We start from the raw sequence: 144,179 nt of genomic DNA on the forward strand, positions 1-144,179 counted from the left end.
GAGATGACTAGTGGCCTCCCACAGGGATATTTTGCTTCTGCATAGGATAGTACTTCTGGATGGGATATCACATTGACACTTCAAACAGATGCCACTTGGGATGGCAAACAGCCATTCTTACCACTTTCTTATTCTGAAATAGTCATTTGACATTAAAGCTGCCTGGACTTGGTGAGCCTGATGAGGAGAACTAAGGGATACATTTTTATACTGATATGACTGCATAGTTCGATAGAGCACTTACCAAGAATATGTGAAATCAGAGCAGAAAAAGTGATAGCCACAACTGCATGTTTGGATTGGATGTAGAATAATAATTCTTATCAGAAAAGATTCCCTATGGAAGTTACATGTCTATAGCAATCAAATTAAGGGAAAATCGGTGAGGTGAAAATTGGTAGGGCACTATTGCCTGTGATTTTAGCAAAAGATAAAAGTTAGAAATGATATCTGAAAGTTTTGGAAAAAAACAAATATATCAGTATGCAATTAATCACATTTTTGCTATGGCTGACCATGTGTTTCTTTAACCTGGAATCATGTATCCCTGGGTAGGACTGGGAACAGTCTTCAAGGTGAGTGATATCCATGATCTTAAATGAATTTTTTTTTTTATTTTTAATTTTTTTTTTGACAGGAAGAGTTAGGCAGTGAGAGAGAGAGAGAGACAGAGAGAAAGGTCTTCCTTTTTCCATTGGTTCACTCCCCAAATGGCTGCTATGGCCGGCACGCTGTGCCAATCCGAAGCCAGGAGCCAGGTGCTTCCTCCTGGTCTCCCATGCAGGTGTAGGACCCAAGCACTTGGGCCATGCTCCACTGCCTTCCCGGGCCACAGCAGAGAGCTGGACTGGAAGAGGAGAACCAGGACAGAATCTGGCGCCCCAACCGGGACTAGAACCCGGAGTGCCGGCGCTGCAGTTGGAGGATTAGCCTAGTGAGCCATGGCGCCAGCCAATATCCATGATCTTTGTTTAGCCCTAGGCAACAGAAGTCATTTCATCTGTGCTGTTAATTCAGCTTTTCATTTTTTATTCTCTCTGGTTCCCTAGAAACAACCTATTAAAATAAGTTATCATTTTCTTAGGAAACTTTCTTCCATTCATATAGTTTCTCTTCTTCACTGTGTTATAGTTCTAACTTCCTGGTTGATAACTAAATATTGGCCACCTTTAGTCAGTCATGAATACATTCATTAACCTGTTAAGTTTTTTAAAATACTGATTCAGCACTGTCCTCTTTTTTGGACTCTTCTAGTCCACAGAGGCACCTGGATCCATTATCTTTTTTTTTTCTTTTTCATTTGTTTCTATCTTCATATTGCAGAAGACGGAGCTTATTATATATGAAAAATACAGCCTTCCTCCTTATTAGTTGTTTTTCTTTATATTTCCTTAAGTTAGTATTGCATATAGTTTGATTGGATATTAAGCAGGAAATGGAGTCTGTTTCTCCTTTATTGCTGAATGGTGTCCCCTCAATTCTCATGATAAGTATGAGGACAGATGGGGAACCTAGATCATTCATTCAGTACTGGAGAAATTAAAAGACAGCAATGAAAATAAGCAGAGACAAAAACAGGAAACTGTGAGGTAACAGAAGAGACCTAGCACTGGGAATACTCCAAACACAGGACTGAACTGAAGACGATGCTATGACGTGCTACCCTGATTCCTCTTCAGCACTCTAACACTTATTCTTCAAGTTCCTGAAAGAGTCAGCTCTTTACTGTTCATAACAGTCCCTCTCTAGGAACTGTCTTTGGAAGGAGGAGTTTCCTTGTCTAATTTAAGTCCCTGTCATGGGAGGAGCGCTCATCCAATGACAAGCTGATGCAAACCTTGGTGTCTCAGAATATGTTTCCTAGGAATTGTGAACTCTGGCATCTATGATCCAACACGAAAGAATGATAATATATCATTCATATATGTAACAGTGTGTGTTAGAACATTTCTATGTAGTTTTGGTTTGGGAATTGGCATTTAAAGAATGGACACCCATAATGACTTAGCTTCCAATAAATGGGGCATGAACCCATAAGCAATAATGTCAAAAATTTCGGAAAGTATGTTACTGTCAGCACAGAGTGCCACCATCCATACTGTTAAAAAAAGGAAAGGGGATATTTGAAGATCTAGCCCTAGGCAAGAAGTGACTCTTCTTGCTGAAACGGGTTTAAATCCTTTCCAGGAGCATGCTGATCTCAGTGAGAACTGATAGGAGCCACACAATGTTAACACAGAGCATTTGGTCTAGGTTCAGTGAACCATGGCTTCACAGAGTCACTAAACATAGGGCAGGAAGGAAAGTCTTCCATAGAGACCAATGAGTACTTACCTCACAAACACTATAGTTTGATCAAGGACACATTCAGAAGAATATGACATTGTGTTCCAACGTAGCCTAAGAAAACTTAATCATGTGCAACTGGTAGGGTATTTTAAGTGGTCATGTGGTTTCTTCTTCTGATAATTCCCAGTCAGGTATTAATGTAAGCCAGGGGCAGGTAAAATTCTGTCACACACACAAGAAAATGTTATGTAACCCCCTGTTGGACTGGCTTTGTGGCACAGTGGTTGAGCCCGTAATGCTAGGATGCCATATGAATACCAGTTTGAGTCTCAGCAGCTCTTCTTCCGATCCAGCTCCCTGCATTACGCTTTTCATGATCATTATTCAGATATCATTACTTATAAACTTTCAGGAAAAAGTGTTGATAAATTTGTGTACTTTGATAATTATAATGTAGTTATATTTCTTACCAGACCTATTAATACCAAAATAAACATTGAAGATAAAATATATTTGAAAAGCAGTGTTGTTCATTCGGAAGTTGCTCCCTTACAAAATTTAAGATGATTTTTGTTCTCTTAGAGTGATTTCTGTACGAATTGTTTTTATAGAAACTTAACTATTAGTACTTGGGCCCCTGCCACCCACATGGGTGACCCAAATGGAACTTCAGGCACCTGGAGCCTGGCCCAGACCTGATTATTATGGACTTTTGATGAATGAACCATGAAATGGGAAATTTCTCCTCCCCTCCTTCTATCTCTGTAAGTTAGGCCTTCAAGTAAATAAATAAATCTTTTAAAAATAACCATTTGTGGCCAGTGCTGTGGCTCACTTGACTAATCCTTTGCCACCACCGGTGGCACTCCGGATTCTAGTCCCAGGTTGGGGCTCCAGATTCTGTCCTGGTTGCTCCTCTTCCAGTCCAGCTCTCTGCTGTGGCCCGGGAAGGCAGTGGAGGATGCCCAAGTGCTTGGGTCCTGCACCCGCATGGGAGACCAGGAGGAAGCACCTGGCTCCTGGCTTCGGATTGGCGCAGCGTGCTGGCCGTAGCGGCCATTTGGGGAGTGAACCAATGGAAAAAGGAAGACCTTTCTCTCTGTCTCTCTCACTGTCTAACTCTGCCTATCAAAAAAAAAAAAAAAAAAAATAACCATTTGTTAGCAAAAAAGCAGAAAACATTTTCTTCAACTTACTCTGTATAATGAATGATACCCCAGTTTCCCATCTTAGTAGGCAGTACTTGTATGCTTTGTGCACAAGGGTCCTTTTATGTAGAAATGATGGTATTCCAGAGACTAACTCTTGAACCAAGACCAAGCTCCAGGCACTAACCATAAGAGTAGGCTCTAAAGTGTTTGCCAGAATTTCATTCTCTGCTCATGAGAGAACAGAGATTGTCTTCAAAATAATTGAGAAAGTCTCTCTCTCTCTGTCTCTGTCTCTGTCTCTCTCTCTCTCTCTCTCTATATATATATATATATATTAACTTTTATTTAATGAATATAAATTTCCAGTGTACAGCTTATGGATTACAATGGCTTCCCCCTCCCATAACTTCCCTTCCACCCGAAACCCTCCCCTCTCCCACTCCCTCTCCCCTTCCATTCACATCAAGATTCATTTTCAATTCTCTTTATATACAGAAGATCAATTTAGTATAAAGATTTCAACAGTTTGCACCCACATAGAAACACAAAGTGAAACATACTGTTTGAGTACTAGTTATAGCATTATATATATATATATATATATTATACACATATATATATGTATGATAGCACTCATTTAAGTTTATTTCTAAAAAAATATTAATACACAGTCAACTCACTAATATTACCAATGAAGACATATTTTCTGAAATTTATTATGCCAAATAGAAAAGTCTCTTTAATGATCAAAGTTATAAAGTACTAAAGTTATGTTTTGAAATTAACAATACTCAACATAGGAAATTAACAATATTCAACCATATTTGATGTAAGAAAAATGGTAGAATGAGCATTTGTTACAGGAATTAAGATGCACTTGGGATACTTTCCCATCCTATATTGGAGTGCCTGAATTCAGTTCATGGATCCACTTCTGATTGCAACTTCCTGCTGATGTGTATCATCAGAGGTAGCAGGTGATGGCTTGAGTTTTGGGTCTCTATCATTTATGTGGGATACCCAGATTGAATACTTGGCTCCTGACTTCAGTGTGACACACCCATGAAACAGATGTGGGCATTTGTGAAATGAGCCAGAAGGTGGGAGATCATTGTATATATCTCTCTGGGCCTTTCAATCAAATACTAAAAAATTTAAAATGATATCTGGAAATGTAATCTTTCCAATTAGATATTTTCTGATCCTTGGAGGTAATTTATAATCAGAACAACTGACCTCCTCTAAAATAGCTGTCACCTAAATGGTCTAAGATGAAATGAGTTAATTGATAATAAAGACATTGGAACATAGAGCAGATATTATATTAGTCCATTTCCTTTTTTTTTTTTTTTTTTTTGACAGGCAGAGTGGATAGTGAGAGAGAGAGAGACAGAGAGAAAGGTCTTCCTTTTTGCTGTTGGTTCACCCTGCAATGGCTGCTGCGGCCGGCGCATCGCACTGATCCGAAGCCAGGAGCCAGGTGCTTCTCCTGGTCTCCCATGCGGGTGCAGGGCCCAAGGACTTGGGCCATCTTCCACTACCTTCCCAGGCCATAGCAGAGAGCTGGCCTGGAAGAGGGGCAACCGGAATAGAATCCGGTGCCCCAACCGGGACTAGAACCCGGTGTGCCGGTACAAGGCAGAGGATTAGCCTGTTGAGCCACGGCGCCGGCCCAATCCATTTCTTTTTGAAGAAAAAGATAGTGGGAGAATCAAAGAGGAAGACTGAACAACAACCATTTATGTAGATGGCCATGACACTGATGGAATCACCAATCTGTTGGCAAAAAGCAACAAAGGACTATTAGAGCCAACTATCCATTCTTGAGGATTTTTGTATATAAACATAGTTCCTGTTACACTAAGGGATAAATGAACCTCAATGAATTCTTTGATGATCCCTATAAATTTCTGAGTACTAAAAGTCCATCAAAAAAAAAAAAAAAAAAAAGAAAAAGAAAAGGGTGGAGGCAGCACTGTGGCACAGCAGATTAGGTTCCCACCTGCAATTCTGACATCTCTTGTGGGTGCTAGTTCGAGTCCTTACTGCACCACATCCAATCTAGCTCTCTGATAATGCACCTAGGAAGGCAGCACAGGATGGTTTAAGTGGTTGGGCCCCTGACACCCACTTTGGGGACACAGATGAAGTTCCTGGCTCCTGGCTTCAGCTTGGCCCAGCCTTGGCTTTTGAGGCTATTTGGGGAGTGAAACAGCAGATGGAAGATCCCTCTCTGTTGGATCTCTCCTCTCTCTCTGTAACTGTGTTTTTCAAAAAAAAAAAAAAAAAAAAAAAAAAAAAAAAAAAAAAAAAAAAAAAGAACATTAAGGTATTTCTCTGTGTGGATAAGTGCATGCATATGATTACTAAAAGCAAGAAAGTCCAAAGCACCCTTTGTATCTCAGAGGAAGCTGTCTTATTGGGTTTATTTTTTTTTAATCTTTGATGTGGAATTGGTTAAAATGCTGAATGATAGAAAAGAAGGTAAAAGTCAAGACATTGTGGGTTAAGATAATTTAAGAATTAATACTTTCTTAAAGATCACCAAGTTGTATTTTTGAACTGTAATTACAGATATAATAAACTTCAATCAATAAAATAGATATAACAAGACTTGCATAGCCATCCTTCATTGATTTTGCTGGCATTACACTAGTATATTTGATGTACATGGTGTCTCCAAGTATTACTGATTCAAGAATCCATTGAAGGTTGGAGAAATTCTAAATCAATCTTGGGGAAAGTGACATTTGTACAGAATGAATGGCCTTTGAACATCATTTTGTATTTCAAAAAGAAAACACTTTGTAGTACTAGTAGTTAAGTTTCTATACAAACTATTCTTACAGAAAGCACTCTAAGAGAGTAAAAAGTCATATTAAATTTTGGAAGGGAACAACTTCCAAACCAACAGCACTGATTTTTGAATATAATATATTTATTTGGTACTTAATAGGTTCAATAAAAATATGGCTACTTTATAATTATCAAAGAATCAAGATTGTTCAACATTTTTGCTAGAACTTTATGAGTAACGGTGTCTGAATAAGGATCATGAAAAACATAATTACTCTTGAGGAGATACAGTTTTCTCTAAAATATTTTTATTAAATATTTATTTATTTGAAATAGTTACAGATAGGGAGAGAGAGAAAGACAGAAAGAGAGAGACAGAGAGGGAGAGAGAGAGAGAGAGAGAGCGAGCGAGAGAGAAATTGCCTATCCTCTAATGCATTTCCCAAATGGCCACAATATCCAAGACTGGTCAATGCTGAAACCAGGAGGCAGGAGTATCTTCCAGATCTCCCACATGGGTGTCAGAGGCCCAAGCACATGAGTCATCTCCTGAGTAAGAAATGGAGCAGCCTGCACATGCTCATATAGGATGCCAACATGGCAGGAGGCAGCTTAACCCACTATGTCAGAATGCTGGCACCCTTTAAAAGTTTTTTTTTAAGATTTATACACTTATTTGAAAATGATAACAACAGATAAAAGAAGGAGAGAGAGAGGGGTAGGAGGAGATGGAGAGAGGAGGGAGAAATGGAGAAGAGAGGGAGAGGTAGAGATCTTCCATTCACTGGTCAACTCTCTAAATGGCCAAAACAGCCAGGTCTGGGCCAGGCTGAAGCCAGGAGCCAGGAACTCTATCTTGGCCTCCCAATCACCTGGTCCAACTTCTGCTCCATTCCTAGGCTTATTAGCAAGAAGTTTTATTGGATGAGGAGATATCAAGGTTTGAACCAGCATGAAAAGCAGCAGCTTATCCACCTGTGCCAAAACACGTGCCCTGAAAGTTACTGAAACTAAGACTCACAGATTTTAAATGAATTGCTGAAAGGCACATAGTTCCTTTGTGTGTCTTTCAATATAACATGTTAATAAGCAGTCTTTCTTAGCTAAAACCATTTTTGCTTCATAAACTGTTCTAAAGAAGAAAAATAAAATCTCAAATGTTTATTGAGTTTATGCATGTGTTAGACACTTTTTTAAAATCAAGATTTATTTATTTTTTGCAAGTCAGAGCTACACAGAGAGAGAAGAGGCAGAGAAAGGCAGGAGAGAGAGAGAGAGAGAGGTCTTCCATCCGATGGTTCACTCCCCCGCTGGCTGCAATGGCTGGAGCTATGCTGATCTGAAGCCAGGAGCCAGGAGCTTCCTCTGGGCATCCCACATGGGTGCAGGGGCTCAAGGACTTGGGCCATCTTCTACTGCTTTCCCAGGCCATAGCACAGAGCTGGATTGGAAGTGGAGCAGCCAGGTCTTGAACTGGGGCCCATAGGGTATGCCACATTTTCAAATAAGTAAAAAATAACCTATTAGACTCGTTTTGCAAACAGTGACTTTACAGCTTGGTATAATTAAGCTTACTTGCTTAAGGTAACAGGATAGCTTCAAACCCCATATCAAAATCTAATTACGTCTGACTCTAATCCCTATGTCCTTTACATTGACTAAAAGTTTCCCTTCCCAAACAAACAAACACAAAATGTCTTGTGTCATAATTCTTCTATGTATGTTTGCAAGTAATTTCAATTTTGCTTCAACCAAAGCAACTACCACAATCCAGCAAAAAGACTGTCTTCTGTGGCATCATCCTCTCCTGCTCTGACTCCCCTGCCCCCATGTAGGAGACCTGGAAGAAGCTGCTGGCTCCTGGCTCCTGGCTTCAGATCTGTGCAGCTCTGGAATTTGCAGCCATCTGGGGAGTGAATCAGTGGATGGAAGACCTCTCTCTCTGTCTCTACCTCTCTCTGTAACTCTTTCAAATAAATAAAATAAATCTAAAAAATATGTAAATAGAAATAGCATTAGATAGATTGCAAATGCTAGGGGACTGATTTTGAGACTATTGCCTTGTCTAAAGGCTGTCTTTCCCAGAACTTTAGTTATGCAGCACACACTTTAGGCTCAGAAGATGCTGAATGAACTCAGAGGTGATAGAAGCCTCATCAACATCTCTTGCCAGAAGATAGCACCTTTATCCCCACCTTGTCAGATGGCTCTCAAGCCCAGAAGTGTTAAGTCAAGTTTTGGAGTTATTTGAGAGAACAATGGGGTCTTTGACTTCTATCTTTGTACTCTATCTTTGTACATGTTGCAAACATGGCCCTATATTCAATGTAGTCCTGAATGTTTTAGCCACAGCCAGTAGGCAAGAAAAAGCCATCTTAGGGATGCAATTTGGAAAGGAGGAAGTCAAACTATCCCTATTTGCAGATAACATGATTCTATATCCGCCAAGAGATTATTGGAACTCATGGAAGAGTTTGGTAAAGTAGCAGGCTATAAAATAAAAACAGAATAATCACTAACCTTTGTTTACACAGACAATGCCATAGCTACGAACAAACTTTGAAAACCAATCCCATTCAAAATAGGTACAAAAATTAAGTACTTTGCAATAAATTTAACCAAAGATGCCAATTAAAGACCAATAGAATAGAATTTGAAACTCCAGAAAACAACCTGTGCACCTATAGCGACTTATCTTTGCCAAAGAAGCTAAAATCAATTCCTGGAGGAAATACAGTCTCTTCAAGAAATGGTGCTAGGAAAACTGGATATCTTTATGCAGAAGTATAAACCAAGACATCTACCTTACTCCTGTACAAAAATACACCCAAGATGAATCAAAGACCCAAATCTATGACTTGATTCCATAAATTACTAGAAAACATTGTGGAAACCCTATAAGACATTGGCATAGGCAAAGACTTCTTCGAAAAGACCCCAGAAGCACAGGCAATCAAAGCCAAATTGACATGGAATTAGATCAAACTGAGAAGCTTCTGCACTGTAAAAGAAACACTCAACAAAGGGAAGAGGCAAGCAACATAATGGGAGAAAATATTTGCAAACTATGCAGCTGATAAAGGATTAATTTCAAGAATCTACAGGGGTCAGCACTGTGGCATTGTGGGTAAAGCCACTGCCTGCAGTGCTAGCAACCCATATGGGCACTGATATGAGTCCCGGCTGCTGCACTTCTGATCCAGCTCTTTGCTATGGCCTGGGAAAGCAGTGGAGGACCACCGAAGTCATTGGGTCCCTGCACCCATATGGGACACCCAAAAGACACTTCTGGCTCCTTGTTTTGTATTGGCTCAGCTCCTGCCATTGTGGCCAACTGGGGAGTAAACCAGTAGACAGAAAACTCTCCCTCTCCCTCCCCCTCCCCTCCCGCTCCCCCTCTCCCTCGTCCTCTCCCTCTGTGTCACTCTGACTTTCAAATAAATAAATGAATATTTGAAAAGAAAAGAAGCTGTCCTGGCCATAGCGGCCACTTGGGGGGTGAACCAATGGAAAGAGTAGGACTTTTCTCTATGTCTCTCTCTCTCACTGTCTAACTCTTCCTATCAAAAAAAAAAAAAAGAAGCTGTATTTAAAAAAAAATCTGCAAGGAGCTCAAGAAACTCAACAACAAAACAAACACTGCAGTTAAGAAATGAGCAAAGGGCCTGAACAGACATTTTTCTTTATTAGATTTTTTTTTTTTTTTACTTATTTGACAGATAGAGTTACAGACAATGAGAAAGACATGGTCTTCCTTCCGTTGGTTCACTCCCCAAATGGCCACTACGGCTGGTGCTGTGCCGATCTGAAGCCAGGAGCCAGGTGCTTCTTCCCGTTCTCCCATGCGGGTGCAGGGGCCCAAGCACTTGGGCCATCCTCCACTACCCTCCTGGGCCACAGCAGAGAGCTAGACTGGAAGAGGAGCAGCTGGGGCTAGAACCCAGCACCCATAAGGGATTCCGGTGCAACAGGAGGAGGATTAACCAAGTGAGCCATGGTGCCAGCCCTTGAACAGACATTTTTTAAGAGAGGAAATTCGAAGTGCCAATAGACACATGGAAAAATGCTCAGGCTACCTGGCCATCAAGGAAATGCAAATCAAAACAACAATGAGGTTTCACTTTACCCCACATTATAATGGCTTTCATATAGAAATCAACAAACAACAATGCTGGAGAGGATGTGGGAAAAAACATATCCTAATCCACTGTTGGTGGGAATGTAAACTGATGCAGCCACTGTGGAAGACAGTATGGAGTTACTTCAGAAAGCTGAATATAGACCTACCATATGATCCAGCCATATACTCCTGAGAATTTATCCACAGGAAATGAAATTAGCATATGAAATAGTTATCTGTACCCCATGTTCATTGATGCTCAATTTGTAATAACTAATATATGAAATCAACCCAGATGTCCATCAACTGAATACAGTTTATCAACAGATAAAGAATTTGTGCTAAATATACCCTATCGAGTACTATAATCTGTTAAAAATCAAATCCTGTAATTTGCAACAAAATGGATGCAATTAAAAACCGTTCTATTTAGTGATATAAGCCATTCCCAAAAAGACAAATACCATATATATTCTCTCATCTGTGGTAACTAATGTAGTACCTAAAAGGTAAGCCATAGAAGTGAAATTGAAACTTTATGATTCAATGATTTTTGTATTTTGTTTTACATTTTTCTTCATACTATTTGTTGATCTTAGTGTAGGCTTAATCTTATGAGTATAAAGTTAATTGAAAAATAGATCCTTTTAAAAATAAGAATGGGAATGGGAGAAGGAGGAGGAAGAAAGGTGAGAGTATGGGTGAGAGGGAGGTGGGGTGGGAAGAATCACCATGTTCGTAAATTTGTGTATAAACAATTTTTTTTTTAAATTTACTGAGGGTGGCATGTTGGCATTGCAGGATAATCTCCGCTTGCAATGCTGCATTCCATATGGGTGCTGGTTCATGTCCTGGCTGCTGCACTTCCTATCCATTGCCTGCCATTGCTCTGGGAAAAGCAGCAGAATATAGCCCAAGTATTTGGCCCTCTGCATCCACGTGGGAGACCTGAATGAGTCTCTTAGCTCCACTCTAGCCGGGGTCAACCATTATAGCTTTATTTTATTATAGCCATCTGGGGAGTGAACCAGCAGATGGAAGGTCTCTGTATAATTATTAATTATTTGTTTATTTAAAAGGGAGGGAGGGGGAAGGGAGAGAGAGAAAGAGAGGGAGAGAGAGAGAGAGAAAATGAATATCTTCCAATCTTTGGATAACTACCCAGGTACTCCCAACAGCGAGATTTTGGCTGAAGCCCAAAACCAGGAACCCTAATCTGGTCTTCCACATGAGTAGCAGGGGCACAAGTTCTTAAGCCATCTTCCACTGCCTTCTAAGGGAAATTAGCAGAAAACTGGATTGGAAGAGAAGCGGCTGGGTCTTGAACCAACCCTCAGATATGGGATGTCAGCCTTGCAAATTAATTAATAATAGACTACAAATTAATTAATTGACTACACCACAATGCCAGCCCCTAAATATTCTTTGTATTGAATGATCAAATAGGCAAAATACAAGGATTAGAAATTGGTGTTCCTCATATCATTCTGGATCCACTTCATTCTCTATAGTGTGGCTACAGTGATATATTAAAAAATTAACTCATGCCGCTTCTTGGTAAAATCCATACACACTTGGTTTAGAGTCCTCAGTCTTCATCATTGATTAAATACCTTTATATGACTTGACAACTCCCTATGTCTCTGATCATTTCCTAATGGGACACCTCGTTCATTCGGCTGTAGTTACCTCCTTCTTAGGGTTTTCTTCTTGTTTCTCCCGTGTTAAATTTTTTGCCCATGAATTTCGAACAGCTAATACTCTCTAAACTGCATAACTTGGCTGAAATAGCTTTCATTTGAAGATAACCTTTTAAGATTTTTCTTATTCAAAAACATATCACCCCACCTCCCACCCCCCACCACTCTTTTTCCACTTACTAAGTGTGCTGCTTTTCATGTTTGCTTGGTTGCTCTCTTAAAAATGTGTAATTATCATTTATTTACTATCATCCCTGAAACCTCTAGAATGAGTGCACTGGAGAACTAGGACACCATATACTCACCTAGAGCATAATAAGCATTCAATTAAATGGTTATTGAATAATCCCATGTGACTAACTAGAGGTAGGTGAAGGAAAAATGACAACAGATGAGGCAAAAGAGACTTCCAGGAGCTGTATCATAAAAGACTTATTCTATATTTTGGGCTAAATAACTTTTATTTTACTTTTCTCTTACTTCCCAGAAGGAATGAATGTTGAAGGAATTTGAATGGATAAATACCATTGTCACATTTATGTATTGTTTTAGGTATATAATGGTTTGTCTGTGTACCGGATAATGATAGGTTAAATAATTATATAAAGCAAAAGTGGTAGAACCAGATATTTTAAAATTCTGGCTCAATAATACTTGGAGATTTCTTTGAATAAGGAGATACAATGTTTGTTCATGAATTTCTGATTATTTACAGAGCCCTGCTTATTCCCATTACTTATTTAAAAATCAAGCTTTAGTGGCTGATCATCTCTTTAAAAAGAGAATCATATCTCTTCACTTATCTAGACATAATCTTTTCATATCTTCTTGAATGTCAGCCCTAGGGCTGACTTTAAGAATATATAGGAATTCACACATATAATCAATCTTTCTAATATCATAATCTATTTCAAACAACCCCACTAATGTGCTATTATTCAAAGAACTATCTCAATTATTCATGAAGTACTGAAGCCAATGATTTCCTTGAGAAACCTCTATGTACAATGACATATATTGAATTTTATGATGCTAATTGCTTACATTTTTAAAATTTTTTTCTTATTTATTTTTATTTGCTTGAAAGATGGAGAGGTACTGAGACGGAGAGTGATCTTCTAACCGCTGGTTCACTCTGCAAACACCTGGAACATCTAGGGGCAAAACCAGACAGAAGCCTGGAGTTGGGAACACAGTATGTGTCTCCCAAGTGGATGGCAGAGACCTAATCATGAGTCACTGCCTGTTGCTTCCTACGGCATGCATTATCAGGAGTGTGGAATCAGACATCTGATAAGGGATACACAATACAAAAAATGAAGTTAGGAAAGAAAACTCCAGGTTAAAAGAGTTGTACAATCCCCATTGCCTTGATGTTCTCTTTGGGTCTTTCTGGTTCTGGATTTTCCTCTGCTTTATTTCAAGTGTTTTCTCCTAAAAGTAATTGTAGGCTACTTTCATAATGAATCTTGTAGACAGTGAACTATCACAGGTTTCTGCTACAATACAAGAGGTTTTAGATCCAAGTCTAGAGGCTTTGTTTTCGTTCACCTACTTATCAGCTACCAGGATTTCCATTGTTCAAGTAGGGCCTGAGCAGGGACCCATTTTATTATTTGAATATTGTTGATTTTATAATCATGACTCCTTTGTATTACTATGCCATATGCATTTTCCCTCATTTTGGTTTCTATTCCATCCCCTAACAAAGTACAAAATTCTTGTTCTTTTTTTTTTTTAATTTGATTTTTTAAATTTATTTGAGAGGCAGAGAGAGTAAGAGACAGAGGGAAAGGTCTTCCATCTGCTGGTTCACTCCTCAAGTGGCCGATCAGAACCGGGCCAATCCGAAGCCAGTAACCAGGAACCTCTTTCGGGTCTCTCACATGGGTGCAGGGCCCAAGCACTTGAGACATGCTCTACTGCTTTCCCAAGCCATAGCAGAGAGCTGGATCAGAAGAGGAGCAGTGGGGATACTAACCAGCTCCCGTATGGGATGCTGGTGCCACAGGCAGAGGACTGGCCACAGAGCCAGACCCAAAATTCTTGTTCTTAAATCAAAAGCTACACATCCAAATAACTACCGAGTGTAGACTTTGGTGATTTAAGGAAGGGCTTAGTCTCTCCTTTATAGATATAACATTGATCTAGCTAGAAGTGAGTGCCATCTTGTGTTACCAGTTCCTGCTCATTTTCCAGGTAATCCCTGATGACTAATCCAATCTTATCTTTCTCATATTTGTAAGGGATAAGTCAATAGAAAATAACTTTTAATGTAGGGTGAAAATTGCATTAAATGAGAACATTTTAGTGATTTTGCTTCATGTTTTACTTTTCCCTCCCCTTTTAATCAATAATATAATTTTCTTTTAATGTTTTAAAGTAACATTTCTTATCTTACAATAAAAGTGATAGATATCTTTGTATTAATGTATTTGGAAGGTACAGTGACAAAACTAGAAATCACTTTTTTTGTCTTCCTAGCTTGAATTCATTCGCTTTTACAGTAAAATTGAATTTTTCGTCAAGTCTCATGAAACTGTTTAATGCCCTACCACCTTAATGGCCCATCCTGTCTCACTTTTTGCAATTTGCCTGGAGTTGGGCTCCTTTCTTTTATTGCTTTTAAAGGGGTTTCCTCAGAGTTGCACAAGTCTGGTTACTTGTCCTATTCAAATTTAATTATAAGATACTTCCATCAGCACAATTTTTGCAACTATCTCATTGGCTTGTCCTATCTGGAGTTATTGTTGAATTCCTCACATTTTTAGTGGAAAAAAACACAGAAGTTTGTATTTTATGCAGATTTCCAAGTCTTCAATGCGATCTACTATCATTTAGTTTACATTTATAAACAAATGTTTTGCAGGTTAGACAAAACTGGCCATCTGCAGGTCATATTTGTCTCACTGGTGGCTAATTTGAGACTTATAATTGATCTTAATCAACACCTGTTGTGCTTATCCGCTACTTCTTTAAAAGTTACCTCCCACTGGAAAATAAACTCCATGAGAGCAGAAACTTCATTCTTCTGGTTCTTTAGCACCTGTCTCACAGCAAGGACTCAACTGATAGTGCTTGAAGAAATGAATCTCAAAACCTGGAAATAGCATTTTATTATTTATCTATTATTTTTCCTATAAGCATTAACAAGAACAACAATAACAAATATGAAATTTTTACAATACATATTTTCTGATAACTTGATGTCTCACAGCTTTTCAAATTATATTTTCAAAGTTACTGAATATTTTCCTATAGTGTACCACTCTTGTATCATGTCTTAGCTGCTATAGAGAATTGTTATGTATATTTTACTGATTACTTTCTGTCTTCATTATCCTACACATTCTCAGCACCTTTATGCTCCATAAATATTGCTGTTCGGCTTGTCTAGGTTGTGGCTGTTTGTAATGATCCCCTTTTAGTGGACCATTTCTCAGAGGGTGAGAATCATGGTCTTAAAATACATGTATTGTGAAGATAGGGTAAGCTAAAGAGTGATTGTAATTTAGATGGATGCATTATTGACTGTGATTTATAAAACAAACTCCACACACACACATACACACACACGTACACACACAACCTGGGCCATTTTTGAAAGTCTAAATTTAAGTTTTTGACCAAGAGAAGTGAGTTCTCATTGCAGCTCTGCTACCAACTATGCAGAAACACCATTTCTACCTTATATATTTTTCACCAGCAATATAAAGAAATTAGGAGAAGAAATCATATCTGAGGCAGCTCATATCTGTTAGGATGGCATTTGCATATGTGTGTGTGCACATGTGTGTGTGTGCAATAAAAATAACAAGTATTGGTATGGATATTCAGAAATTGGAACCTTTGTGCATGCTTTGTAAGTATGTAAAATGGGATAGCTGCTGTGGAAAACAGTATGGTGTTTCTTAAGAAAATGTAAAATAGTTACCATGTGACCTAGCAATTACATTTTTGGTATATATTCAAAGGAAGTGAAATCAGGGTCTTAAATATTGTACACAAATTTTCACAGTGGGATAATTCACAGTAGCCAGAAGTCAGAAGGAACTTCATCAATAGATGAATGGATAAACTTTAAGGATTTTCCTATTCTAAAAGAAATAAGCCAGCAGTGAAAAATAATATACAAAGATTCCACTTACATGAACTATCTAGAATAATAACATCCATAGTGACAGAAAGTAGAATGGTGGTTGCTAAGGGCTGAGGCTGGGAGTGGGCGTTACTATTTAAAGGATATAGAATTTAAGTTTTATGAGATGGAGAGTACTGGAGATGGATGGTGATGATGATTGCACAGCAGGATAAATGCATTTAGTACTACTGAATGGTACATTTAAATATGAGGATGGTCAATTTTGCGTTTTTTGTTTTTTTTGTTTTTTTACCACAAGTGAAACTAAGTTTAAAACATGAATCTGCAGATTCTAGAAGCTCTCATAGAGATTACGCAAGATCTACCTGCGGGCTCTTTCCCAACCAGTTAATCTCCCTGAAGAGAAGCCTGGATCTTGGCAGGTGCTTAGCCTTAGCCATCTTTGTCTCCCAGTTCTGGGTGTAAAGAGACAAAATAGACTTCTAATCCTCTCCATCCTGATGACACATTTCTATCAGGAAAAAAATAAATTATGTGCTCCGGGTAAATTACCCTTTCTTCTACTTTTAAACTGGACTTTTGTTTCCTCTTTCCTACTTTGACTAACACATTTCCTGGCCCTTAGCCTGGTAACCCACCATGAGGGTCATGGCTATTTTTCTTGGTATTTTATCCTTACATCTCAAAGATTCAACTGAACCTCTTCTTGCTGCTCCTCTTGCACTTCAGCTCCCCTGAGCTGTGTTCAGCTGTCAGCCTCAGCAATGAGCAGCGCTGATTCCCCAAGTTATTAGGGACCACGTGGAGCATCTCTGCAGCACTGATCCTGACAGTTGAATACACAGGAGCAGCTGGCTCAGTGGGGAAAGGAAGAGGAGGGGGTGTGAGCTATTCATTGCAGTGTATTTATAACTTGGCCCTGAAACTGGGGATGGTGATATTCAAATAGGAGAGGGTGAAAAGACGTTTTATTCTAATTAAAAAGGTAATTAAGTAACACACTGAAGAATTTAAATCACTGCTCTTGGTTTCGATGACAGTTCTGATGGTATGACTACTCAGAAACCTTTCTGGAACAACAAATGCTGCTTCTTAAGCTTGGTAACTTGTTGAGCAGGCAACTATGGATGAAAAATTACAGTAGGACTCTTGGGCAAGAGTGTCTGAAATCAGTAAAGGTATTTCTCAAAGAGAAACATTGTACACACACACATGAAGTCTCCAGATAAAAACACTATGCTCAAATCACCAACTACTCTTCTAGCTCTCACGGTATATAAAATACTTAGTATTTCCTAGACCTGCCATGTCATGAATATTCTGCATCTTTATCTCTGTCTATTGTTTTTGTTGTCATGGTCTTCCAAAAACTTTTGTTTCCAAGTATATTCAAATTATAGATAGTTTTATTTATGTGTCTCAACATTTAATGATGTATCTCTTACTTAGGTATCCTGTAAAGACTGAGAAAACAGACCACTGATGAAAACAAAGTTAAAATGCACTGTCATTCCCACTCAAGGCTGACTAGATTTTAAAAAATTTCGGAAGTTTCTCCAAAATTTGGATGAAAATCTTAAAATAATAATTTGATTTTATCCTACAAATGTTATTTTGATCAGGTACACTCATAAATTGCTGATTGTTATAAACACCATAATTGAGTTCTTTCTCATCTGTTCAATTTGTAAGTCAATTCTGAGTTATGCTATCATTGAAATAGTTGTTTCCATCAATTACCTTAGTAGTGCATTTATAATTTCAAATTTATCCAAGGTTTATGTAGTATATATAAACTAGTCAATATATAAGTATGAATGACTATTTTGTTTCATTAAATGACAATTTAGGACACATAATGTACATACACACATATTCACATAGTATGAGATTCATTACCTACAATGAATATTCTATGCTTTTTAATGTGGAAATATGGAAGATGATATGATAATCAATTCTTAATAATACTTAATAAAACAAAAGGCAATAAAATATTTGGAAGAGAGTTATCCCTACAAAATGATAGTATTAGCTAATTTGTATGTACATTCTTTGGAATACTGTAGTAATAAAATGTTCAAAGTATGGTCATTAACATTTCATATAATCTCTATAAGAAATGGGTCTTAGGGTAGCACAAAAGATTTTGGACTATGAGGAGTAAAGTGTTAGTTCATTATCAAAGAGATAACTAATACTAACAGTCACAGTCTTATCTAAGAGGATTTATCAAAACATATACTGTCATTTTTATTATGAACAGTAGCCATATTCTATAAAGTCTCTATGTACACTGAACTAGTGTATATTGAACCATTGCTCTTAGGAAAAACATAGAATAAAGCTGTTGCCTGCCTCTGATCACAGTGATTATTTTTGTTTAACGGTACCTTATTTAATAATCATTGTTGATTCATTAACATTGAACTCACAGCCAAAGGCACTGTAACTGTACCTGATCAAAGCTAAGCTAATGTTATGTTTCCTCCTTTAGGCACTTCACAGTCTTCTAGTGCCTGGGGATACAACATAGGTCTTCACGCTAACTTTGACATCCATCTTAAACAACAGCACTTCCAATAAAATGAACAAAGATGCATATAATAATTCACTGACTATTTCAAGAAAAGGAAATTGGTTCATAGCCTGGGAGCCAAAAACAGAAGACCAAGTTGTCTTTTTCCACCTCACCTGGGAACATGAGTATTGGGTGACTCAAAAGTTTTTGCTTCTGTGATTGTGAACACAAATAACCATGAAATGGCTATGTATATTAATCCAAAGGTTACATATAAATTTTAGAATTTACAAATGTAGAATTTGTGAATAAAATGAGGATTGATTGTACTTCCTTTTGAATTTTTTAGAAAACTATTAATTTGTCATAACATGTGTGAATTTAACATAATAATCTGTTTCCTTCACCCATTAACAATTTATTTTATTTTATTATAAGTGTCTATATTAAAGGGGAGAGGATAAGGGTAATATTTGACAAATGAAAATTATTGATCCTAATAAGAATCAAAGTTCTCCTGGATGAAATGCTGTACATTGACTTGACTACAACATTTCTGTCAGTAACGAAATTTGCTTTTCCATTTTCAGAATAGCCAGAAAATATTCTGGTAAATAGGCATGGAATCTTATTTTTGCAGTCTGGACCAAAAGTGTGGTCACAATGGGAACACTATTGGAATGTGGAGGTTTTGAGAGAGTCAAGAGGCTGAATCTTTCCATATCGTCAACAACTTTACTATGAACAACTTTACTATGTTCATATATTTAATCAGGAAATTTATGATTTAGAAGAGAATTAGTAATACTTTTTCAAGTGTTAAAAGAAATTACAAAACATTTTAAATTATAAAATATAGATAAATACAATGTTAAAGTTATTATTTAATGATTGGGTGATTGGGTTTTTTAAAATGTCCTACTTACTAGGTAGAGACAACATGACATGATTACATATAATACATGTACAAAAATTACCTGTAGGTTCCAATTTTTCTACAACTTGGGTGAAGATAAGAAAACCGTATTTTCTGCTTGCTGAAAAGGTTACATAATTTGAACTGTCCAAAAGGAGTAGGAGGATACTTCAAAAAGTGTTTGGAAAAGCAGAAATAATAATAGACATAACTTCTACCTGGCATTTATTTCTCTTCCCCAATTTCCATATGAAAACAAAAAAACAAAAAGGGCATTAGATTCTTGATTCTAAAGCACAAATATTGGCAGTTTTCAGTATTTTTTTTCTTGCCTCTCAAGCCTAATGAGGGTGAACAATAGTGAGTTCATGAGCTTCTCCAAGTGAGCCTAGAGGGCCAAGTTATCCCTGATGAGCTGTTCTCTGAAACTCTGGTGTTTACCAAATGTGTCAGATGGATAATGTTCATTAATGGACCTGAATATCTCAAAGCAGAGCAATTCCTCCAAATATTATGATGCCTTAATGACACTTATAATAAGACCGCCAAGGACTACCAGCAGCTAGCAAATACACATTTCCGAATGTAACATTAGTAAATGTTTGCATGCAGCAAAACCTTAAAACTGGTATATGAAAGTCTGCTTGCTTTGCCTCCTGAGGACCTTGAAAATGAATAAGTGATGAGCAAGACAGCACCACATGTAGTATTGTGACTATGAGGAAATGGGGCAGCAATGGCATTTCCAGCAATTTGCTTTTAATATGTAGAAAAGGAAGTTAGAAACAAACTTACACATAAAAGTGTCTAAAGAAGCAGCAACAATAACAAGGGAAATAAAATATACCAAATTATATTTTTTTATGAGAAAGCAAATGAATTCCCATACAGTCTCACAAGAATCATCGTGGGAGTGTTATTGAAGTGCCATTGTATGGTCCAGCTTTCAATTGACCTCCTTAACACCAAAGCATTGCCCTGGGACCGCCTGTCTGCTTGTGACATTGCTTTCTTCTTCCTACCTTACTCCACGGTTTTGTTAAGCACTCAGTCTTCAAGTCAGTCCTCTCTTTCACAGAGAGAAAGAAAGTGTATTCAACTTTTCAATGGATCTCTGTGGAATTCCATGGGCAGCTTTCATATTCTTGAGCCTGTGTTTTCATACATCAGTTGAATATGGTAGTTTCTTTTATTATTGAGTAACTGACATGATATTACTTGGAATCCATGTCTGTTCTCATTTTTTCCCCTCAGCAACTCTCACTGTAAAAGTCGTAAAAACCAATAAATCTAATTTCTGCTTCCTTGTGGAAAGATTAGTGAAGTGTTTTCTGAAGGATAGCAAAGCTATAACTATTAATAAAATGTCAGGTGGATTTCATAGCCTGGTTAATACTATATTTTTCAAAATAAATATATTTCCACCTATCATTCATTCATTCAATAAATATTTATTGAGTGCTTATTTGTCCTAGAGTGATATGTGGATGACTTGTTAATTTGTAAGCATCCATTATAGACTACAAACAGTGATAAAATAACCATTGTGTACTATGAAATTTAGATTCCTTTGGGAAATCAAATTGCTTTCACCAAACTTAAACAGGTTTTCACATATAATTACATGTAATGTTTTCTAAAATGTAGCAAATTTATGATTTTTATAAATGTAACATCCTTTCTCCCTTTCTGTCTTGTTCTCTTTTTTCCTTTCACAATATTTAGTGATCTTTTATGTTCATAGATACCAGTAAGTATTTATAAAAAATATCTCTCCATTTTCCTTACATTATGTGGATTTCAGTTCTTTTTCTTTAAAGATCTATTTAACTTTTTTTGAAAGGTTGAATGTCAGGGAGAGAGGGAGAAACAGAGAGAAAGGTATCTTATATCAGCTGATGCACTCCCCAAATGGCCATGAAAATCAAAGCTGGGCCAGGCTGAAACCAGGAGCCAGGAATTCCATCTGTGTCTCCCAAATTGTGTTAGCAACCAAAGTATTTGGGCCATCTTCCACTGCCTTCCCAGATAAGTTCGTTAGCAGGGAGCTGGATCAGAAGCAGAGCTGCAGGGACTAGAATCAATATTCTGATATGAGATCTGGCATTGCAGGTGGTGGCTTAACCCATGGTGCCACAGTGCCAGCCCTGGATTTGAGCCCTACTTTTGGTTTCCGTGTGTATCTAGGTAGTTACTGACTTAAATGCCTTGACACATAAATAAGACATACAGAATGTGATAGATTCAGACTCTTCAAGTTCTGCCACATACTGCTTAACTCCCTCCAGACCCTTCCCCAGAAAGCTCCTCCTACTTTTCACATGCTAAAAATTGTAATTACACATCTAAATTTTAGAGGAACAAAGATTAATTAGCTAAATAATTTATTATGCTGCTCCACACACTTCCGATGTTAAATGTAGCTAAAAATAACAAGCGCACCTGTTTTTCTATGCCTTTAGTAAATAAAAAATAAGTTTATATTTTGCTCATCATCATTTTGCAGTAAGTAATTGCATTCAATAAACATTTTTCCCTTGCAAGGATTACTAACTAAGGTTATGATTTGGGAGTAGATTTAAAGACAAAAACAATGTTTATAGATTAATATTTGTTTTTCTTCTGTTGTTCTCGTCTCTAAATACAATTCCACCCCAGTTAATAAGATTTCATTTTTTGAGTTTTCAGAAGAGTGAGTCAAAGCATGGTATCTTGAAGTAACTTAAAATACTTGTCCTGCAACTTTTATTGATTCCTTTATTTATCTCAATCATGAGAAACATGAAATAGGTCCTAAACTCCTCTGCCGTAGATTCTAAATATAGTAGTCCAACTCTATTGGTAAAACATAAATATTACTAATAACTGTACTTATTAGAGTACATCCCTTTTCAGTCCCCAAATGAAAAAGTGCAGTTGAATTTTCTCTAGGTGTCCAGTATACTAGTTTCTTCTGGTGGATCCAGTCTTCTCATCACTAGTAAGGCCATCCATGTTTATATTAATACTCTCAATGTTCTGCCATCCCAAGGTTACAGTGCTTTGGTTTCTGCCATCCACATGGGAGACCCAGCTAACTTATCCCTGGCTATTGAAGGCATTTGAGTGAAATGTCACGTGGCAGATCTCTCTCTCTCTCTCTCTCTCTCTCTCTCTCTCAATATCCTTGTTTCTCTACCTTTCATATAAATAATTTTTAAAATGTTTCCCCTCTTCCAATGATCTCTTTCTGTACCCAGTTATCCACTGGAAAAATCACATCTTACAGTGACCATTGATAAAAATGTCTTCTTTTCCAACATCTTGTCTTGGAATTAATTTTCTATAGATTTGATGGCTAGGTTTATGTGTCAATTTCACTCAAATGAAAGCTACCCAGGTAGCTGGGAAACCACTGTTTAGAATTATGTCTGTGAGGATATTTCCAGAAGAGATTAACATTTGAATTGGTGACCTGAGAAATGCATATGGCCCTCCACATCATGGAAGAGCATCACCCAATATCAGCCAGAAAAGGACAAGCAGTGATGCAGGGTGAATTCTCTCTCTCTGTGCTTGAGCTGAGACATCCATCTTCTTCTGGCTTCAGCCAGGTTCTCCTGTCTCCTGGGGTTTTGGACTTAGACAGGAATTACAAAGCTCTCACAGTTCTCAGGCCTTCAGATTGAGAATTGAGTTATACCATCAGATTTCCTCACTCTCTAGCTTTCAGATCATTGGACTTTTCAGCTTTCATAACCATAGTGAGACAATTCCAATAAATATTTTTGCATAAATATAAATAGATTTTGTTCTCTGGAGAAGCCTAATATGGACTGTGGCAGTGACAATGCAATGCTCCTTAAACAAACAGCTAAAAATATCAAAATGGCTTTGGAACTGGGTGATAGGTAGAGGGTGGAAGAGTTTGCAAGTGCCCGCTAGAGAAAGCCTGCAGTGACATGAGCAGACTGTTAAGGGTGATGCTGGGGCAGGGCCACCTCTCAGTTCTATTAGTTACTTGCTTATGACCTACTGACTGACTCCTTCCTCATTCCTTTTTCCTTCTTCCTTTCACACTGAGACAATTCACTGTCGCATATTCTTCATGGTTTTCTTTCTTTTTCCCCCAGTTTTTATTTCCCAAGTGTGTCTAACAAAATCATGTATCATGCATGGTTTGTACTATCATTACATTTGTATTTGAACTCCATGTTTGCTCCATTTGGAATTTCTCTTCCCACTTTTAAAGAATTGTTAGACTCTTGCAACAAGGAGTCCTATTCAGAGGGTAGCATAACATGATACAATTGGGGTTTTCAACTTGAACACATTTTAGCAATAAATGGAAACAATAACTCTTCACTAAAATTCATTTGCTTCAGTTTACAGGTAAACACTAGGACCTATTTCTTATCTTCCCTTGAAATTACTTGTATCTTAGATATTGAGTTCTAACCAATGGAATGTTAATGGAAGTGATATGTACTGTTTATGTACCAAGGCTTTTAACAGGCAAATATTTATTCTGCGTCTTTGCTTTTCTCTTATGTAGGAGGGATGCAAATGACAATGATGTCTTAAGTGTTTATGCATCCATAGGATAAAAAATATTGAATTCCTGAATCTTTACAAGCAAGACATTTACCTGCTTTAACTCTTCTGTGAATGAGAGATTATCTTCTATTATGTCTGTTCCATTATGATTTACTGCTTATTTTCTGACTGTTAGCAAGACTAGTAACCTCATGCATGAGCAATGCACTGAAGAAGAAATAAGGATGTCTTGCATACTTGTAAAAGTTTCTTCTAAATTTCAAGTTTCTTTGTAATATTAAACTTACTATAACCTTTTATTTTATTTTTAAAGAAATATTTATTTATTTATTTGAGAGGCAGAGTTACAGAGAGAGGGAGAGACAGAGAGAAAGTTCTTCCCTCTATGGAGTCACACCCCGAAATGGTCACAATGGCAGGACCTAGGCTAATAGGAAGCCAGGAGGCAGGAGCTTCTTCCGGGTCTCCCACCCAAGTCTAGGGGACCAAGCACTTCCCCAGGCCATAACAGAGAGCTGGATCAGAAGAGGAGCAGCTGGGATACAAACTGGTGCCCATATAGGATACTGGCAAAGGCTTAGCCCACTATACCACAGCTCTGGCCTCAATCCTTTAAATATCTAATGAATGACTATATATGTATAGCATCCGATTATAAAGAAAGAATAGTACATTATTTGCAATTCCCTTAAGATTATATATTAAAAATAGGAATAATATAAACTTTAACATAGACATTCAATGGGAAACCTCTGATAAAACATTTCTGCTTAAAATAGTCACACACAAAATCTCAGACCCAAGAACAATATAAATGGAAAATGCTTTATGTTGTCATTTAGTCTTCATCATCCACTCTAATTCATCCTGATTCTGATACTATTTATCATCCTTAAAAATCACTAAAGTGAATCTAAAATATGCATTGTTTTTTAAATATGAATAGCACATGTCCACTTAGAAATTTACAAAATTCATTGTTTGATTATATCTGAGTATTATTCCATATTGTATATATGCCACATTTTCTTTATACAGTCATCAGTTGATGTATATCTGGATTAAGTCCATTTTAGCTATTGTGAATTGAGTTGCAGTAAGCATTGGGGTACTGATAACTCTTTCATAGGCTGATTTAATTTCCTTTGGGTAAATTCCCAGGAGTGGGAAGGCTGGGTCATGTGGTAGGTCTATATTCAGATTTTGGAGGTGTTCCCATACTGTCTTCCATAGTGACTTCACCAGTTTACATTCCCACCAACAGTTAATTAGCATACCCTTTTCCCCAAATCCTCGCCAGCAATTTTTTGTTGATTTCTGTATGAAGGCCATTCTAACAGCGGAAAGTGAAACCTCATTGTGGTTTTGACTTGCACTTTCCTGATGGTAAGGGATCCTGAGCATTTTTCAAGTGACAAGTGCCCCTTGTTGTTGGGGCTGACATTATGGTGTAGTGGTTAAAGCCATTGCTTGTAATGCTGGCATTTAATATGGCACTGTTTTGTGTCCCAGATGGTCTACTTCTGATCCAGCTCCCTGCTAATGGCCTGGCAAAAGAAATGGAAGATGGCCCAAGTACTTGGGTCCCTGGTCCCCACTTGGGAGACCCAGATGAAGCTCCTGGTTCCTGGTTTTGCCCTAGCCCAGCCCTAGTCCTTGCTGCCATCTGGAGTGTGAACCAGCAGATCGATCAAAGATCTGTTTCTCTGTCTCTCCCTCTCTCTCTGTAATTATGACTTTCAAATAAATATATAAATCTTTAAAAGCTTTGGCTTTGTTGTTTTAACAGGAGATAAGATTCTAATTATATTTCAGTGTACTTTTAAGTAGTCTTATTTGTCATTTATGGACAATTTATGAATTAAAGGAAGAATGAAATCCCGTCTTTTGCACCAAAATGAATGCAACTGCAAACCATCATGATTAGTGAAATATGTGACTTCCAAAAAAAAAAAAAAACCAACAACAAATAGCACATGGTTTCCCTGATTTGTGGTAATTAATATCTAAAGCACACAAAAATGCAATGCATCTGAGCAAAATTGACATTTGAGACTTGATACTTGTTTACATCCCTTGTCTATACTCTTGAGGAACAGTAGTTTTTCTACTTATTCCTTGTTGAATTCTTTATTTGCTGGAGGGTTAAGCTTGTTATCATAAAATAAACTGAAAGCATGGCATTGTAAAAATTAAAAGGAAAAATAAGAAAGGAAGGGTGAGGGAGAGTGGAGTGTTGGCAGGAAGGTGGACAGGGTGGGAAGTAGCATTATGCTCTTAAAACCGCATATATGAAACACATGAAATTTGTTCACCTTATATAAATAACAAATTAAAAATTAAAAATTAAGAAATTCGCAAACTTCGCGTCGCTATTTTACTTCACAGAAATGCTGCAGCAAGTTACCTGTGTCTGGTTTATAAATTGCCTCACACTCTATTTTGTTTTTTTGGTAAATGAATTCACTTGGGTTATAGATCATTAAAGGTTTTGTTTGTGAAAGTTCAGAAAAAAATAGCCAACGTAAAGTAGCAGGGGCAGACAATGAAATAAGTCATGAAACATGTGACAACACAGGTTTGAGACCCAGTTTATAGATGATCTGCTGTCTGTGAGCCCTCTCGTCTAATATTTGTAAATGCACTGCTGGCAAAGCTTTCTGTGTTTTTCAGAGCCTTTATTGATTTATGTAGGAATAACAAATAGGACCTACTGCAGACTATCTAAAATGGTGTTGGTATCATAAGGAAATAAAACATATCTGTTTCTGGTCTGATCTAAGGCATAATTCACTTAGTGTGTGAAGCATTAAGTACCTTTAAAACAAACTTTCAATTGACCACACTTGAAATAGGAGGAAGACTTTTGGTAAACATTCTGGAAAATTTGAGATTTAATAGTCTATTAACCTGTTATTAAAGACCACTGATGTGAATTTCTTCGAGAAATGAAGTTCATTCATTGCATTAGAACTTAGCAACAATGCCACAAAGGGAACTTGGGAACAGAACGGGAAAGGTAGGGGAGATTCTTATAGAAACCCATGGTATTAGAGAAATGAAACTGGAGCTGCAGAAAATACGGATTATGGGTGATGGTGCAGAACCAGGTTACATCAGCATTGAGTTTCAGGCAGTTCCCACTCTGCTTTACCTGCACTTGTAGAAAGTTGAGCTAATGTCAGCTTCCACTTAGAATGCAGTTGATCACAGTGGTATGGAAAGTCAAATTGACAGTTAAGAGGAAGCCAAGGTTCAGGGTCATGTCTCAGCTGGGTTTTAATTTATTCTCATTAGGCACACTAATACAGCAGAGCAGATAGTGTTGGGGTTTTTCTTCCTCTTCTTCTTTCTTTCATTCTCTTTTTTTGAGACCATGAATCATGAATATTAATACAGTTCTCTTCAGGTTGCCACAGAGTTTACAGGATGGTGGTGGAGGAGGGGGAGGTAGGCTGCCACATTATCATGTTATTGGATTTGTTTAAAGAAAGGTTCCTGACATGGATCTCTAAGTGCAGCCGGGTGAGCAGCCCCTGCTCTCTTTGTATTATATAATGTCCCATCTGTGCTCATGGAGTGTGGCTTGATGAGGATGCCATCAGGTGATGTGTCTAGCTTAATGGTATTCTTTCAGAGCAGGAGCAATAAACATTAAGGGGCCTTAATTGTATTCTTTGCAGTGGGAGCAATAAACATTAGGGGCCCTATTGTACCCTTTCCCAAAATGTCCCCCAAGCCTAATTTGGGGAGTATCTTGATAGCCAGCTCTAATTTCAAATCCTCCCTCTTATTCTATGGCTTTTGAAACTGAGGCACTGGACAAAACAAAGGAACCAAATTAATAGGCATTTCTTCATATAACCAGCTTCAGGAGAGAGTCAGGCTCTCCTTTTATTTACCTGAGCTATCTGAGCCCTGATAGAACAAAACAAGACATGTTGAGAGAGCTGACTTATTTTTTCTATGGTGACAACTCTTGGTAAAACGCAACTACTGGGTATACAGCCTCCGGATTGAATTTTTTATTTGCTATGCAGAGAAGATCCATGGAACAAAGGATTAAGTTTCCTTGAAGAATGAGAAGATTGTGAGGTTTTAAATGGAATATGAGGTGATAGTTCATGATAATCCCAAACTCTATTTCATCTATGTCTTTCTGTCTTTTTTTAACCAGTGAAAGTATTCACTGAAATAATAAATTTTCCATGAATTATAAGAAAAGTACTTTATCATATAAAACATCAAATGCTCACCATGTGATCAAGGAAGAAACTTTGGAAATTATTCTTTATTTTATTAAGATGTGTACCTCTCACTTTCAGAGTAATTAGATTCCAGTGATTCTTTTTCTGAGTCGGTGTTGCACTTGTTTCACTCATTCTGTTGTTCTAATTTTGTTCTTTCGTTTACACATTTCTTTGTCTTTTGTATAGCCCTTTGAAGTGGCACATGATTGCCTAAGGTTTAAAGTGATAATCTCATAATCTTTTCTATAGTATATTTTGTTGTAATTTCTCGTAGACGGGATAGCTACCTAAAATAAATTGTACATGGGAAATTTACATAGAAGGCATTATCAGAATCAAATATCATATACTATACAGAGCTCTTTGGTTTTGGGTTCTAAACAAGCAAATTAAATGCAATTAGATAAATTATGAAGAGTCTAAGGGTATATTAGTTCAAATTTTAGCCCTTATTTCAGTTAGAAAAGTTTTAAGTTTCCTTTTATATAACAGAAATTTAACTGCTACAAAATCAAGAATGAGCATGTGAGTAGATTTGACAAAAGAAAGTAGAAATAAATTCCTGTTGATTATTTTATTTAACGCTGTGATTTTTCATACAAGACATTTAATTTCAAAGTGCTCGGACTTGGCCAGAGCCATAATTGTGTATAATATCCATTATCTTTTAATTGGAATTATCTTTTATCTTTGGCTACATTTATCTAAGAATCCCTTCAGAAAGCCCACCAGAAACTCAAATTCCAATTTGTTCTCTCAGCTTGACTAATGATGAAAAGTATCAAAAACGACTATTATGTGTTTATAAATCACCTCTTTTATCCTGATGTGGTTCTGGGATTTTATGCTGTTAAGTATCATCTCTCGGTGGAATGTAAATTGAAGAACAACAACAACAAATTCAGCATCAACAATGGCACAAAATGAAAAGGAACAGAAAATCTTTACAAAAAGCATCACAATTGTAAAGAATGAAAAGAGAATAGCATAAAATATCGATGAAACAATATATTTTTCACAGATTTTTTTTTTAAAGTACGAGTCAAAAATAGTCCCCCTTCCCTTAGCATTTAACAGTTCTATTTGGAAAAGCATAAAATCTGTGGCACAAAAGCAAATATATCTTAATTGGGCCACTTTCATCCACCTGCTACAGTTCCTTTTTAGTCACATTGAATTTGTCTAACAACACTTGTTTACATTCCCTTGCTAGCACATTAGCATTTATTTTATTTTATAAAAAAAGAAATATGATCAGCTTAAAATGTAAGAGATATAGTGATCAAGAAAGTTTGTGGAACACAGAAATAAAAGTAGACTTCTCTCTGTGAAGTACCACTCTTACATTAAAAATGTCACCACACGTTCTAAAGTAAGTGAGTCATGCACCCAGTGACAATCTTGAACACCTCCTGCGTGTCTGCCAATTTGTGAGTGCACAGACCTTAGAAACAACTTCCTTTACTCACAACCTTTGTCTATGCTACCCCTCACCTCTACCACTTCCTGCCAGGCCTTCCCATCACATCTCTCATCCTCTTAACTTAGCTCTGCGTTTACAACACGGACAATATGCCACTCCAACATGCCATTGGCACCATGTCTGGTGCAACCTCTGGAGCTTAATAGGAATCAATTATTCATTGATGTCTATGGGGCTCCTGCATTGTTTCCTTGCCCCTTTTTGTCCTCCGGATGCCATGCCTACTGCTGCCAGTAAATATTGTGAGACTGCTGAAGTCCCTAGAGCCACAGGTGGCCTAAACCTCCTCTGGATCTCATGGAGAACACTTGGATATGACTACAAACTTAAGTCATGGGATTTTGCCTTGCTGTGATAACAGAACAGCCTCTTCTGCTGCCAAGAGATGAACTCAAGGTCAGGATTGCTGCATTTACGTCCCCTCTAGTCAGCCACCTTCTGATGTGTTCAAAACTGACAAAAGAAAGCCCAGTGGCTCCTCTCACCACGTTTGAGAATATTCCATCTCTCTTCCCCAGCACAGCATGCACTAGAGTCTATTTTCCAATCACAGCTCCTGTGAACGGTACCACCTCACTCAACTTGTGTATAGATTTATGTCCCTCTTTCTTCAAAATGTGTGCAATACCCCAGCATAGCTTATCTTCTGCATAATGCATTTGTAATTTTCTGCTAGTCTTGTCTCATTGCTAAGACACCGAGCAACATGTTTGTTCTCAAATTGTAACTGATAGCCTTCAGGCTTTACTTCTAATTCGGAGGTTTCATCTGGTTACCCTATCTAAGGTGGGAGTCATATATTTGGCTGCAAGTATTCCCTGAGCTTCTGGATGGGTTAATGAGGCCTTGATTTTATAAACTAAGATTTCAAATGAAGAAAATCTGCTTGGTTTCCCATGCCACTGTCACTGCCATGAACGTATCTTTATGATCTTCCTAACTCTGAGGACTGCACTATCCTTCCTCAGCATCCTTGAAGCTAAATGAGAGCCCAAGTTTGACTGACTGACATCCTTTTTGATATTGTGATTTCCTCTTCAGTTCTTTCTCACTGTAAATACTCATTAACTGACCAGTCCACAAAGTCCAGTTACTGTGTAGATTCTTAGTCCTATCTAATTTGTTTTTCTACTTGCTTGAAAGCTTATCCTGCAATATACAAATCCTGAAATACATTTTTGGGTCTTTAAAATGTGTATTTTCTGACTCAGTTATTATGGGATACTTATGATGGTTTCATCAGCAAGAAACAATCCTTTATTCAGTTGACTTCAATAAAGATTATTATTTCACATAATAATAGCCTAGAGGTAGGGTAGTTCACAGTTTAGTTACTTTAGCACTATTTATTTAGCACTTTAATGATGTCAAGAAACCATGTATTTTCTGTCTTTCTGTTCTGCTCTCTATGACGTATGGACATAGCCTTTTGGGTTAGTTTCATATGGTTGATAAATTGACTGTCCTAGTTGCACTTACCAGAAAGACATCAAAGACAGAAAGATGAGTGTTAATTTTATTGCATGCACTGACATTTTCACCACACCACAAACAAATTTTTTCTAAGAAGTTTCTCAAAAGGTATCTGTTATTGAATCATTGGTTAGATTTGCTCCTTATGCCCATGCCCTAATCACATATTGGAAAAGGCAATAGAATTACAGTGACTGGCTTTGGTCAAGCTGTAGTTCAGTCTGTAGATCTGGGGAGGAGAGTAACATTCCATTAGGCACATGGGGTCCAATGAAGAACTAAAACGTCTGTTAACAAGAAGGAAGGGCAGTCACGCCTGTTGTGTAGGCATCCAAGCAAGTCCACCACATTTGTTATCCGTTTATCTGCTGTGGAGCAGAAACAAAAGCTCTGCTTATACACTCTCCAACTGCACAGGCATGCCCCATCCATCTGGGGCTTGTTCATGTGGCTCTTGTCTGATGCCATACCACACTACATGAGCCATTCTTCCTCTTCAGTACCCTCAGAGCCTAAGGGGTAATTCACTATTTTTGGTGGGAGCATCAATGCTTACCTCCATTTTAATAATCTTATAGTTGAACACAGCAAAGAAATTGCTCTGTTTCTTAAATTATTCCACTTCCACCATAATGATAAAGGAAGGAAGAAGTTTATAGTTAGGCTGAAGAGACTTGTTGCTTTTTCATATCAATGTGTACTTTGGATAGTGAAGCAGAGGAGGAAAAGGGTGAAAACACTTCAAGAATTGATCTTTAATATTTTGGTTTGATATCCATCTCTTAGGGCCATACCTGTGATATAGTGAGTGCTCAATATATGTGGGGGACAGAAAGAAAGAAAAGAAAGATGTTTCACCAGAATTTGATAAAAGATTCTCAAATATAATCAATTTATTTTGGTAATCTATATTTGATTGAGCTCTAAGAATTACAGGTACTCAAATTCATAAATGGACTTATAAATAAGCTTGTTGACTTTAAATGGGGCATGTATTTATTCTGAGTGATTTGGACAACTGTGTTTAGTCTTCAGCCATCGTTTTCTCTTTAGAATGGAACTAGAAATCAGAGTATTTGGAGCTACCTATGAAATCAAATGATTCTGAAAGATAACTTGTTATGTTGCAGTGTGAGAAGCTTTGATTAACTATCTTACCCTTATATTAAAGGGAGGCAGAAATAACTGGGGACATCAGCACAGAGAACAAAAGCAACATCACACCCAATGGGGATGATAGAGTTGATGAAACTAGGGTATTTAATACCATGGCTATAGGTTAACCTCTCACATTGTCACACTATTTCTTTATTTTTTTAAAACTTAAAAGCTGTATTTGTTTAATTCACAAATATTTTTAAATAAATGCTCACCACTTTTATATGCATTCATAGATGTGTATTTAGAGCTTGTATATATTTTTTTAAGATTTATTTGTTTATTTGAAAGTCAGAGTTACACAGAGAGAGGAGAGGCAGAGAGAGAGAGGTCTTCCATCTGATGGTTCACTCCCCAGATGGCCACAATGACCGCAGCTGTGCTGATCTGAAGTCAGGAGCCAGGAGCTTCTTCCAGGTCTCCCACGTGGGTGCAGGAGTCCAAGGACTTGGGCCATCTCCCACTACTTTCCCAGGCCATTGCAGAGAGCTGGATTGGAAGAAGAGCAGCCGGGACTAGAACCGGTGCCCATATGGGATGCTGGCACTTCAGGCCAGGGCATTAACCTGCTGCGCCACAGTGCCGGCACCTAGTGCTTGTTTCAAATATGTATTTCAATAATCATCAAACACGAAGCTAAGTGGAAAAAGTGTCACAAAAACACCCATACACCCTCCATCTCAGTGTATCAGTAGTTAACATTTGGAAAATGTATATGCATAGTCACACACACACTTCAATACACACATTCGATGCAGACTAAGTTGCAGATGTATAACAATTCTTGCCCTTGCCTGTTTCTGCTTCTATAAAAATATTTGATATTGAGTCATTTATAATAAACAGAGATTTGTTTCTCATGGTTACAGAGGCTAAAAGTCAAAGATTAATACATCAGAAGGCTTGCTGTCTGAGTGAGGGTTCACATCGCTCCCCAGATGATGCCTTGTAGCTGGGTCATCAGGAAAGTGTGAATACTGTGTTTTTGTATGGCAAGAGATTGAAGAGCAATCTCAAGTCCTTTCATAAGGCTACCAATCACAATTCTGTCACTCCCTAAAAGGCTGCTGACTTCTTGATGCCACCCCTTGGGTCGTTCCCACCATGAAGTTTGGGGTCACACATATATCCAAATGCTACCAAATACTTTAGCAAGCATCTCCTCAGAGTAAGTGTATTTTTGCACATAACCAAAATACCATTATCAAAATTAGAAATATTAACAATGATTCTATTATGTCCAAATATCTAAACTGCATTCAAATTTCCCTTTTGGTTCACATATTTTTCTAGTATTTTTCCCTCAGAACTTGTATATGTTCATACATTGCATTGGATTGTCATGTCTTTTATTTCCCATTTAAATTTCTCTTCTACAACTGCCACTTTACTTTTTGTCATACTATTTTCTTTTGAATACTTTGTCTGTTGTTTTGAGGGAGTGTCCCATACTTGAGGATTCTATGATCATTTCCTCATTGTGTTGCTTAGTTTGTTTCTTTATCCTCTTTTTATCTTGTTAATGAGAAGTGTAAAGGTTTAATTAGTGTTAGATTAAGCATCATTGCTGTATGAACTGCCTAATTTCACATTGTACTGCTATTTGATATGCTAAGTTTGAACATTTGGTTACAGTCTGATTTTCAAAACTTTTCCTGTTGGAAAAATATAGTTTTGAAATATATAATAGAGAATATTTATTGAATACTTTCAAATACCTATCTTTCCATTATTGGACTTGATTGCAAAATGATTAAATCCTTTGCTACATATTCATTATCACAGTGTTAAAATTTTTAAGATCAAAATGCATTTGTCTATTTTTAAAATGGTTTGAAGTTCTATGTTTTTATTCTCTAATATATTTAGGCAGTGATTTTATCTTTTAAAATAACACTCTTGCACTTCTTATTTGAGAGAAAACAGTAGTTTTTCAAATTTTCATTGATTCGTGGTTATAATTTTTCTAATATGGTGATCTGGGTGAAGTAAGTTCCTGGTGATCTGCTCAGCTCTCAGAGTTAACCACATTCCAACAGGAAGCCTGAATTGAATAGCTACCACAGCAATTGCTGAAATATAAATTATAAGGGAAAAATGAAAAAGTCAGTCTGTATTTTAGTTGGAGAAATATATGTGATTTGGATTCTTGGGGAATTACTTTTAACCAAGAGAAAAGAAGAAACTTTTTTTTTAAAATAAAAAAGCTAAAATCAAGAGACATGGGGGTCCTTCCTATAAGATTTTTTTTTATGATATGTGCAATGTGTGAAATTCCATAGGCAACTATTTAGCAAATACAAAAATGCTCAAATATTTTTACCTATATAGCTATTCCCAATTCAGTTTTCATAATAGAATTTTGCCCTTTTCTGTTTAGATTATTACTATTATCTTACAACAATTGGAAGGGCTTTGTTTTTTTTTTTTTTTTTTTTTGGAAAATGTATTATGGACATTGTAACTACAAAGTCAGTTTACACAAACTGTGAAATTATGATACTGATATCAAATATTCTTGACATGCCTGAGATCCCTTATTGAGGATGAAGGCATCTTATTTAGAGATACCCACCTCTTTTGGCTTTCTATACTCACCATTCATCCTTTGAATTAATTTTTCATCAGCTGGGTCTTTTGTGTCTTAGGGTAAAAACTGTATCATGTACAAAGTAAAAAAAAAAATATGGGTGGGAAGTTTCTCTTCACATCTTTGTCTTGACATAGCTTTGTAAAGCTGCCTTGACTCCGAAAAAGGCTTGGCAACACATGAATATATTTCAATTGTAATAAAGACATACCTGCTTTGATATGCTTTCTCCTTAGATGTATAGCTATACTTCAAAGTGTAGTCTTGTTTCAGCTGTTATTAACTTGTAACCATAAATCCTCCAATTCTTTCCATGCAATTTTCAGAAGCTTCAGCACAACCCTACTAATATGTTTGGTTCCACATCAGTGGACATCACTGGGGATAAACCTTCACCCCTAGAAAAGAAGGAAAGGAGGTAAATTAACTCTGTCAATTGTGTTTACCATCCATGTATTTTTGTTTTACTTTTATATATATCAGAAATAATATAAAAATATTTGAATTTTTTTCAATAATTTTAAATATGAGGATGCTTTAAAACGTTCACAGGAAAAAAAGGATAAGCTTATTTTGGATTAAGAAGGATGTAACCCATGCATATTTTTTTTTAGAATTCACATTCCCCATGAACTTTGTAAGTCCCATCTCATACACAAATTTCAAAAATTTTTGCACCAAAATAAACCTATCTTTGAATTTTTTTCGTGAACTTTTTGAAATATCCCCATAAGTGACTTTAGATTAGTGTTTCAATTTGTCTAAGACAATTTATAAATTCAATGAGCAAATAGCTGACCAGTTAGTAGGAAAAGGTATGAGATAAATGTAAAACTCACATTTTCCTTAGGATGGCTGTCTGTATGTAGTCTTTCATCACCTGAAGCTTTACCACTGTACTCCCTTACTGACATATTTCTTTTAAATTGAGAATTTTGAGTTCATTAGGCCTTACAGCAAGGATCAAAGGTTAATGATAGTATTTTCTACTAATGAAAAACTGTAAAAGAATAAACTGATACTGTGTTCCATGCTTCGCTTAAATGTAATTTTTTTATAACTACTCTTAAAAACTTTCCAACTGGGCATGAATTAATTTCATAGATCTTATAGAGAAGAGAGGTGGGATTTTGTGTGGGATTTTTCCCAGTAAACTACTACAGTAGCAACATCTAAGTTTTACAAAATTATTACTGTTTTCTAAGTAATTCATATTGGTTGACATTACTAAATAACCACCATAATAATAATTAGTGACTTAAAAAATAAAAATCAATTGCTCCACTCATGTCTGTATGAGCTCAGTTGGGTATTTCTGTTGATCTTGTTTAGTGCCCATCTCTAAGAATTTGGGCAGTTGTTGGGTGCAGCTGGAACTTGGACCTACAGTTGGTTTGGACTTCTTGATTCTCTTTCACATCTCTTCCTATCATGGAGGGGACAACTTTGGTTTGTACACATTGGAAGGATTAAGATACTCAAACAGTACAATAGAAAGCGAAGGCTGTAGTGCCCAGGTTCAGAATTTGTACATCATTACCACCGAAACATTGCACAAGGCCAACCTGGATTTAAGGAGTAGGGGATAGACTCTATCTCGTCATGGGAAGAGTTTCAAAGAACTATATCCTTTTTATTCTTATCACATGCCAAAGAATTAGAAAAATGAAATATTTCCTTATGGATATTTTATAAATTAAGTACATGATATATAAAGAATTACTATACTCTTTTCATCATTTTTATTTCTATTAACAAAATGTTTATTGATATTCTAAAAATAAACATACCTGTTACCTTTAGTGTAATAATTGTTTTGCAAATTTCTCACATTTTATTATTTACTTGAATTTCCATTAAAATTATGAGATAACTGATATCACTGAAAATATTAATGGTTTAATGAAATAGCTGAACACCATTTCATCTGCTATTCTTCCATGAGTAAAAAAATTTTAGCAGTTTTTCAAGAAAATATTTCCCTAATGTTTTTTTTTACATTTGACTGTAAGGCATTTTTATATGATTATAAAAAAGTAGCACCGGGGCCAGCACCGTGGCTCACTTGGTTAATCCTCCTCCTGCGGCGCCAGCATCCCATATGGGCACCAGGTTCTAGTCCAGGTTGCTCCTCTTCCAGTCCAGCTCTCTGCTGTGGCCCGGGAAGGCAGTGGAGGATGGACCAAGTGCTTGGGTCCTTGCACCCGCATGGGACACCAGGAGGAAACACGTGGCTCCAGGCTTCAGATTGGCATAGCTCTGACTGTAGTAGCCATTTGGTGGATGAACCAACAGAAGAAAGTCCTTTTTCTCTGTCTCTCTCTCTCACTAACCATATCTGTCAAATAAATAAATAATAAAAAAAATAAGTAGACCTATAGCGGAGTAGAGAAACATCACACAAAAAAGTAAATAGCTAGCATCTAATTCAAACAGCTAGGGAATTAAATGTCAATATTTACATGTAAAAATAACCATTTTAATTATATTATGAACAATGAATGCTATGGTTTGCTTGGTAGAGTTGAAAAAATACATGAGAGAAATTTATGTAAAAGTTGTTGCTTTATGTAGGTTTTTTCTCACTGTGCATGATTTGGAAATTTTTTTTTTTTGCTTAATTACTTATCTTTGCTACAAGATACAAAAAAGTGTGAGAACAAGCAGGTAGCCAATCAAATTAACCATTTACTTACTTTCTGACACATAATGGATGACCAACAAATGCTTTTCAAAGGAAATACAATGAATACAAGTCCCTACAACATTAAATTAAAAAAAAAATGACATACAAGCATGCTAAGAAGCTATTTTATGTTATGTGTGCCTATTTTTTTTATTAAACTTTTATTTAATGAATATAAATTTCCAAAGTACAGCTTATGGGTTACTATGGCTTCCCCCTCCCAAAACTTCCCTCCCACCCACAACCCTCCCCTTTCCCGCTCCCTCTCCCCTTCCAATCACATCATGATTCATTTTCAATTCTCTTTATATACAGAAGAACAGTTTAGTATATATTAGGTAACGATTTCAACAGTTTGCCCCCATATAGCAACACAAAGTGAAAAAAAATACTGTTGGAGTACTAGTTATAGCATTAAATAAGAGTGTACAGCACATTACAGACAGAGATCCTACATAATATTTTTTAATTAATTAATTTTCTATGCCATTTTCAATTTAACACCAGGGTTTTTTTTTTTTTATTTCCAATTATCTTTATATACAGAAGATTGATTCAGTATATAATTAGTAAAGATCTAATCAGTTTGTACCCACGCAGAAACACAAAGTGTAAAAATACTGTTTCAGTACTAGTTATAGCATCACTGCACATTAGACAACACATTAAGGACAGATCCCACATGGGATGTAAGTACACAGTGACTCCTGTTGCTGACTTAACAATTTGACACTCCTGTTCATGGCGTCAGTAATCTCCCTAGGCTCTAGTCATGAGTTGCCAGGGCTATGGAAGCCTTTAGAGTTCGCTGACTTTGATCTTATTCTGATAGGGTCATAGTCAAAGTGGAAGTTCTCTCCTCCCTTTAGAGAAAGGTACCTCCTTCTTTGATGGCCCCGTTCTTTCCCCTGGGATCTCATTCACAGAGATCTTTCATTTAGGTCTTTTTTTTTCCCATGGTATCTTGGCTTTCCATGCCTACAATACTCTCATGGGCTCTTCAGCCAGATCCGAATGCCTTAAGGGCTGATTCTGAGGCCAGAGTGTTGTTTAGGACATCTGCCATTCTATGAGTCTGCTGTGTATCCCACTTCCCATGTTGGATCTTTCTCTCCCTTTTTGATTCTATCAGTTGGTTAAGAATATAACAGACTCATTTCTATGAGTCAGTCTCTGATAGAGCTGTGTTCTTTCTACTTTCACTTGTTGAACAGTATGGGTAGTGGTTCATGAATCCTGTGATTATAAAGTGGACTGAATTTATGCTTTTCTAAAAATTAAAGACAAAATAAAGGACAGAAGAAGAGTGGTTGAGGGAGGGAAACAAATAGGAAGGGTGATAGTAATCTTCTTATAATTATACCTATAAATTATATGAAGCCTGCTCCTTTTCTGTGAATGAAACAAAACAAAACAACTTATCAAAAAATCTGTTGCATACCTTGACCATATACAAGTTTTATTTATTAATCATACCTCAGTAAAGCTGAAAAAAAAAAGAACTGTACCTGTGTAATACATGGTATCTGTTCTCTTTATAATAATAAAACTTTTAAAAATATATAGACACATAAACACACACATTTGAAAGATTTTATAAAACACAGGAAATTAATCAGCTTAATTTGGACAAATTATATAATCTTAAATTTGGATCATCATTTATTTTATTATTTATATAAGTGAAAACTAGTTAAAATATATTTTGCTAAAATGACCATGTTTTGTAGACTGAAGCATTTAGAAAATATTAGCATCATATTTAGAAAGTGAAGATCCCTAATGATGGTATATCAATGATTAATAATGCAATTAAACAGGAGAGAATATACATAATCACTGAGTAATTATGTATTCAAATTTATTTATTGTAATTATTTTATTTTATTTATTTTAAAGGTACAGTGACAGCAAAAGGGGGAAAAATAGAGAGACAGAAAGAGAGATCTTCCATCACTGGTTCACTCCCAAATGACCACCAGAGCCAGGGCTGGGCCAGGCCAAAGCCAGGAACCAAGAACTCCATCCATGTCTGGCTATGTGGGTGGCAGAAATCAAAATACTTGGGGTAACATTCACTGCGTTCCCAGGTGCATTAGTAGGAAGCTGGATCAGAAGTGGAGAAACCGGCACTCTAATATGGAATGCTGACATTGCGTGTGTGAGGTTAACCTACTGACCCATAAGATTGTCCACTATAGTGCTTTTGAGAGTTTTAAATTTTTATTAATGTATCAAAGATTCCCTAATTTAATCTAGTGTTCCCTCCATTTTTGGACTATGATATTTCAGTAGTAGATGGTAGCATTGTTTCACTAAACACATTTTTGGAAAATAGAATTATGGGAAAAACTGAAATTTTAGAGTTATAAAACATGTCAGATATTAGAATAAATTAACTCCTGGCTTCAGCCTGGCCCAGCCCTGGACATTGAGGCCATTTGGGGAGCAGATGGCAGATCTCTCTCTCACTGTAACTCTTACTTTAAAAAAATAAATAAAACTTAAAGAGAAATAAATGTACAAATCATATTGAATCTGCTAAAAACTAATTAAAAATTAAAATGAGAAAATGCAAAAGAATACCAAAAAAGTTAAGGAATGCCATCATAGCATATTTATACTGTGATTTAAAAGACAGTTGCAGCAGTTCTTGAATTTGTAGATATCAAACTCTTCCTTTCATGTTTTAAGAGACCATTTTAAAAGATCTATAAATATAGGGAGATTCCAAGATGGCAGATTAGGGAATGTATACAGCACTACGGTAGCGATAAATAGTAAAAACCAAAAAAGTATAGGAAGTGCACTCTCAGGGGAGAATTGGAGAAAAAGGTGCCCTAGAAATCCTACAAGAGTAAAAGGGACACCATGGACCTATGTGGAGGGCATGGACACACATCATGAATGCAAATGACTACAAGAGAAGAGAGCTTGAACAGGAGGCAGCTTGGCGGTGGCTTGGAGACCAAGCTGAGACTGGATTGCAGCAAACCCATGGTGTTATATCCAGAGGGAGAGAGTGGTGGTGGTATGAGTCTGGCCTGGATCTCTGGGGCCTATGGTTGCTAGTTGTTGCTTGTGGACCCAGTGAAAGAATAAGGGCATGTTTATCTCAACCAATATTCCCACAACAGCTCCTGCTGCCAGACCAAGAAAAAGAAGATGCCATTTGGGGTTTGGGTGGCAGCTGCAGAAGCCTTTGTGTGTGAGCACAGCAACTGGTTGAGACAGGACACCTACTCTGCTGCACTGGTAGCAGTGCTGGGGTGAGACCAGCATCTGGCCAGTGGTCCTTGTTCACATGTGTGATCCAGAGATTGTAGCACAGGGAAAAATCTGCAGTCCCCACTGACTTGGAGCCTGGCGAGGTGGTGGCTGGGCACCATGTAGAACTATAAGGCACCCCAGCCTCCCAAAATCAAGAAACCTATGTGGAGATTTCTTGGGGAACATATGCCCCTCTTCTGATTGGAAAGACTGTTAGGGCAGAGTTAAAACTCTGTACCCAGTGACTGTGGGAACCTTGTGTGCTGAGACCCTGGGGAGTTGGTGATTATGTGAGAAAATGCAGGGTGTAGCTAGGTCTTGGGAAATCATGGTCAGAGCTTATTGGTTACTTGGAGCAGGTCAATGTAGTGATAACTGTGCTCCCAGTGAGGACAGTGCAGTTCATATGGTGGAGCAGATGAGTGTTGAACATCCTGGGGGATAACACCCAGGCTTTGCTCAGGTTGGAGTAGAGGAGGTAAGGGGATGATCACACCAACAGAGGTGACCATACCCCCATTTCTGTTAACAAGAGGAGACCTACCATGCCCAACATGGGAGTTACCCTGGACACTCACCCAACACTGGAGCACTGAACGGAGCTACTGGGCCACACCCACTATATACCTCTTGGTGTTTACTGAAAATGAAAACATTCCACTAGGCCACAAAGACATAGCTCAAAGATAAAAGTAATCAGAAGAAAAAAAAATCAACTCCTCAAATGCCTAAAAATAAACAAAGATATTCAAGAAAAAAGAATAAGAAAGACACCATAACCTTCCCCCCAAAGGAACACAAGAACATTTCCATATTAGAATATGAAGATGAAGAGATTGAGGAAGAGCCAGAAATGGAATTAAAAAAAAAACTTAATCATAGGATTACTCAAAGCAATCAGAAGCAAATCCATGAACTAAAGAAAACCATACATACGAATGAAAATTTTTCCCATGAAACTATTTTAAGAGAAATAAAATGAAATATTAGAAATAAATGTTTCAACAGATCAAACAAAAATGCAGTGGAAATCTTAACAACAGCCTTGATCAGGCAGAAGAAAGAATATCTGAGCTAGAAGACAAATCTTTGGAAATATTTCAGTCAGACTTAAAAAAATATAAGAAGAAAATAGAAAACTTAAAAATAGTGTTGGAGATTTAAGGAATACTATCAAATGACCCAACATACATGTCTTAGGAGTTACTGAATGCTTGGAAAGTGAGAATGGACTAGAAGGCCTATTTAGTGAAATAATTACAGAAAACTTTCTCATTTTGGAGAAAAAAAGGGACATCCAAGTAGAGGAAGTACATAGAACTCCCAACAGACATGACCAGACAATATCTTCACCATGACACATTGTAGTCAAACTTTCCACAGTAAAACATAGAGAAAAGATTCTAAAATGTGCATGAGAGAAACGCCAGATTACTTTGAGAGTATCTCAAGTTAGATTTACAGCTGACTTTTTATCAGAAACCAATAAGCTATAAGGGAATGGCAAGATATAGTTCACGTCTTAAGGGAAAAAAAAATGTCAACCCAGAATACTGTACTCTGCAAAGCTCTCATTTTGAATGAAGGTGAAATTAAAATCATCCATAACAAACAGAAATTGAAAGAATTTGTCACCACTTGTCTAACCTTACAAAAGATGCTTAAGGATGTGCTCCACACATAAAAATAGAACAATAGCCATCATTACGAAAAAACATGAAGGCAAAAAATCCCCCAGTAATAGTACAAAGGAAATCCAAAGTAAAAAATAAGAATGTTTATGGAAAAATTACAAGACCAAGTCATTACTTATCAATGGTCATCCTGAATGTAAATGGCGTCAACTCTACAGTTAAAAGATACAGACTGGCAGAATGGATTAAAAACAATATCCATCTATTTGCTGCCTACAAGAAACACATCTCATCAACAATGGTGTACACATACTGAAAGTGAAAGATGGAAAAAAATATTCCATGCTAATGGAAAGCAAAAAAGGGCAGGTGTTGCCATCCAAATATCAGACAAAGAAACTTTAACACAAAAACTGTTAAAAGAGACGTAGAAGAGCACTATGTAATTTTTAAGGGATTAATTTAACAGGAAGATGTGATTATAATAAATATATACACACCTAATTACAGGATGTCTGGCTATTTAAAAGAAATATTAATGGATCTAAAGGGAGACACAGACTCCAATACAATAGTAACAGCAGACTTCAACACTCTACTTTCATCAATGGGAAGATGAACTAGACAGAAATTTGACAAAAATAACAGATGTAATAGACACTATGGACCAAATGCACCTAACTGATAGCTACAGTACTCTTCACCCCACAGTTGCAGAATAGATATTCTTCTTATCAATGCATGGAACTTTCATTGACTAGACGATATGCTGAGCCATAAAGCAAGACGCACCAAATTCTTTGCATCTTCTCTGATGGAGTGCAGATATCTGAAAATCTCCTGATCACATGGAAACACATGGAGACCGGACAGTCTGTTCCATGAATAACCATGGGTCATAAAAGAAATCAAAAGAGAAATAAAAAAAGTTTCTAGAAATTAATGAAGATGGCAATATATCATATCAGAACTTATATATTGAAAGTGGTGTTAAGAGGGAAGTTTAAAACAATCAGTGCCTACATGAAGAAATTGGAAAAATACCAAATAAATGAGCTATTAATGCATTTCAAGGGCCTAGAACAACAACAACAAATTAAACCCAAAATTAGTAGGAGGAAAGAAATAGTTAAAAGTATAGAAGAAATAAACAAATTGAAACCAAAAAAACAAAAACAAAAAAGAGATCAGCAAAATGAATAGCTGTGTTTTTGAGAAAATAAAGACAATTGATACACATTGGCCCAACTAACCAAAAAAAAAAAAAAAAAAAGAGATAGAAGGTCCAAAAAAAGAAAAGGAAAAGGAAATGTTACAATAGATACCACAGACATAAAAAGAATCACCATGAATTACTGCATAGAGATGCATGCCAAAAAATTTTGAAACCCAAAAGAAGTGAATGGATTCCTAGATACATACAATCAATAAAAATTGAGTCATGAAGAAATAGAAAACCTAAACACCAATAATCAAGATGGAAATTGAATCAGTAATAAACTTCCCTAACAAAGAAAAGCCCAGGACCGAAAGGTTTCATTGATGAATTCTACTAAACATTTAAAAATAACTAATTCCAAGTCTTCTCAAATTATTCAACACAATCAAAATAGAGGGAATCCTCCCAAACTCCTTCAAGAAGCATGCATCACATTAATTCCTAACCCAGAAAAACATGCAACAGATAAAGATAACTGTAGGCCAATATCCCTGATGAACATAGATGCAAAAATCCTCTGCAAAATATTAGCCAATCAAATCCAGTAATGCATCAGAAATATCCTTCACCTGGACCAAGTAGGATCTATCCCTGGTATGCAGGGATGGTTCAACATTTGTAAATCAACAAATGTGATACATCACATTAACAAATTGAAAACAAAAACCGTATAATTATCTCAGTAGATTCAGAGAAAAAAAAGATAAAACACAACTTCCTTTTATGGTGGAGGCCTATTGAAAATTGGGTAGAAAATGGAAATTTGTCAACTTAATCAGAGAAATTTATGACAAATCCACAGCCAGAATTTTATTCAATGGTGAATATCTTGAAGCATTCCCACTAAGATCTGGAATCTGACAAGGATGCCTGGTTTCATATTGCTATTTAAGACAGTCCTAGAAGTTTTAGCCAGAGCCATTAGACAAGAAAAATAAATTGATACAAATTGGAAAGGAGGTAATCAAATTATTGCTATTTGTAGATGACATGATTATACATATAGGGGATCCCAAAAACTTCACTGAGACTGGTGGAACTGATAAAAGAATTTGGTAAAATGGAAAAATAAAGAATCAACGCATAAAAATTAATAGCTTTTGTATACATAGTCAATGCCATGGCTGAGAAAGAATGTTTCAGAACAGTCCCATTTACAAAAAGAATCAAGTGCCTTGGAATAAATTTAACCAAGGGTGTCAAAAAGATCTCTATGATGAAAATTAAAAAAAAAAACATTAAAAAAGAAATAGAAGAATATATTAAAAAATTGAAAAAAAAGTTTCCATATTCATGGATCAGAAGAATCAATGTCATCAAAATGTTCATACTACCAAAAGTAATTTAAGATTCAATCGGTGACAACTGAGCGCCAAAGGGGAAACCTGTTAAGTGAAATGGACACTATAAGCAACAATGAACTGATCAGCTCCTGTCCTGACTTTAGATGTACAATGTAATACTTTATCCTTTTTAGTATTTGTTGTTGTTGTTGTTGTTCTAGTACTATTGGTTGAACTCAGTAATTAACGCACAATTATCCTTAGGAGTTTAAATTTTAACAGAAAAGTGATCCCTGTTAAATCTAAGAGTGGAAAAAGAGAGGGAGGAGATGAACAATTTGGAACATGCTCAATCGGACTGGCCGCAAATGGTGTAGTCAGAAAGGTGCCAGGGGATTCCCACACAATCCCACCCAGGTGGCATGTACCAATGCCATCGCACTAGTCCAAGTGATCAATTTCAGCTCACAATTGATAGCTCTGATAGGTCTAAGAGTCAAAGAGATCACACAAACAAGACAAGTAACTGCTAATACTAACTGATAGAATCAAAAAGGGAGAGAAAGATCCAACATGGGAAGCGGGATACACAGCAGACTCATAGGATGGCAGATGTCCTAAACAACACTCTGGCCTCAGAATCAGCCCTCAAGGCATTCGGATCTGGCGGAAGAACCCATGAGAGTATAGCAGGCATGGAAAGCCAAGATATCACGGAAAAAAAAAAAAAAGACCTAAATGAAAGATCTCTGTGAGTGAGATCCCAGTGGAAAGAACGGGGCCATCAAAGAAGGAGGAGGTACCCTTCTCCGAAGGGAGGAGAGAACCTCCACTTTGACTATGACCCAATCGGAATAAGATCAAAGTCAGTGAACCCTAAAGGCTTCCACAGCCCTGGCAACTCATGACTAGAGCCTAGGGAGATTACTGACGCCATGAACAGGAGTGTCAAATTGTTAAGTCAGCAACAGGAGTCACTGTGTACTTACATCCCATGTGGGATCTGTCCTTAATGTGTTGTCTAATGTGCAGTGATGCTATAACTAGTACTGAAACAGTATTTTTACACTTTGTGTTTCTGTGTGGCTACAAACTGATGAGGTCTTTACTAATTATATACTGAATCGATCTTCTGTATATAAAGATAATTGGAAATGAAAAAAAAAAACAACAACCTGGTGTTAAAATGGAAATGGCATAGAAAATTAATTAATTTGAAAAAAAAATTATGTAGGATCTCTGTCTTTAATGTGCTGTACATTGCTATTTAATGCTATAATTAGTAATCCAATGGTAGTTTATTCACTTTACGCTGCTATGTGGGCAAACTGTTGAAATCGTTACCTAATATATACTAAACTGATCTTCTGTATATAAAGAGAATTGAAAATGAATCTTTACATGAATGGAAGGGGCGAGGGAGCGGGAAAGGGGAGGGTTGCGGGCGGGAGGGAAGTTATGGGAGGGGGGAAGCCATTGTAACCCACAAGCTATACTTTGGAAATTTATATTCATTAAATAAAAGTTTAAAAAAAAAAAGAAAATAAACTGAAGTGTATTTGCAAAAAAAAAAAAAAAAAAGATTCAATGTGATACCATTCAAAATACCAAGGATATTCTTTGCAGATCTAGAAAAAACTATGCTAAAATTCGTATGAAAACCCGAGTCCTCTAATAGCTAAAGCAATCTTAAACAACAAAAACAAAGCTGGAGGCATCATAATACTTGATTACAAGACTTACCATATGGCAGTTATAATCAACACAGCCTAGGACTTGCAAAAAAACGCACTTTTACACCAATGGAACAGAATATAAACTCCAGAAATCAATCCATGCATATATAACCAATTTTTCTTTAACAAAGGTGCTAAAAGTGATCCCTGGAGCAAGAACAGTCTCTTCAACAAATGGTGCTTGGGAAAATGGATCATTATGTGCAAAAGTATGAAACTTGACCCCTATTGTAGACATTACACAAATATCCACTCAACATAGATCAGAGAACTAAATCTATGGCCCTATACCATCAAATCACTAGAGAACATTGGCAAACTTGGCAAGATATTGGCATAGGCAAAGATTTCTTGGATAAGACCCCAGAAACACAGGCAATCAAAGCCCAAGTTTACAAATGTGATTACATCAAGCTGAGAAGCTTCTGCACTGCAAAAGAAACACTCAGCACTCAGCAAAGTGAAGAGACATCTGACAGAATGGGAAAAAAAAATTGCAAACTATACAACTTATGTGTTAACATTCAGAATCTATAAAGAAGTCAGGAAACTCAACTACAACAAAACAAATAATCCAAATAAGAAATGGGCAAAGGGATTGTCAATCTGGTAGAATAGAGACAGGGAGGTCTGCGCTATGCTCTGCTACCTTAGCAGAAAAAAAAAAAGTGGAGGAGATATACTCTCAGGGAAAAGCTGCAGGGAAAACTACAGTGGGCAATCTTGCAAAAGCAGTGGAAATGGACTGGACCTGAGTGGAAGACACATGCACACAGCAGTGAAATGGAGCATGGAGCATGGAATGCAACAAAGACCCTAGCATCCTGCATTGGCTATCAAGATGAGGGCAGACTTCATCATCCTATGCCATTGTTGATACAGCTGGATGGACAGCCTAGTCAACTGTACCATGTTTGAGTCTGGCCTGGAATCCTCAGGGTATCTCTCCATTTCTTCCCCTCCACACCAGTGCCCTGGCAGATAGCTGTGAGAAGGCATGTGCCATTTCATACATAAACAGTAGCAGCTGTTCTAGCTCTTCTGTGCACATACAGCAGCTGGAGGGGACTGTTAGCACAGGAAACCACAGCAGTTTGAGACAACTGGTGGGGTCTGCCCCCAACCTAGTCATTGGGGCAACAAGAACAACTCTGCCAGCACCACCAAAAGGAAGTGAAGTCCACAGGTACTCTTGTACCCACCCAGCACAATTATGAAAGAAGTAGGGCTGTGGCCAGCGAGTATTGTGCACGCTTGTGAAATAGGGATTTTTACCATGGGTGAAATACTGCATTCCCACAGACTCGGAGTTTAGCAGGGGAACAGAACTATATTTGACAGGGTGAAACACACATAGGCAGAGGCTTTGGGAATCTTTAGTCTCTATGTGTACAGAACAGGTTAGTGGGGCAGGGTGTACTCTCTTGCACTCCTTGATCATGTGAGCCTTGGGTGCTGACATTGTGAAAACATTGTGACTGTTTGAGAGGGAGCAGGGGTTTTGGTAAGCTCTGGGTACAGAGCCACATTATTACAATCCTTGGTTGCCTAGGAAGCTCATTGCAACTGGAGCTGTGCTCACAGGGAGGGCCGCACAGATCATTTGCATGAATGAGCGTTGAACACCCTAGGACTAACACCTGGGCATTGCTCAGCTTGAAGAAGAGGAGATGACAGAGTGATCACACTAACAGATGTGACCATCCCCCCTTCTGACAATAAGAGGAGAACTACCACCCCTCACTTTGGTGCTACCCTGGATCCTGGACCAGAGCTCCCTGGACACACCCACCACACACATCTCTGTATTCACTGAAAGCCCGGATATTCCATTAAGCCATAGAGGCACAGCTCAAAGATAACAGCTATTGGAGAGAAAAAAATTAAAATTAACTCCACAAGAGCCTAAAAATAAAAGTAGAAATTCAAGAAACAGGAATAAGGAAGACACCATGACTCTTCCCCCAAAGAAACAAACATTTTAATATTAGAATGTGAAGATGAAGAGATTGATGAAATGACAGAAATGGAGTTAAAAATTTATCATAAGATCACTCAAAAGCAATCAGAAGCAAATAATGTATGTGGATTTCAATTTCAGCAACATGGTGTTTTATTTATTTATTTATTTTTAAAGATTTTATTTATTTGAGAGGTAGAGTTACAGACAGTGAGAGGTAAAGACAGAGAGAAAGATCTGCCATCCTTTGGTCTTCCTTCCATGGTTCACTTCCCAAATAGCCACAATGGCTGGAGCTGCATCCATCTGAAGTGAGGAGCCAGGTGCTTCTTCCCAGTCTCCCATGTGGGTGAAGGGGCCCACAGACTTGGGCCATCTTCTACGGCTTTCCCAGGCCACAGCAGATAGCTGGATTGGAAGAGGAGCAGCCAGGACTAGAACTGGTGCCCATGTGGTATGCCAATGCCGCAGGCGGAGGATTAACCTACTGCGCCATGGTGCCGGCCCCCATCGTGGTGGTTTAACAAATATAAATCATGTTAGTATGTGTTGTTAGGAATAATCTTTCACTTTTCAGTCTTAAGTTTTTGATAAATCAATTTATTCCTCTTTTCCTTCCTTCCTACCTTTCTTCCTTCCTTCCTTCTTCCCTTCCTTTCTCCCTTGTGCCTTTCCTCCCTCCTTCCCTTCCTGTTTGCTTTCTTTGTATCATTCAACTAATGACTTCATAGACTTCAGAATGAGAGTAAAGGTATTAGTAGAACTAATGAGCCATTACAAATGTATAGTCAACTAAAACAAGGCAAATTTATGATGCATTAAAAATAATATGTAGGACTAGTGATAATCATATTCCATAGAACCAACAGTGATATAATATTTAAATATTATTTATATGAGACTCATTGATATTGAGTGGAGGATATTTCACTCTATTTTAATACTTTTTATAGAAAATAAAAGATGTTAACTGTTTGAAATGGAAAAATCATATGCCAGTGTGAAGAATATATGAATGTTGACCTATGATGAAGAAGGCCTTTTATCAATAATGAACGAACACTCAGTCTTTGACAATCTCAGTAGATTCCTTTGGAAGTAGAAGTGTCAGAAGCCCATTTCTGTGCACCTTTCCTTCCATTACTGCTAACAATAATTTTATAAAGGCAAATTCAGTATCAAATTTTATGAGAATATGGCAGATTACATAAATTAGGTAGCATTAAATTGTAAAAGCACAATTCTGCTTAACATGAAAGATAAAATGCTTTTCATTCTTTTGCCCCTGCTTATCTGCCATACTCATCTTGCTAATTAAGTTTTAACCTTAAAGATGATGATATTATAGGCTTGGGAAATGGTAGCAAGAAACAAATTTTAGTACAAATTTGCATCTTATCAAATGAAAGTTGCACCTTTGAGAATAACTTTGAAAATACCACCATATTTGCTGTTGCAGCAAAGTAAGGTGATTTGAAGAGAGAAATGATTATAGTAATAGGGAATAAGAAAGTTCAAATTTGGTATTCATTGATGGTTCTTGAAATTTTGTCTGTGCCTTTAGGTATATTAAATGCAAACTGAAAAACATCATACATTTTTGTATTTTAGCATTTTTCCGAGGGAAAACAATACACATGTTTGTCCTTATTTATATACTGAAATATATTTATGATTTTTTAGAAGTCATTTTTATCTGAAAGTTAAATGAACTTTTCTGAAACAAAGCAAAGCAAATTTCTTAGGTAATAAGAAAAAGTACTTGTAAATGAATTATTTATTTTTAGTTTTTGAAATAGAGAAAAGAGACAGAGAATGAGTGAAAGACGGAATGAGAGAGAGGTCTTCCTTCCACTGATCATACTCCCAAATGCCTACAACTACCAAGGATGTACCAAACAGATTCTAGGAGTAAGGAGCACAATCTTGGTCTCCCATATAGCCGACAGTGACCCGTGTCCCTGAGTCATCCTTTATTGCCTTCCATGGTCAATGCTTTAGAAACAGGAATTGAAAGCCAAGCCAGGACTCAAACCTAAGTATGATGATGTGAAATGTGGATATTTCAGCAGGTTTCTGAATCACTGTGCCAAGTGTCTGCACCAGAATGTGTACTTTGTCACTTTAAAAAAAATAAATAACCAAAATATGGCTGTCCATGTTAAAGAAAAAAATTGAAAGGGAGCACAATTTCAAGGATTCCAGCTTATTAACCTATTCAGTCAATAAGAACCAGGTTGTCCTTTTGTCTTAGTAATAGACATTCATTAGATGATTTAAATTAACATGACTTGATATTGAAGTATAATGAATATATGAAAAATGTGAAAAATAAAATCACTATTTCAGCTTGAAATAATCATAGATTCAGTTAGCATAGACCCAGTCCCTATCACACCTCACTTTCGTTCTCCACTGTTTAATAAAACAGAATAAAATGATGTGATCTTTAAGGTCTCTGTCTTTTAACATTGAGACAGTAGTTTATAATAGTTTTCTTTCTGCTCACTAGGAACAGATCAACTACTCCTTCCTAATCTTGGCACCCCTATGGAGACCCCCCCAGCCATATGACAAAAGACAGACTGATACTGAGCAGCCAGAACACAAAATAAAATAAGCAAAAGAAATAGAGCTGTGGTAGATGAAGTAAATCCTACCAAACTGTTACAAAACTAACCATTCAAGCTGGAAGCCAAGGGCAACTTGGGGTACTGTCTCTTTTCTTCCTGTCCTGCTCATATTTCCATTCATCTAATCTTGCAACCTTCACCAGCATCCACATTCTGCTGTTTCCTAAAGACTCTGAAATTCACAAAGTGTTGATGATTTCTACAATCAAGTATTTCTTCAAATGAGTTATCGCTTTATCTAAGCATATAATCTAAAGGATTCTGAAGGCTTAATAGTGTGGAGTGGATTCACTAGGGACACTCAGCAGATGTCACTGATTTTTTTCATACATCTCTAAATGGCAGCTTACCAAACGTATGCCGATTAATTTTTATGGACATTTATAATTTTAAATATCCTCCCAAAGGTGGGCCTTCATTATCAAAATGACTCTAATGACATTAAAAATACTGTGCATAGAATATTTTTGGAAGCAAAATAACTAGAAGGGTACATGGTATATTTTTCAATATTAAAAATTATAAATCAAAGTAGAGTGTTTTTCTTCTGTTTAGACAAATATACCTTTACAATGGCAATATAAAAATTGATTTAGCTGTGATATTCCTGTAACAAAATGTCAGCAAACACAAAAAGAAGAACTTATTTTTATTCATGACTAGGTTGTTGGCATTTAGATAAAGAATAAAATAAAGATGCAGATAATCTCATAAATTATTACATATTATTCCCCAAAATGCATTTACCTGCCTTAATTTCAGTAAAATAATCTTGATGTAACAATGAATTTGCTAAGTATGTGTTCTTTTGAGAGTAATGATCTAAGTTAATAAGAAAATATAATAATATTACAAATGTATACATTTTGAATGTATTGTTGAAAAAATAAACGTAAGAAATAAAAAGTTGGGGCCAGTGCCGTGGCTTAGTGGGTGAAGTGGCTGCCTGAGATACTGGCATCCTGTATGGATGCCTATTTGAGTATGATTATTCCACTTCTGATGTAGCTCCTTGCATAGCTCCCTGCTGATGCAATTAGGAAGACAGGGGAGGATGGCTAAAGTCCCTGGTTCCATGCCCCCACATGGGAGATCTATAGGAAGCTCCTGGCCCCTGGCTTTGGCCTGATCTAGCCCTAACCATTACAGCCATGTGGGGATGAACCAGCAGATGGAGGATCTGTCTCTCTCTCCATCTCCTTCTCTCTCTCTCTCTAACTTTGTCTTTCAAATAAATAAGTAAAATGCTTTAAAACGAAGTAAAATTATTTTCCATGTTTTCAAAGTAAATTTTCTCTTAAATATCCAAAATTTATATATGAAATATAATCTATAATTACTGAATGCGAAAGTTTGTAAATCAATCTAAAATTTTGCTATTTGATTTTATACAAACTCATTCACTTATAAAAATAAAACTATTAATAGTTCTCATACATCTCTATAATTGATATTTGCAGGAATTTGTCTAACACTTATGTGAAATTGTCACTATCATACATATAAATTCAAAAGAAATAAGGATTGCTCAACAATGCAAAATATTCCTCAACTAACATGTGCGTGGTGTGCTAATTTTTTAGTGTTCTGGAACCAAGAGTTAAAATGTGGGTAGAAACAAGAAAGTGGACACTCAGCAACACTGGGAAACATCGCGTTGTCGTGCAAGAATGTCCTGCACGCTTGCTATCTGAAAGAAGAATTTGACAAGTTAATTAATTTGAATTTTTGTAGCTCAGCACTTTTATAGATCTAATTGTCTGTGCCTCATGAAATTTTTTCAATCTCTAAAGTTCATAGGGATATAATCCACAATCCTTCACTACATTTAGTCATGGTCACCTTTTGTTTGAAGTATTATGGCAAAAAGAGGAGAAAAGGTGCATCATGGAGACTCAAAGGCATTGGGAACCAGAGAGGGTATTAGGTGTCACAGATTATGCTGTGTATCAGTGCTACTGCTTGATCCTGAGTGGCAAGAGGATTTGTCCTCTTCCATAATTTGTTTTGTGTGGATTCATGTTGTAAGAGACCCTACAGAGTAAAAGATGGCAGGACCCTCCTTGTTAGGTTATATAGTGTTAATGTATAAGTACAAAATTCCATGACAATTGAAATGACATTTAAGGCAAATACAAAAATGAGTGTACCAAAGTAGTGTCATTCATATGAATTGTATCTCTATAAATACATAGGAGGCAATTCCAAAATCTGGTGCAAAAATTCCTGAAATCCATGCATAGTTTTTCATAATACACTTTTTCATTAACTTTTTTGAAAATTTCTCATATGCATGAATTTCAAAATTTTTGACACTTTGCCGGCACCACGGCTCACTAGGCTAATCCTCCGCCTGCGGTGCCAGCACCTCGGGTTCTAGTCCCGGTTGGAGCACCGGATTCTGTCCTGGTTGCTCCTCTTCCAGTCCAGCTCTCTGCTGTGGCCCGGGAAGGCAGTGGAGTATAGCCCAAGTGCTTGGGCCCTGCACCCACATGGGAGACCAGGAGAGGAAGCACCTGGCTCCTGGCTTTGGATTGGCGTAGTGCGCCAGCTATAGCGGCCACTTGGGTGGTGAACCAATGGAAAAAGGAAGACCTTTGTCTCTCTCTCTCCTACTGTTTAACTCTGCCTGTCAAAAAAAAATTGACACTTTTTATTTCCATGAACTCTTTGAACCATGCTCTTATGCACATAAACATATATATATATGTATATATATATATATATATATGTATATATATATATATATACATATGAAATCTGTACCTATTACGAAATAAAGGAGTATTAATTTAGGATTAAGATAAAATACTCCCAGGAGAATCAGAAGGCATTGAGTATCATAAAAAGGGTAATATTAAGGAAAGGAAAAGATAGTTAAAAAAGAAAATACTTGTCCTTAGAGACAGAGACAATGTTCTTACCTGCTAATTCAGTCCGTAAGTGCCCACAGTGGCCAGGGCTGGGATGAGGCCAAAGCCAGGAGTCTAATGTTCAGTCTAGATCTCCCATGTAGGTGGCAGGAACATGATTATATGAACTATCGTTGTTCCTCCCTGAGTCCACATTAGCAGGAAGCTAGAGTCAGCAGCCTGAGCAAGGGATGGAATCTAAGTACTCTGATGTGGAAAGCCTTTTAATCTTTAGGTGAAAACCAATTCTTTAAGATTGAATTGTAGCATAAAAATATATTACATGATAATGGAGCATTTAAATCATGAGTTTAGAAACAATATAATGAGTTCTACTAAATTTATTATCATTAGCAATCTTCAATAGATTTGTACATGCACGTAAATATCTTACTCCCCAGTTACCACTGATATGGTAGCTATGATTCAAAAGATGGGAAAGATGCTCAGAAACATGTCTCTTGGAAATCTAGCAGGAAAATAGAGTCACAGAGTCTAATGCCTTTAGTATTTATCATCTGTGTTTTAATACCATCAGTGCATGAGTTTCCTTCCAAAAGTTCATGGGAAAATGGAGTTAGAAGTTATTTTAGGGCAAAAACTTTCAAAACCCATGCATAGTTTCCACATAGTATACATTTCCATGAATTTTTTGAAATTCTCTTGTATTTAGAAATACTCAAAGTGCCAAGAATGTCTCAACTCTACTCAACAGAACTTCAAAAGTTTCTTACTAATACTGGTAGTCCTGACCAAACTACACTGAAGATGGCAGCTTTGTAGAACTTTTGTAGAGACAATATATTCTAGCTGAAAATCAAATGCACAATCTTGCAGTGGGATGAATCTATGAGCTATCAGCTTTATAAGTGAATTTACAGGTGGTGGTCATGAAAAATTGAAAAGTGATTCTCAGAACCTGGAATTGCAGCTTTGGGGAAAAAGAAAGTGTGGAAAAGAAGTTATGAGATCAAAGTTTGGGGAGATGGCAGGGTAGTTAGTATAAATAAGTTACTGAATTTAACTTAGAGTTAACCTTTTAAAAAGTTCTCTAATCCAAGTTGCATTTTATTAGATGAAGGTTTATTAAATCTGAAAGCATATAAAGATCTTTGGGGGATGGCATTTTTGCAAATATTTGCATGTTCATTCAACATCACATATAAAAAATAATAGCTTAATGCTATATTGGGGAGGCTAAGCATTCAAATAGGTGAGCAGGGATTAGCTGCCTTCTGATTATAAAGAGGGCTCTTACAGCTTAATCCCCAGGAGCTCTTTGCTGCAGTGTTTTTAATGGCCCTTAATAGCTTCAGTTTGCATAGGACACATATGCATGTATTTATATTTCTATTGATACATATTTCATGTATCAATTTCTAGTCCCTAGCTGGAATTTATGCTGTGAATTACTACAGTACTCTTTTGTCTAAAATGTAATTATCTAATTATGTGTTCTGGGAGATGACATAGCTAGTCTCATAGAGCACCAATTCACAAGCATTTAATTTTTGTTTTTAATAAGAGACTATGAGCAAAAGGATCGTTTTCCCTTTGGAGGGGGGATACAGTATTCATGCTTAAGTGGTACTTTCAGAATTGGGGTTTTCTTTGCCAGATCCTCTGAGCATCTCATTAAATATCACTAGTACTATAGGACAGTTTTGCTCTCCATCCAATATGATATTTTAAGGAATATGTTTAGTAAATCACAGGCTAGGAAGTCATACAATAGGACCTAAAGCAACTAGGTAACATCAAATAATGCTAAAATGGCACAGTCTTAATGTCTGAAAGGATGATAAAACCCCTGTGAAACATCTTCTCTATTTCACTAAATTAGTGTTATCACAAGACAGCAATGATTCATCCAAATGATTTGGTTGAATCAAAGTAGCTTGTGGAAGCTTATAATGATTGGTCGGTTATCACCCAAAGGACAAAAACGGGCCTCAGCAGAAGCAAGCCAGCTCCCTCACCAGGGACACAGACTTCGAAGGATTTGAATTACGTGCATACCAGTATTTAAACAGTTGAATATTATATGCCTCTTTGATAACGAAGGCTCAGTTAAAACTATGTTTTGGCATTCTGGTAGATGAATAAAAAAAAAACCTGTTATTATATCCAATACTAAGTGTCACACTTTACTGGTTGACGTGCATTTATCACTTCATTTCCCAGTACAGTAAACAACTCATAACTCACCAGTTAATTTGATTGACAGCAGCCTTGGGCATTTCGTAGCACTCATGTACTGTATTGCATGGAGCCAAGCTTCCATAGTAATTGGCTTCAACAACACTAACAATAATAGAAATAATAATTCTAGAGTTAATTTAAAGGAGCAAAAAGAAGTCAAATATGAGGACAATAAATTATGAGAAGTTCTCATTTGAGTAAGTAACAGATTTAATAGCTTTCTTTAAGTACTGAGATCATTCAATTGAACATCTGCTTTCCAGCTGTGCATATTGATATATTACCAGTTTTTATTCCTTTCTACTTTAAATGCATCCATAAGTTTTTAGGAGTTTCTCTACATGATTTTTGACAATGCCTTGATTGTGAAAGACATAAAAATGTCAAAAATTCTGTAGGCCATAATATGCCCAGGATATTATTTTTCAATTGACTCCAAAGACAGCTGTCCATGAACAATTAAACCATTCTCCAATCACACCTTGTTCCAGCTGGGATCAGAGAATTAAAAGGAAATAAGTATCCATGATTTACTTATTACTGGAGCTCCTATAGTTTCCTGACTGCTAGTAGATTCTTATTAAGTAATTCTATCAGTGGAAATTTTACTTTTGTGCGTTGCTTGAACTCTGAAGTTGGTTCTTTGATATTAAATTTAGCATTTATTTTATTACAATAATTCATATACTGAGTAACAACTTTCAGAAAAATCTCCTTAGTTGGAGATTAGGTTATTTTAAGCATGTTAAATCCCAAGTCAAGTCTTAGAGAGTTTAGTCATAATGTACCACACTGAAACAATCTTTACTGAAAAATTGAGACATGTTAATCAAAATGGATGTAACACAATATCCTGCCTAATAGGGCAACATGGAATGGATTCTCCTCTTTCAACAACAACAAAAAAATCCCAAATATGATGTTATCTCCTTCCAATCAGCTTTTATCGTTACTGTCACCATAGCAACTAAATAGCTCAGAGTTGCAACCTAAACAAGGGACCAAATAAGATGAGCTTATGAGCCACTGCATTATCAGTGTTCATAAACTAGTAATTCAAAAGCGCTCAAGTTATACCCACAAAGGAAAAGTCTTTATTCTCTCTTTCCCTGACCAAAAGTATGATTAATAAAAGTATTTCACCATGTTCCAGGCTTTGTGGATTAAACATCTTAAGATGTGAGATAATGTAACCTGAAGGGACCATGTACTTATCCCAGTCCCAGGACTCGCTTCACAATGGCAATCTGCTGGCTTGCAAAGTAATATACAACTGAAGATGAGATTTATTGATTGATTGGTTTAATTTTATTAAATGACACTAAAGAAACATGAGTTACTTTTTTTTTTTTTCGTTCTTAACAACATATGTAATTAGGAGAATACCATATATGAGAGTGTAAAGTAGGACAGTTTTGGAATGCTTAGGAAAATTAGTTCTATAAATAATAGACTCTTGAGCCAATGCAGCTTTTCAGATTCCTTAAAGAATACTTTAATCTGTGAGATGTTTTGAAAATTCTCTAATTTACTATTATTCAGAGAGAAATAAATTATTGGATTTCTGTGTACTTCAGGTGTATACCTGCAGAGAAAGATCAATACTAGTAATAATAAAAATAGTAATGACTACTGTGTTTGAATACTTTATACTGTGTGGCTTTATATGTACTATGTCATTTAAACTCATGTGATGATTTTCCTGTTTTTCATAACAGCAAGTTAATTTACTGAGGGAATAGTCATTTCCTAAGTTTAGGAAGAGGCAGAGGTAGAATTTGAACCTAGACATTCTGACTTGAAAGTGTGCTGTCAATTAAGAAATAGTGTTTAATTATTTTTGTGTTATGTTTGGGAAACCCAACAGCATGGATAAAAATACAAATTGATGTTTACGAGGGTTCAAAAAGTTCACAGAAAACTTGAAGTAAAAAGTTTGTTTTGCTGCAAAAACTGAAATACATGTAAAGCTTTTCATAACTCACATTTCCCATGTCTTTCTGAAGGCTCTTCGCATTTCTTGTTCTTTTTTATTACTAGTATTACTAATATTTGCATATTTCCTATTTTGATTGCTCATTCCTCATGTCAAATTTATATCTATTTTAAACTCTGTGTCTTCATGTATTTATTGGCAAATTTAATTTTGGTCTCTTTGCATAAATGTCCATTTTTAACATGGTGACCTTCGTAGATTTGCAGCTTATTTTGTTTACACTACGATTCAATACTTGATATAGTAATATAATATTATACTTTAGTCCTTTAAAAAAGTCAAAGTTTGCTTCTTCTCCTACTTCTCAGAAAGCAAACCTATTGATGGAAATGATTTGCAGGATGGATAATGTCAAAATATCATTGCCAGAGGGCTTACCTAGGAAACAACTGAAAGGTACTGAATGATAGGTGATCTTCCAGATCACCAAACTTCCAGAAATCAAAGAAGCAGATCCTCTGGGTAAATTTAGCATTAGTAGAAGAGAAACAAATGACCAGAAGAAGCTCTGTTTCAACTTCACATAAGGTTTGGCAAGCAGAAAAAACAGAGTCGGCGATCTGTCACGGGGCCTCTCCAGTTCCTTCTGTTTGGTTGACTGGGGACAAGTGGCATTAGAATTTCTGAAGATCCTATAAAAACAGGAGACTCTCAGTCTAATCAGGAAGGAGAAAAACAAAAATGAAGATTCTAGTCATATACTATAGTTATTTTGCCATGAAATTATGAAGTGAAATTATGTATGAGGTCAAATTGCTCCTCTATGATATTATAAAATTCTAGACATATTCCTGGGTACTTAACAGCCAGTACATAATTTTTTATCCATTTACAAGCAAGCAAGATGTAGTTTATAAATAATAAAACAAATGAGAAAACATTCTTATTTTACCTAAAAATGGTAAACTTTCTCTCTGATTAAAAAAAAATCATAGAAGTAATAAGATATTCTACCACAGGCAATGGTAATGCCAAGACCTAAGAGGGTTATTTACTGATCTGCTACTTCAAGCATCAACCTCAGAAGCTTAGATGCAGATGGACTGTGAGAAGTTACAGTTCATTAAGTCCTGCAGATTTTGCAACTTAAATAGGAAATGAAGTATGAAGAATTGATGTAATTATAACCAGTGTGACATGTTCTATCATAAAAATATAGGTGTAGGGAATACAAAAAACTGGGAATTCTGTTAGAATAGAGGAAGAAGGACTAAGGCATATGCAGAAGGCAAATCAAATCAGAAATGAATTCTTGGTGAATGTGGCATCTTAGCTGAATTTTGAATAACGAAAAGGAATTTGTCAGTCACATGCTGGGTAAGAGATGATATTTCATGCAAATGTCCAGAATGACCCTCTCATAGATTTCCAGTAGTTAAGCTTCACTAGCTAGTTGAAAGTTCATGATTTAGGAAAGTGTAGTCTGCAGATTTTGGCAAATACACAATCTTGAGAACTTTGTTATGCTTTGGATTTTGAGTTTATCCTAAGGCATTGATGAGCCACGAAGGGGTTGTAAGCAATAGAGTAACAGCATTTTAGGTGTCTTTACAGATTGGAATTTTAATTCATCTTTTAGCAAATTGAATACTGAAAGAAACAGAGGCCATGCCAGCCTAGGCTTTAGAAGATCAGGCACAGTAATTTAGATGAGAAATGGTGCAGCTGACAAAAGAGTGATGTTGTGGGAGTCAACAGTGAGATGCAGTTGAGAAAGATTAACAGTCAAGGTTGATGGGACTTGGTCACCATTGAGATGAAAGAGAGAGAGAGAGGAAAGAGAAACATCAGAAGACCATGGCAATCTACAGTCCCATTCATCCTAGGATGCAAGATTATTTATGTTCTTTTTTAATTCTATAAGTTATTATTGGGAAGTAGGATACATAGCAGATCATAGAATGCCAGATGTCCTAAACAGCACTCTGGCCTCAGAATCAGCCCTTAAGGCATTCAGATCTGGCTAAAAAACTCATGAGAGTATTTCAGGCATGGAAAGCCAAGACACTGTGGCATAAAAATGACCTAAATGAAAGATCTCTGTGAGTGAGATCCCAGCAGAAAGAACCAGCCATCAAAGGAGGTACCTTTCTCTGAAGGGAGGAGAGAACTTCTACTTTGATTCTGGCCTTGTCTAACTAAGGCCAGAGTTTGTGAATTTGAGAGGCTTCTATAGCCTTGGTAGCTCATGACAAGAGCCTCAGGTGATTACTGATGACATAAATAAGAGTGTCAATTGTTAAATCAACAACAAGAGTCACTGTGCACTTACTCCCCATGTAGGATCTCTGTCCTTAATGTGTTGTACTATGTGAATTAATGGTAAAAATAGTCTTCAAACGTACTTTATACTTTGTGTTTCTGTGTGGGTGCAAACTGTTGTAGTCTTTACTTAGTATATACTAAGTTGATCTTCTGTATATAAAGATACTTTAAAATGAATCTTAATGAAGAATGGGATGGGAGAGGGAGTAGGAAATGGGATGGTTTGTGGGTGGGAGGGTGATTATGGGGGAAAAAGCTGCTATAATCCAAACATTGTTCTTTCAAAATTTGTATTTATTAAAGAAAAGTTTTTAAAAAAGATTATTTAGGTTCTCACATACTGAGCTCCTAACCTATAGTACAAAATGTCAAAAAGTAGAGATATCTTGCTGTAGACAAATTAAAAAACCGATGGTAGCAGTGTCTGAGCCATTATTATGAATGTTAGAGTATTAAGCTGGGAAGAGTTGCAGCTTTTTTGAAAAGATCAATATAGTGGGGTATTTGGACATACATTTTTCCCTTTATATTCCAGTAAGAATAGATTAAGAGAAGGGTTGTTTCTTTTTAATCAGTCTTTTTCTGCTATTCACGTGTTCAGGTCAGTTAAGTTGGTGAGGGCTTCTGTGGTTTGAATGTGCCCTGCAAAGTGCATTTTTTGGTAAACTTAAAATCCAATGCAACAGTGCTGGAAAGTGGGGCCTAACATGGAGTGATTAGATCATGAGGGCAAAATAGATAATGCCATTATTTTGAGAGTGGATTAGCTTTTGCTTATTATACAAGTGGGTTTGGTTACTACTTGCTTTCCTTTCTTTCAAGTTCTCTTATCTTCTGCCTTACACCATGGGATGCAATAAGAAGTTCATCAGATGTTGGGCTTCCCAGTCTCCAAAACTGTGAGAAATAAAGTTCTTTTCTAACAAATTACCCAGTTGGTGGTATTCTGTTACAGCAATGCAAAACAAACTAAAAGAAGTGCCACTCGAATTAGGGAAGGAAGTCTGCTTTACTCAGTCTACTTTTGTAGAAACATCCTCACTAACAGACTCAGGATAATATTTGGTCAGGTGCCTGGGCATTGAAGGACCTAGTGAAGCCATCACATAAAATTAACTGACATAAATTTATCCATTGTCACCATTGGGCCCAAAGATGTCTTTTTACACTTTGCTTACTTTTAAGTAAAGACAGTAACATGTTAATAACTGGTAATTCTGCTAAGTATGATACTCATGTAACTATCCTATTTAGAAATGAAAATAATTTTCCCCATAAAAGAAGGTACTGCATTGACTCTGCTCTCTTGGTATAAATATTGTACTAACATGAAAAAATAAAATATCAGAAAAAATGAAGCAAAATACACTGAATTAAATGGAAAGAAAGTTTTTCCACTTAAAATTCATTTCATTCCTCCTGATGACCTCCAGGGTAAACTCTCAGTTTACTGACGGTCTTTCAGCAGCTGTCTCAAAAAGGAGCATGCTTTAGGCTTACAGGCCAAGCAAGACAAAGTTTAATTAGAATTTTTTCTAATCTTTATTTGTTTTCACTTGATTTAACTTTATAGTTACATTCTATTTAAAAAGTGATGCCTGTTTCTAATTTATTGGTATTTATATGAGGTTCTCTTTCCAAAATATAAAAATATGTAATAAAAAATCCTTGCATGATGCTTTTTTCTCTTTGATATACCTATAACAATACGTAAGTATTATGATATAAAGTCAATTTATCTTATATTACATAATAACATGAGAAAAAATAAAATTAAATATATGCTATACTCATATAGCATATTCATCATAAAATAATGAGGAAATACCTGTAAAATTACAGTTCTCATTCTCTACCTGGTCAGCTGATCAAAACTAGTATTTATATTTACCTTCCTTCACCACCCATTGTATATTTTCTTTAGCCTCAATAAGCACATCAGTTATTTTGGTGTTTCACATGGTGGTACGATTCAAATATTCATTCTTGCATGGTCTGAGATATTAACAGTCATTCCTGGATTGAGTTGTCATAGTTTTCCATTGACTTCAATCTCAGGGCATGGCACTTAGCAATATCCTGTATTCCAGACATATCCTTCCTATTTCTTTTGTGGAGTAGTAGTCCAATTTTCCCTTGGTAGTCAGGATCAATATTCTCAGTCAATACAATAATTCTCTCTTTTTTTTTTTTTTACCTGCTTGTTAAGAGGCATGAGGAACTCAAAGTAGCTGGCTGGCAGTCTAAATATCCAGTTCAATGGAATGACTGAATAATTATTGCTCTTCCCTTTAGTGCTAAGACCTCGAGTTCAGCAGATAACAAGTTCTCTGAAACAGCTAGCAAAAGTTTTGCTAGTGGGCCACTCATGATAATACTGAGTCTTGCAACTCATGCTTCCACTCATTGTGTCTTGGACCCATCTTCCTGGCTGTGGAAGAGAAAGCACTGTATGTTGAATACTGACTCAGAGCCTCAGCCCTATAAGTTTTCACTATCTATCTGCATTGTAATTGAGTCTTCAGAAAACCACTCGACTTGTCTATCAAGCCAATGTCTACAGAATGATAGAGAACATAGGGAGACCAATGAATTCCATGAGCATGAGCCCATTACCATGCTTGTTTTGCTGTGAAGGGAGTCTCTAGATCAGAAACAGTGCTGTTTGGAATACCTTGATGGTGCATAAGGCATTCTATAAAATCTGTGGTTGATAGTTTTGGCAGAATTATTTCAGGTAATAAAGGCAAATTCATATGCAAATTAAGTATATATTCCAGTAAGAACAGAGTGCTATTTCTCCACCTAATAGAAGCAGTTATTGAAGTGTTGTGCAACACGGTGTGATTCAAAAGTGTTATCTCATCCTCAGGAACATACTCACATTTGAGTCTAGTTATAGGTCTAGAAGCAAAGGTAGGGGAGGGGTGGCAGTAGGTCCTGAAGAGAGACTCAATATTGTTTTGCATAACAATGACCTCAGAGAATGCCATAACAGTTTCTTCATCCTTAATCATCACAAAAGAGACTGTGAAGGCTGTTCCACTGGGGGTAGAAAAGGTGCTCACATTAGAAGTGAGCTGTCCTTTCCACTGGTTACAAATTTTATCAGAGTTTAGATGTCAGTGTCTCAGTTTCAGTGTCTCCAGTTTTATCAAGATCATCTCATACTTTTCATTTCAGCTTTCAGAATCCTGTTACTTTCTAAAGTCCTCATTTTAACATTAGATACTCTGTACGGCTGGGAGCTAAACTTATATTGTAATTCAGACCATCACAGGATAACATCTGTGTCCGGTTTTGAGCAATCTCAACTTTGCTACTACAGGGGTAAGGGTCTCCTTCAGGGCATACATAGAAGTTTTCAAGTAATGTATGCAGCTTTTTATCTAGATAGTTAAATCTCTTAGCTCATTCCTTTCGCTCTCTCCACTTTTTCCAACAAAAATAAGAGCAACTGGTCATTTTATTTTTTACTTTGCCAAAAAACATTCAAGAGTATGTACTTAGTCACCCAAATTGTTGTTCTTTTAACTGATTGACTAACAATATGCAATGATGATCATTTGCGTATTTCTATTGCCAGGTCATACCATGGACTAGCAGTGCTCTCTTGATCAATAGATCAAGAGTTAGTACATCTTTAAATCTAGTCAGATGAGAAAGCCAACTCCAAAAGCACTAGAACAAATTCAAAAAAATTCATAACTAAAATTCTGCTCCTCTAGACACCAATCCAACTCTAAGTATTAGAGTGTTATCTGTATTAGTATTTGCAAGAGAAGCAGATCAAATAGAATATTCACACACACAGACACACACACTATACACACTTACATATAGACACACACATACACACACATATATACACATAGAGAAAGAGAGAGACTATGTATAGCAAGACAGAAGAGAGAATACATGTTATATATAATATATATAAAGAGAGAGTAGACAACAGATAGTTAACAGAACAAGGAATCTTCTTAAATGTCTTCTCACATCTCACATGAAGACATGCCAAATATCTTCATCCTGTGGTCTATTTAAGTAGACTTATAAAACTGCACCAAGCATTGTATTCTAGCCTATAGAAAAAAATTACCTCTAAGTCAAGTTTATTTTACCAATTCTAATGGTTAGTGAGGATAGAAGTGTTGCAGAGCTAATCTAGTATTTGGACCAACCTTCCCTTAAGGTTACAGTATGGACTAGAATGATGATGCAAGCTTTCACCATGGAAAACAACAGCAATAAAATGTTTATATATTACCTAGTATAGAATGCTATGTCTGAGTGTATAATAAAATAGGAAAAATGCACCTTTAAAATTCAAGTTTTAAAACAGGAAGAATATTTAGGTGATAATCCATATATGAGAGGATTTCAAAAAGTTCATGAAAAAAATACAATTAAAAGAAGTTTATGTATGAGAATTTGATACAGCTACTAAGGCACCACTAGAGATGCTCATATCCCATTTGCGAGTGACTGGGTTCAAAGCCTGTCTCCATTTTACACTTTATCTTAGCCAAAAGTCGGAGAAGTGATGTGTCTCCATTTTAATACCTATCTTTCTACTCATGTGCACCCTGGAGGCAGCATATGATGGTTCAAGTCCCTGCCACCTATGTGGGATAACTGGAATGAGACTGCTGGCTTTAGCCTAATGTAGCCTTGGCTGTTGTGGGCATTATGAAAGTGAACCAATGGGTGGAAAAATTCTCTCTCTCCCTCTCCCCCCACTCCCTCCCTCTCTCCCTCCCTCTCCCTCTCCCTCTCTGTCTTTTAAATAAAATTAATATAAAGAAATAAAAGTTTTATAAATTTCACTTTTGTGCCAATCATCTTGAAATCTAAGCATATGACTCTTCAAAACATTCTTGGAAACTAAGTATTATGAGATAACTTAATCCAACAATTTCAAAAAAAAAAATTGGCACCAAGATAAACTTAACTAATTTATCTTTTAATTTTCTTTTCCATGAACTTTTTAAATTACTCTAATGTTTTTGAAAATATAGCACCATAACTTGACCTTGATGTTACATTTACTGCCTTATTGGTACGAATAAGATGCTGACCTTGATGTGGCATTTATTGCCTTATTGGCACCAATCTCTGTTAGATAATCTACCAACAGATGGTCAGGGTATCTTGGTATGCTTTCGAATCCCTTGCCTATTTGTGCATCATTTCACAGGATACTTCTGAGGCAGTAAAATTTAGCTGAAGATGTTCTGGTTCATTGTTTCCAGCAATGATTTTCAGCTTTATCTTGAATTCTTTGATTAAAATTGACGTATGACCCTAATCTTATTCAACCTGATTGTCAAACAGTAAGAATGTGACAACTCTGTAAAGTTTCATGATCTATTTTTGTCATCTATAGTGTGCATTTAGAGGATGCTGTCACGCTATCACTAGTAAACAGTAATATTTGGTGGGCTGATTCAAAAGTGTTTTGAAGTTTAGCTACCTTTTGAATTGAATGCATATGGCTCAACAGCGTTTTAGTGCTAGAATACTGATTTCCTGGCAATATCAGATTATCAAATGTATCATTATTTATGGATAAATGGTAACACACAGATTTTTATCATGTTTTTTTAATGGTAGTAAATTATCCTTCCCATACTTGGAATGATGCCCTGGTAATATACAGGAATAATGGAGAAACTCAAAGCCAAAAACAGTCTAGGATTAACACTCTATAATGAAGCATTTGGCAGGCTACAGTAAATACATAATTTTAAAACCCTTGTAAAGAAATATCACAAAAATAATGTAACAATATAGGTTGCAAGGCAAACAGTTTCACATCATTTGTCCTGAGAATTTTATTATTTTTAACCCTGATGAAATATCAGAAATTTTGGGCCCAATTACATGGATAGAGATGATAACCTTAACATTATATTTAAATACAGAAGTGAAAAATAATTTTAATCATGATATATTTGAATGAATCATGATATATTAAAATGATGAATTTTAGTGCTGTTTAAAAAATTAATAAATGGAATAGTATATGTATGCATATGTATTTCATATATAAATATATAAATTAAACTATGTATATGTGTGTATAAGCAAATATAATAAAATATCAGTGTCTTTGATGCTGGTATTACATGTGCCTTTTGATTCTGATCCATTTTCTACAATCAAACATGCAACATATTAGAGAAACATGATAATTTTTAGAAATAAAGGATGAAAATATTTCAGTTGTTTATTGTGAGCCTTTAGTGGAAGATTTTATTCTCATTGATATGTAGATTGATCTGTCTTACAAAGAGTCCCTAAGTTTTAATTGCTTATGAAATGTCTTATTACAAATGTCCTAACAAATAACAAAGACACCTTAACTTATATAATTTTTAGGAATTTAAAAATTCAAAATAAATAGATATCTTTTCCAAAGTTGCCGTAAGAATTAAGTAATAATATTCCAAATTATTTAACCAATTTACTATCTTATTTGAATAGCAACTTCACCAGAATAACAAAAAAAAAATGAACTAATACACATCATCTGAATCAATGAAAACATACAAAGGAAACTAGTATTGCCTATGAAATATCAGTCTAAGATAAAACAAGGAGGCATTAATCACAATTTCTGTGAGGGTTTATACCTATTTTAAAAACAGCTACAAATTGAAAATTTTGGAATGAAAAATGCATTCTAGTTATACCTGCTTCAAATGTAATTTTGCTCAAAGTGAAATACTGATATATACTGATAAAATGTTAGTTAATATTTTGTATTTATTTAACAGGCCATGCAATCTTTTTACTTCAGATTTTGTGTAAAGTATGGAAGCTCTTAATTTTTCTCACATTTATTTATTTATTTATTTGAAAGGCAAAGTTACAGAGACAGAGAGGCAGAAAGTGAAGCCTTCCATCCGCTGGTTCATTCTGCAGATGGCCTCAATGGGCAGAACTGGGCAAGGCTGAAGCCAGGAGCTTCATCCAGGTCTCCCAGGGGGCCAAGCATTTGGGCCATCTTTGGCTGCTTTCTGAGGCAAATTACAGGGAACTGGATTAGAAGTGGAGCACCTGAGACATGAACCAGTGCCCATATGGGATGCCAGCAGTGCAGACTGTGTCTTAACCCCTCAAGTCACAACTGGCTCCGAAGCACTTCATTTTTATAATTTAATTGTTTACAATGGTGCAATGGTGCCTATGCCTTATTTTACATTTAATTGCTTTTTTAGATTATCAATTCCTGAACTCCTCAGTGAAATCTCAAAGCCTCAGTAGCACTAGGAAGGAACGAAGCCCTGATGCTAGATACATCTTGAGCCTTTGTTCTTTAGGAATACTATGAAAAGAAGTGAGGAAAAAATAAGCCAAAATTTCAACCTCAGTTCTATTCTTTTAGGTCTATTTGTTAATAAATTGTAGTAATTATTGTAATTAAATTGTTAAAGGAAAATAAGACCCTCTCAATTTTTAAAAGAAGTGTAAAATTGTGCTGCAGTTGAAAATTTGATCAAAAATCATTCTTGTAATTGAGGACTTTTTTTGTAATGTCATTGATATCATCAAGTAGAATGGTGGCATGAGATATATCCAACTACAGAGAAAAATTTTTTGCTTTGATAAACAAATCTGTTATATATTTTGGAAATGATTTCTTTCTAAATTACCAACTTGTAGCCATGTATAGTCTTCTACACTCATCAAATTTAATGAAAACAATACAGTATGATCAACTGAAGTAGTCAGACCTCAGTATAAGATCTATGCTGAGGCATTGGGATTCTGCTCAGTTATTTTCATTTTGCGTATCTGGTTTACACTATTAAGTATAATCGATGAACACTGGATTTTATATATTTTATATATTAAATATATATTTATATAATATATTTTTACCAGGTTGGTTGCAGAATTAGCAAAACGAATTTGTTGTAACATAGTTTTGTGTCAAAATTTCATGATAGCACACTGGGCCTCATATGCATCAAATCTTCCTTTGGCATATATCAGTTTTTAAATTAGCTTTGCCACACACGTTTATTAAGGATACAATCCTATCTGGTACTGCACTAAACTATTTTCAAAGATCTTGAAGTTTTTAGCTGCCCCTGCTAGAAGAAGATCCGTCAGTAATGTAGGTAAGACTAGCAAGCATTATTCCCACTGGTGTCATTGAGAAACAGTTTGAGCTGTGAAGAGGTTGGAGTGGTAAGGTGTGTGTGTGTGTGTGTGTGTGTGTTTGTGTATTGGGGTTGTAGGCTCATGGAAACCAAGGATGGACTGATGCAGAGTGGTGGCTGTCTCATTTAGGAGATGCCATATACTGATTGAGCTGTAGATCCTTACACATGAGCTGAAGCATAAGCATAGGCAAGATCTCTGGTCAGATGATGTGTAAATCCTAGAGAAGGGCAAGTTAGATGAATGGGTGCCAGGAGCCTTGATATTTATAAATTTTTTTTTTAATTTATTTGAAAGACAGTTACTGAGTGAGGTAGACACACACACACACAGAGGTATTCCATCCGCTGGTTCACTCCAAATGGCCGCAAAAGCCAGAGCTGGACCAATCCAGAGGCAGGATCCAGAAGCTTTGTCAGGATTTCCCACATGGGTGTAGGCGCCCAAGAACTGGGGCCACCTTCTGCTTTCCCGCACATTAACAGGGACCTGGATAGGAAGTAGACTAGCTAGAAATTGAACTGGCTCCCATACGGGATGCTGGAGCTGTAGGTCAGGCTTTTAACTTGCTGGGTCCCTTATACTATAAATAACTTCAGCCATCATGTGCAGACACATTTCCTTTGGAAACCAAAGTGGACTAAGGAGATATAGTGTTGAATAACTCAGAAAAAAATGAGATTTACTTTAGCAAATATTGTATGGTAACTAATTTTGAATTAGTTCCTTTAAAATTTTCTCTCTTTCTATGTAAAATTATTGATTTTATCTTATTTTAACTGATAATTTTGTGGTACAAATGATAGAATGCCTATTTGTGGAGGCATAGGAGACCTCGAATAGCTAAAGCAATCTTGCACAACAAAAACAAAGCCTGAGGCATCACAATACCAGATTTCAGGACATACCACAGGGCAATTGTAATGAAACAAGACTAGTGTCTGCAAACACTAACTGATAGAATAAAAAATAAAAAAAATTCATTAAGTAAAAGTTAAAAAAAATTTAAAAATAAAATTAAAAAACCCCACAATATCCTTTGTATATGTAATTGGGATGATTATAATTCAGATTATTATAAATAATAGTGATATGGAGTGAAAAACAAGTTTAAATATAATCATACTTTAATAATGTAAATGATCATGATGATATCAAAGAAAATAATTTTAAAATATATATTTGAAAAGCAGAGTGACAGAAAGAGTGGCAGACACACACACACTGAGAGATAGAGAGACAGAATCTTTCTGCAGATTCACTCCCCATGTGGCCACAACAGGTAGGACCAGAGCTCTATCTGGGTCTTCCACAGGGGATACAGGGACCCATATTCCCTTGTCCTCCCAGGTGCATTAGTGGGAAGTTGAACTGGAAGCAGAACAGCCAAGACTCAAACCAGGAGTCATACATGGGAGGCCAGCAATACAAGCAATGACTTTACCTTGCATGCCATCACATTAGCCCTGAGAAAGATGATCTCTTTTCACAAATTGTCACTGACTAAAATAATGTATGTTTTATTTAAATATGTTTCAAGTTATATAATAATATGACATTTTAAGGTTTTATTTATTTTTACTTATTTGAAAGATGAAGCAAGAGCAAGACAGAGAGAGGGATAGAGACGCTTTCTATCTGCTAGTTCACTCTCCAAATGCCTACAGGATCCAGAGCTGAACTAGGAACTCAAACTCCACCCTGGTCTCCAACAAGGGTGGCATGGGAGCCAAGGGCTTGAGCCATCATCTCCTGCCTTGCTATGCATTATCAGGAAGCTGCTCCTGAAACAGAAGTGGAACTCAATCCCAGGGCCTTCCATATGGGTGTCGGCAACCCAAACGAGACTTAACTCACTATACCACAATGCCTGCCCCTATAATGTCACTTTATAAACCAATTGCTATGTATAAAATGATACATTATTCCAAGAGTACTTAGATTTGATTAATTCATCATGCAACATCAGTCTGCATTAGGGTTGAATGATGCAAGGTCACCATCCAGTGAGTCTTTGTGTTCCTGAAAGCAACTACTAAGGAAACCACTTGAGTTGAAAGCAATGTGATCAGGAGACCATCCCAGTGAGCCAGGGAAGAAACAGTTATTTATTTATTTTGCAGTAAGTTACAGAGAGAGACAGAGGGAAGGGAGAGACAGAATGAATAGAGAGACAGAGAGAGATCTATCCACTGGGTCATTCCTCAGGTGGCTGCAACAATCAGGGATAGGCTAGGCCCAAAGCAAGAACCAGGAGTTTCTACCAGGCCTTCAACTTAGGTGGCAGAGATTCCAAACACTTGGCTCATCTTTCGCTGCCTTCCCCAAGCCATTTAGCAGGGAGTGGGATTGGATCTCTTCCTTTATTTAAGATTAGAGTCAACTTGGAGGGTGTTGGCTTGGAGTGTGTTGGCTCAAAGTAGTTGGGTCTTTGCAACCCATGTTGAGACCTGAACTGAATTCTTGATTACTGGCTTGGGCCTCACCAATCCCCCCCCCCCTTTCTCTATTTCTCTCTTTTAATAACCACAGTTATTAAAAAAATAGTTGCCCACCTCAGATATTGGCCCATTTAATATTTTAAATATATTTCTATTTCCATTTCTTCAGTTCCTCTGGCTAAATTGTGCACTGTTAAATTTATATATCAAAACTCTAACCACCAACATGACTGTATTTGGAGATAAGCCTTATGAAGAGACAACAAATGTTAAATGAAGTCATTATGACAGGATCCTAAACAGAGAAATCTGCTGCCCTTGAAGAAGAGGAAGACACCACACCTCTCCTCTCTTCGCATTCACGGACACAGCAACAAAGTGGCTATCATTAAGCCAGGAAAACAGCCCTTATCAGAAACTGAAGTGGCCCAGTCCTTGAATATGGCCTTCTGGTGTCCAATAGTATGGGAAAATAAGAATATTTTGCTTAAGCCATTTAGTCTATGGTGTTTTGTATGGCAATCAGAGCAAATTAAAACATTCCCCTGCTAAACTTGCACCTACTGTATATAGAATATTGTAGTTTTGACCTAAGTGAGGAAAACAATTTAAGCTTTAATTTAGATGTTTTTGTTTAATGTACAACAGATTTATAGGCTACTTCAAAATTACCATCACTGCTACTTTCTACTTCTAGTGGACTCATCACTTGCTGCATTGTTGTTTGCTTGGTGTTTAATTTTTAAGGACTACCTTTAGCTTACTTACCCTTTAGATCCATCTTTATGTTTCAAATATTTATCCCAGCTCACAAACTCTTGAATTATTCAGATTTCTACCTCTGTGATGAGACAAGGATTTGTTTAGTCTGAGCTAGTAAAACCACAAGAATTCACTTTAATTTTGTGTTTTATGAATAATTTTTGGCAGATTGGAAATCTACAGAGAATTCTTGACTTCCAAGTGTCATCCAAATATATATTTTTACTAATAGGAGACTTTCTAGTAACTGCTTTTTAATTATACAAGTGTGTATTATACAACTTTTCTGTGCTAGATCCTCTCATACGTAATAGTAGCATAGAACAGGGTATCCCACAATTCAGCTCGCACTCCACTATGAACTGACGGTTCTGCAGAGCATATAAACAGAGAGACACTTACAGTTCAGGGTAATAAATAGATGCTAGAAGTAAAAACATGCTGCAATTTTAAGTGAAACACATCTGGACAGAAATAAATCTCTTCAGGGAAAGTCTCTACAGTGTGACGTTGGCCTTATTTTCTCGTGCTTGGAATGAGAGTCTTGATACTAAATAGAGACAATGAACTCTGATTATAGAAGTGAGAGTTTTTGTTTGCTTGTGTGAACATTTGTCTTTTTCCTCGGGACTTTGTAAAGATGATAAAATGATTTGTTGACAGTGACTGAGCACACACTCCATAATGACAACTGTTTTACAGCATCCTACAGCATAAAATACATACATCCACAGGCAACAAATTATAAAGGATATTTCGTAGATTCTGATACCAATACCCTCTCCTCTTTTAGTAAGGAACAAAAAACAACTCTTAACAAATGTTGGCAGTAAGTACAAAAGATGCCCTTCATTGCATCCACATGTCCCCTTCCCATGCCATCTGCCTTGACATGTGCACGTTAAGGCTAGAATAAGACCCAAGTGGCCCAAGGCATGGAAAAGCTGTGGATGCTCTCTCCCTGTTGCTATTCAAATGCTATTTAATTTGAAATGTATGTAATACTAAATTTTAACAGTTAAGAAAAGTTCAACACTGTCTCATTTCCATGATGATGAAAATGCATTGTAACAGCTTTACTGAAACTTAACATAAAACAAAATTTCTCACTGAAAGTATACCATTCAAATTTTTTGGTAAATACATTGAGTTTTGCAACCCCGATCATACACATAGAATAAGATTTCCACATCCTCCAAAAGTTCCTTCAGACTTGTAATTAGCTCCTTCTGCTGTTCTACCACTCAAGACTCTACCAATAACTGATCTATTTTCTGTCTCTACATATTAGCCACTACCAGAATTTCATTTAGATGGAATCATGAAATATATGGCAGTTTTTGCTGATGCAGTTTGTTTTTCTTTTGAAAGAATTATAAAATCAGAGAAAATTTTAAAAATAGTACAGTAAGGTCTCATTTACTTTTCACTCTGCCTTTCCTAATGGTGACATCTTATGCAAATAGGATACAATATCAAAATCACAATTTTGTGTTAGAACAATGTGTCCTTCTATGTCTATGCCATTTAATCACACATGATAGGCAATATGTGTGGATTTGTATTACAGGTACAGTTTGTTTTAATGTTGAGAATATTATATAAATGGAATAATGCAGTATGTATATTTTTATATTTCAATTGTTTGGTTTTTCATAAATAAATTATACATAAAAATGGGGTAAATTGTGTACTTACGCATTTAAATCAGCAGGACCTTACTTTACACCTTTGAGTCAGGAGTCACCATCTGGAAATGACATCTCTTTTCTCTCACCTTCTCTTCCAGGAAGGTTTACACACATTCTGTTCATGTCAATATAATACAAGAGCAGATTAGGAAGTGACAACAGTAAGTTTTTGTAAAAGTTGTGATGATAACTGTGTTAGTCAACTCTAGAGTGCACACACTCTCAGTTAATACAACCTTTGATCTGCTCATGAGAGTGTCTCAATCCACAAGTTTTTTATAAGTGAAGATGATGAAACACAGGATTACACTTTGTTGGGGGGAGCAGGGCAGTTATGGTACAGATACAATAGCAGATCACTGCATTCAATTTCCCTAAAGAATGGGTTATTTTTTTTTGTTTAACTCTAGTGTGTTTTTAGTGTTTGTATAGATAGATAGTGGTTGCTCTAGGCGTTATATTACACATACACAATGTATCACAGTTTACTAGTGTAATTCTACCAGTTCCCTTCAGTCTCTTTACTCTTCCGCATTTAGAACATGATTGTTATAAATATTTGTAAATATTCTGAGAGCTATGCCCAATAGCGTTATAGCTTCTAGGTTTTTGGCTTCTCCAATAGCCATTCTGAAACATACGAAGCCAAAATGAAAGCCCGAGAACTTACAACCAAATCCTTCCCTGGATCCTGAAATCTTCTATAGCTAGTCTTCCTTTGTCTTCACACTTATCAGTCTTTATATATCAGTGAGAGAGTTTCAAAAATAACATGGAGAATTTGCATTACCTTTAATTGCACTTGTCCAAAAACTTTTTGAAAAACTTTCGATTGTATGTATGTACCTATAGAACGATGGATGCTAATATAGATGGAGATAGATATTGCTTAAGTTATCTCACTGCCAGTCAAAATATCAAAAATATGATATCAAATAGCACAATCTAAAATGCTGAAATTCTGAAGGATTAACACCCCTAAGATAAAACACTTAAAAACTCACAATGCCAAAGGATTAAAATTTATAATGTTAAAAATCTTGAAAACTGCAATTCTTAGGGGAAAACATCACCATGTATGAGAAGTAGGAAGCTGAATTCTGGGGAATACACAATATAGTAACAACGAAAATTCCAGTTTAAAATCACGTGTTTCTCTGCATTGGCATTCCTTCCAGCTAATGAAATTCCAGGATGTTTTTGTTTTGTTTTGTTTTTTGGTGATTTTAAAGCTGCATTTGTCTAAGAAATCAACAAAGAAGACATTTTAAAATAATGTTGTTCAGTTCACTGATATTGCTTCAACCAAATCTCATTTATGTTTGAGGGCATGAGAAATGGATTTCCCTGTACTAAAAACAACACAGAAACATGGCATAGAAAATGGAGAAGTTTACTAGCAAATGCTCACTTACATGTATATTGAATTGCACAAAAATTTCAAAAAGAGCAGTGCCATGTGTAAAAGAAATGTGAGCATATCTTTGAGAAATTATTTACTCTAAAAGAAAAAATTAAAAAGCAGCTGCTTATCACCATGCTAGAGTTCAAAGTATAGCTAATGAATCTGAAATCTGGTTAGCTTTTATGGACTACCTCTGAACATTTGCCTAAAACCTATCACTAAAACACCCTTACAGAAGCACTAAATTTTCTTTTTATTTTTTTATGTTTTAGTTATCTCCCCCACTATTTTAAATTGTTATCAATTTTTTTTTCAATTCACCATGTTGTTTATTTTGTCTTCACATCATTTGCCATGCTGGAGGTACAAACCTAGTAAAGACTTTTAGAGAATTCTAATTTGTTTTATGCTATTGTTTTCAAATTTGACACTATGATTTCATTATCACAGCATTGACTTGGTACGAAGTCATAGTGCATGCACCCAAAAATGTTGAAATTTCCTTTAGAGCTGAAAAGAAGTCCTTTCTGTGCATCTGCCTCTAAAAAAGAAGAAATTTCTCAATAGCTCAGTTTTTGGGCAACTGTATATGCAGTAGTGAACCACTGTGGTTTTTGATCATCTTGCCAAAAGTCTTAGGCCATACTTCACACTATTTCAGATGACCATAGTTATGAAGGTGTATGCACACAATTACCAACCATAAAAATGTACTTTTATACATTTCACTTTTGGTCCATTTCTTTGTGAATACAGTTTGTCAGTTTGTAACTTCAGTATTCATGCAACTTATCATTAGCAGACATGTGTTTGTGCTTGCAAAAATATGTGTGTTATTATCTCTTATTTTTGTGGAAAGTGCCTTATGAAGGGTTCTATCATATTTTTATATTTTTGAGATAAATACACGTTTACATTATACATAACTGGGCATTAAGTTATTTTGATTTTTCCCCAGATTTGTATTTTGGGAGCCTTGATCTTTTTGGAATTTTAAACTCTAGAGATTTTGCTCTTTCAAAATTTCAACATTTGAGGTCATGGCATTTGGGACTGTGTCATTCTGAGTTATGGTTCTCTCTCTCTCTCTCTTTCTCTCTCTCTCTCTCTCTCTGTGTGTGTGTGTGTGTGTGTTTATCAAATGAGTGAAGTCTTATTCTCTGCTCAGTACAAGGAATAGGGAAATGCATTTTACCTGTTCCTGTCTTCTGAATTTATTAGTAATTATTTTATGTGTTTTTATCTTTATTAGACTGTTACAGAATCATGGAGGTTCCAGTAAGGTGACAAGAACTTGCTAATGCATTTAAAAACATAGTAGAGTATTAAAATATTGTTTGATGTTCACATTTGTTGATATTCAGGAAAGTGCTCAGCTTATTGTTTAACTTCTCATGGTGTATTCTGCTCATTTCTGACTCTTTCCTATTCATTATCACTGAGGTTTAGTCTTTGTCCAGGCATGTGCTCAACATACAGTCTCAAATACCGAGACTCCAATGCTTCATTACTACATAAACCTTTACCATAATTCAATAGAACCTTTAAAATATTGTGTATGATTATGTGAGGCTTTACCTACATGACTTTAAACATTTTTCCCACTCTTTTGTGTTATCACTTTATAATCTTTGTATTCAACAGGGAAAATATTATCTTAAAATGTGTTTGCATAAGTATGTCTTATTGGTCTATTCATCAGTGCTTGCTCCCTTGGAGGTGCATTACACACAGAGCCAGCCCCACCTGTCAGGCCCTCAAACGTCCTCTCTTTTTCCTTAGAACGTCAGTGTTTGCCGTATATCAACAACACACGTGTACCAGTACCAATTAGAAATTCATTCCTCATGCCTGCTGCCTTTCAAGTTATGACTTCTCGCGGAAAACTTTCTTACTCCTCTCCTCATATTCTTCATCCATGCCAAAGAGGAAAAGTTTTAGGAAGTATTACATACTTGAGGAAGTTAAACTTTCCTGATTCTGAATATTGTGTTCACTTGTTTCCATAGAAGAATTAAAAAGGAAGAATTATTATCTTGTTATCTGACTCAAATCTCTAAATGGATTCTGCATAAGGACACTGGTATATACAGAGATTGTGTTATATAAGACTCCTTTTATTATAGCTAGCATATTTTTTCTAGGACTGCTCCATACTTGATTAAGCTTATGAGAGTGAGTTTCAAAGTTTAATGACTTCTGATGCCAATTGTATTAAAATACACTCTTAATTTTAAAAAGTAACTTTAAAGGAACTATTGGAGCTTAATTAATTTATTTTAAATAATGCAATTAATCATGCAGTTGATTATTTGGTTACTGAAATGAAATGCTGAGGTTAGTAAAGTAGAATTTTACCAAAAATGATGACATGGAAGGCTGGGATGCACAAAAGCAATTGTGTATGCCAGAAAGTAAATTCAAATGCACTAACTGCTTGCCCATGCCACTCCAGTAGAAATACATTAATATTTGATAATCTTAGGTGGACTAGTGCTTAGCTTATTAGAAAATTATGATTAATCCCAAATTTTAATTCCCCATTCATATAATCATACAAAATAAATAAACACTAAATGCATTTATTAACATAGATTAAGCAAAAGCATTCAAAAGTATAAATCTTTTCTATACATATCATCTTTTTGCCTGTAATCAATTCTATTAAAAATAACTGTCCATGGGGCCAACGCTGTGGTGTAGTAGATAAAGACGCTGCTTGCAGTCCGTTATCCCATATGAGCGCCGGTTCAAGTCCTGGCTGCTCCACTTCAGATCCAGCCATCTGCTATGGCCTGGGAAAGCAGTAGAAGATAGCCCAAGTCCATAGACCCCTGTACCCACATGGGAGACCTAAAAGAAGCTCCTAACTCCTGGTTTTGGATCAGTGCAGCTCCAGCCATTGTGGTCATCTGGGAGTGAACCAGCGGATGGAAGATCTCTCTCTCTCTCCCGCTCTCTCTCTGCCTCTGCCTCAATCTCTTTGTAACTCTGCCTTTCAGATAAATAAATATTTAAAAAAGTCTTCTATAAACAATGGTTTAAACAAAATATATTATGACTAGATTAGTCAACGAGATAGTTTTTCATTCTGTCATACAATGTGGTGACTGCTACAAAAAGTTTCCACTATGTGTTTCTGTTAAAAATTTTCTTCTTGAAGCCTATCACGAAATAAAACACTTTTTGATGACTTTAGCTTTGGCTCTTTGTTTTATATTTATTTTTTATATATGATGACCATATTCTTCAGTGATAGAATTGTAATTTTCTTATTTGACATGCACCATCTCACTCGCTGTTTCAGGTAATTACATAGTAGAACTCCTGACATCCCTTGACCCCTTATTAGAACGTACATTTTCTTCCACCCATCAGTCAGCAAGTGTTCACTACCTGTGGAGTCTTGATGACATAGCTCAGCTCTGCATGTCAAATAGTCACTTTAGTTCAATTAAATTCTAGTTGCATGACATTTTGGACTGCTGATGAAAGCTGGAGGAAGTGCTCCTTCCATTATGGGGTTTAACCATATGGCTTTGTGACATAAAGTAAAGATAAGTATTCCAAAGTAGTGCTGCATGACTGTTTTCTCTCTTAAAAATAATCATCTGATAGTGCAATATTTTCCTGTCTCAAACACCATAATAAATATAAATTTGACCATGGTGGTTAATGTAGTAGCTACATAGACTGAGACACTGAGGTTTTACTGTTGACTTCTCACCAGGAATTAGACCCGCCAGGCCATTTCACTGATTAAAATCTTGATTAATCATCGGTTAACGTGTCAGATTTTACTCTCAGTGGCAAGGAGCATCATCCATGAAGAACAGGTGAAAGAAATGCTAAAGAAAATGTCACTCATAACGAATTATATTCTTATCCAATTCCCATCCTCTGAATTAGACTATTTTTCATCAAATGTTTATTTGCATGAATAATCTCACAGGCACTGTTAGATAGAAAAATGGCTTTCTACATTTAAATTCAACAGAAACACCAAATTTTAATTTTGGGGGACACATATTTTGTATTAGTAAGTAATGAAATAGCATATTTTATGAGATGGGACAATATAATTATTTCAAGAGTGGTAATGTTCTTTGCTTGAGAATTAGAAAGTTAGCCAAACTCAGGTGATGACACACTGCACCACCAGGTTCTTGAGTGACCCAGAGCAAGAGAAGGTACCATGACATGAAAATCTCACCTTATTCCTCAAACCGTTCTTATGCCAAGAGCCAGGAGCTTCTTCTGGGTCTCCCAAAAATCTCACATTATTCCTCAAACCGTTCTTATGCCAAGAGCAAGGAGATTCCTCTGGATCTCCCATGTGGGTGCAGAGGACCAAGGACTTGGACCATCTTAACCTGCTTTCCCAGGTGCATTAGTAAGGAGCTGGATAGAAAGTGGAGCATTTGGGCCGGTGCAGTGGCTCACTTGGTTAATCCTCCGCCTGTGGCGCAGGCATCCTGTATAGGCACCAGGTTCTATCCCGGTTGCTCCTCTTCCAGTCCAGCTCTCTGCTGTGCCCTGGGAAGGCAATGGAGGATGGCCCAAGTGCTTGGGTACCTGCATCCACGTCGGAGACCAGGAAGAAGTACCTGGCTCCTGACTTCGGATCGGCGTAGCTCTGGCCATGGCGGCCATTTAGGGGGTGAACCAATGGAAGGAAGACCTTTCTCTCTGTCTCTCTCTCTCTCACTGTCTAACTCTATCTGTCAAATAAATAAATGAAAAAAAAGTGGAGCATCTAGGAATTGCATCTGTGCCCATAAGGCATGCTGGAGTTGCCGGCAGCAACTTTACCCACTGTGCCACAGTGCTGGCCCTACACATTATTTTTAAGAAACATTCACATCAACATAACACGTTGTCCTAGATCTTCAATGAGCTTCATGTTTGACTTCTCTTCTTTCCTGCACTGCAGTTGTCTTTTTGGTGCTTAGCTCCATTACTAGTAATACTCTTTATGAATGTGAAATACCATTCTGGGTTGCCCAGGTCAGTAGGTCTCATCTTTCCAACAATCCTTGTCTATTTCACTTCTTTCATTGTTGAAACCACATAAACCTATGTCAGTTGGTAAAATAGTCAGTATTTATAGTTAATTTAAACATAAACATATAAAATACTTTATAACATTAGGTATTATAGTCAACTTCAAGAACACATAATATTGATTAATACTATTTATACTGTATTGACAGTCACGGTCAAGAGTTACTCAAGTTACTATTCTGGCTCTGTCTGTAGATTACATAACTTTTGGTTGTGCTGAACAATAAATATATGAACTCATTTTATTCTGCAATCTGCAATCCCTAAATAAATGGGGATTAGTGTTGAATGCAGATTCTGTAGCAGGAAGTTTTGTTGTTCACGTTATCATTGACACATGATCATTGGGTGTCATTGCACAGAAATAAAAAGGAGGGAGATGTATACTTAGTCCAACAGCAACTCAGGGATCAGTAAATGGAAGTTAACTGGTGAAGATCAGATTGTTTTCTGCCTTGGAGAAACAAGTCCCATTTTCTCTTATGGAACTGATCATTGGTGATCAGATTGGCCTGGTTATTTCACTGTTTATTCCATATCAACAAGTAGAATTCAAATGAAATACTATAATATTGGAGCAATATTATGTATGCCTTAGGTCTTCAGACTTCACTAATTTGTTCAAAGAATATTGTAAAAGTAATTACATGACAAAGTTCAAAAGATGCTGTATCAAAGAAGGATTTTCCTATGCTTTCATTCACATTATTTGGATTATCAAAGACCCAAAGACCATTACTATATAAAGTATATGGGAATAAATACTTAATGTTCAAGTTACTTCATCTCTGGGAAAGATTCATATCGTAATGGCTTTACTAAAACCATAGTCTACAAGTTTTTCAGGCTCTTAAGGGAAAGGGAACTTGTAACAACAGGAAAATCATATACCATATAAATATATATATAATTTCAGTGGCTTTCTACTAATACCAAAATAGATTGTTCCGAGATTGCATTTTTCATGCTGCTTTGCTATTATCACAAAGAAAGACAGAAAGTACAGAAACATAATCACCGAGGAAACAAAAAAATGAGAAGATACAAAAGAAAATCTGCATTAGCTATGTGTTTTGTAGCCATTAAATGTTTATACTGTTCTCTTAACTGGCTGGTAAGATGACTTAGAAAGGAATTTCTGAAGAGTAAAGAGTCCTCCCATGGGCAGTGGGCATGAAGGATTTATCGGAAGAAATATCTTGCATGAGGATACGTCATACAATATGGAATTGCAAGAAAAAATTGATTTTGGTGTGAAACATTTAGAAATATGCATATGAGGGATATTCAAAAAGTCCATGGACCATGCATGTTATAAAAAACACAAGAAAAACTTATTTTTAAGCAAAATAAACTTATGTGTTCTAAAATTAATTATTGATTTAAGAGAGAGAGAGAATGATCTCATCTTTTTGTTCACTACCCAAATGTCAATAATAACTGTGGCTGGGCAGGGGCCAAAGCCAGGATCTAGGAATTCAATTCATGTCTCCATGTGGATGGCAGGATCCCAGCCTCTTGAGCCATCACTGCTGCCTGTAAGGATTTGCGTTAGCAGGAAGTTGGCATTAGAACATGAAGCTAGGAATCAAACCCAGGCATTCTGATGTGGGATGTGGGTGTCTTAACAGATAGGCTAAATGCCCACCCATGCTTCACTTTTAATTGTATTTTTTCACAAATTTTTGAGGTACTCTTACATTCTACAAAGTATAATTTTGAAGAATATTCATTTGCATGCAATAGTTACATTACAGTGGATGACCAAATGAGTTTCATTGTGATGCACCAAACAAAATGACATCATTGAAATTGACTAATAAAACAGAAAATCTAGTAAGAGTTGCAACACACTGAGTTCAACAGAAATTTGGGCACAGGGGAAAAAAGCTTGATTTTTAGACATAAGATCGGCAAATTCAAAACCAAAAAAGATGAGAGTACATATACTACAAAGTGATAGGTTTTGTGGGCCTTGCGCTCCACACAGGATCCTTTTGCTATGGTGTGATATCTGCAGTCTGATTTAGAGGCATGGCTTTAGAACAGAGTCCTGGTCTGCTTAGATATACAATGTAATTTCTCAGGGCCAGTACTGTGGCATAGTAGGTTAAGCATCCACCTATAGCACCAGCATCCCATATGGGAACTGGTTCAGGTCCCAGCTGCTTCACTTCCGATCCAGCTCCCTGCTGATGGCCTAGGAAAGTAATGGACGATGGCCTGGGTGCTTGGGACCCTGCACCTGCCAGGAAGAAGCTCCTGGCTCCTGGCTTCAGATCGGCACAGCTCCAGCCATTGCAACTATTCAGGGAGTGGAGCAGTGGATGGAAGACCTCTATTTTTCTCTTCCCTTTTTTTTTTTTTTTTTTTAAATACAATGCAATTTCTCGTTTCTGAATCCAACTTCTTTTCTACTCCTTTACAGACATTAGTGTGATCTATTTTTCATCTTACAAAACACACAAAACTTGTCGTATATGTTAAATAACATTTCAGGAAAAAAGAGACTATTATATAGAAACAACTCATGGAGTACAAATGTATGTGACCCAGTCCAGCTGTTTTATAGGAAATTGAATATTTGAAAAATGCAACAATAGAGATTTTTTTAGCATTTAACATCATTGAACATTTCACAATGTGTGTCCTCATGATGCAACCTAAAATGAGAAGCTTGTGGTTATTTTTAGTCTTTGTATGATAAAATACAACCATTCTATCACACAAGCCAACCCATTGAGGAAAAGATGTTGGTGCTTTTCCTATAATATTCAGAAGTGTGAGTCCAAAAATAACTTGTCTTAAACATTTCTTAGAATAGACATAAAGATTTCTAAAAGAGAAGCAAGGTGATCATACAGTCTGGCACCAAACTTCAAAATGTTTCCAAACTCTTAATATTCTCAGCATCTCAGACTATATAGGCTATAGAATTTCAGCAGGATAATAAGATGCCCACTATATATTATGGACATAACTAAATATAAATAAATATAGAATGAGTGCTAATATTTGCAATAAAATAAGAGTACTTCACATTTAGTAAATGAGAACTTTGAAATAAAAATGAATTAATTTTTATTATCCTTTGGTTATGCACATGAGATAAGCTATCTGGATAGCTCAAGGTCTGAAGTGAATGATATTTTTATATCATCATTGGCTATTTGACTTGGAAAATGTATATTTATATAATTAGCTATTAAATATTTATAATTTATGTTACCAAGCATTTTGAAGGAGAAAAAATATCACAAACATAGGAGTCAGAGAAACTTGTGTTCTAATTAATTGTATATAAGTTATTTTATGTACATATTATCTGAATTATTTTTATATTATTTATTAATTTATTTTATTTGAAAGGTATACACACAGTGAGATGGGGAAGAGGGTAGAGAGAGAGAGCTCCTGAAAACCCAGGAGCTAAATGGGATCTCCATTCAGTTCTTCAACATGATGGCAGAGACTCAACTACTTGAGCCATCATATGATGTTTCCCTGGTGACCATTAGAGAAAATGAATCGAGAATGGAGTTGGTACTTAAACTCAGGCACTACAATGTTCAGCTTGCCATCATCTGAACTTCTTCACTGTTAAAATGGGATTGATAGGGTAAGCATTTAGAACAGCAGTTGAATAGCTGTTTGAGATGCGTGTATCATGTATCTGAATGATTGATTCATGTCCTGGCTTTTCCACTACCAATTCCTGCTAAAGCACATTTGGGAGGCAGACCCAAATGTGGAGGAGTCCCTGTTACCCATGAGGGAGACTCAGATTTAGTTCTGGACTCCTGACTCTGTCCTGGCCAAGCTATGGCTGTGGAGATTTTTGGTAGTGGACCAGTAGATGGAATTTCTCTCTCTCTCTCTCTCTCTCTCTCTCTCTCTCTCTCTCTCTCTCTCATAAAAAGAAAATAGAAATATGATTTTTAAAATGGGATTATGATGATATCTATCTTGCAGAGTTTTATAATAGGTATATGAGCTACTGGTAACATAATTAACACTATGCCTGGATCTTGATAGAGAAGTTTTTGCCATTTCCGCATTAAAACAGTATTTACAGCATATTTTGGTCACTCATGTATTGGTATTTATTCAGTTGTATTATTATGTCTTGGAAGCCAAAGCTAGAGTTGAGGGACACCATTAAAGGATTCTCTGATTGACTTCTGCTAAAGACACACAGGGAATCCAATATGGCAGAGTACAAAATATAGTAAAATAATGATTAATCAGGCAAAGAGAGCATATAACCTCACTTTCTCAACAGACTCAAAATTGACAACTAGTAGGTTTTTCTCTATCTCTGTATCATTACATTAAAGAGTGCAATGAACTTGAAACATTATGTGACCTCAGTCTGGCTGGACATTTAGGCCCTTTAGAAACTTAAAATGGAAAATGTTCAAGTATCAGAGTTTCGATTTTATGATCTTGTCCCTGGAACTGAGGAAATCTTTGAGTCTACATGCTTCATTCGAAACATAAGGAAACCAAGGTCCTCACAAATCATGTAACTTACCAAAGTGATTCGTAGCAAACTTCATGCCCTTGCCTAAAGCTTTGTCTCACAAACCTGAACATCCAGGTATTTTCCAAAGGTGCCAATTTAATGACTTCTCATTAGATGTGTTCTCTTTATTTTGGTAGAACTTCATTATTTTATATTTGGATCTAAGATTATCATATACTTTTTTTCCATAAAATAAGTAAAAGTTTTCTATTCCAACCAAATTATTGCTCTTATACCTGGAAATGGAATTTGCCTTCTATTATTTCACCATTAGTGCTAGTTTAACATATTCAGTAGCTGAGAAAAATTGATGAAAAAATCTGTAAGAGTAAAGTAGCAGTCTCTCATCTCCAGAGCTGATTTGACTAAACAAATTATAACTCTTTTCTTGTTATTTCAGAATTCAAATTAAGGCAGAAAATATTGGTCACAATATGGTGGTTTTGATATGACATTTCTGTGGGATTTTTTAAAGATAATTCTGGAATTCAGGCATAACATAAAAAGAAAGAAATTAGTGAAGCAAAAAACAGTCAACAATATTTTCAAATTTTAGAGCCAGAGAAAGGGCTGAACAATAATTTATGTGGCTGGGTATCAAGCTAAAGATAGAGGCAAAGGGAAAAGAGGAGAGAGTAACATAAAATGAAATACAGAAGCAGGGGGGTATGTTAGGGTGAGAGGGGGAGAAAGTGGAACACAGAGAAAAAGAGTGCATATGGAGGGGAGGGGAAGACTGACATAGAAAATTATTTCAGCTGTCACTCAGGGTTACTGTAGTCATGATTTGTCTACACTGATCTAGCTTAATACTCTGCAGTAACACTGCTTTTCATTTTTGCTGTCAGGAAGATAAAAATAAGGGAAACTTTTTTCTATACAGATTTTATCTTTTACAGGACAGTTCACCATTAATTGGATTGAAATAAAATTTTTAATGTTTCAAATAACACATATTCTAAAGCCAGTTTATATTTGATAGTAGAGAATTTGTAGTTAAAATACTTGACTAAACACTTTTTAGTTTATTTTCTTTCTATTGATTTTGAAACTTTACTGAAAAAATATTTTTTAAAATTTGATTTGAGTTATACAAGTTTTATGTATTTCATATATAGATTTAGGAACATAGCTATATCCCCTTCCAACCCACCCAACCCTTCTTCCTCCTCCCTCTCATATTGCCACTCTTACTTTTTACAAAAGTTTAGTTTTAGTTTACTTAATGATTGGATAATTAATCCTACATTTAGTAAAAGAGTTCAACAAATAGTATGAAGAAAAAAAAAAAAAAACACTGTTCCTCAATGGAAGAAACAAGGTCTGTAATCCATTATACTTATTGAAAAAAAAAAAAAGAATAAGTGAGATACAGTACAGAGTATATCCATTTTATAAATATTCCTAAAACCCAAAAAACAACTTCTTGGTGGTAAGACCTTGAAGACTGTAATAAAAATCTAGGGTAGTGGGCTCTCCTAGGATGTCTACAAGAGATACAGGAAATTCTCCTTCCAATTACATTCAAATTTTCCTGGAAATCTCTCATTTCTAGAAAGAACTAAAGAAACCCCCCTGCTTTGCTAATAATAATATTTTCATGACATTTTTCTATCCAGTACTTTATTTAAAGTGACTACAAAAAAAGTAGTGCTAATGTCTGAAATTGGCACTTTGAGTACTGAATATTGTTTATAGCCCTTGTCTATACTGCTGAGGAACAATAGTTTTCCTACATGATACTTTTTGAATTTTTTATTTAGTGGATGATTAAGATTATGATTATAAAGTAAATTGGCAGTATGCCATTGCAAAAAATAAAAAAAAAAAAACAAGAAAAAATGGAGCAGGAAGTGTGAGAGTGAGGAAGGGAAGATGGTAAGGTGGGAAGTATTATTATGTTTTTTCAAAAGATTTATTTATTCATCTGAAAGGCAGAGTTAGAGAGAGGCAGAGAGAAGAGAGAGAGAGGGGGAGAGAGAGAGAGAGAGAGAGGTCTTCGTTATGCCATTTGGTTTACTTCCCAAATGGCTGCAACAGCAGGAACTTGGCTAATCCGAAGCCAGGAGCCTGGAGTTTCTTCCAGGTTTCCCACACTGACGCAAGGGTCCAACACTTGAGCCATCTTCTGCTGCTTTCTCAGGCACATTAGCAGGGAGCTGAATCAGCAGTGGAGCAAGCAGAATTCAAATTGGCGCCCATATCCTATGTGGGCACTTCAATGCTGGCAGTGCAGGTGGTGGCTTTATCTGCTATGCCACAACTCCAGGCCTCTTAATATGTTCTTAAAACTGTATATATGAAATACATTAAATTTGTTCCGTTTATAAAAATAAAAATAATAAAAGCAGAAGATTAAAAAGTGATTATTTTTTCGAATGTAGCCATAAGCTAATGCCAATATATTTTATTCAGCAAATTAGAAAATTCTATCATCTTTGGGACCACAACATTACTGCATCTTTTATTCTTCTTTAATGTCAGATATTAAATTGGAGTCTTATGCTATTTTTCTGCTGTCCTTGGATGTAAAACCAGGTGGCAAAGTCCACTGAGTAATTTGACATGATTTGGACTCTCTCTTCAAAGAGGCTAAGATTGGAGTAACAGGGAGGGAGCAGGTCAAGATCAAGGAGGATTTGTGGAGCTGTGCTCAGACACCTGCACACCTGCCTGCTTTATACCTGGCTCTAGTGGAGAGTGTCATTAATCCCCACTTTAATGAGCACCAAGCTTTCACAGAAGCTTTAAAATAAATCTCCTACTAGTGTCCATTCACACTGTTACTGCAATTCCATATGCTTTCATTAGATCTTGCAACTGGTAAGGAGAATGAGGTATTTCAAGACTATTGAACACAGTGAGAAAGTGCAGTTTAGCTAATATGGATTCTTCCATAATTTTACCAGAAAAATGGATCATTTGTGTGTGTGTCATATTCTTGATAGCTTTGTGGCTCTACCTAAAAAGAAGATTGTCTGTCTGGTTATTTTGTGTATGATGATAGAATTACAATAATTTCCCCTCCACACATGTCACCTAATCTAAACTAGATTTTCCAATTTTTCCCTCTTAAGATCCTATGATTTTTTGTAGAATTTAATGTTTGATGAATAATATATTTCTGAGTCTTTATTCTAACTTTTTAGGAGGAAAAATTAAACAAAAGGATTCTGTAAAAACTGTAGCTATGCTAGTATCAATAAAAACATGGAGCAAATATGAGTTTAGTAGAAGCCGAAAAGTATTTTGGTTAAATTAAGATGGATAAATAAATAAAATAATTGCATTTCAAATGCATGAGAGAAGACTGCAATTTTGTCATCTGTGAAGTCAATATTAGCAACCACTTCAAAAATAGGCAATAAGCTCCCTGCATTCCTTCAACAATGTAACACCATCCTAAACAGTTGAGGCCTGATGATACTGAATGTTATGAGCTCATAAAGTGAGGGATTGGCAGGAAGATCTTTTAGTAAACAAAGATTATAGAAACGACAAGCATGCACCAGCCCGGATCCCATTTTCTAACGAATAGCCTTCCTTGCAAATACGAAAACATTTAATTTTGTTTAAGTATTTAAAAAGTTTTGAGTTTAAAAAGTTTGGTTATTTACTTGAGAGAAATAGTTACAGAGAGAGGGAGAGACAGAGGTCTTCCATCTGCTGTCTTACTCCCCAAATAGCTGCAATGGCCAGTTCCGAAGCCAGGAGCCAGGAGCCAGGAGATCCTTCCGGGTCTCCAACGTGGGTGAAAGGGCCCAAGCACCTGAGCCATCTTCCACTGCTATCCCAGGCCATAAGCAGGGTGCGGGATTGGAAGTGGAGCATCCGGGACTCAAACTGGCACCCATATGGGATGCCGGCACCGCAGGCAGATGCTTAACCTACTGCACCACAACATTGGCCCCTAAAAAGCTTATTATTACTGATAATTGTACACAATACTGGGTTATAGTACAACATTTCAATACATGTGTAGAATGTGTATTGATCAAATTAGGGAAATAAGATTTCCACGTATTCGCCAAAATTTTGTGATTTGAACATTAGAGCTCCTTTGTTCTATTTGTGCATAAAATATTTAATGAGCTATTGTGAACCCTTTTAATAATTTTAATTAATTAATTTCAATTATTGGAGAGAAAGTATCTCCCATCTTCTGATTTGCTCCCCAGTTTCTAGCAACAGCCAGGATGAGCTGGACTGAAACCAATATCTTAGAACTCAATCTGGTTTCTTACATGTATAGCCAAACCAGACCTACCTGAGCCACCATTCTCTGCTCCTAGGCTGGAATGCTGGAATTATGAGAAGAGCCAGGACTCAATTTGGAGTGTAAACTTACCAAACAGTGTCCTAACTGATGTACCAACACCTGCTCTGAAAACAAAATTAAAACATCAGTCAAATCAATAGAAAACCTTAGAAGGTTTTCAGCTGTCAGTTCTGATCTCTAAACAGTAACACTGAAGCTACGGGTGCCTAACATTGGTCATGCTAAATTATCATATGTTCACTTATTTATTCCTAAATTCACTATCCTGCTCTTCACTAAATATCTCATGGAAACAATATGGAATTGAAACCTACCTTGAGATTTACACTTGAGGAGAAATAGTCTCCAAACTGGTCAAGGGAATCTGGTTCATAGCTGAGAGTAGAGACAATATCTATGAAATTGCAACCCAATTAAAAAGTTAAAAGTACAGTCCATTTTGAACATCTGTTTTCTTTGGATTTTCCTAGAATCATCTTAAATTGAAATCACTTTGGAGGAAACTGAAGGTGAAGAGTAAAATGAGCAAAAAGAATCAAAAAAGGCTTTAGCTACCTCCTGAGGTAGGGAGGTGTTGGGTACATAGATTTCATTGATTTATGACTTGAGTTGAAAATCTATACAGAAGGAAAAGACATGTTTAATTCCATCTGTGAGAAAAGATAAATTTTGGTCACTAAAATATGTTTGATTATAATTCAACCTCTTTGGAAGCTGGAGATGTCAATAAAGTCATTAAGTGGATCAAAGCCAAACTACCCTGCTTGCCATGTCTCTGAATAATGAAACAACAAGCAGTATTCTGTTCTGGTGTTTTGCAAGGGTCAACACACTTCACCAGTGTCCTTTTTCAATGTCATATCTAACACCAGCTGATCTTTCATATCAGTGTTCAATGTTAATTCCTACTCAGGCATGCTGACTTATCACTCTCTTGATAGGTTTTAAAGCAAACTTTGAAAGGAACAAAATAAACACTTGCTTTATTTTTCCTTTATAGCTTATTAATTAAAAATGTATAGTTGAGGCCAGCATAGTGGTGTACCTCGTAAAGCAGCCGCCTGTGACACCAGCATCCCAAATGGACACCAGTTCAAGGTCCAGCTGCTCTACTTCTGATCCAGTTCTCTGCTAATGTGCCTGGGAAAGCATTAGAGAATGGCCAAAGTGCTTGGGCCCCTGTACCCATATGGGAGATCTGGAAGAAGTTATGGGCTCTTGGCTTCAGCCTGGCACAGCCTTAGCCATTGTGGCCATTTGGGGGGTGAAGCAGTGGATAGAAGATCTCTTTCTCTACCCTCCATTCCCTGCGTAACTTTGCCTTTCAAATGAATGAAAATAAATCATTTTTTAAAGAGTTAGAGTTAATACAAGATTAGGGTTAAAATACTAAAAGTATACAAAATAAAAAACACAAATTCTTTGCCTTTCCATCATATCCTATTTCAATCGAAAACATCAATAAGAGTTAGTAGTTATTTGGGCTGGTGCCGTGGCTCACTTGGTTAATCATCTGCCTGCGGTGCCGGCACCCCGGGTTCTAGTCCCGGTTGGGGCGCTGGATTCTGTCCTGGTTGCTCCTCTTCCAGTACATTTCTCTGCTGTGGCCCGGGAAGGCAGTGGAGGATGGCCCAGTTTCTTGGGTCCTGCACTCACATGGGAGACCAGGAGGAAGCACCTGGCTCCTGGCTTCGGATCAGCGCAGTGCGCCAGCCGCAGCGCACTGGCCGTAGCAGCCATTTGGGGGGTGAACCAACAGAAAGGAAGATTTTTCTCTTTGTTTTGCTTTGCCTAAACATCCTGATCAAATAACTAATTCTTTTTTTACCTGCACAGATGTCTTTATGGAGAACATAGAAATATAGAACATGCACAGCACACATATTGAGAAAGCTCAAATATGCCATATTGCACATTAAATTATTTGCCAGAAAATTTGCATTCATTACACTTACTATGTAAGGGTTTTATACCTCATTAATGGCATTCTCCAACTTCATCAAAGTTTAATGGATGAGTCATATATTATCCTTTTTTATCACTTTCTTCAAAATAAGTTAGCTATGGTTTTTACTTAGATATGAGTACTGCTGACAATTAAATAACACAGAAAAGTACAGGTGAGATTATAATAATTTTTAAAAACTATATTTTAGTTGGTATTTGGGGTAACTAGTGTTAAAATTTTGGTAAATATCATTTTAATATTCTCTTTCTCTCTCTCCCTCCACCCCTCCTCTCTTCTCTTTTTAAATGACATATAAGAGTTACTGTATTATAAATTTTAATCTTATTTGTTATCTATTCTTTGTGTTAGTTGATAGGATTTATTGGTAACTAGGAGATAATCTCCCAATAACCTGTATGTGGTAAATTATTTTAATTAAACTTAATGATTTTATAACATCATATATGGATATAAAAGCTACTGTCAGTTACCATAACTACCTCTTCTAAAATATTATATCAATACAAATTAGAACACTCGAGTAAAGAGATTTAAGCCATATGGTTATGTTATCTCATATTGCAGGAATTCTGAAAATAAATGTTTCAGGATTGGTTAATATAGAAGTTTCTAGGTTGGCTTCTTTGAAAAGTTCCTTAGAATGACTCTATGACCTAAGATCTGTCTCCAATGTTCACATCCACAGGGAATAACATCTAAAGGCAAGATGAAGGCATGTTTTCTCCTAAACCTCGTTCTTTTTATCAGGGAAGAAGTTCTCATTCATAAACTATTAAGGTGAGTTCTCCTGAAATTATATGCCTGTGCCCTAGCTGCAAGGGCTGATCAAGTGAATTACTAGCATTTTCAGCATCTGTGGTGGGAAGGGTTCTTTCAGTAAGACCAGAGAGGAGCAGGTGGTGGTGATCACAGTGTCTATTACAACTTTGAAGCCTTATATAAATATGAAATATTTCTAGTAAGAATTACAACACTGCACATATCTGTTCACTCTCCATGATTTTACTAATTGGAAATTTTATCTTGATTTTGAATTCTTTGGCACAACTTACAAGAGCATGTGCATGTTCTTTATTTAACTTACTCAAGGTAATTCTCAATATAGCTACTGGTTTTAATTGCTGTTCAGTTTTGGTTTGTTTCAGTGATTCTGAATAAAAAGAGAATACAGAATACAGGAAGATGAATTAGTGTTCAATATTAGTATAGCAAATGTACTATTTTTCTAAAACCAATCAATTATTTGTCATTTCAACATGAAAGTGAATGTGGAGAGCTAACATTTATAAATAAATACTCTGAAAATTCTGCAGTGTATACTATTTCAGGAATGCCTGTTTTACTTGTTAATATTTGTACATATTTTTTCATAATACAAAGTAACCCTTGAAGTGATTTGAGACCTCACATTGTATGTTTTTTTTTTATTTATTTCTTGAACATATGCCTGGGTTCCAATGGTGGAACACAGTAACAGCCAGTTACATAGAAAAGCAATTACAGGAAATATTTATTGTATGTTTATTCTGCACCAGGAACCAATCTATGATCTTTGTCGTCATCCGTTCATTTGAGCCTCATGACAGCACCTTTCTGAATTAACACCATTTTACTGATGAGGAAATTGAGTCTAAGAGATTAAGTCATCTTATAAAGCTCACATGGCTGCAAATGTTCAAGCAAAGTTGCCCTATTTGAACCCAGTCAACGTAAGTGTGATTTCATGGTCTTCTTTACTGTTTTATGCCCCTTAGTGTTTTAGTGCAAGACTGATTAGGCACACTCATAGATACAAATTTGTGAATCAGCACATTAAATCATAGCTTGTGGAGAACCTTATAATTTTTTTTTAAATTCCACATTGGACATGTTTCAAGGACAATTTACCTAATGTGGGTCATAGCTAATGTGTAAGTTATAATGATGGTATAAAATTGAAAATATAATTACTCATTAGACAATCTCACTAGCCAGAATTAAGAGGAAACCCATATGGGTTTATTAGGATAGAATGCAAGATCTTTGCCTGGACTTTGGTAGTATCTGTCTTTCCACTGTTGCCTTTGTATGGGCACTCATGTTCTGCTCACAAGGCACTGTAATGTGACCTTCCTACTTTTCAGAAAAATGAGTTCCTTTGATTATTGTTGTATTTGTTTGTGAACCCTGATATTGTAATATGCTTAAAAGCAGAAGAGCTGGATTTAGTTTGACTTTTAACACAAGCTTCACTGTGTACCAACTAGTAACACAACACTGTCCAGCAGACTGTGTAGGTCCCTTGCATGCCCAAAGTAGCTGGCTCAGAAATGTGCATAAACTAGAGCTTTTCCTCCAGAGATTTATGAACACTGCTGAGGCCTTTCTTTTGATTCTATTTGACCCATAAAAGTGTTCACACCTGTTCATGGCATGTTGTTGTGAAGCTGGTAAGCACAACCCGTGTCCACTAATGACCTGAAGTCATAGGCCCAGTGGAAAGGTGGAAAGTGCTCTAGTTGATGTTCACAGTCGACAGCTGTTTCCTCTCACAAAGCAATATGGGTAAGAAGGGCATTCAAGCTCAGGGGAAACCCAGATCCAGAGATTAATGCTGGCCACAACACAATGATATCCAGCTCAGAACCTCCTGTGGCGTTCAATACTAGAGTCCCCCCACCCACCCTCCCCCAAACACACAGAGAATTATACAAAGAAAATAGGTACACTCATAGAATCTTTTCACTAGGAACACTGCCAGGGGTGAGCTTCCCTAACTATCATATTCCAGTATGTAAATAGGGACTAACTTCGGGACTCAATTAGCTGTTGAGAGTTTTGGTTTCATTTTATTTCTTTTTATTTTTCACATTTTAAAATTGAAAACTATACAATTAAGAACCATATTCTGAGTTCATTAGTGAGGCAACACATCCAGAATCTCAAAACCATTAGAAAGGGAAATTTAGGTTGATTCAAATAATAAATGCATGATTCCAAAAATAAAGGCATACATATTTACATATAAACATATAAATATAAAATTATAATGTGCATTTATATCTTTTATTCATTTTACCCAACCTTAATACTCATCTTCATTGACTTTGTACATTTTTCCCTATTTTTAGAAGCTGAATTTTGTTCTCAGCTCTCATATTTTGAAGCCATAATCCCCAACTTAACTATAGTATAAGATAGTTCCTTTAAAGAAGTATTTAAGGGTAAATAAGTTCATAAGGATTGGTTCCTAATTCAACTAGGATCATTGTCCTATTTCTCATAGAGAAAAATGCATGGGGCAGCCCCAGGGGAAGACAACCACTTGCAAGGCAAGGAGAGAGCCCTCAAAAATTTAAACCTTTGGGGCCAGCGCCATGGCCCACTAGGTTAATCACCACCTGCAGCGCCAGCATCCCATATGGGTGCCAGTTCTAGTTCTAGTTGCTCCTCTTCCAGACCAGCTCTCTGCTGTGACCTGGGATAGCAGTGGAAGATGGCCCAAGTGCTTGGGCCCCTGCACCAACATGGGAGACCAGGAAGAAAGTCTTGTGCAGCTCTGGCCATTGCAGTCATTTAGAGAGTGAACCAACGGAAGGAAGACCTTTCTCTCTGTCTCTCTCTCTCTCACTCACTGTCTGTGAATATACCTGTCAAATAAATTTAAAAAAAAAATCTAAAAAAGAAAAAAAAAAATCAAACCTGCTGAAACTTTCATCTAGGACTTCCAGTCACATCCAGAACTATAGGAAATGCACATGTGCTCTTAAAGTCACCAGTTTGTGTTTTGCTCTAGAAGTCCCATCAGATGAATAGAAGTATCATTACTTCTGGGCACCACAGGCCTTACTTCAAGTTACATTCTTTACATTTCACAGGTTGAGTCCTTAAGAGAAAGCAGAAGTACCACAGTAGAGCCTAAAGCGAAAGGAAACATGAATGTCATTGACTCCAACAATTTTGTTTCATATTAAAAAAAAAAACCAAAAAACTATAGCTTAGAAGGATTATGTGACATATCCAAAGACATATGCTAAATTGGTGGTAGAGGTGGGGACTAATCACCTAAATGCTGATTCAAAACACAGCCAGGAATAAAATAAATTGCCTTTGCTTCTTTGGAGTCTTGGTCATAATCTTCAATGAAGAGAAAAGATGGGCTAATCACCTCATAATTGCTCACATATTGCAGATTTTTATGATCATTCCTTGTCATGGGTTTTCCAGGGACACTTAGTTAATGGTCCCTAAAATCCATCTAATGTTTCTCTCTTTGTAAAGATTACATGATTTGTTTCCTACTTGTGCATAAGTTACGCTTGCTTTTACAATAGCCCTAATAGCACTCCTTTTAATCTTTCAAAGTCATAATCTCATATAATTGATTATATTTTATTTTAAACTGGCACTTCCAAGTGGCACTATTTCTTTAATAAAATTTATTGTCATATAAAGCCAACCAATTGTACTCTATCATCAAGTGATAATGCAAAAAAGAAGTTAGTCCTTTCAAATCTGTTTGCTTTTAAATTTAAACATGCATATTAAATATAACTTAAAATATGATATATTAATATGAAATTCATTGTATCTATACAAATATTTTCTTAAGAATCAAGCAGATCGGTCCATTAATTTCAAACTAATTGCAAATAAATTGTCTACTTCCATAAAGCCAATGGAATAGCACCATAAATGTATTCCAAGACTTATGAAAATAAAAAAATGGTCCATTTTATTCCTATTAGCTTGCCTTATTTTCTTAAGCTACTCATATCCTTTATTATATCCATTGATCAAGTCTCAACTACAGTTACAAGGTTGAAATAAAAGAGCACCAGAGGCAAAATGGGAAGAAAATAGTAAACAATGCCAGCTCTTTATCATTTATTTTGAAGCTGTAAGAATAAAGGAGTTATCTATCTCTTAAAATAACCCTTATCCAATTCAAATGCAACTCCTGGGGAAAATCTGCAAAGTTATCTGATTCACAGTCCTGAATAAAAAGTAAAATCTTTATGAAATAGTTAATTGATCCGTTTCATGTATTTGTGCATGAGCATTGAGCATAACACAGAAAATAAATCCACTTCTGGGGCAATAAGATCCATAAGTCAATCTGGCTCACTTTATTGGATATAACCCATTTGCTGCCCTTGTAGAATCTGTTATCTGTCATCATTTTATTCAAACCGTTAACCTTCCTGGTAGATAACAATTACATCCCATCAAACAACTTGTGCACCTTAAATGAAGTGCTAAAACCCTGTCTCATTCTGCTACTGCAGACATAAATATATACAATACAACTTCCTTTTCTTCACTGCGACCTTTGTGACTCAATGTATGGGTTCTTTCAGAGGATTATTTGTAAAAGGCACTCATGGTGGTGTTTCAGAGCTTTGCACATTGCCTTCCCCATTATCCTTTGTTGAATCTTTGGCATTCCACAGGAGACTTGAGATTTCTAAACTCCATATTAAGGTCTACAAAACTGAATGTGAATTAATCCCAGGCTATCTCATCTGATTTTTCACATTCTCTGACATGTTGGTGCCTAGTAACAGTCAAAATCCTTTTTCCTTTGGAAAATTTGAATCAATGGTTACTTCTACTGCTACTACGCATCTTGTTATTCAAGCTTCACTGCCACTGCTCTCTTTTTTTTAACGAAATTTCTTTGCTGACCAGTCATTCTGTAGTACCCCATTCTCACCTACTGTATTATTTTAATTTTTGTTGCCTTAACAGCATATACCACTATATGAATTTCATTTCCTTGCTTATATATTCTCTCTCTCCTAAAATATGTAAGTTCTAAGAGAACAGAAATCTTGATCTACCAATCCACTGCTATATCTAGAATATCACAAACAATATATGGCACTTATGGACATTCAACAAATGTTTGTATAATGCAATGAATTGATTAATGACATGTACTTTCTAAATTCTGTGGATCCTTATCATCCTGATAATACTTGGAGAAGTTCTTTTTTTAATGTCTAATTTGAAGTGGGTGTTATAAACACATGGCCTGGTCTCATAGAGTTGCTGAAAACCCTAATAATATTTTCTACTTGTTTATTGCAAAACCAACAGATCCAAATTATCTAGCATTTTTAGGTGTTTTGGTCTGTCTTTTCTAGAAGCATTTAACTGTATATCTGTCTTTAGGACACTCACCAAGAAGATTCAGTCAATATTTTTAAAGTATGCTTATTAGATTATGAATGCAATTAATCTAACTTATGAAAAATATGGAGAAATGTGCAGTAGAAAATAAAAGTAACATATATTGAAGCTACTCAAGAAGAGTTATTGAATTTCTCCTCCCTTCCTCTCAGATAAACCAGCTTTCTCCCCTTGTCAGCTCAATCACTGGGAAGCCAGGGGCAAAGTGTCCTCTGAGGCACTGTATTCAGTCTGTTTCAGTCACCAGTGCATAGAGCAGGTAGAAAGGAGTGAAGGTAGATCTACAGGGGCAAAGCAAAGATCTTAGCCTTAAGGAATTGGAAATTTAGAAGACATTCTAATGACCTAAGGAAGAAACAATTTTAGTGAATGAATCTTTGCTGTGGGAGTCTTCTTATATACACTCCAAGAAGAGGATCTTTGTAAATTAAAATGTTCTGCTCCTGCTTATCTTTTAGGATTATGCTTGTAAAGGACTTTTCTGCCTAGGTTGCTGTAATAGCTTCATATCCAATCTTCCAAGTACAACCTCTTGCCCTTTGCAAATCCCTTTTCCATACCACACAGAAACCAGAATGATCTTAAAACTTAAATTAGACTACATCATTCCTTTTCTCAAAATGACTCAATGGCTTCCATCGGCACTTAAGGTGTAATGTAAAATGCTTTTTGAGACCAACCAAGCACTGTGTAATCTGACTCACTTCCCACCTCCCTCTCAGGCTCCAATTTACCTGGTACTCCATTTCCTCTGACTTGTTACTTTTGTCCATACAGTACATTTTTTTGAGTTTCCAGGAAGTTCATAGGTCTTTCCTGCAAACCAAAATATCAGAAATGATTAAGTATAATCTAAGAAAAGAGAGACCAGTATAGTGGGACTTATCTTTTGAACATGCCTGATCCAAGTCTTATGGTTAAAATGTAAAGTTTATATTCTCTCCCTAAACTTTTAAGTTTTATTCACTGGGGGATAATCTTCCACTCTTGAGGATACATGCAAGTCTTGAACTTTTCTGAATGCTTTCAGATAGTAGACTTATTCCAATGATTCTCAAAATTTTATTTTAATAGTTATGTTCTATGGAATGTGTGTAAGTCAGGGTTCTGCCACACAAACTAAATCAGTGGAACATGGGAAGTAAGAGATGTGTTTCCAAGATTGGCTTATGCGGGTTTTACTCTTGTTTCAGGCAAGCCAAGGCAGACCCTAGGAAAAGTGCAATTTGATCCTCTTGAGCAGAAGCTGCTGTTGCTGTTTTCCTCAGCATCAATTTCTTCCTCCTTGGGGATGTCTCAGCTCTGCTCGTAAATACTCCTGGGTCAATTTGATCTGGCCCACTAAGATTATGGAGTACAGTCTCCTTTACTCACAGGCCATCAACTGAACATGTTAATTATATCTATAAAATGTCTCCACAAAAACACCTACATCAGTCTCTGATTCACTGAAGACTACAGCCTAGCAAAATTGATACATACACTGGTAAACACATCATGTAAGAGACAGAATCTCAAAGTTGGCTAACTGTAGATAGTAGCCTGGCTTGGGGAGTATGAGGTACATTCAGTTGTGCTGAATCTCCCTGTCTACCTGTTCCCATTTCGACTTCCTCTGTGGCTTTCAGCTCCATCAAAAATCCTTCCTTTACATAATGAATCTTCTGTAAATGTTCTTTAACTATTCTAAAATTAAATTCATAAATGAGTTTACTCACCTGACTTACTCTGTTCAGGTTGCTATAACAAAACTGCTTTATATTGGGTCATTTACTAAAAGCAGAAATTTATTGCTCACAATTCTGAAGGATAGGAAATCTAAGATTAAGTCACCCGCAGATTCAGTAACTATGGGTGTCTCACTTTCTATCTTTCTCCTCTTTCTTTGTAATGATTATTTATTTTTATTTTCATTTACTTGAAAGGCAGAGACAGAATATCAGAGAGGGGAAGTGAGAGAGAAAGAGAAGGAAGAAAAGAGGGAGAGAGAGAGAAAAAAAGAGATAGAGATCTTCCGTCCCCTGGTTTATTCTCCAAATGCTCACAACAGCCAGGGTGGGCCATATTGAAGGCAGGAGTCTACAAATGCATCTGAGTATCAGATGTGGGTGGCAGGGGCTCAAGCACCTGAGGGAACAATTGCTGCCTCCCAGCATGCATTAGCAGGAAGCAGAATCAGAAGTAGAGGTGGTGGGGCTTGAAACAACCATCCAGTAAGGGAGGCAGGCATCCTAAGCAGTAGCTTAAACCTCTGTAGAGCAACGTCTGCTCCTCTTTTTGCTTCTTGACACAAGCTCACATGATGTGAGGGACTAAGTAACCTTTCAGGGTCTATTTTGATAATTTTTTTATTTATTTGAGAGACATAAACACATATACTCAGACATATCATAGACATACACACACAAATACAGAAGGAGAGACAGACAGGCAGACAGACAGAACTCCAATCTGCTGGTTCATTCTTGAAAGGCCCACAACAGCAAGGTAGGCCAGGACCAGAGCCAGACAGGAATGCAATCCAGGTATCCCACATGGGTGACAAGGAACAATTAACTGTGCTATTATTGCTCCCTCCCAGAGTCTGCACTGCAGAAAGCTAGAGTGAGGAGCTGAAGCTGGGAACTTAAGTCAAGTACCCCGATGTGGGACACAGGCAACTTAACCAGCGGGATAAATGTCCACTTTCTGGGATATCTTTTATTAAGGCACTAATCCCATTGAGGAAGGTCCACCTTTTATATCTAACTACCTCTGACAGGTCAAATCTTCAATAATGTAACTTTGAGGATTAGGTTTCAATGTATGAATTTTGGGAGCTACTACCTAATTGGAAAGTATACTGTATAATTTAAAGAAGAAATAATGGAAATGTATAATATAATAAGTAAGTTATTTTATCAGTTGACTTTAGAATCTATAATGAAGAATGATGAAGTTGGAGATTTGTGAAGAATCATGGTGAGTATGTTGGTTCCTAATAGAGAATGATGCCGGTGCCTTATATGGGCGAGTCACTAAATATTATGAGTGGCACTAAGATGGTGTTAGTAGTGTATCCTTTTCACAATCACTATTCATTTCTCAATTACTATTTATCACTGCCATATTAATGCCTCAATTGAAATTGAGGCAGAATCATTCTTGTTTATGTTGTTATCCCTGCATAGTATTTAATGGAGGGCTATATTTTTCTCAAGAGTGTCATCAAACTTATAACCTTCCACAGCAGTATGTTCAGAATATATAGGGCCAGATAGAAAATATATTATATGTGGGCCTAAAAACAAGTCCAAGAATGAAGGGCAAACTGAGAGGTGTCTGGGGACAAGTGCAACATGGAAACTGAAAGGTAGAGCACCCTGGTGTAAAACCATTCAGGTCATATTGGCAATTATATTCATCCAAGAAGCGTAGAAACCCTTTGAAGGGTTTTGAGCAGGAACTTGTTGTGAATATATTTGCATTGCAATAACATAGTTCTGCTTGAATGTGGATAGCAGATTGTGAGAAGGTTTGAACCTGAATATCTCTAAACTTACTGAAATGAAGGATGATGATAGTGGACTATGTTAGTGGTAACAGAGATGGTGAAACCACAGAGATTGCAGTTACATGTGGAAGGTTAATCTGACAGAGCAAGGTAACAGATTGGATTTAGGAACCAAACCTGTAAATCAAAGTGATTCTTAAATTTCTGGCATAGGTGTTGTGATGGTTACTTTTAGGTGTCGGCTTGATTGAATTAGAGGATACCTAGATAGCTAATAAAGCATTATTTCTGGGTCTGAGAGGGTGCATCTACAAAGATTGGCATTTTAATCAATGGGTTATTAGGGAAGACCCACCATTACCATGTCAATCGGCACCATCCAATCCAAACCTGAGGGCCTCAATAGAACTAAGACTCAGGGAAAAGGTGAATTGTCTCTTTTTCTTGTGGAGCTGTTAAACACTTCTCCTACCCTTGGACATCATAGTTTCAGGTCCTGTGGCTTTTGAACTGAGACTTAGACCTGTAGCATTCCAGGTTTGTAGGCCTTCAACTATGATTAAGGCATCCTACTGGCTTCCCTGGTTCTTCAACTTGCAAAAGGTCTATTCTGTGACTTCTTCACCTCAATAATCATTTAGGCCAGTTTCCCTAATAAATGACCTGTTATCTATCATATATCTTTCTTTCTGTCTATGCCATCTATCTATCATGTATCATCTATAATTCACCTATCTGTACATTCATCATATTGTTTCTGTGCTTCTGAAGAACCCTGACTAATAGTGCCATGTAGCAAGGAGAAGAAAACATTGAGTGAGCCGAAGTATTTTATAAGTGAAAGCACAAAATCACAAAGTAATATTTAGATTTTTGAATATGAATATAAACTCTTCCATATAACCATGTTGAGAATATAAGGCAATGTCATAAATCTAAGAAATAGCTATGTGTAAGGAGAAAATAAAGAATTAATTTGCCTTGGGACAGAGTGTAAGAGTAGAATGAGGAGAGAAGAGGGCCTGTTTGAGTATTGGGAAATTCCATTGTTTAATAGGAAAAGCAACAACAACAACAACAACAACAACAACTGTGGTCAGGGAGTTGAGAGGAAATCAAGAACTGAGAAGTTCCATGAAAGCCGATGAAGGAAAGAATAGTACCTGAGACAGTGGCAAGTATGGAGTTAGAGCTGATGGCTTCATGAGAGTAGTTCAAAGGGATTCAGAGAGGTAAGGCATAACTAGAGGGGATGAGCAGTCAAGTTGGGACTTAATTTAATGTTTTTATTTTATTTAATAGAAAGGCAGAGTTCTGGGGGCATGGGAGGAGAGAGAGAGAGGGAGAGAGAGAGCAAGAGAGAGAAATCTTCAATCTACTAGTTTATCCCCCAAAATTGCGGCGATGGATAGGACTGAACTAGATCAAAGCCAGGAATTTTTTCCGGGACTCCCATATTGGTGGTAGGAGCCCAAACACTTGGGCCATCTTCCACTGCTTTCCCAGGAACAATAGCAGGGAGCTGGATTGGAAGTGACACAGCTGGGAATTGAACCTGTACTCATATGGGATGTTGGCATTCTAGGTGGTGGCTTTCACATGCTTTGCCACATGCTGGCTTAATTACTAGCTCAACCCTGAACAAATTTTTTAAAAAATATTTGTATTTATTTATTTGAAAGAGTTACAAAGAGAGGGAGAGAGACAGAGAAAGAAAGAGACAGAGAAACAGAGAGAGACATATTTTCTATCCACTGGTTTACTCCCCAATGGTTGCAATGGATGGGACTGGGCCAGGCTGAAGCCAGGAGCTTCTTCAGGGTCACCTGTGTGGGTGCAGGGGCCCAAGCACTTGGGCCATCTTCCACTGCTTTCCCAGATGCATAATGAGGATGCTGGATTGGAAGTGGAGAAACCAGCACATGAATTGGAGCGCATATGGGATGCTAGCATTGCAATCAAATGGCTTTACCCACTACACCACAATGTCGCCCCCTCTCCCCCCAGCACCATGGAATAAATTTTTTAATTAAGAAATTTGAAGTCTCTGAATTTAAAATTCAGACTATAAATTCTGATCGAATTTACTGATCCATCCTTAGTATGAGTTTATAACACTACCTTAGTATGACTTTATAACAACATTTGCTTTTTCATATAAAGAACACTTTGTTGTAAACTTTAAAACATATGGGACAAATCAGCTGGAGTAAAGATTGGTAATACATCTGTGAATCAGAAGTCTTTGTAATTGTGCTGAATTCCCTAATAATGTCTTAGATATAAATACCTGATAAACTGATTAATGGGCCCCTTATCTATCTATAACTTCCACACCACAGTAGGGCGACAATAGTTCACAACAATGTATTTTATACTATATAAAGAACCAGAAGGACCTGGTAGGCTCCAGGCGCACACACACACACACAAAAAAAAGATAAGGAAATAAAAAAGGCTAGTTGACTGATTTGATTGATTTATTCTGTGTATTTGTGTTGGGATATTACCATGTATACCATAAAAATGCACAAATATAACATGTTAATAAAAATTTAAAAAATAATTTAAATTTTTAAAAAAAATATGAAAAATTGTCTGAATGTTCCACCTTTTAATAAGCCATACAGATTTGTAATCCATGTATGCAAGAGGAAGTCTCTGAATCTTAACTCCCAAAGATGTACCTTGGTGTTGCTTTTGTGGCTAATGATTCTCTGAGAGTTTTCACAGTGATATTTGTCTTTGTTCTGATTTTTTTTCTTTTTATCTTAAAAATTTTGCTCAGGATGAAAAACATTTTTTAAAATCTTATAATCTAGATTTTAATTACATACCTGTTTCTCATTTCTGTCTGCAGTAACATTCACAGAAATACTGAGTTGCCAACTCTAGTCTTATTTTCATGCTTCTTAACTACCTCAAGAATGGATTTTATTTGGTCCATTTTGTAAATGGAGACAATACAATTTAACAGGGTCATTAAAATTGATCTAATTTTATTAAATAGGTAACCATGCAAGGCTAAAACAAATAAAACATTTCTTAGGTAATAACCTATTGAATGTGAAGGGAATTTTGTTAATTTTTTAAATAAAATCTCTGTGTAGCATTGGCCCTATCTTTTTGCATCTTTCACCGTCATGCAGCTGTGCAAAGCTCTCATGAGTGGGCTTAATAAGTACTAAGCGATCATTGTAATAATATCATTCTAATCAAAGAGTCAGAAGAAAACATCAGTGCAAATATAGAGTGCTTGATGCTGTGGTTTATACAGAAGTCTGTGTTATGCATAGCAACAAAAATTGAAACATCTGCTGGGATCTGCTGTCACAATACAATAGAAAACAAAGATAATAATGCCATTGTTTTATCTAAAATGAATCTGTTATTTGGCTTCCTGTTAGCTAGTAAGGGGATTATCATGGCAAATATTAGCTGACCACTGGAACGTTCAATAGTGTAATTGCATTCTGATTTTCAATCCATAAGCACAATATGCTTTATGCACGATGCTGAAGAAAGACATCATGTTAATGCAACACATCACTGTCAGCTTAGTGGGTATTTATGTGAAGGTGCTTCTCTGAGTCTGAATTGTTTTTACTTTGTCTTTAAATCTTACAGTTTGCTTCACTTTTCTCTTCCATTCTTTGATGGTAGGAGATTTTTACTATTTAGCAACATCTTTCTTCAAGAAATGCAACATGTAAATATATCTAAATATTGGATGAAAAGGAGATTAAAGATGATAGTTGGAGACAGACTTTTGTTTTAATAGATGAAGTGTTCCTTCAATCAAAATGTGTAATATAAAATACAGGATTTTGCCTTTCCGTGATCTTAGGTTCCGTGAAAATGGCAGTGCTGGAAAAGAGGAAAAAGTGTAGCTTGCACCTGCTGTAATAATTCTTTTTTTTTCTTTGTGCCTAGTTTTTTCTTCCAAAGCTCAAAGACCTCTGTCTTTGATGGCTTTGTAAGAGAAACAGGCAGAGACCTCTTGTGCCTGTATTTTTTACCATGCCTTCTAGCCATTCTGTGTTTTGATCTGTGTTTCCATCTGGGCTTCCTAACATAGCGACTCTGGCATCTAATCCATCCAGTTTATTATCTATTGAAATACCTACTGCCCGAAGTGAATTTATTTTGGCAGTAGTGACTTCTGATAGAGATGTATTTTGTTGTTTTTGTGAAAGACAGGTAACTCCAAAGACTCCACATTCACTCCCTGATGCTCCCACTTTGGCTTTTTCTCATGGCAAATTTTGGGATAAAGAAAAAAAGAAAAGTTTGTGTGAACACATTTGTTTATATTTGTCATTAGTAACTTTTTTGGTCCAAAAGCCAGAAATCTAAGAGACTAAAAGCAAGGAATAGTACCATGAGTAAGGAAATCATGTTGTTACAACACTGTAGAAGCAAACTCTAAGCTCCCCAAGGGCACATCTTTCCACTTTCTTTCTAATTGTTTCTTAGTGTTGAGTTCTTTTTAACCTTTAGAATTTAATTTGTGAGACTGTAACATTATAGAGCTTTGTGGAAACTGTCAATCTAAAGTGTTTGCATGCCTTGTATCTTCATAGTTTGGTTTCTGTAGGACTTATCTAAAGTGGAAAAAGCAAAAAGGATGAGGGGTAAAATTGTGTTATCAGAGCATCTTAAAGGTCAAAGCAGTAAAATTTATTCTGTTGTTTTACATAATATATGTTGTTGCCTAAAACTTTCATTTCTGCTTGTTTAACTTACATTTTGAAACAAGATTGAGGCATGCTTTAACTGCAATCTTGTTTTGTATACAACTCGATCTGCTTGCTCAGCTGAGTATTTTGTTCTGAACATCTCATAGATTGGGTTGTGTTGTGGCTAAGTATTGTTTTATTATAATTGTACAGAAACAGCATGCCTTTCATTCAACTTTGCTGTAGACATATTGTAACTTTCTGGTACAAACCATGCAAAGCCTTTAAGAAGGCATAGGATGAACATTCTTTCTTACTTTAATGAGGAGGTAAGGAAGCAAATGCAGATGTTATTCCTTTCATGATGAGCACTATTTACGTATAGAAATTGTCTTCTAAATCTTAGTACTTTAAGCATAATTTTGATATATATGCTGGCATATTTCACAGGGCTCATGTATATCATTCTATCCCTTCTGCCTAATTTTTAGAAAAGAATGCATTTTGTCATAGTAGAGACAATATCTTTACCTTTAAAGTTGTATCTGTAAAGAATTGAGCTCACGGCTATCAATAAAGCCGTGTAAAGAACAATTGTAGCCATTATGCTACATTAGAGAGCAATGGAAAACACCATGCTTCACTGAATAAATATATTTAGATAGTATTTTGTGATGTTCCTCCATTTATTAACCTATTAATATTTCCTTAATTCATGCATTCACATTTCTAAAAGTAACAGAGGTGTTCAAAATTTTATAAAAAAGGTATGTGAGGTATTTAAAAAGTCCTTGGAAAATAAAATTAAAAGTAAGGTTATTTTGGTGCAAAAACTTTTGAAATCAATGTGTACTGAGAGTCTTCAGAAAGTTTATGAAAACACATATTGTGAAAAAATTTGCCTGGATTTAAATTTTTATATCAAAATAAAACTCTTCTGATAACATCTTTCCATGATTTTTTTCAAAGTTTACTCTTATATTTAGTTTCAGACACAAAAGAGGACCCAAGTCTCCTGGAAATTTACCAGGTCATGTTGGAGAAAAAACATTACAGAATGATGTAGTCAAATAGAATAGTAAGAGGGAGTCAAACAAAATGCTCAGATATTGAGTGTGAAAGTACTATAAGTAAGGAAGAGGCCATGAGGAACAATAGGAAAGAGCTAAATTTGAGGCTGTTTTGTCCTTTGAAATCAGTGATACACTTTTTTATCTAATAGCAAATCTCCAAAGTGTGATATATGTCCTCAAGCAGCCCCAGAGAAAAACCTGTAAGTCCATGTCTTTTGTGGGAATGGTACTAGAAAGAGAGAATAAAGAATCTGGGAAGTGAATCAGAGAAGGCAGGAGATCTCATAAACAAGGCTTTACTCGGCAGGTTACTCACTTTTTTTCTTTTTTTAAAGATTTATTCAGTCATTTAAAGGCAGAGTTACAGAGAGAAAGAGAGAGAAAGAGAGAGAGAGAGAGAGAGATAAAGAGAGAGAGAGAGCTTCCATCCACTGGTTCACTCCCTAAATGGCCTCAATGGCCAAAGCTGGACCAGTCTAAAACAACGAGCCAGGAGCTTCTTCTGAGTCTCTCATGTGAATGAAGTGGCCCAAGCACTTTGACCATCTTCTGCTGCTTTCCCAAGAGCATTATCAGGGAGCTGGATAGGGAGCAGAGCAGCCTGGACTCAAATTGGTGCCTATATGAGATGCCTATTTCACAGGTGGTGGCTTAACCCTCTATGCTGTAATGACAGGCCCCGCTTTACTCTTTTTATAACAAATATTTTATTTAGTTTATTATTATTTTTGTCATTTATTCAAATTTCTAGAAAGATGTCAAACTAAGCTTTTGTTTGATACATATTTTTTTAAATAGAAAAACACCATTCCTCAATAGTATAGACAAGTGCTATATAAACAATAATCAAATCTCAAAATGTCAATTTCACTTGTGTGTAGCTGCTGTTAACTTCAGCTAGAGACTTCTAGGAGACAGTGTACATTATGTTATAGAGATATCTCAACTGAATGGACAACTGATAATTTATCCTTAGCTGAAATTTGTCCTGGGGTACATTAATTTCTTAACTGTTCATGAAACTCCTCATATGAAGGCCACACAGACTTCCATAACCAGAGAAAGCCTTCAGGCAAAGTGTCATAGATGTGTGATTGTGGACTCACCCATGTGGGAAGGGTCTTTTGAGCTAAAGGTTAATATGGGAAGGCATTATTGATAGATGCTACATAGATGGGAGGATTTTATCAAAACTTCCATTAATAGTTATTTTTATCTGAATAAGGAAGCTCTATTTTAAATGTAGACTCAAAGGCACCAGCATTTGATCATTATATTATTATGTGAAATAACCACTTAAAGATTGCCCTTTCTTCCTGATAAAATTAAAAAGTAGATGACTGAGAACAGTGCTTAGTTTTTGTTTGTAATTAGTCTAACCTTACAAGATGGCAAAGCAGGTTAAGACACTTTAGCAAAACCATAGTTTGAAATACTAGTAATAGGTAAATATTTCTAGAAAAAGATTTTCCTCATATAAGGTTGGAGAAACATCTTTGAAAAATTAAGCCTATTTTAAAGATCCATTCACATTTACCATCAGATGTAGGAGCAGATATTAAGATTGGTATCTATAATCAGTTCATGAACATATCCAGAAAAATCTAGAGGGAAAATAAAAATGATATTTTCTAACTTGAGATTGGAGATGAAGAGCTAAATTTGATATATAATTTTGTACATTATTTTATAAAATATCATTATATAGATGAAAATTAAATACATGAAAGTCATGAAATCACTCTGGAAGAATGAGTAGGGCAATAAAGAAAGATAATCTTGAATACTTAGATCAGAATTCCTGAGAGAGACTAGAAACGAATCTTCATGTTCTAACAGGCAGCACACAGGAAGGTTAGTTGCTTTGCAAAAATCAAACAAAATAATTTGCTTGCATACATTTCATAATTTTTATTTAATTCATAATTCTTTGATTTTTGAGGATTTAATAATATATTAGCTTTTCAAGGTCACAGAAAATGCATAATTACAGCATGAGTCTCATCAATTCTCATTTTGATGTGCTATTAATACAAAGAGAATAGATTCTATGTAATTCATAGATACAGTTCAAAGAAAAAAGTATCATCTCTTAACTTTTTTTTTTAGAGTTCCAAGAGCCTTTAATTTAATATGACTGAACAAAGAATATGAAAATAAAAATGGTTGAATTAGCACCTATTCGAGGTGGCAGGCAAGGGATAAGTTGGTGTATCAATTTACAGAATTTAGATGTGCACTACACACTGTGATAGCCATTAGCACTTAAAATGTGGCAAGTCCAATATGGCGTGAGTTGTAACAGTGTTATACACAAATGATTTCAAATACTTAGCAAAAGGAAAAGTAAAATATCTTAATCTGTGGTCACAAGTGCACTAAGCCCTAACACTGACTTTAATCTGACTACTACTATTTTACGTAGCATTTTTCCTATCATCCTAAAGATATTCAAGCTTTCCTTAGTGTCTTCAAATCTCAAGTTTTCTTACCTCTCCTTTTAGTTTCAGCAAATGAACTCTTGTGCTGTCACAGAGGAAACACTACATATAAACACTCCCCTCACCTCCCATCACAAGACAGAAAACCCTGAGCACATTTACACACAGTGGCCCAAAGAAGGGAGCGATTCTGTTTCCTCTAGGTGAAATATATCCCTGTAATATAGTAGCTCCTTTCCTCTCTAGCTATTCCAGAACCGTTTTAGTCCATTCAGGCCTCCATGACAAAATACCATAAGCTGGGTTGCCTATAAACAGCAATTTATTTCTCACGGTGCCAGGGGTTGGGGAAGTCCAAATCTAGATTCGTTGCCTGGTGAGGACCCCCTTTCTGGCTCACAGATGGTGTCTTCTCACTGTGTCCTTACCGGCAGGAAGGGGTGAAAGGTGTGTCTCTGGGGCCTCTTTTAAAAGGGTCCTTACTTTATTCAGGAAGATTCCATCCTTATGATCTAACTATTCCACAAAGGCCCCATTCCTAATACTGTCACCTTGGGAGAGATCAGATTTCAATATGTGAGACAAAAATATTCACACTGCACCAAGCACTTATTCTATAAATTATTATTTGACACCAGGAACTTGTAAACATCCCCAAGTTTCTCACACCTTTAAAAGGAAACAAACAAAAGCATACTCTTACTTATAAGAAAGTTACCTTATCTTTCATCATTTTTTTTTTTAGCCAAAATTCCCAACAGAAGGGATCAGGGTTACTGTATCCATCTCATCATTTCCTAAACTTATAACCCAATAAGCAATAACTCCCAATCTGGCTTGTGTTCTGAATAATCCAAAATCCTTGCTATCTTCTACATGGCCTGTACTCTCAAAACCTAGTCCTCTTTTATCTGATCGCTTTGTTCACTGTTATCTATTTTCTTTTTTTATTTAATAAATATAAATTTCCGAAGTACAGATTTTAGATTACAGTGGATTTCCCTCCATAACTTCCTTCCCACCCGCAACCCCTCCCATTTCCCGCTCCCTCTCCCATCGCATCCACATTAAGATACATTTTCAATTATCTTTATATACAGAAGATCAATTTAGTATATATTAAGTAAAGATTTCAACAGTTTGCACCCACACAGAAACACAAAGAGTAAAGTACTGTGTGAGTACTAGTTATAGCATTAATTCACATTGTACAACACATTAAGGACAGAGATCCTACATGGGAAGCAAGTACACAGTGACTCCTGTTGTTGACTTAAGAAATTGACACTCTTGTTTATGGTGTCAGTAATTAACCTAGGCTCTTGTCATGAGTTGCCAAGGCTATGGAAGCCTTTTGAATTCACTGACTCCGATCTTATTCCGACAGGGTCATAGTCAAAGTGGAAGTTCTCTCCTCCCTTCAGAGAAAACTACCTCCTTCTTTGATGGCCCCGTTCTTTCCACTGGGATCTCACTCGCAGAGATCTTTCATTTAGGATTTTTTTTTTTTTTTTTTTTGCCAGAGTGTCTTTGCTTTCCATACCTAAAATACTCTCATGGGCTCTCCAGCCAGATCCAGATGATTCTGAGGCCAGAGTGCTGTTTAGGACATCTGTCATTCTATGAGTCTGCTGTGTATCCCGCTTCCCATGTTGGATCGTTCTCTCCCTTTGAATTCTATCAGATAGTATTAGCAGACTAGTCTTGTTTATGTGATTCCTTGGACTCTTAATCCTATCATTATAATCAAGTATGAACTGAAACTGATCACTTTGCCTAGTGAGATGGCATTGGTACATGCCACCTTGATGGCATTGAATTGGAATCCCTGGCACATTTCTAACTCTGCCATTAGGAGCAAGTCTGATTGAACATGTCCCAAATTGTACATCTCCTCCCTCTCTTATTCCCACTCTTATATTTAACAGGGATCACTTTTCAGTTAAATTTAAACACCGAAGAATAATTATGTGTTAATTAAATAGTATTAAGTAGAACAAAAAAAATACTAATAGGGATAAAGTATTAAGTTGTTCATAGACAGTCTGGATAAGGGCTGATCAAGTCAGTGTTTCTCATATTGTCCATTTCACTTCAACAGGTTTCCTTTTTGGTGCTTGGTTAGTTGTCACCATCAGGGAGAACATATGATATTTGTCCCTTTGGGATGGGCTTATTTCACTCAGGATGATGTTTTCCAGATTCCTCCATTTTGTTGCAAATGACCGGATTTCATTGTTTTTGACTGCTGTATAGTATTCTATAGAGTACATAAACTATAATTTTTTTTTTTAATTTTTTTTGACAGGCAGAGTGGATAGTGAGAGAGAGAGACAGAGAGAAAGGTATTCCTTTTTGCCGTTGGTTCACCCTCCAATGGCCACTGCGGGCGGTGCCTCTCACTGATCCGAAGCCAGGAGCCAGGTGCTTATCCTGGTCTCCCATGCGGGTGCAGGGCCCAAGGACTTGGGCCATCCTCCACTGCACTCCCAGGCCACGGCAGAGAGCTGGCCTGGAAGAGGGGCAACCGGGATAGAATCCGGTGCCCCAACTGGGACTAGAATTCGGTGTGCCGGCGCCGCAAGGCGGAGGATTAGCCTGTTAAGCCACGGCGCCAGCCACCATAATTTCTTTATCCAGTCTACTGTTGATGGGCATTTAGGTTGCTTCCTGGTCTTAGCTATTGTGAATTGAGCTGCAATAAAAATTTAGGTGCAGACACCGTTTTAGTTTGCCAATTTAATTTCCTTTGGGTAAATTCCAAGGAGTGGGATGGCTGGGTTGTATGGTAGGGTTATATTCAGGTTTCTGAGGAATCTCCAAACTGACTTCCCTAGTGGCTTAATCAGTTTACATTTCCACCAACAGTGGATTAGTTTCTCTTTTTCCTCACATCCTCGATAACATCTATTGTTGGCAGATTTCTGAATGTGAGCCATTCTAACCAGGGTGAGGTGAAACCTCATTGTGGTTTTGATTTGCATTTCCCTGATTGCTAGTGATCCTGAACTTTTTTTCATGTGTCTGTTGGCCATTTGGATTTCCTCTTTGGAAAAATGTCTATTGAGATCCTTGGCCCATCTCTTAAGTGTTTTGTTTGTTTTGTTTTTGTGGAGTTTCTTGATCTCTTTGTAGATACTGGTTATTAATACTTTATCTGTAGCATAGTTTGCAAATATTTTTTTCCCATTCTGCCAGTTGCCTCTTCACTTTCCTGACTGTTTCTTTTGCTGTACAGAAACTTCTCAGTTTGATGCAATCCCAATTGTTAATTTTGCTTTTCACTGCCTGTGCCTCTGGGGTCTTTTCCAAGAAGTCTTTGCCGATGCCAATATCTTGCAGGGTTTCTCCAATATTTCCTAATAATTTTATGGTGTGGGGTCATAGATTTAGGTCTTTAATCCATGTTGAGTGGATTTTTGTTTAAGGTGTAAGGTGGGGGTCTTTCTTCATGCTTCTGCACAGGAAATCCAGTTTTCCCAGCACCATTTATTGAATAGACTGTCTTTGCTCCAGAAATTGGTTTTAGATCCTTGATCAAATATAAGTTGGCTGTGGATGTTTGGATTGACTTCTGGTGTTTCTATTCTGTTCCATTGGTCTATCCATCTGTTTCTGAACTTGTAACATACTGTTTTGATTACAACTGCCCTGTAGTATGTCCTGAAATCTGGTATTGTGATGACTATGGCTTTGTTTTTGTTGTCCAAGATGGCTTTAGCTATTCCAGGTCTCCTGCATCTCCATATGAATTTCAGCTTCATTTTTTCCAGATCTGAGAAGAATGTCGTTGGTATTTTGATTGGTATCACATTGAATCTATAAATTGCATATGGGAAATGGACATTTTGATGATGTTGATTCTTCCAAACCATGAGCATGGAAGATTTTTCCATTTTTTGGTATCCTCTTCTATTTCTTTTTTTTTTTTTAAGACTTTGTAAATCTCATCGTAGATATCTTTTTTTAAACTTTTATTTAATGAATATAAATTTCCAAAGTACAGCTTAGGATTACAATGGCTCCCCCCCATAACTTCCCTCCCACCCGCAACCCTCCCCTTTCCCGCTCCCTCTCCCCTTCCATTCACATCAAGATTCATTTTCAATTCTCTTTATATACAGAAGATCAGTTTAGTATATATTAAGTAAAGATTTCAACAGTTTGCACAAACATAGCAACACAAAGTGAAAAAATACTGTTGGAGTACTAGTTATAGCATTAAATAACAGTGTACAGCACATTAAGGACAGAGATCCTACATGATATTTTTTAAAAATTAAATAATTTTCTATGCAATTTCCAATTTAACACCAGGTTTTTTTTTTTTTCATTTTCAATTCTCTTTATATACAGAAGATCAGTTTAGTATATACTAAGTAAAGATTTCAACAGTTTGCACCCACACAGAAACACAAAGTGTAAAATATGTTTTATTACTAGTTATAGCATCAATTCACATTAGACAACACATTAAGGACAGATCCCACATGAGATGTAAGTACACAGTGACTCCTGTTGTTGACTTGACAATTTACACTCTTGTTTATGGCGTCAGTAATCTCCCTAGGCTCTAGTCATGAGTTGCCAAGGCTGTGGAAGCCTTTAGGTTTTGCCGACTTTGATCTTATTCCAATAGGCTTATAGTCAAAGTGCAAGTTCTCTCCTCCCTTCATAGAAATGCACCTCCATCTTTGATGGCCCCGTTCTTTCCACTGGGATCTCACTTGCAGAGAACTTTCATCTAGGTCTTTTTTATTTTTTATTTTTTATTTTTTTTTTGCCACAGTGTCTTGGCTTTCCATGCCTACAATACTCTCATGGTAGATATCTTTAACGTTCTTGTTTAAGTTTATACGAAGGTGTTTGATTGTTTTTGTAGCTATTGTGAATGGGATTGATCTTAGAAGTTCTTTCTGTACCGTGGCATTGTCTGTGTATACAAAGGCTGTTGATTTTATATCCTGCTACTTTTCCTAACTCTTCTATGAGTTCCAATAACTTCTTAGTAGAGTTCTTTGGATCCCATAAATAAAGATCATATCATCTGCAAAGAGGGATGTTTTGAGTTCTTCCTTCCCAATTTATATCCCTTTAATTTCTTTTTCTTGCCTAATAGCTCTGGCTAAAACTTCCAGAACTATATTGAATAGCAGTGTGAGTGTGGGCATCCCTGTCTGGTACCAGATGTCAGTGGAAATGCTTCCAACATTTCCCCATTCAATAGGCTGCTGGCCATGGGTTTTTTCATAAATTGCTTTGATTATATTGAGGAATGTTCCTCCATACCCAGTTTGCTTAGAGTTTTCATCATGAAAGGGTGTTGTATTTTATCAAATGCTTTGTCTGCATCTATTGAGATAATCAGATGGTTTTTCTTCTGCAGTCTATTAATGTGGTGTATCACATTGATTGATTTGTGAACATTGAACCATCCCTGCATACCAGGGATAAATCCCACTTGGTCTGGGTGGATGATCTTTCTGATGTGTTGTTGCATTCTATTGGCTAGAATTTTATTGAGGATATTTGTGTCTATGTTCATAAGGGATATTGACCTGTAATTTTCTTTCATTGCTGCATCCTTTTCCAGCTTAGGAATTAAGGTGATTCTGGCTTCATAGAAAGAATTTGAGAGGGTTCCCTCTTTTTTGTTTGTTCTGAATAGTTTGAGTAGAATTGGAATTATTTCTTCAGCACATTCAAAAGAATTAGACTCATACCATGCTTCTCAGACCACAGTGGAATGAAGTTGGAAATTAGCAACTCAGGAATCCGTAGAGCATGTGCAAACACATGAAGACTGAACAACATGCTACTGAATGAACACTGGGTCATATAAGAAATCGAAAGAGAAAGCAAAAACTTTCTGGAAGTAAATGAGGATAACAGCACAGCATAACAAAACTTATGGGATTTAGCAAAGGCAGTGTTAAGAGGAAAGTTTATAGCAATAGGTGGCTACATTAAGAAACTGGAAAGGCACCAAATAAATTAGCTCTCAATGCATCTCAAGGATCTAGAAAAATTGCAGCAAACCAGACCCAAAACTAGTGCATTCCCTTTTTCATCTCTTATTTTATTGATTTGGGTCTTTTCTCTCCTTTTTTTAGTTAGTTGGGCCAATGGTGTGTCAATTTTGTTTATTTTTTCAAACAACCATCTCTTCCTTTGGCTATTTTTTAAATTTATTTTTTATGTTTTTATTTTTTTCTGCAGGCAGAGATAGACAGTGAGAGAGAGAGAGACAGAGAGAGAGAAAGAAAGAGAGAGTAATAGACACTGAGAGAGAGACCAAGAGAAAGGTCTTCCTTCAGTTGGTTCACTCCCCTAATGGCTGCTACAGCTGACGCTGCGCTGATCCAAAGCCAGGAGCCGGGTACTTCCTCCTGGTCTCCCATGTGGGTGCAGGGACCCAAGCACTTGGGCCATCCTCTGCTGCCTTCCCTGGCCAAAGCAGAGTGCTAGACTGGAAGAGTAATGACCGAGACTAGTACCCGGTGCCCCAACTGGGACTAGAACCCTGGGTGCCAGTGCCACAGGAGGAGGATTAGCCAAGTGAGCCATGGTGCTGGCCTGGCTGATCTTTTGTAAATTTTTTTTGGATTCAATTATGTTGGATATTCTTTCACAACTATCATTCAACAATTTTCATAGTCTTCTAAATGTGATGTCTCTTTTTAACTAGCATCTGACAAATGATTGCAAATAGTTTAAGTGAGAAATTGTAATGGACACTCAAACCTCTTAAAAAAGACACAGACTCCATGTTGTCGAAGTATAATGTGATAGAGGCTTTTCTAATTTGGAAGAAATATAACGTAAAAAAGAGAACAATTTAAATACACATATACAAACACATCAGACACACACACAAGAGTCTGAAAATTTCATGGAAAATCCATATTAGGAAAACACTATGCATGAATTTCAAGAAATTTTGCACAAAATTAACTTTTTTTAAATTCCATTTTATCCCAGAGACTTCTTGAAGTACTTGTATGTGTGTGTATTTATTTCATAAAGCATCTCTATGTGGAGTTTGACCTCCAGCTTGTTATATTGTTAATCATACTAGTTAAAACCTGCACTAGAATTTCTGTCTCATTGGTTTGAAACAACTATTGAATTTTATTTTACGTGTTGCATTTTGTCTTTTCTTTTCTTTTTTGTTTTGATAGGCAGACAGTGAGAGAGAGAGACAGAGAGAAAGGTCTTCCTTCCATTGGTTGACCCCCAAAATGGCCGCTATGGCCGGCGCTCTGTGCCGATAAGAAGCCAGGAGCCAGGTGCTTCCTCCTGGTCTCATGCAGGTGCAGGGGCCCAAGCACTTGGGCCATCCTCCACTGCCCTCCAGGGCCACAGCAGAGAGCTGGACTGGAAGAGGAGAAACCAGAACAGAATCTGGTGCCCCAACTGGACTAGAACCCAGGGTGCTGGCGCCGCAGGCAGAGGACTAGCCTAGTGAGCAGCAGTGTCAGTGGCATTTTGTCTTTTAATTCTAAATTTTGATGAATAGTATTTTAATATATTTAAAACTGAAATACTGTAAATGAACATAAAGATAACATTTTTTAAAATTTTGGTAATATGATAAACTGAAGTGCTAAATGCCCAGAAAATAGCCAAGGGAGGAAATTGTGTCCATTGCTGTTTAGTTTAGGAATCTAGTAATAAGTCTTGTGTTTTGTCCTGCCTGTAACAGATATGTACATAAGATTTTTTTTTGTTTTCTAAGATAGAATTTTAACTATTAGTCTCATTCCATAAGCATCTCCTATTCTTTTAGAAAACCAGCTTTGAGCCAAACACAAACTCTAATACACACTACCGCCCCACATATATAAGAGACATTCACATATTTTGTTTTTTTTCTTACCAAGTTGTCTTACTTTCACATATATCTGGGCGTGTCACAATTCTAAATAATTTTAAGTCATCAAAAGAGATGCCAGAAAAAAAACACCACCAATCCATGTCAATTGCAGCAGTTGTGAGAAGGCTAAAGAATGCAGTACAAACTGTCTCAGTCCTGGGCAGTGTGCTCCTCCCAGGTGAGGCAAGAGGAACAAACAGGCTTTTTAGAAAGTACAAGTGTTGTTACCATTGATGTTCATAATAAATCATCATTCAGGAGATTCTGTCAATAACACACTGCCCCCAATCGCCTCATGCCTGCAGCATTACGCTCATGCTATTGCAACTAGATGAGCTATCAAAGCTTGATGTAGTCAAAGACAGTAGTTTAAAGAGGTACAATAACAGGCGATTTGCAAACAGCCCAAACCTTTAGCTTCTTCCCCCTTTCCAAAAGTGTGCAGTGAATTTACATTAACACCTGCTATTGGAGATGAAAGAATGGATTTGCACTGCAAGGAGGATGCCAAATCCTCCTATAAAAATGAGTCATTTCCCTAAATTATGGGTATTATGCTGAACTGTAGGGAGCATGTTGCATGCAGTATATGGGGGTAAATTTGGATTTTCTAAAATAAAAATGGCAGAATATCATTTAACACATAGAACTCAGAAGTCTCCTGTGTCGCTGAATATTTGTTACATAATCACCAGGTTAAATCCACTCTGTGAGTAGGTGATTTTTATTGACCCAGGGTAATTTATATCTGTAGACTTTTTTACTATATACTCATTCAGATTACCTTGACATCTCTGATTTTCGTGCTGTTAAATGCAATTTATCGTGGAACATAAGGGCAGTTAAAGGATAGGAGATGACATTATATTACATCAAAGTGAACTATAGGAAAAGGAGGAGTGTACCACCAGTAATTTGTTATATATATAAACATAATTTGAGTATTATACCCAATGGTTAAGTGGCAAATAGAATTTTTAACAACTTCTGTCTCAAATTCTTTTCTCAGAGCTTAGTTACTAAGAACTAACACAAAATTAACTGAGGATTGGAGTGAATAAAAAATAACAAACTAAATATTCTGAATATCTGAAGAATATCACATATATCACAAAATCCATAAAAATAATTAAAGTCCTGAGTCACCCATATACCTGTTACACCTGATACATATTTCCCCCATAGGTTTTTTGACAATGTAGTTTTTTTTTCTATTTTCAGATAAAAAATTACCAGAAATCCCATGATATAAAATAAGGCACATTTATTATTTAAAATATTCTGTGTATCAGAAATCTGGTTATGCCTTAGCTGAACTCCATCCATCCTTATTTTAAGATTTATTTATTCGAAAGGCAGAGCAATGAAAAAAGAGGTAAATGCAGTGATAGAGATAGATACAGATACAGAGATAGAGATAGAAGTAGAGATAGAGGTAGAATCTTCCATCTGCTGTTCCACTCCCCAGTAAGCTCTAACAGCAAGAGCTGAGCCAAGCTGGGCCTGAAATCCATCTGGACCTCCCACATGGGTGTCAGGAATCCAAGTATTTGGGTGATCACCTTCTGCCTTCCCAGGCACATTAGCAAGAAGTTGGATTAGAAGTGGAGTAGCCAGGGCTCCAACTGGCACCTCAAAATGAAATTCAAGAACCCAAGTGTCACAACACCTACACCGCAACTGGTCACATTGAGCCAGTGTATTTCACAAAGCACTAATGGAGTTATCAACCTGGGTTGGGGTCTCATCTGAATGCTCCCCAACATGATTGTTGGCAAAATTTTATATCCTCAAGTGTTGTTGGACTGAGATTCTCAATTCTCAATTTTTAATGGAGTCACCCTTTGTTTCTTACTATGTGAGCTTCCCTAACATGACAACTCTACCAAAGCCAACAAGGGAGAAAGCATGTTTCCAAGATGGATGTCATTATGTTATCTAATCTAATCGAGGAAAAAGCATCCCATTACCTCTGCTATATCCAATGGCCAGAGGCAAGTCACAGATGCTATACAAACAGGGGTACAAGGGAGCAATTATAAGAAGATATGAAAAACTGAAGGTCAGGTGATAATTAGATAACATTTTAGTTTGTCAGCCTTACCTACATTACCTCTTGATATGATGCTTCAATCCTTTATGTATCCTTTATGAAATCTGGTGTCTTTGTATAAATTGCATTTTCCAGGAATACTACCAACACTCACTGTGAAGATTCACCCACTGTTAAGGGCAACAATACACAGCCAAAGGCCATGATTTTTATTTTTAAAATATACATTTTTTAAGTAGAAAAACCGCTGTTCCTCAAGAGTATAGGCAAGGGCTATAAAATAATAAAATCTCAAAATATGTTTTGCTCATATACATTTTTTTTTGCTTTGTATTTGACAACAAAGAGGGACAATATATGATATTTGTATCTTGGTAATTGCCTCATTTCTTTTTTTTTCTTTCTTTTTTTTTTTTTTTTTTTTTTTTTTTTTTTTTTGACAGGCAGAGTGGACAGAGAGAGAGAGACAGAGAGAAGGGTCTTCCCTTTGCCGTTGGTTCACCCTCCAATGGCTGCTGTGGTAGGCGTGCTGCGGCCGGCACACCGCGCTGATCCGATGGCAGGAGCCAGGTGCTTCTCCTGGTCTCCATGGGGTGCAGGGCCCAAGCACTTGGGCCATCCTCCACTGCACTCCCTGGCCACAGCAGAGAGCTGGCCTGGAAGAGGGGCAACCGGGACAGGATCGGTGCCCCGACCGGGACTAGAACCCGGTGTGCCGGCGCCGCAAGGCGGAGGATTAGCCTAGTGAGCCACGGCGCCGGCCTGGTAACTGCATCATTTCACTAAACATAATGGTTTCTAATTGCATCAATTTTGTTGTGAAAGACAGAAGTTCATTTTTTTATGGCTGAAGAGTATTCCATCATGCAAATATATATCATACTTTTATATATAGTCATTTGAAAACAACATACTTTTATTTACATTATAGTCAAAGGTTTATTGATTCCACTAGATGAAGAGTCAAAAAATTACTAAAGGGCCATAGTCAAGCAGGAAAATAGGTAAGGGCTATAAACAATGAGATGAAAGGATGTTCAACTTTGCTTATATAGAGTAAACTTTAAACAGTCACAAAATAATTGAATTATGGTGGTTTCCAATTCTTACTAATTTGTTTGACAAAGACTTAAACCGAATTTTGACAAAACACTGTGTTTGCAGCAAAATTAATACACAATTCTTTCTTTCTTTTTTACATTTTTGCTTCCACATGCAAGGGTGAACTTGCAGTATTTGTCTTTATGAGTTTGCTTATTTGCACTCAACATGATGTCCTCAGCTCACATTATTTTGCTGAAACTAATAAAATTTCACGTTTTACAGATGAATAATATTCCATTGTGTGTGTATCACATTTTCTTTATCCATTCATCTGATTCACCTCAATGATTCCATATTTTGTATATTATGAACCGTGGTCCTATAGATATTGTAGATAAGTTATTTCTTTGATATATTGCATTTATAACTTTTGAGTATGTACCAACTGGTGGGATTGCTGGATCATATGGAAAGTCTATTTTTAAAATTAAAAAAAAATCTCCACACTGTTTTCCACAGTGATTGCACTAATTTACAATCCCAGCAATAGTAACAGTTCCCTTTTCTCCACTTCCTCATCAGCATTTGTTGCCACACTCTGTCTTTTTGATAATAGCCATTCTGGCAGCACTGTGGTGAAATCCCATTGGGGTCTTAATTTGAAATTCCCTAATTGTCAATGATGTTGAGGATTTTTTCATTATTTTATTTGCCATTTGTCTTTCTTCTTTTGAGAACTATTTATTAACTGCATTGGATGTTTTTCTCTTATTTTTTCAGTTGCTAATATATTCTGCATATGAATCCTATGTTGGGGAGGTAGCTTGCAGATATTGACTCCTATTCTGTTGGATGCCTCTTTACTTTATTATTTCCTTTGCTGTGCAGAAGCTTCCAGATCAGATATAATCTCTTTTGTCTAGTTTTGCTTTTGTTGCCTGAACTTTGGGTTCTTATTCAACAAGTCATCATCCACACCAGTGTCTTGCCTTTACTCTACAGCTACTTTCAGCAGTTTCATAGCATCTGCTCTTGTTTATTTTTATTTATTGTTTTTTAAATTTTATGTAAGTTATGCAAGTTTCATATATTTCATAAATACAGATTTAGGAACATTATGACTCTTTCTACCCACTTCCCTCCCGCCCATGCTCCAACCCTCTTCTTCCTCCCTCTCCTATCCCCACTCTAATTTTTAAAATATCAGCTTTCAGTTTGCTTAATGATAATAAGGTTAACCCTACACTAAGCAAAGAGTTCAACAAATAGTATGAACAAAAAAATACACTGTTTCTCAACAGTAGACACAAGGGCTTTAAACTGTCATTGAATCTCAAAATGTCTACTTCACTCCAATACATTACATAGTACCTGCTCTTAAATAGGTCTTTGATCCATCTTTAGTTGATTTTAGGATATTGTGAGAATTAGGGATCTAATTTCCTTCATCTACATATGTACCTACAGTTTTACCAGCTGCATTTATTGAAGACATTTTCCATTCTCTAAACTAGTTGACTGTATGTATGTGGATTAATTTCTAGGTGCTCTATTCTGTTCTGTTGACCTGTGTGTCAGTTTAAATGCCATTACCATGATGTTTTAATTAAAATAGCTTTGCAGTATTCTTTTTTATTTTATTTAAGTTATAAAAGTTTTATGTATTTTATAAATACAGATTTAGAAACATAGTGATACTTCCCACCTTCCCTCCCTCCCGCCTATGGACCAACCCTTCTCCTCCTCCCTCTCCTATTCCCACTCTTAATTTTTATCCAGATCTAAGTTTAATTAATGATTGTAATGTTAACTCTACACTAAACAAAGAGTTCAACAAATAGTATGATGAAAAAAATACTGTTCCTCAACAGAAGAGACAAGGATTGTAAGCAGTCATTGAATCTCAAAATGCAGTATTGTTTGAAATCAGCTATTATGAGATCTCCAGCTTGATTTTTTTTTTTTTTTGGTAATATTTTCTAAGGTTCGCTAGGAGATTTCCAACAAGCCCAGCCAAAATCTGTAGAGTTGTGATGAATTTTTTTCTACCCTGTATGATTCTGATCTTCTCAGAACTTCATCGTGGTCTTTTTCTCACTCTCTTCCTCCCTTCCCCTCTCTTTCTCTTTCTTTCTCTGTTTATTCCTGCTTCCTTCAAATTATTCTTTAAAATATCCATCTGTACACTCACAAATTTTTTTACATGTCTGTGTTTTGTAAGAACTGAACTAACACAAATGCAATCCAATAACATTTTTTTTTAAAAAAGTAGTTACCAAGGATATGATTGAACCATGCTCAACACTAATAAAGTTAACAAAACAAACACTTTCTGCAATGGACTTTTATTTCTTTTCCCTTTAAAATGTCTCCTTTTCTTATGGATCCATTTGTTGTTAGAAAATATATATCCTTCATGCTCCTTTAATTGTTTTCCTCCTTTTTCTTTCTTCCCTAGGGAAGAGAGAAACAGAAAGAGAGGCAACAGGATTCCTTTTTTATCTTTTCAGATACATAAATATATGTATGAATATAAATAATATGTATATAAATAAATATATATATAAAGTGCTATGTATAAAATATAGTATCATAAATAGTATACAATATCTATATCTATATATCTATATATCTATATCTATATCTATCTATCTATCTATCTATATATATATATATAAAACTTTTCATCCTGTATTTTCTTCCCTGGGGGAGAGAGAGTGAGAAAGGGAGAGAACTGGTTTCTTTTTTTTTTTACTCTTTTCAGACATGGATATATATGTGATATATATATATATATATTTATATATGAAATGCATATATACAAATATATATATTAAGTGCCATAAATAGAGCATAGTATTCTGTTATAACTATACACAAGACTATGATTTCACAATTACTATGAAATAATTCCTTATGCTACTATATGAAGTTCTAGTTTATGTAACTTCTATAATTATATTTATATATTCAGCCCATTTGTGTCAAAACACCTATAGAATTCCAGAATTATTTCCAAGTCATCCTTATGAATAGATAATACATCATTATCATTTTATTTTTAAAAGTTGGATATATCAAAGAGTTAGACAAATTAATGATCAGTTGGCATCAGAAATTAGCTCAGAGAGGAGCTGAAAGATTCTAGAGGACATTTGTCTCTGAATGTGGAATCTTTAGAATCTTGTCATAAGAATTTAGTTCTCTCCTGCACAAGCAGATATAATAATAGATTGGTGCCTTGGGTGACTAAGTAACAGAACTGATATCCTGCTGAGTTTGTTGAGTTTCTGAATGGCTACCTTCACACATGTATGTGAATAAGATTCACACACTTTAGCTGCAGAAACTTCCCACCTGGGAACACTGAGACTGTCTCCAAATGCTTGCCATTTTTTTACTGTGCTCTCTTGTTTTAAGGTTGGGAAATTATTTTTATATTTAATATGGTAGTTTTTATTATCTAGTTGCATTACAAATATCTTTTCTCAATTTGCAGTGTTTTAATTTTGCTTATGATTCCTAGTCATATGAACAGTTTTAAAAGGTTAATCTATTATATATTTTATACATATAATATAGATATGTATGTATATGTAGGTACAAGCAGGAGGAGTATATGAAGGCATTTCATTTTAGCTGTTATTTAGGTAAAGGTATGAAGAAAAGGATTTTTTGAAGTATTTTTCTCTGTAATCTTTCATTTCATCAGACCAAAAGCAGAGACAAATGTGTAAAGAATATATATATTTTTTATTTTTTTTGACAGGCAGAGTGGACAGTGAGAGAGAGACAGAGAGAAAGGTCTTCCTTTTGCCGTTGGTTCACCCTCCAATGGCCGCCGCGGTAGGCGCGCTGCGCTGATCCGATGGCAGGAGCCAGGTGCTTCTCCTGGTCTCCCATGGGGTGCAGGGCCCAAGCACTTGGGCCATCCTCCACTGCACTCCCTGGCCACAGCAGAGAGCTGGCCTGGAAGAGGGGCAACCGGGACAGGATCGGTGCCCCGACCGGGACTAGAACCTGGTGTGCCGGCGCTGCAAGGCGGAGGATTAGCCTGTTGAGCCACGGCGCCGGCCAAGAATATTTTTAAAACTGCATATAAATTTATATATATATATATATATATATATATATATATATATATACTGAGTCTCTGCATAATACAAACAAGGATGTTTTTTAAAAAGTTCACAGAGTCTGTGGAAAAATTGAATCAAAAGATCATGTGCATCTTTCTTGAACATTTTGAAGGTCCCACATATATATGCACACACATACTTGGTTTACATGCTGGTAGCTGCCACCCTGCTCCCTCTCTTCTACTTGAGGCTGTTTCAGTCAGCATGAATATAAAGACATAGCTGAAGGGAATTAGAAATATGTGGGCAAGCCTCTGGTTCTAGGGCTCAGCACTACCCACAGTTATTCACTCCCTCTAAATCCAAGCTTCCTCATCTCCCTGTAAAACGCTATGCTCTCTAATAAAGAATTTATCCTGGAAATAAAACCATGATGAATGAGCATGAAGGCATGTACTTTCAAAGAGTTTCTTTAATGGGGACAATGGGAATCCAAAAATTACATGACAATGTTTTTCTGACAATGTGATGATACTCATTTTAGAGTCACAAGGCAGAAGCGGAATCTGGATAGAATAACAATAAGAATTTTCCATTTTTTGATATATGATTGACATGTCTGAAGAGCAGTATCAAGGACCTGAATGTATGCAGAAGAACATGCAAAAGCAGGAAAATTAGCCTTAAGGAGCAAGGAATCTGAAATTATATTGCTGGTTTGACATATCCAAGTTGATCTGCAAGATGTGATGCAAAGACTCAGGAAGCAAACTTAAAGAATATAGGGGCTGGCCTTGGGGATAAAGCTGGTACCTGTGATGCTGGCATGCCACGTGGGCACTGGTTCATATCCTGGCTGCTCCACTTCTAACCCAATTTCCTATTAATACCCTGGGAAAAGCGAAGGAAGATGGCCCAGATGGTTGGGCCTCTGCCACCCATGTGTGAGATGCAGATGAAGCTCGTGACTCCTGGCATCAGCCTGGCCCAGCCATGGCTGTTTTGGTCATCTGGGGAATGAACCAACAGATAGAGCATTTGTTTCTCCCTCTTTTTCTGTAACTTTGACTTGAAATCAATCAAACATACTTTTAAGTAGAGAAAGGGGATAAATACTATTCCTATTTGAATGAACCTAAATGGGAGAAAATGTAAGGGGGCTAAAATTAAACTTTGGGGGTAATACGGTTATGTAATGAAGAACAAAAGACATGAATCTTTTAAATATTAAGAATGGAAAGTTTAACTATGAAGAAATAATCTCTTTAGTTTTTTTTTTTCCAATTCACTTTGGCTTGCAAAAACATTTAATTGTTCTTTCTTCATATTTTAGATTTCACATTATTTTATAGATCTTGGGTACAACAAAACGCCTAATGCATAACTTATATTGTTAAGATATATAACCTCCTCTTATTTTCCTGTCTGATTTTCAAATAAAGTTTAAAATTTTGCCTCTTCCACCTTTCATCACATCCAATCCATGTACATTTCCTCAAGGCAAAAGAACCCTTGAAGATGGACAAAAGAAAGTTTGTCATGACTCATCAAGGTGATCAAAAGCTGTGAGGTACTCCCTTAACCTTTGATCACTTACAAACAGCTCAATATCTGAGGAAGAAAGCATGTTGTTTTGTGTCCTTGGATTCTATTAGTAGCTTACTGCAAGAGAAAGCAATGTTGAGTATTAAGAACAAGAAACAGAAATATCTGTCTTTGCTACATATTTTTTTAATTAAAGCAATGGAAGTTTGAGTCTCTGCATTTCTTTCTCTCTCTCTCTCTCACACACTCTGTGTGTGTGTGTGTGTATGTGTGAGTGATATTTAATAATAACTCAATCCAAGAAGGAATGGTACATTTCCTCAGACTGACCTTTGCTACAACAGTGTATGAAAATCCTTCAAAAATTTTGTGGAAATGGAATAACAGATTAGTTTGTTTCAGTGCAAACAATTTTTAAATGTATCCTGTGCTTTTTATAAAACAATTCACTATGTACTTTTTAAACTCTCTGGCCACACCCATCACAGCCTCTAAGGATCCATCAAAAGCAGACAGTCCACTTAATCTAGATTCATAGTATAACAAGAAAAAACACCACAGCGAAGAAACCAAAGAATATCTCCAATATGCCAAACAACAAACATAGAAACTGAGGTAACAAGAACAAGGAAGACACTATGACGCCCCCAAATGAAAAAGACATGCCAATTCAAGATTATGAAGGTGATGAGATAGAAGAAATTCAAGAAGCGGATCTCAAAAAATTGATAAGAACATTAAGAAGTTCTCAAAAACAAATTCTTGAACTACAGAAATCCTTACTGGACAGGATAGAAAATCTCTCTTGTGTGAAAATGAAATATTAAGGAAGAATCAAAATGAAATGAAGCAACTAGTAGAACATGAAACTGTGATAGTGACGAGAAATCATAATGAAATGAAGAATTCAATACATCAAATGACAAACACATTAGAGAGCCTTAAAAACAGAATGGGTGAAGCAGTATAGAGAATATCAGACTTAGAAGACAGAGAACAAAAAAGTATACAGTCAAACCAAAGAAAAGAAGAGGAAATTAGAAATCTAAAATATATTGTTGGGAATCTACAGGATACTATTAAAAAAACCCAACATTCAGGTTCTAGGAGTTCCTGAAGGCATGGAGAGGGAGAAAGGATTAGAATGCCTTTTTAGTGAGATACTAGCAGAAAATTTCCCAGGTTTGGAGCAGGACAGAGACATCCTAATATAGGAAGCTCATAGAACCCCTAATAAACATGACCAAAAGAAATCCTCACCATGACACATTGTAATCAAACTCACCACAGTGAAACATGAAGAAAAGATCCTGGAATGTGCAAGAGAGAAATGTCAAATTACTCTCAGAGGATCTCCAATTAGACTCACAGCTGACTTCTCATCAGAAACCCTACAAGCAAGGAGGGAATGGCGAGATATAGCCCAGGTACTAAGAGAGAAAAAGTGCCAGCCCAGAATATTATATCCTGCAAAGCTCTCATTTGTGAATGAAGGTGAAATAAAGACCTTTCACAGCTAACAGAAATTGAAAGAATTTGTCGCCACTCGTCCAGCCCTGCAAAAGATACTTAAAGATGTGTTACACACAGAAACACAGAAACACAGTCACCAATATGAAAGAAAGTAAAGGAAAAAAACCCACTAGTAAAAGATCATAGGAAGCTCAAAGCATATAATAGAAAATATCTTTTGGAAAATGGCAGAAAAAGTCACTACTCATCAATAGTCACATTGAACGTTAATGAAATTAACTCTCCAGTTAAAAGGCACAGACTGGCTGAATGGATTAAGGAACAAAACCCATCTATTTGCTGCCTACATGAAACACATCTTTCCAACAAAGATTCATGCAGACTGAAAGTGAAAGGCTGGAAAAAGTTATTCCATCATGCCAACAGAAATGAAAAAAAAAAAAAACAGGAGTAGCATATTAATATCAGACAAAATAAACTTTAACACAAAAATTCTTAAGAGAGACAAAGAGGGACACTATATAATGATTAAGGGTTCAATTCAACAGGAAGATATAATGATTATCAATGTATATGCACCTAATTACAGGGCACCAGTTTATTTAAAAGATATGTTAAGGAACTTAAAGGGAGACTTAGATTCAAATACAATAGTACTGGGGGATTTCAATACTCCACTCTCAGAAATAGACAGATCATCTGGATAGAAGATCAACAAGGAAACAGCAGAATTAATCGACACTATTGCCCAAATGGATCTAATATATATCTACAGAACTTTCAATCCTACATCTAAAGATATTACATTCTTCTCAGCAGTGCATGGAATCTTCTCTAGGATTGGCCACACACTAGGCCAAAAAGCAAGTCTCAGCAAATTCAAAAGAATTAGAATCATACCATGCAGCTTCTCAGACCACAAAGGAATGAAATTGGAAATTAGCAATTCATGAATCCCTAGAGAGTATGCAAACACATGGAGACAGAAAAACATGCTACTGAATGAACAATGGGACATAGAAGAAATCAAAAGAGAAAGCAAAAGCTTTCTGGAAGTAAATGAGGATAACAATATAGCATATCAAAACTTGTGGGATACGGCAAAAGCAGTGTTGAGAGGAAAGTTTATAGCAATAGGTGCCTACATCAAGAAATTGGAAAGGCACCAAATAAATGAGCATTCAATGCATCTCAAGGATCTAGAAAAACTGCAGCAAACCAGACCCAAAACTAGTAGGAGAAGAGAAATAATTAAAATCAGAGAAGAAATCAACAGGAATGAATCCAACAATATTACAAACAATCAGCCAAGTGAAGAACTGGTTTTTTGAAAAAATGAATAAAATTGACACCCCATTGGCTCAACTAACTGAAAAAGAAGAGAATAGACCCAAATCAATAAAATCAGAGATGAAAAAAGTAATCATAACAACAGACACCACAGAAATAAAAAGAATCATCAGAAATTACTAAAAGAGTTGTATGCCAGCAAACAGGGAAATCTATCAGAAATGGATACATTCCTGGACACATGCAATCTACCTAAATTGAACCAGGAAGACATACAAAACCTAAATAGACCCATAACTGAGACAGAAATTGAAACAGTAATAAAGACCCTCCCAACAAAGAAAAGCCCAGGACCAGATGGATTCACTGCTGAATTCTACCAGACATTTAAAGAAGAAATAACTCCATTACTTCTCAAACTATTCAGAACAATCTAAAAAGAGGGAATACTCCCAAATTCTTTCTATGAAGCCAGAATCACCTTAATTCCTAAGCCAGAGAAAGATGCAGCATTGAAAGAAAATTAAAGACTAATATCCCTTATGAACATAGAAGCAAAAATCCTCAATAAAATTCTGGCCAATAGAATACAACAACACATCAGAAAAATCATCCACCCAGACCAAGTGGGGATTTATCCCTGGTATGCAGGAATGGTTCAATGTTCACAAATCAATCAATGCGATACACCACATTAACAAACTGCAGAAGAAAAAAACATGATTATCTCAATAGATGCAGAGAAAGCATTCGATGAAATTCAGCACCTTTTCATGATGAAAACCCTAAGCAAAATGGGTATGAAAGGAACATTCCTCAATATAATCCAAGCAATTTATGAAAAACCCACAGCCAGCAGCCTATTGAATGGGGAAAAGTTGGAAGGATTTCCACTGAGATCTGGTACCAGACAGGGTTGCCCACTCTCACCACTGCTATTTAACATATTTCTGGAAGTTTTAGCCAGAACCATCAGGCAAGAAAAAGCAATTAAAGGGATACAAATTGGGAAGGAACAAGTCAAATTATCCCTCTTTGTAGACGACATGATTCTTTATTTAGGGGATCCAAAGAACTCTACTAAGAGGCTCTTGGAACTGATAGAAGAGTTTGGGAAGGTAGCAGGATATAAAATCAGTGCTCAAAAATCAACAGCCTTTGTATACACAGGCAATGCCACGGCTGAGAAAGAACTTCAAAAATGAATCCCCTTCACAATAGCTACAAAAACAATCAAATACCTTGGAATAAACTTAACCAAGGATGTTAAAGATCTCTACGATGAGAATTACAAAATCTTAAAGAAAGAAATAGGAGAGGATACCAAAAAATGGAAAAAATCTTCCATGCTCATCGATTGGAAGAATCAACATCATCAAAATGTCCATTCTCCCAAATGCAATTTATAGATTCAATGTGATACCAATCAAGATACCAAAGACGTTCTTTTCGGATCTAGAAAAAATGATGCTGAAATTCATACGGAGATGCAGGAGACCTCGAATAGCTAAAGCAATTTTGTACTACAAAAATAAAGTTGGAGGCATCACAATACCAGATTTCAGGACATACTACAGGGCAGTTGTAATCAAAATAGCATGGTACTGGTACAGAAACAGATGAATAGACAAATGGTACAGAATAGAATCACCAGAAATCAACCGAAACATCTACAGCCAACTTATATTTGATCCAGGATCTAAAACCAATTCCTGGGGCAAGGACAGTCTATTCAATAAATGGTGCTGGGAAAACTGGAGTTCCACGTGCAAAAGCATGAAGCAAAACCCCTACCTTACACCTTAAACAAAAATCCACTCAACATGGATTAAAGACGTAAATCTACGACCCAACACCATAAAATTATTAGAGAACATTGGAGAAACACTGGAAGATATCGGCACAGGCAAAGATTTCCTGGAAAAGACCCTGGAGGCGCGGGCATTCAAAGCCAAGGTTAACTATTGGGATTGCATCAAATTGAGAAGTTTCTGTACTGCAAAAGAAACAGTCAGGAGAGTGAAGAGGCAACTGACAGAATGGGAAAAAATATTTGCAAACTATGTAACAGAAAAAGGATTAACAACAGAATCTACAAAGAGATCAAGAAACTCCACAACAACAAAACAAACAACCCACTTAAGAGATGGGCCAAGGACCTCAATAGACATTTTTCCAAAGAGGAAATCCAAATGGCCAATGGACACATGAAAAAATCTTCAATATCACTAGCAATCAGGGAAATGCAAATCAAAACCACAATCAGGTTTCACCTCACCCCGGTGGGAATAGCTCACATACAGAAATCTAACAACAACAGATGCTGGCAAGGATGTGGGGAAAAAGGGACACTAACCCACTGTTGGTGGGAATGCAAACTGGTTAAGCCACTATGGAAGTCAGTCTGGAGATTCCTCAGAAACCTGAATATAACCCTATCATACAACCCAGCCATCCCACTCCTTGGAATTTACCCAAAGGAAAGTAAATTTGCAAACAAAAAAGTGGTCTGCACCTTAATGTTTATTGCTGCTCAATTCACAATAGCTAAGACCTGGAATCAACATAAAGTCCATCAACAGTAGACTGGATAAAGAAATTATGGGATATGTACTCTATAGAATACTATGCAGCAGTAAAAAACAATGAAATCCATTCATTTGCAACAAGATGGAGAAATCTGGAAAACATCATGCTGAGTGAAATAAGCCAGTTCCAAAGGGACAAATAGCATATGTTCTCCCTGATTGGTGACAGCTAACTGAGCACCAAAAAGGAAACCTGTTGAAGTTTAATGGACACTATGAGAAACAGTGACTTGATCAGCCCTTGCCCTGACTGTCAAGGAACAACTTAATACTTTATCCCTCTTGGTATTTTGTTTTTGTCTGTTCTACTTAATACTATTGGTTGAATTCTGTAATCAATACACAGTTATTCTTAAGTGTTGAAACTTAACTGAAAAGTGATCCCTGTAAAATATAAGAGTGGGAATAAGAGAGGGAAGAGATGTACAATTTAGGCATGCTCAAGCTGACTTGCCCCAAATGGTAGAGTTAGAAACATACCAGGGGATTCCAATTCAATCCCATCAAAGTGGCATGTACCAATGCCATCTCACTAGTCCATTTGATCAATTTCTGTTCACAATTGATCATAATTAAAGGACTAAGAATAAAAGGGATCACGTAAACAAGACTAGTGTCTAGAAATACTAACCGATAGAATAAAAAAGGGAGAGAACGATCCAACATGGGAAGCGGGATACACAGCAGACTCATAGAATGGCGGATGTCCCAAACAACACTCTGGCCTCAGAATCAGCCCTTAAGACATGCGGATCCGGCTGAAAAGCCCATGAGAGTATCCCAGGCATAGAAAGCCAAGACAGGAGGAATCCAAGATGGCGGAATAGGAAGGGAGCACATTGATATTCTTCAGCAAGACACAGGTTAATAAAAGTGGAGATACTGCAGGGTCAAGGAAGAGTAGGGGAAGAAACAACAGAGGAAACTCTACCGGAACTAGTGATTCACAGCGGACCTGCGTGGAGAGCGTGGGAGCCCAAGTTCGGGACACCAGCAGCAGACTCAACGCACCAGCGCTGGAACGCGAGGTGAGCCGAACCTCCATAGCCCGAGACACCAGCGGGCAAGCGGAAAGAGGAGGCTAGAGGGAACGAGGCTTGAAACTCCGTGGGGAAAAGTTCACCAGGCTAACTAGAAGAGAGAGAGAGGAAAAAAAAAAAAAGTGACCGAAACGGACACGAGTTTCTCTCTCTCCGCTCACCCCTCAAGGGCGAGCAAGACAAAGAGCAGGCGCCATTTTGGACATACGTCATAAGCAGGGCGACCTCAGGTCTGCACCGGCCCTGAGCCTAGCAGAAAAACCTGACTCTGGGGGGAGGGGTGAAATAACTGGAGATTAGCATCTAACTTGGCAACCCAGTGGGAGACTGCAGGAGAATTGGAGCCCACACCGAGGGCAGCAGAGATTCCCTGTGTGGTCCTTGGGAAAGAGCTTCCAATCTCTGGCTCCTGTGGGTATATCATTTGCCTGCTAACTACCTCCAATTACATTCAGCTGTGTGGAATTACTTCCCTTTTGAATCAACAAAAGAAAGAGACATTTACCACACCTAACCTGGGAGTGTCATCTTGACACACCCTCAACCCTGAGGAACCAAACACAGCTCTCAGTCCACACCCATCTCAAGCCTCTAAGGCTCCACTAAAAGCAGACAGTCCACTTAATCTAGAGTCATAGTATAACAAGAAAAAAAAAAAACACCACAGTGAAGAAACCAAATATCTCCAACATGCCATACAACAAACGCAAAAACCAAGCTAACAAGAACAAGGAAGACACTATGACGCCCCCAAATGAAAAAGACACCCCAACTCAAGATTATGAAGATGAGGTGATCGAAGAAATGCAAGAAGCGGATCTCAAAATATTGATAAGAACATTAAGAAGTTCTCAAAAACAAATTCTTGAACTACAGAAATCCTTAAAGGACAAGATAGAAAATCTCTCTCGTGAAAGTGAAATATTAAGGAGGAATCAAAATGAAATGAAACAACTAGTGGAACAAGAAATGGTGATTGTGACGAGAAATCATAATGAAATGAAGAATTCAATAGATCAAATGACAAACACATTAGAGAGCCTTAAAAACAGAATGGGCAAAGCAGAAGAGAGAATATCAGACTTAGAAGACAGAGAACAGGAAAGGAAACAGGCAAACCAAAGAAAAGAAGAAGAAATTAGAAATCTAAAAAATATTGTCGGGAATCTACAGGATACTATTAAAAAATCTAACATTCGGGTTCTAGGAGTTCCTGAAGGCATGGAGAGGGAGAAAGGATTAGAAGGCATTTTCAGTGAGATACTAGCAGAAAATTTCCCAGGTTTGGAGAAGGACAGAGGCATCTTAGTACAGGAAGCTTATAGAACCCCTAATAAACATGACCAAAAGAGATCCTCACCACGACACGTCATAATCAAACTCACCACAGTGAAACATAAAGAAAAGATTCTAAAAGGTGCAAGAGAGAAACGTCAGATTACTCTCAGAGGATCTCCAATTAGACTCACAGCAGACTTCTCATCAGAAACCCTACAAGCTAGAAGGGAATGGCGAGACATAGCCCAGGTACTAAGAGAGAAAAACTGCCAGCCCAGAATATTATATCCTGCAAAGCTCTCATTTGTGAATGAAGGTGAAATTAAGACTTTTCATAGCAAACAGAAACTGAAAGAATATGTTGCCACTCATCCTGCCCTGCAAAAGATGCTTAAAGATGTGTTACACACAGAAACACAGACACATGGTCACCAATATGAAAGAAGGTAAAGGAAGGAAACCTCACAGCAAAAGATCACAGGAAGCTCAATTTCTCTTTGACATAGAATTAAACTCTGATGCACTGTTAGAGCAATGTGTTAAAGTAATCTATTATGTTCTCTTGATGTCTGTTAAATTCTAATTGTTCAAAAACAGCTGAATTTTTATTAAGAGCTATGGGTTATTTAACTATGTGCTTATTTTCAAAGACTTGAATAATCACCTTGTAACAATGATCAAATTTGGACTATGTTATGTCATGATTTTAAGGAATCTTAGTTCAACTAGATATTTTGGATTTTGATATTGGTCTATTATGCTATGTTATATGTGCGTACATATTGTATGTCCACATGGGGAAATTTTATTAAGTTTTATTTTAAATGGCTTTTAGATAAGATTGTCCATAAATTTAAGCTGCTAAAATCAATCAAAGATACATTTTAATTTGTGGGACCTGAATCTGTGTATCATATGTTTTAAACTTGTTGGTAGAAAGAAACTAAAAACATTTTAATGGTTGTGCTTAAATTTACTGGTTAAACAAACTACACCATCTTAGATATTTAAGAGGTGTTTTCAAATACATGATTCTTAAAATGTATAGAAGGCATTGGACCTTCTGGTAAATGTTTTATTAAGTGCTTATCTAAGGGTTGAAACGGTTTGCTAAGTATTCATGTAATATTGCTATTTTCAGCAAGTGATCTAGGACTTGCTCCCTCATTTCTCTATTCTAAGCCCAACTTGTTCTTTCATTTCTCTATTCTCTTCAAGGTAGGGAATTAATTCTATTATGAAGGAATCTGTAGGACGCACAATTTAATCTTTAGACCTTATAAGAGATGGCTAACATTTTTCTGTAATAGCATAGCCAAAATAAGAGCTTAAATAATAATCTCATAGCTAGATTCACATCGCCATCAGCGAAGTATACAGTAAGTAGAAAAAAAAAAAAAAAAACCTCCCTTTCAGACCAAAGGGAAAGAAAGTTTTAAAGTGAGAATATAATTTTCCTCATGGGCATTGTCTACCTTAGAAAAACTACTACAGAACATGCCTGTGACTATAGACTTGTAGTTCAGGCCACCGAAGATTAGAGATGGGACATGGGCACTCCCTTGACTTGCATCCTCTGGTCTGCTTGAACACAAACCAGGAGGAAAAGAAAGCTAGGCATCAGAAGCAATGGGTGGCAGGCCTATTAATGGCTGATCTGTACGGTGATCTGCCCTCAAGGAGACCCAACAGGCCAGTCCACTGCAGTGGCTTTCAATGTGGTAAGCCTGGGCTTCAGCAGAAGTCAGCTTGTGAAGAGCCCTGGCAGCTCTGCCAAGAGTTGGGTCACTGGAAATGGACCTGCCCTGGAGTCGAAGGATGCCCAGGTCAGAGCCACAGATCTTATTGGCTCCAAGCTGAAAAGCCCTTCACTCAGCCCAACTTCCAAAGTGACCACTGCAGCTGAGGGGATGGTCAAGTAGGGTCAGCAACATTGCAGGCAGAACTGTAAATTTCTTGTTAGAGATGCCCCCTGCCTTTACCTGGCCAGCTCTCCTCCCAGGCCAGCCAAGTAATGAAAGTCAACAGAGTGCCTTCCCCTAGGAGGTTCACACCTCCCTTTGGATATACGCCATGTGAAGAGATAGATAGGTCTGGGCCTCTTAACTTACAAGGCCTAAAGCCCACCAGATTATTATCAAGCCCCTTCTATCAGGTTCTATTTGCCTCTCAATCAGAAAACTTAATTGTAGCTTAGACAACACCTTTCTTAGCTCCTCTAATAATGACTCTGTCCTTTGTTCTAGACCCTGTCTAGTACACTTGGGCCTCATTCCTTTGTAATCATAACCTCTACTCTACCACCAATGGCTCTACTCCCAACCTATGTGTACTGATGGTCCTCTTCCCCACTTAATGCTGTATAATTGTTCAGACCTGGTAAATGCCACTCTTAGGATCATTGGTTACTATCCTCACCCTGTCTTTTATGACCTTGTCTAAATATGATCAGAGTCGGGGAACTTGGAAGGCTTCCATAGCCTTGGCAACTCATGACGACAGCCTAGGTTGGTTACTGGTGCCATAAACTAGAGTGTCAATTTGTTGGGTCAACAACAGGAGCCACTGTGCGCTTGCTCCTGATGTGGGATCTCTGTCCTTAATGTACTGTACATTTTGATTTAATGCTATAACTAGTACTCAAACAGTATGTTTCACTTTGTGTTTCTATGTGGGTGCAAACTGTTGAAATCTTTACTTAATATATACTAAATTGATCTTCTTTATATAAGCAGAATTGAAAATTAATTTTAATGTGAATGGAAGGGGAGAGGGAGCGGGAGAGGGGAGGGTTGCGGGTGGGAGGGAAATTATGGGAAGGGGAAGCCATTGTAATCCATAAGCTGTATACTGGAAATTTATATTCATTAAATAAAAGTTAAAAAAAAAAAAAGAGTGGGAATAAGAGAGGGAGGAGATGTAAAGTTTGGCACATGCTCAATCGGACTTTCCCAAATGGTAGAGTTAGATACGTGCCTGGGGATTCCAATTCGATCCCATCAAGGTGGCATGTACCAATGCCATCTCACTAGTCACAGTGATCAATTTCAGTTCATAATTGATCATAATGATAAGATTAAGAGTCAAAGGGATCACACAGACAAGACTAGTGTCTGCTAATGCTAACTGATAGAATTAAAAAGAAGAGAATGATCCAACATGGGAAGTGGGATACACAGCAGACTCAAAGAATGGCAGATATCCTAAACAGCACTCTGGCCTCAGAATCAGCCCTTGAGGCATTCTGATCCAGCTAAAAAGCTCATGAGAGTATTTCAGGCATGGAAAGCCAAGACACTGTGGCAAAAGAAAATGATCTCAATGAAAGATCTGTGTAAGTGAAATTCCAGCGGAGAGAATGGGCCATCAAAGAAGGAGGTACCTTTCTCTGAAGGGAGAAGAGAACTTCCATTTTGACTTGGCCTTGTCTAAATAAGATTGGAGTTGGCGAACTCAAGAGGTTTCCATAGCTTTGGCAGCTCATGATAAGAGCCTAGGGTGATTACTGACACCATAAACAAGAGTGTCAATTGTGAAATCAACAACAGGAGTCACTGTGCACTTGCTCTCCATTAGGATCTCTGTCCTTAATGTGTTGTACTATGTGAATCAGTGGTATAACTAGTAATCAAACAATACTTTACACTTTGTGTTTCTTTGTGAGTGCAAACTGTTGAAATCTTTACTTAATATATACTAAATTGTTCTTCTACATATAAAGATAATTCAAAATGAATCTTGATGAAGAATGGAATGGGAGAGGAAGCAGGAGATGGGAGGGTTGTGGGTGGGAGGGAACTTATGGGGGGAAGCCACTGTAATCCCAAAGCTATAGTTTAGAAATTTATATTTATCAAATAAAAGTTTATAAAATCCTTAAAAAAAAAAAAAAAAAAAAAAAAAAAAAAAAGAAAGAAAGCCAAGACACTCTGGGCCGGCGCCATGGCTCTCTAGGCTAATCCTCCGCCTTGCAGCGCTGGCACACCAGGTTCTAGTCCCGGTCGGGGCACCGATCCTGTCCCGGTTGCCCCTTTTCCAGGCCAGCTCTCTGCTGTGGCCAGGGAGTGCAGTGGAGGATGGCCCAAGTCCTTGGGTTCTGCACCCCATGGGAGACCAGGAGAAGCACCTGGCTCCTGCCATCGGATCAGCGTGGTACGCTGGCCGCAGCACACCTACCGCAGCAGCCATTGGAGGGTGAACCAACGGCAAAAGGAAGACCTTTTTCTCTGTCTCTGTCTCTCTCACTATCCACTCTGCCTGTCAAAAAAATAAAAATTAAAAAAAAAAAGAAAGCCAAGACACTCTGGCAAAAAAAAATGACCTAAATGAAAGATCTCTGCGAGTGAGATCCCAGTGGAAAGAACGGGCCATCAAAGAAGGAGGTACCTTTCTCTGAAGGGAGGAGAGAACTTCTACTTTGACTATGACTTTGTCTAAATATAAGAGTCGGTGAACTCAAAAGGCTTCCATAGCCTTGGGAACTCATGACAAGAGCCTAGGGTGATTATTAATGCCATAAACAAGAGTGTCAAATTGTTAAGTCAACAACAGGAGTCACTGTGCACTTCTCATGGAGGATCTCTGTCCTTAATGTGCTGTACATTGTGATTTAATGCTATAACTAGTACTCCAACAGAATTTTTCACTTTGTGTTGCTATGTGGGTGCAATCTGTTGAAATCTTTACTTAATATATACTAAACTGATCTTCTGTATATAAAGAGAATTGAAAATGAATCTTGATGTGAATGGAAGGGGAGATGGAGAAGGAAAGGGGAGGGTTGTGGGTGGGAGGGAAATTATTGGGGGGAAAGCCATTGTAATCCATAAGCTGTACTTTGGAAATTTATATTTATTAAATGAAAGTTAAAAAAAAAAACTAAAGTCCCTTATATGACCTAAAATTGTACTATTTTTTGTGTGTCAAGTTTTGAAACCTTCAAAAGAATAAACCATTCAGCAGTATGGAGTAGGAGGATAAAGAACTTTTAGAAGCAGGTATTTTAGCTCATCTTACAGGTTTCTGATGATCACTTGTCATGAGACTTTTTCCCAAGTTTGCCTTTAAAGAGTTTTCAATAGTCTTCACTTTGGATGGCAGAGTGAAATAAATGATAATATTTCAGAACCATTAAAGTAAGGAAACAGGAAATTGAAAGTTGAAAATGCACTAAAAGGAGGGTAATTGAGAGAAAACGTTGCATTTTATTACCTGGTATATTTTTGTCCCTATGGATTACTGAAAGGACCTTAAGTAGTTATTCAGTTGGGACTTATGCCTAGGAAATACATTATCAAGGAAACTCTGCTTCTAGAAATACAAAATGATGGAAAATAACAGTAGTGCTGAAGAAAAATCACTTTCTCAAGTTTCTGCCTTTACATAAAAAAGCAAAGTTTTGGGTGTTGTCAAGGGAGAATGCATAGAGAGGAAGTGAGGAGATGGAACGGAATTCTGAGAAGGAAATGGAAGGCATTACTTTCCTATTGGGATATAGCTTGGGAAAATAACGTTTAAATCATAGGCCTCCTGAGTAGGAACGTGTCTAATTCTGCTTTTGATATAGTGCATAATGTATCCTTGGCATTCAATCAATGCCTTTGAATATAGATAATGAAAATGTTCCTTTGCCTACAGTGTAATGTACAAATTGGGCATAAGGATGAAATCCTCATTTTTCACCAAGGCTGGTCAGAGGTGAACATTGATCTTCATCTGAAAATATTAAAGCATTCTCGCTGTACTCTTTTATTTCCCCAAAGGCCTTAACCTTTTATTCTCCTGTTATTAAGCTACTCTTCCTTCCTAGAAGACATTTTCAAATAGTTCTTGGGAAAATATTCTTATTTCTATGTCATCAACTGGAAATGTCCCTGTTTGTAGTTCAAGATGCAATGTACTTCAAAATACAACCTTGAATTCTGCAAAGAAAAACAGCCACCCAAGTATTTCAACCATGAAGGAGGTTGACTGGGTGCCACAATGAGTGCACCTGCTCCTACACACACTTTTTGTTGTTCCTGAAAATCGTCTGAACAATACAGTTGAAAGTCATATTAATTTTGACGAATCTTTCCAATGGGAGTGATTGGAGTAAGTCCAGGCAAACATTAGGATGCGATTTTTTTTCCCTCACAAACATCACTAGGGAGAGCAAAAAATGCAGTTAAGAAAACAATGTATCTCCGTACATAGCCCTGTACTGTATTCCACCTGATGTGAATTCTGCCAGGGAAGAGGCCAGGATTCTATGAGGTTGAACTGGGCTGCACTCAGAAAGCATGCATATAACCACAGGTTTGTAAGTCACATTCAGTGAGAGTATAACATTTTTCACCTCTGCTGGCAGGTTTGTATTCTGGTGTTCAATTTGGTATTATTTATTTTATATCCACTTTTTGATGTTTGTAATCGATATTATGCTACTTTCTAGATGATAACTGTGTTCTGTTATAGAACAAAGCTCATATTTTACTCCCTTTTGGTAATGACAAAAATTCTTTTCCTGGCAATATTTAGAATAAAATTTGTTCTTTAGGAACCAGTTCAGATATCAACTCCCAAAGAAATCCTTAATTTTTCAACCTATTGCTTTCTTTTCTTTCTCCAATACCAGTTTGATGGTCTGTTATGTGCTTAGTATGTCCTGCTATTTATGTATTCTATTTCCATCTATGTCTCCTGTGAAACTATAAGATTTCTCTTCAAGTACATAGAACCTTGCCTAAGCCATCAAGTGATCTCCTGCCATTTTGTGGCAAATCATTATGAACCAAATGATTTTCAACGAAGAATACATCCAAAATAGTAGCAAATATTTACATTCATATAATATTTAATGTATGTCTCATGTTCTTCTAACATATACACATATATAATCAAAATTCTAAGAACTTGATTCTATTTGTATGTCTTTTTGCACAAAAGAAGGAAACAACATACAAAGATCAAAGAACTTGCCAAAATTCGCACTCACATTACATTTGAGAACCCAACTAGATAGTCTGATTCCTGCATTCATGTATTTATTTCTTATTCGGTCTTGTATCTTGTTTGGAAGCAATGAATGAAGGAGTAAAGAAAATTTATGTATAGCACTACAAAAATTTAATTTTACTTTTCAGATTTTCCTTTCATGTAAAATTTATTTTGTATGTGACAGATCACTTATCTCCTTTTTTCAAAAGATTTATTCTATTTATTTGAAAGACAGAGTTACAGAGAGAGGTAGAGCCAGAGGAGAGAGAGGTCTTCCATATGCTGGTTCACTTCCCAAATGACCATAATGGCCAGAGTTGAGCTGATCCAAAGCCAGGAACCAGGAATTTCTTCCAGGTGTCGCACGCGGGTGCAGGGTCCCAAGGACTTGAGCTATCTTCTACTGCTTTCCCAGGCCATAGTAGAGAGCTCGATCAGAAGTGCAGTAGCCAAGACTCCATATGGCACCCGTATGGGATGCTGGCACTGAAGTCTGGGACTTTAACCCACTGTGCCATAGCACAAGCCCCTCACTTTCATCTCTTGAATGCATCCAGGATTCTTGGTCTTTCACATTACATGGTCTAATTATAATGACTCATTTTATGGTTCTCTTTGGATTTATTTAGTTAGATTTTTTTAAGATTTACTTCATTTATTTGAAGTTAAGATAGATAGGAAGAGAGAGAGAAGGAGAGGATGCACTTCCATTGGGGTTTAGTCCCCAAATGGCCACAATTGTTAAGCCTGGGTCAGTGTAAAGCCAAGAGCCTGGAACCACATCTGAGTCTCTCACATGGATGGCAGGGGCCCAAGTCCTTGGGCCTTCTTTTGCTTACCCAAGTTCATTAACAAGGATGGGAAGTGGAGCATGTGGGACTAAAACCAGAGCTCAAAGGGGACACTAGCATTGCAGATGGCAGATTAATACTCTGTATCACAATGGCAACTCCTAGTTATTTTTAGTATTTGAATCTGCATATTCATTTTTTCTTTTGTATTTGACAAGATTTTGTTCATTATTCTTCAATTAAGCTTTCTTCCCATTTTTTCTCTCTTTTGATTTTGAGGTTCCTATGTGTATTTGTCTCCTTGTTACTATACACTAAGTCTCATATACCCTCTTCTCTTTTTTTCCTCATTTTTTCTCCTCTGACTTGATGATTTCAAATCATGTCGTTTGTCAATTCTTTTCTTAATGATCAATCTGCTCTTGAACCTCTCTAATGAATTTTTTAGTTCACTTACTGTATTTTCAGGTCCAGAATTTCTATTGCAATCTTTCTATACCATTTCTTTCTCTTTATTGATGTTCTAATTTTGTTCTTCATCTTTTATCTGATTTTGTTTAGCTGCTCAAGTATGTTTTTCTCTGTTTAATGACATTTATTTTAGAGTTGTTGTTAAGCAGCTTAATGACTTGCATTTAAATACATTTTCTAGAATTTGCTTTTTATCCTTCAATTGAGTCACATTTTGCTCTTTCTTTGTGAGTCATATAATTTTTTATAGAGGACAAGGATTTTGACACTTGTAGAACCAACTATCTCTTCACATGTAACACAGAGGCTTCACCATTAGCCAATTTAGAAATTCTTAAAAGTCCTCTAGATTCTTGCTCCTTGTGGAATTTGGCTGTTATAAAGCAGCCCAAACATGCTGGTAATCCTTATTTTCAGAAGTTTCCAAACTCTGGCATTGATCTGTCAGCATTCTGACAAGCTGTAAGACAAGCCAATCTCTCAGGCAGCCTTCAGAGAAGTATGAATTTTGGACAGAATCCATTCTTTTAGTTGTCTTCCTAAGGTCCTCCTGGTAAAGATTATTTCCTCCAGGCCATATTGGAGGATGAAGGACATAATTGATGGTCCAAATGACTAAATTTTTATAATTTTTACTGGAGTCCTTTCTTGGGTTAGAATGACCAGGTTCTGTAGATTCTCTGCTGGTATTTCCAGCTTCTGGTTCATATATTATAGTTATCTCTGTGTCTATATAGCAGAGCCTGTAGCTTCCTGGTCTGTTCTGTTACTAACAATGGCCCCCCACCTTCATTATATTTTGATACTATTTAATACAAGCCCTCTTATTTACTATATCAAGTGATATTTTTAACGGATGTAGGTTATTAGATTTTTATTCAGTGATAAGGACATGAAAATTAACAACAAAGTGGAAGTCCCATTTTTGGTTTCTATTCCATGTTAACAAATTAATTACATCACAGAATTGTTAACTGAAGAATCTCTGGCATTTGCAGAGTTTTGGATGTTGGAGGTTTATACATGAAAAACGATAATTAAATTTCAGCTTGAAATTGTTCTTATATGTAATATAATTTTCAGATTTTGCGTATTATAAAACTGTTGCATTAAGAATTTTATAATTTATTTTCTTTTGTCATGTGAAAAATTAACTAAAAGCAACAGTACTCTCTAAATATGCTATCAAGCCAATCATCGCAGTGAAAATCAAGGGATAAGAGAGGAGGGTAGGTGAACAACATGTAGAACAGAGTATAACTAGGTAAGGAACACACTGCATGAATTATTGTCATTCTTTCTCTATCTCACCCTTTTTTGCCAAAGTATGTGTAAGTATTCTTACCCAGCAATATGGCCATGAGTACTACAGTTGTAGCTCTCAATAAAATAAGAAAAGTTCCTGGGACCAATGACACAGCTTTATTCTATTAGAGAAATAAATGATTTGGCAGTTACTGATCACCTATGGATTATAACTGCAAAAACTGCCATCAATGAAAGGCCTAATAAAGATCTTGTACGAAGTGTGTATCTAAAGTGTTTCATATGTCCATATAGTATATTATAAATCTTTGGTGCCTCAAACACATGTAGTGGGTCATGGATATCTAGTGTCTATGTGAGATTTATGTTCCTTTTTTTACACCTCTATGCTTTTCATACATCTTAAATTTGCTAACTTACATCTTATCATATCATATTCCCATCTCTTTTGTTTTTGTTACTTTTATAAGCATTTTTTTCATACTCTCAATTCTATATGTCTTGATTTTTTTGAGGTAGTAACAGTGGTAGTTGTAAAGGTGTAATAATGTGATTTGCTAATTCTCTAAGAACTAACCATGGAGATAATTAGTAAAGAGAAGAGAAATTTCCACAAGTTCTTAAACGGATTCTGTTGAGAAGTGGGGACTTGATAGCACCATAGCTCCTGTTTTTAAACATTTCTTTTCAGATCCCTCCCTGCCCCTCATTAACACTATATACTATGCTTCACTGTCAATGTTCAGATCTTGCCTCCTCCCCCAGCAGTGTGCCCTAGATATGCGTTCTGGCTAGACTGTAAGTTTAACTTATTGGGGACTTAGGGTGTAGTAGAAAGAGTTAGAACTATTGGTTTTTAAAAGACTATAACTTGTCAGTCAAGATCTTATGATACTATTTTATTTAAAATCCTCACAACTACTATAAGAAAAAAAATTTATTCTATTTTAGATTTAAAAATTTACAAATTTACTTGCTTAGTTCACATAATTACAGAAATTAATGCGATATTGAAGCCAGAAGTCACTGATACTAAATGCTATGCTCTTTAATTCTTCTATATTTCATGTCTTATTAGACAATGATCTTGTATTGCCATCCCTGGTCTTTAAGCTGTTTTCAGCATAACAAATTTGCTACTCAGAGTTTTCTTGATTTAAAGTGGATCAGCATGTGTGTACTTTCTTTGTGGTTTCTCTCTACAGAAATATAAGGTAATTGAATATATACCCTCCTGACAAAATAGTTAAATGTTTCTCCTCTCTGAGGAAACAATAAACATTAATCCAACTGAGAATATCCTTCAACAGTTGATACCAAGACAAGAATTCTATGTAAAAATGTTCATTGTGGTG

The sequence above is a fragment of the Lepus europaeus genome, chromosome 3 (genome assembly GCF_033115175.1).
Source record: "Lepus europaeus isolate LE1 chromosome 3, mLepTim1.pri, whole genome shotgun sequence".
NCBI classification, from domain to species: domain Eukaryota; kingdom Metazoa; phylum Chordata; class Mammalia; order Lagomorpha; family Leporidae; genus Lepus; species Lepus europaeus.